Source organism: Megalobrama amblycephala, linkage group LG17 (assembly GCF_018812025.1).
Source record: "Megalobrama amblycephala isolate DHTTF-2021 linkage group LG17, ASM1881202v1, whole genome shotgun sequence".
NCBI classification, from domain to species: Eukaryota; Metazoa; Chordata; class Actinopteri; order Cypriniformes; family Xenocyprididae; genus Megalobrama; species Megalobrama amblycephala.
The window spans coordinates 35256445-35378340 of NC_063060.1; the positions used below are offsets into that span (position 1 = coordinate 35256445).

The 121896-nt window shown below is 37.2% G+C and overlaps 4 protein-coding genes across 10 annotated transcripts; 2 read left to right on the plus strand and 2 right to left on the minus strand.

Annotated features, from left to right (window-relative positions):
• Nucleotides 1-15531: 15531 nt before the first annotated feature.
• On the minus strand, nt 15532-27495 carry adcyap1b (adenylate cyclase activating polypeptide 1b). Of its 5 annotated transcripts, none has more exons than XM_048165064.1 (5): nt 27361-27495; nt 18190-18294; nt 17101-17235; nt 16618-16722; nt 15532-16100 (listed from the first exon to the last, which is right to left on the minus strand). In XM_048165064.1, the coding sequence occupies exons 2-5, from the start codon at nt 18291-18293 to the stop codon at nt 15917-15919; spliced, it is 528 nt and encodes a 175-aa protein (XP_048021021.1). In that variant the 5' UTR covers nt 18294; nt 27361-27495; the 3' UTR covers nt 15532-15916. The 5 variants fall into 5 exon arrangements, with proteins under 5 accessions (XP_048021021.1, XP_048021018.1, XP_048021023.1 ...); XM_048165061.1 differs by lacking the exon at nt 27361-27495 and adding an exon at nt 20764-20786; XM_048165066.1 differs by lacking the exon at nt 27361-27495 and adding an exon at nt 19882-19905.
• Nucleotides 26514-69136, plus strand: yes1 (YES proto-oncogene 1, Src family tyrosine kinase). Its single transcript, XM_048165058.1, has 12 exons — nt 26514-27080; nt 42361-42648; nt 49098-49197; nt 49902-50000; nt 52418-52521; nt 52625-52774; nt 55919-56074; nt 56469-56648; nt 59583-59659; nt 60478-60631; nt 61678-61809; nt 66868-69136. The coding sequence occupies exons 2-12, from the start codon at nt 42369-42371 to the stop codon at nt 67074-67076; spliced, it is 1641 nt and encodes a 546-aa protein (XP_048021015.1). The 5' UTR covers nt 26514-27080; nt 42361-42368; the 3' UTR covers nt 67077-69136.
• A 538-nt stretch (nt 69137-69674) lies between these two features.
• Nucleotides 69675-80270, minus strand: clul1 (clusterin-like 1 (retinal)). Of its 3 annotated transcripts, none has more exons than XR_007181110.1 (9): nt 80225-80270; nt 78843-78983; nt 78584-78732; nt 78265-78435; nt 75692-76127; nt 75070-75192; nt 72631-72845; nt 72314-72488; nt 69675-69791 (listed from the first exon to the last, which is right to left on the minus strand). XR_007181110.1 is itself a non-coding variant. In XM_048165059.1 (9 exons), exons 2-9 carry the CDS (start codon nt 78949-78951, stop codon nt 69776-69778), a joined length of 1398 nt encoding a protein of 465 aa, XP_048021016.1. In that variant the 5' UTR covers nt 78952-78983; nt 80225-80261; the 3' UTR covers nt 69675-69775. The 3 variants fall into 3 exon arrangements, 2 of the variants coding, with proteins under 2 accessions (XP_048021016.1, XP_048021017.1); XM_048165059.1 differs by having other exon boundaries at nt 72314-72492; nt 80225-80261; XM_048165060.1 differs by lacking the exon at nt 80225-80270 and having other exon boundaries at nt 72314-72492; nt 78843-78999.
• Nucleotides 80271-83020: 2750 nt separating this feature from the next.
• colec12 (collectin sub-family member 12) lies at nt 83021-121191 on the plus strand. Its single transcript, XM_048162187.1, has 10 exons — nt 83021-83489; nt 86320-86370; nt 109128-109250; nt 113596-113682; nt 114457-115500; nt 117452-117943; nt 119757-119899; nt 120010-120119; nt 120288-120430; nt 120547-121191. The coding sequence occupies exons 1-10, from the start codon at nt 83483-83485 to the stop codon at nt 120564-120566; spliced, it is 2220 nt and encodes a 739-aa protein (XP_048018144.1). The 5' UTR covers nt 83021-83482; the 3' UTR covers nt 120567-121191.
• Nucleotides 121192-121896: the final 705 nt, after the last annotated feature.

Here is a 121896-nt window from a genome sequence, read left to right on the forward strand (position 1 = left end):
TAGAATTCAGCACTGGAGATGCAGGTAAATGGCTACAGAAGGAAAGAGAGACAACGAGAGAACAGAGGGGGAGTAGAAGAGAGATGACAGAACCCACATCATTGCACAAGCAGAAACATGTCCTGCTGTTGGGCTGCTTGGATCTGGACTCCTTAGGGAATATGGTCTGTCTTTCACAGGTGTGAATGAGGAACCTTATGGTGCATTGCCCCTTCTACGTCTAATTCTCACTCTGTCTAGCATCCTTTTTTAGATCGTTTGTTAAAGAAAAGAGATAGCTGCTAAGCTTCCTCTAGTTAAATAGCATCTGTTCGTCTGACAGGGTATGGCTGATGGACATATTTTCCTCATATTGCTTAGAGGAAATAATCATATTTATTTTAAAAGCAGCCTGTTCAGGACAGTGTTATTTTAGTTTTATTAATATTTTGAATTAGCTTTTATTTTTATATTTTAGTTTATATGTTAAAGCTGCAGTCTGTAACTTTTTTTGGTTAAAAATGATCCAAAATCAATTTTTGAGCAAGTACATAACTAGCCAATGTTCAAAACTATCTCCTTACCTTAGCTCGATTCACAAGCTTGTAATAATGTTTTATAATTCAGGTGGAACTGGTGGGTTTCCAAGGGAAATTCGAGCATGCAGCTGTTCGTCACTGCGTCACATCTGTTTACATAAAGAAGGAGTCCCAGCTAGTAGGCTATATCATGTGAGGATGCTGCAGGCAGCTGATCATTTATAGCCTTTTTTCACAGCAGCTACAATAATTAAACTTATCATTTTGATGGCAGATTGTAATCCAGAAGGGTCCAAATGACAATCATCAGTTACATCTGGAGATTCACACGTAGTCAAAAGCAAAAGACTTCGGACTGCGGAGTGGCTACAGAAATTGAAATCTACAGGTAACGCTAATACACACTAAATACACATAGTTATGCAATGCGGATGTTGTAAACATTAACAATTTGAGAACAAAGTATAACAATAACAGTGAGTGGCTAATCTGAGCTAAGCGATCGTTAGATTTAATCACCACTGGCAGCGTGATTTATTGTAATGCTTTTTTTCTCAGTTGGTCAGAACAAAAGTGGCAGATTTGTTACTTACTTGTTCAGATGATATTTTCCAGTGAAAATTCTTATTTTGGTCATACTTCCAAGATGTAGAATCTGTGATTCTGAAGTTCAGTATCCACACCGATGTGGTGACCGACAGCAAACATTAGATTCATCCGCACTGAGGAGCCGTGCCGATGCACAACCCACGTAAAGATGAAAATTCCCCAAATAACTGCAATTACAGGTTTCAAACAGAGATGAGGCAAGACGTACAGACTCCAGCTTTAATTATAATTTAATTTTTAGCCATTTTATGTGCATTTTTTTTTTTTTTTTAAATATTGCTTCACCTTAATCTTATTTCAGTTTATTGCCAAGGCAAAGTTTCTAATTTTAGTTTAGTTTGTTTTTCAACTAAGTTTTTTTTTTTTTTTCATTTCAGCTTTATTTCAGTCAACAGAAATGTTTTTAATAGTTTTAGTTAACAATAATAACCCTGGTTCAGGATAATATCACAATTATTTTTATCATCAAAAGTTTTTAAAATGATTCTTTTGTATACTAGACATTTCATTCATCAACAATGAAAAGTAAAGAAAAACTAAGACTAATTGCGTGACCCTGAAGTGGAGTACATACGTATTTCATTAGATAAGTATTTATTATTTACTATAATGATTGCTATTTATATGTGATCTGTCAAATGCATGAAATGTGATTGTGCGTGCAAAAAATAGTTTAGCACAACAAGAATCTTACTCACTTAATTCTAGCTCTTTGAGTAATTGGTTAACCTTGACCTTTGAGATCATTTTTAGGGCTCTTGCTAATGTTAGGCATCTCTTCCTATTCTCCTGTAAATGAGAAAATAATGACAGGTCGAGTTTATTTGCAGTGTGTCGAATTAGACTTTCATTCATTATCACAATTTCCTACACACAAAATCACTATTATGCTGCACAGAAGCAGATGTGATGAGATGAGTGGGTGGGTGGCCAAGAAATGAGAGTTTAGATTATTATAAGAGAAATTGAGGACAGATGCTCCACACGGAAAGTCTCTGCTTCCCTGAAGGAATGCGGAGTCACTTCCCAATCCCTTTTTGTGGGGGATGTGCCAAGTACCTGCATTACCTCTCGTCAAAATCCAGACGCAGACAGTAATGTTGCCGACACATCTCCATGCCTTCTGAAGCTCCATAAGCCCACTGTCTTTGGATGTCTCTGTTTTTGGCAACCCACCCACAGAGAAACCTACCTTTATCACTGTCAAAAAAGAAGCGTTTCTGCAGGAAGATGGCAGTAATGCTCAGCTTATATTTGTTGGGGTGGTATCTGGAAAAAAGATGAACTACACCGTTTTATCTCCTAGAGCAATAAGTTGCAGACACAGAAGGTTTGTCATTTATGGTAGTTTCTTTAGCGCCAGAGGATTTAATGTTCTGGGAGCTGCATGATGGGAAAGTTGGCATATACATAGACACAGCAAGTGGAAACATTGCTCTCTGAGAAGGCTTTATTTTAAAGATTTATCAGAACAAAAAAAGGGGAATGTCTTGTTCAGCTCAAAGAGCTTCCTCCAAAATGCATAACTGAAATTATGAATTGCTGTAATGCGCATTTTTTAATACAAAATATGTATAGGCTATATGAAACTTTTGTAAATCTATAATATTAATAATAATATATTATCATTAATAATATAATAATGTCATGTTCAAAAGTTTGGGGTTAAGATTTTTTCTCTTTTTTGAAAGATAATAATTTTATTGAGATAGGATGCATTAAATTGATCAAAAGTGACAGTAAAGACATTTATAATATTACAAAATATTTTTATTTCAAATAAATGTTGTTTGTACTTTCTATTCATCAAAAAATCCTGAAAAAAAAATGTCCACAAAAACATTACATGTTTTTAACATCGATAATAATCATACAACAAATCAGCATATTAGAATGATTTCTGAAGGATCATGTGACACAGAAGATTGGCGTAATGATGCTGAAAATTCAGCTTTGCCATCACAGGAATAAAATACATTTTAAAATATATTAAAATGGAAAACCATTATTTTAAATTGTAATAACTTTTAACAATATTGCTGTATTTTTCATCAAATAAATGCAGCCTTGGTGAGCATAAGTGACTTTTTTCAAAAAATCTTACTGACCCTGAATTTTTAAATGGTAGTATATGTAATATATTGTAAAATATGTTTATGGTTTAAATGTTGCTTCCCGGAAAAAAATCCCTGAATGTGCATGTTGCATGTTGCTGCCAAATGGTGCGATTCCAACATCTACCAGCAGGGGCAAATGTGGTCATGCTAAGCAGGAAAATCCTGACCCTTCGGTTCAGCTCCAGTAAGCTAGTGACAGAGTTCAACACCATGGACAGCACCTCAGACCGCATCCTTTATTTTCCTCTGCAGACATGGAGTTCGTTTCAAATAGCTCAGTTAAGAAGTTAATACTTTTTTAATATAAAAAGTATGATTCATCTGTGGTCTCCAAACATTGGAGCCACACACTGTTAAACTCAGTCTGTTGTTTCAGGTAAACTAGGAGCTCCTGCCACTCACTGTTTTGACGTCTTTGGTTCTTCCCCACAGGCTTTTGTTTTCCCCTGTTCCTCTCTGTTTGATTCTTGCACAGTATCCGTCAAACTCCTGTGGCTTAGCAACACTGAATTTCTTGGTATCGTCAACAAATACACACAAGCAGTGCTCTGGCCCTATACATCAAAGACAGCATTACCACAGCACATCATTTACACATAATGAACATAATGTACTGCTTGATAAAAAGGAGTGAAATCCAGGCTAAGTGCTTCCATTTCAAGATAAACATTGCGTTTAGGGATGATCACCAGTCAGTGTCAGTGTGAGTTACGTCTCAGTGCTCTCTCTTCTGTGTAAGTGCCCCCGATTCCCTTGAGGAAGGCAGTGTGTCATAGCCAGCTTTGTGCTCTTTGGCAGTTTTGACAGCAGCACTGGCTCACTAAGAGGGACTTTTGAAACACTGAGCTGGTTTGCTCCGGGCCAGGGTGGAGGAAGACCGGCCCCTTGGCCTTTTAGTGGACACTACTGAATGATTCATAGTAGTGGGGTGATGGCTGTATTATCTTGAGGTAATGTTTCACTGAGTGCCTTGCAAGGGTGTCTCTGTCCTAGTGTCTGCTGTCTGACCCTCAAAAAGTGGGGTGAAGCTGGGTAAAATATCGATTTTGCGATGAATTGTGATCTTTATTTAAACCCGATATCCGTTCTTTGAATCTCGAGCGATCTTATACTTTGTGCTTTCCTGTACTTCTTTATAACGATGACTCCTTCTCACACCAAAAGAGGTAATATTTTGTCAAAGTTGACTGTCCGTATTGAAGATAATGAGAAAATTGGCTGTGTACCATGAATTAATGGCAAGAATGACCATCTTTCTATTGAGTTGATCTCGCAGACTTCACCCAATGCCCTATCAGGCAACGTTTGTGCTATATATTTTGTTCTAATGTCACAAGTAATAATCGCAAGGTTTACTGGGTTTTACGCAATTCTTTTTGCAGTGTAGTTTTTAGGGCTGGGTATTGACACAATTTTCATGATTCGATTCGATTTCTTTTCACGTTTTTCCGATTTCGATTCGATTCGATATCGATTATTTTGGATGTAGTATACCATTTTCTGGAGTAAAAAAATTTAGAGGAAAAACTAATGCTGTAAACTACACATGGGAGTCAGTTGGTACGATATTACTATAATATTGAAGGTTAAAATTGACTTATTTATTTACAAACACTTAAATTACACTCAGTCATGTTTTTTTTATAATAAATAATGTTTAGAATTACATAATCATATTTCTACTCCAATTCGTTTTTTTTTTTTTTAAATATAAACATTTAAATCATTCAATCATGCATTAAATATTGCAGAACATTAAAAATTATAATGAACGTAACTGTGCATATATTTATCAGAATGCTGCTCTCTAGAGTTCATTTTTCTAGCTGACTGAGTTTATGGTCACTGAATATAGTTTTTCTGAGGTAAATGTGTCGTTACGTGACATTGTTTACAAGCTGTTTTATTGTAGACTTTCCGAGGTTGAAACACTGATTGAGCTATTACACGAGGCATGATACGGATTTCGGAAAGTTGTACTGTATATTTTAACATACCTTCAGATGTTCATGCATGTTTATTTCGCTCTGTAACTGGTATTAAAGCGGAGGAGAGGATGTTCACATGCGCTCTGTGCTGCAGCTTCTCTTTAACTGAGGCACTGAAGCGATCTGTCACGTCACATTAAACAGCGCCAAAACAGTATTTATTTCTTGAATCTCATAATAAGATGGACGCCATTTGAAATCTGAGACTTTGCTTCATATCAAAAGTAACAAAGCATAAAGATTATTGCGATTTATTGAATGGGTGGCACGCTGCATGTTCTGTTCATTCATCAACTAAAAACAGACTAGACTAATCGATTCTCGGGATTTAAGAATCGATATAGGTTCGTAAAAATGAGAATCGATTAAAATCAAGAAATCGATATTTTTACCCAGGATGCAGTAGTGTAAAGCATGCCGCCACTGGACTCTAGAGCAGTGGAGACATGTTCTCTGGAGTGACGAATCATGCTTCTCTGTCTGGCAATCTGATGGACGAGTCTGAGTTTGGCGGTTGTCAGGAGAACAGTACTTGCTTGACTGCATTGTGCCAAGTGTAAAGTTTGGCGGAGGGGGATTATGGTATGGGGTTGTTTTTCAGGGGTTGGGCTTGGCCCCTTAGTTCCAGTGAAAGGAACTCTTAATGCTTCAGCATACCAAGACATTTTGGACAATTTCATGCTCCCAACTTTGTGGGAACAGTTTGGGGATGGCCCCTGTTCCAACATGACTGCGTACCAGTGCACAAAGCAAGGTCCATAAAGACATGGATGAGCGAGTTTGGCGTGAAGGAACTTGACTGGCCTGCACAGAGTCCTGACCTCAACCCGACAGAACACCTTTGGGATGAATTAGAGCGGAGACTGTGAGCCAGGCCTTCTCGCCAACATCACTGCCTGACCTCACAAATGTGCTTCTAGAAGAATGGTCAAAATTTTCCATAAACACACTCGTAAACCTTGTGGAAAGCCTTCCCAGAAGAGTTGAGGCTGTTATAGCTGCAAAGGGTGGGCCAACTCAATAGACCTCTTTAGAGCAGACGTCACAATTACGTCACTTGCAGCTGCGCGCGCATAGTGGTTGCAGAAAAATAGCGGTAGCAATTGGAGGAAAATGTGCAAAATCCACAGAATAAGAGAAAAACGTTTTGTTGTGCCTCTGGATGTTGGAATCGGAATGCAAAAAAATATAGTCTTCATTTTTAAAGAAAACCATCGTTGAAAACGTCGTTTGAAGCCAGGGGCGTAGCAACCGGGGGGGACGGGGGGGACACGTCCCCCGCACTTTTAGAAACTGGTGATTCTGACCCCTGCTATTTTTTTGGATCCAGCGTGAATATTTCCGGCACCGGCAGTGTTCTCTGATTTGTTACTTAGATTTGAGTGAACTAACATTCAGCCAATCACAGAGCGAATCATCTCTTGGGCGCGTCTGCTATGAGCTTCAAATCTCTTGTTGGTGTTGTGAGTTTTCGTTCGTTCATTCGCCGTCTGGGATAAAATGCACCCCAGAAAAAAAGCAAAGGACGATTACATCCTTTTTTCAAACACACACTGTAAGTATGTTACAGTATGTCGTGATGACACGAATCACGCGATAAAGTTTTCATGTTATGATTTAAACTACTGTAACGTCAAAAGACAACAGAACCTGTATGGACCTCGTCACGTCGCGCCGGATTCAGTGTGTTAAATGCTCTCCTACTTGTTGCTTTGTATAAAAGCGTCTGCTAAATGAGACGTAACAAATTATTGGTTTCTGCTGTCTTTTGTTGCCTACGTGCTGCTCGCGGAGTAGAATTATCCTTTCACAATAAATCAAATTTGTTTTGCACCGAATATCTTAAAATACTTTATCAAATTTAAAATATATATTTTTTTATACTTTATGTAAATATTCTACTTTATGTCCTAACTGGTCTGTAGGAAAGGCAGGCTGTGACGTCACTGACAGAGAGAGGGGACAGTTGCTCAACCTCTCCAGAATGTGTACAGGTGAGATTTGTATAAAAAAAAGCAGATTGACTATTTTAAGGCAGTGTTTTCTTAATTGGAACTGTTTGCCAATATTTTAAGGAATTACACATCAATTTAATTCCTTAAAACAAAAGATCAACCATCAATCACCTTTATTTATATAGTGCTTTTAATAATACAGATTGTGTCAAAGCACTGAACAGTATCAAATAGGAGAATAGAGTAATTTATAATGACAAGATTAAACACTGAATTTCCAGTTTAAGGCATTTTATTATTGAATGCAGAGAATATTTTAAATATCATAAAATATCTTTATCTAAATAAAGTATAGATGGTCTCACATTGGTCTCAAAGTCCTGCAGTATTTTTAAATTTTGAGGATGATTTCACAAAAATAGGTTCCTGTAAGCTATCACGGCATGTTCCCAAAATTGCCACTGGGGTGCTGTAAAATGCCAATTGGTATTCTATTTAGAATTTATTATTATGAACATCAGCTTTGGGTCACATCACCATACAGCTGTCCCCCCCACTTTTAAAATGGCTGCTACGCCCCTGTTTGAAGCTAAATGGAGACGTTTCACAGACTGCACTGATGACACCTGCAAGGATTAGTCTACTATTAAAGCAGGAATTTGATGTAAACAGTAAGTCTACATATTATTACAATATTCACATATGCAGTTCAGAGGACATACATACATAGCAGTTACAGCATGAAATAATATTTAAACCTATAACATTTTACATAGATAACTTTTAAACATAGTCTATAAAATTTTTATTTCACAATTCTGACTTTTTTTCTTGCATTTGCGTGTTTATGACTCCCAGTTCGGCCATTATAACTCGCAATTGTGAGTTTATTTCACAATTCTGAGGGGAAAAAAGTCAGAATTGCGGGATAAATTGCAATTCAGAAAACGAGTATAACGAGTTACAGGATAACGAGCATATCTCACAATTCTGTTTTTCTTTGTAAGAAATGTGAGATATAAACTCAGGTTTGCGAGAAATAAAAGTCAGAATTGTGAGATATAAACTCGAAATTAACTTTTTTTTATTCTTTTATTTCGTGGCTTCCATAGACTGCTACTGCTCAACTGTCATTTTCTGCAACCAGGTAGGCTCCGCCCATAAAAAACGTCATCGCTGTTTGCAAACACCAAATTGGTCTATACTAAACACTATGGATTAAGAATGGGATGTCATTAAAGTTGCACGTAAAGGCAGGCGTCCCAAAACTTTTGGCAATATAGTAGGGGTGTGACGAGACCAGTATCTCACGAGACGAGACGAGACTCGAGATTGAGTTCACGAGACGAGACAAGATGGCGAAATACATGACTAGAAAAAATATTCTGCAGGTGTATTTGAAATGTTTTAACTAATCATTTTGTAATGAATGTCATTTCAGTTCTACTTTCTGAGACTGAATTATCATATGCAGTAAAAGACAACAATACCCAAGCACTGTAAAAGGTTTTGCCACTAACTCAACTGACTGGCTTCTCTTCAGATCTTACTGTACATGAATTATGAGCTTCTACAGCTTTTGACCTCCTAACTGAACTCCTCTCCACAAACTGATCACAGAAATAAAAACAGTATAAATAAAAATGGTAACACTTTACAATAAGGTCTCATTTATTAACATTAATGTATTAACCAACATCAACTAACAACGAGCAATATATTTGCTACAGTATTTATTAATCTTTGTTTGTTAGTTGATAAAAATAGTCATTCATTGTTAGTTTACAGTGCATTAACTAATGTTAACAAATGAAACCTTATTGTTTGTACTAGTAAATAATAAGAAGAGAAAACTGTTATTCATTTTTATGGTAACACTTTACAATAAGTGCAACCATAATCGCACTCTCAATATTCAAAGATGAAATAAGACCAAATTTTTCTTTGATACAGAGCTAGGAGATGGTTACAACTACACTGCCCAGCCTAAAATAGGTTTCATATTGAGAGATATCTGCATTCATCGGGGAGCCGCTTTCAAATGCGGGGTATTGAAATCACGTTTGAATGCGCGCGCGCGTTTACTTTCACTTTCAACGGTCGCGCGTACTCTGTAAATATGGAGCGGCGGCGACCGTTATCCAACTGAATTAAATGGTTTTTTTTTTATTTAAATACAAAGCAAAACGACAGTGGAGGCATAATGTAAACGTAGCGGTGGCATATTCTTTCCTAATCATCCTAACACTCTGTCATGGCAACATCACGAGACTACTTTTCGCCTCGACGAGAAATCTCGTCACAGTTTAGTCTCGCGAGATCTCGTGCCACGAGATCTCGTCACACCCCTACAATATAGTGTATGTCTTCATGGCTTTTCTATACTCTATAGACTTTATAGTATCATTATAACTTAATTTTGTAATAATAATCATTTTTATCCTTACAATTTGACATAAGAAATGCAATTTAAAGTATACTTCAGTTAATATGCATTTAATATGTTAAAATGGACATTATAACAGAAAAATGTCCAAATTAATCAGAATTAAAATTGAATCGGGATCTTGTGAATCAGAATTGAATCAGGAAATCTGTATCAGTACTCAGGGGCTACTCATGAAAACACTATCAGTGCTTGAAATAAAACAAGAGTCCTATAAAATAAAATAAAGTCATCTCAGGCACCAGCCCCCCACCTCCCCAATCACCAAGGCCACAGATTTACCTTTGACATATTGTTGTGCGACTGCAAATTACTCCCTAAGGGAGCGTGTTCAGGTACACACACACACACACACACACACACACAGACATGTACATGCATATAAGTCACATTTCACTATGGGGGGCACACAAAAGAAAGGACTGAGCTGGGGGTGGGTGCTGATCTTAATGAAGTCACCCTTTTGGAAAACCCCCCACTTCACCCCCATCTACCCAGCAGCCTCTGCACCTCAGGAGGGTGGCAAAGGGGGTATGGTGTAAAGGGGGTGCGGCAGGGAACAAGTACATGGCTAAGATGGAGGCTCCCAGCATGATTCCTGCCTGGCTGCTGTTTTCACAGCTTTAATTGAAGGAAGGAGGGTTCTGTTGCTTCCTTCGAAGCCCTTATACAAACAGCATGATGAACACAGGCTATCCTTGGAGGAGTGGAAGCTGAACCATGAAGCAATAAATGTGATGTTTACAAATGATTTTGTGAAAAAAACAACAGATTTTAAATAGCTGTTTGGTTTTAGCTCAAGCATTATGGATTTCATTGATTGTTATTGATTGTTTTCATTGATTGTCATCTATGACAGGGTTTTTCAAACTTTTGATGCTTTCAATATCAGTTTTTTTATTATCATTGTATATAAGTAACTTTAAAAATATTATCTATTAATATTTAAAATATTATCTGGATAATATACTATTTATGAAACTGAAAGATTTGCTAGATTAACACAATATACATTATTCAAAGGTTTGGGGTTTTTTTGGGGTAAAAAAAAAAACAAAAAAAGGTAATATTGTGAAATATTATTACAATTTAAAATAACTATTTTAATATGGCAAAGCTAAATTTTAGTTTTCAGTGTCATATGATCCTTAAAGGGATAGTTCACCCAAAAATGAAAATTGTCATCATTTACTTGCCCTTATGTTGTTCCAAACCCGTAATACTTTTGTTCATCTTTGATACACAAATGAAGAAATTTTTAATGATTTCTGTCCCTCCATTGACAGTCCATTCAACTACCACTTTGACACTTCAAAAAGTTATTGAGATTTTAAAACTAATCCATAAGAATTGAGTGGTTTAGTCCAAATTTTCTGAAGAGACTCGATCGCTTTATATGAACAGATTTAGACTTTTATTCATGTATAAACATCAGTGAACATAAACTCAACCGTACTTGCTTGATCCGTGAAAACAAACCTCATTGGTTCTTGCGGAAGCTCAAACATGCTGCGTAACACGAGAATGAACCTCATTGGTTCCTGCACATCAAGCGAACATGCTCGAGCTTCCGTTTACCACAACTGATGTGTGAGTTGATGAATGTCTATATGAATAAAAGCCTATATTCAATCTGTTCATCATATAAAGCGATCGTGTCTCTTCAGAAAATTTGGACTAAATCATTCACTTCATCTCTTTATGAACTTTTTGAAGCGTCAAATTGGTCGTTGCATGGACTGTAGATAGAGTAAATGATGACAGAATTTCCATTTAAGAAATCATTCAAATATGCTGATTTGTTGTCAAGAAACATTTCATATTATCAATGTTGAAAACAGTTGTGCTCCTTAATATTTTGCGGAAACCATAATACATTGTTTTTTCAGGATTCTTTGATGAATAGAAAGTTCAAAAGAACAGCATTTATTTGAAATAGAAATATTCTACTTTTGATCAATTTTAATGTGTCCTTGCTGAATAACAATATCTTCTTTCAAAATAAAAATATTCCCTCATATTCGCAGCCCTCCTGGGACCTACTTTGAAAAGTGCTATTTTCCACAGAAAACGTGTCAAATAGCCATAGCAAAAAAGTTTTCTTCAAGCTACCATCAAACACCGTGTGTATGATGTGTATATGCTCACCTACAAATATACTGTCCTTTGCGGCCTGTTGCTCAGCAACAATTTCTCTGATTAAGTTAGCTGACTATGGGAGCAAGGATCCGCCTTCTGCATGGACCACCGGATCAGATCACACTAATGGATCTGGAACCACACCCTCAGCCCCGGTCCCATGGGTCGAGTTCCCTTCCCAGCCTTTGTCTCTCAGTCAGAGAGAATGTACCAGGGCAACACTATTGTGCAACAGGGACGTCTATTTTTATACACGGCAGCTTGAGAGGGATCATGGAAAACTCGCACTGTTGAATGCAGAAACGTCCCCGGGAAGACTGAAGAGTTGTGTTTTCTTGAGTGTTGTTTGTTCCACCCACTGGAATGTGTTCAGATTTATTGTATAGCTCCTTTAGGCTTGTATTTTTAATACATGGTGCATCGTTAAAATAGTCCTTGCGACTTCCTTTTATATCGTTTAGTAGGGTGAGTAGTGTTTCTATCATCATCATCTAGCTGGGTTAGAAGCGATTCCATTAGCACTTGTCTCCAGGCTCCCTTTGAGTAGGAGTTTCAATGGCTATATAACCAGTGCCATACAGTGCATTGGACATTATGAAATAGACAACAAGTGACACTTTGCCCATTCTGACCACACTTCCAGATAAGGTTGACTGAGGGTTTCATCCCAAAAGGAAACATGACTTGGCTGGAAGGGAGGGAAAATGAATGACAAAAGATATGAGAGGAGCTAGAGTGTCTTGAGGTCTACTGGCTCAGATGGAGTATCCTAAATTGTCCTAAATACATGCTTTTCTTCCAGGACGGACTGGAGCAAGAATATCAGCTTACGTTGAAGGTGCAGCAAACCAAACTCGCATTTTCGTTTATGCATTTGGCAAACACTCTCTTGCAAATTGACTTAAATTGCATTGAAAGTGTACATTTTATCAGTTTATCAAGCTATCCTTGGGAATCTAAGCCATGGCCTTTGGCGTTGTTTTGAAGTAAAAATTTGTCATCTAATGATGTTCCCATCCTCTTTAACTAGTGCTTTTGAAGCTTTGGTTTTGCTTAACTGAAGTCAGATTTAATATTGAGCTTGAAAACTTGACATTGTGTTGGTTTCATTTTGTATTTTACAGTCCCAAGCAATGGGACTTTTGACTTACCTTTGTAGTTGACTGGGGCGTCCAGAAACACATCATGAGCAAACTGATTGTATATTAGGCGTCTTGAGTCACCTTCATTGCTGGACAACACGGAATTTGTGTAATCTTCCGCCACCCTGTAGTGTTGTTCAGAGTTATATAGGTGTTCATTTATTTGGAATATTTTTGTGAATGTTTCTTGTTTATCTTTGTTTACTGTATGAGTAAAAATCTTTGCGTATGTGCTGTCAGTGTTGAAGTGGGTGGTTCGTTGAGGGTCACTCTCGACCTAGCCGCCCAGGATCACTGACTCGATGTTAATGTTCTGATTGTTGTGAGTATAAATTAAAGCTGTCACAACCACTCAGCTCACCCACAGTGATATATGGAGATCTGAATTATACTGATTACACATCTTGAACAGCAGTGGGTTTTGGTCTATCATTAGTGTCACAGCGTGAGCCTTCATCGTGTGCTTGTGTGGATAGAAGTAGTAGCCTTATGGAGAAACGCACAAACTGCGCGTTTACACGGGCTACGGTGGAACGTTCCAAAGATTAGACATGGATTAGAAATTGTGTTGTTTTACAAAAATTTATTCATACAAATCTTACAACACTTTTTAACATTTAAAAATGTCACCCCCTAAGGAGCTATATGTGTTAATATAGGATGATGTCACTTGCTAATATTCACTTGTCACATATATAATGTTTCAGGTATAGATAAAACGTTCACATTAAGGCTTTCGGCGCTTTCAGAAATGTACACAACAGGCTGTGCTGTGGCCTGGGTTCTGTCAGGTTTTCCAAGCGTTGTCAAAAAACCCTCAAGCTATGCAACAGGAAACAACACAAAACCTAGCTGTAGGCTTCATGGACCTTGAGCTACAATGAGTAGAGCTAAACAGAAACACGTGCTTGCCACATTTACACACATTCATCAGCTTAAACAATCCAGACAATTAATACTTTTACCATGTACACCACTTCAGTAATAGATTTGATCACAATATATGCTGGCCATGCTTTTCAGCTCTAATTAAAGAATCAGGTTTGAAACCAAGTTTCAAAAAGAAAAGGAGAGGAAAAGTAAAGATGGAGTTCATGAAATGGAACCTAATAGTTTGCAGCATTGTAGGGCCACTAAAATTGCCATCCGTGATAAGTGGCGATTTTTTTTATCGTAAGTTGTCACAAGGCACCTAAGCCAAAACCCATATCATCTTTCATAACATCATTATGTTCACGCACGCATTCGCTCTCCCACCCACCTCCCGCCCTTCCACACGCGCTCCTCGCATAACACTATCAGAGCCGCATCCATACTCACGTAAAGCCTGGGGGACAATGCCAAATTGAAGAAAGATTGATTTCATGCCTGGGACAACGGTTTACATATTGAATTAGTGGATGAATAAGACCTGATTTCCATATCAGGAGAAATATACTGAATTCAATACAGGCTTAACCAAAATATATGATTTTTTTTTTTTTTAAAAAAGGAAGAAAAAACAACAAATAGATGATTTTGCGGTGTTTCCCTCCCTAAGGGCGATGGGTGTAGTGTACCTCATCTATACATACAAGAGAAAGGCTATCTTCAACATGCAAAAGCACTATCTGGCAAAAAGGATAATGAATATGACAATGGTCACGTTGAAGTTCACAAGGACCTCCCCCTTCGCTTTCGTCGGCCTCCCCATTCTCTCAGCCTCACATTCCCTCAGTCATCAGCACCAATTACAGATAACACGATTGATTTTTTTCTAGATCTGCGATGAGTCGATGAATGAAACCGTTAAGCATACTTCGTCCTATCTATTAAAGGGCGAATGGGCGTGAGAGGAACATCCACTACATTTATTTCTTCACTGGCACCGAATTTTAAAATTGTGGCGGCGTCAGAAGATCATTGTCATCCAATGACTTGATACTCTGTAGCCTAACTGCACAGAGCACATACTAAAGCATTCACAGCTTCAAAATTCTGTCAAAGGGCATTGAAAGCATGCAAAGAACTGAGAGAGAGACCGACACGCCAATTCCTCAAAATGTTTTAGGTGCTCGATGGAGAATGCATTTGAATCTTAGGGCTTGTTCAATTCTCTTCAAAAAAATAAATACTCTTGCTTCCACAGAGGCGGATCTAAGTGTAGTTTCTGATGGAGGGACCAATACAATGATAATGGATGGGAAACAAAGGACATGCATGTATACATTATAAGTATACCATGCTCTGAGATGATGAAGAAAAAATATAAACAATAAAAAAAGAAAATTCACCAAGAAAAAAACATGTTACTCCAGTGTCATTTTTTTTTTTTCTTCCAGTCAGGCATACTGGTTACTGGTTCCAATCACAAACACAGGCAGGACAATCACATTCCATCTGGAGAAGGCAGGTGATTTGAAGTACAGTTCACAAATGAGTGGGCTAAGAAAGAGGGAATCGTGCCAGCTACTATATATCCCTCTCCCACTCCTGCTTTTAGGGGGGAGTCACAACAGTTGAAACAGCCCTGTACTTTACAGAGTATGTCCGATACATCCCTGGGCAGACTTTGGATAAAATAAGACTCTATTCTTTTAGCAGATTACAAAAATAAGTATAACATTCAGAACTTTGATTGTCTTTTTAAAATCTATTTATTTTCTGCATATGATGATGAATTTGAAAAGATATCAGGCGCATAACGTTCAAGGTGCACATTTTTTTTTTTTTTTTTTTCCTCCTGATGGTTTTTGTTTTCTTTTGTTTTCAACATATATAGCTATATACATGAAACTGAAGGTTGGTCCACAAAGTATAACTGTGCGGTTTCAAGTGCTTTTGTACAAAAAGAAAAACAATGTTATTAGTAAAATATTCATTTTAATGGCTTTACTTCATACATAAATACATGTTTAAAGAACACAGGCGCGATCCACTGATTAATCAGTTATATCAGAATGACTTTGATCTTAGGACTGAATGTACACATGGAGGGGCAGTTGGGGGCAGTTTTGTCAGCGCTACAAATAAGCAAATCGACGTCCTTTGTTTTTAATTCTCTGTCTGTACCTTCTTCCCAGGACGGCTGCTAAATACTTCTTGACGGCCATCTGTTTTCGGTAGCGACTGTAAATGTCGGTGAAGATCCCATCCGAATGCCTTTTTGATAATGGTTCCGATTCGTCTTCCTCGCTGCTTCCTCCGCTGCAAATATATGAACTATTATTAGGCTACCGCCTGGCACAGAAAATGTGTTAACAGGTTTCAGTACAGCTTAAACGCTCTTGATGATCCAAACATGGCCTGTATATATCATTTAATTCTAATTCTTCAATAATAAAAAAAAGCATTTATTTTCGTTAACATTACAACGAATTTTATTAGAAATCGAAATAAGATAGAGCAGACAAGCCTCATAAATTATGCATGTTGGAAATTAAATGTATTCTGACGCATTGGCTCTCGACATTTTTCCCTGAAACAATAGGCTATACAACATGTTCGTCTGAGCACAAACAATTAAACAAATAACTTTTCATTTATCGTGGTTCATCTTCCCCATGAAATTCCACGCCCATGCGAGCCCACAGACAAAGACACAAGAAGTCGGGAGAAAATAAAGACAAAAAGTCAAGACAAGACAACGTGAAATCACCTCCACTGAAATTAAGAGGGGGGAAAACAAAAATGACGGCAGGTAAACGCTTAAAAATGCCCTTACCCTACGCGAACTGCCATCAGAGAATGCAGATATTTTCGTGCTGATAACTGAACCAGGATGTCCCTCAAGGCTCTATCTAATAATCCATCTGCATGCCTTTCCGTTCTGAGATAAAACGCCAAACACATCATATCAGTGATGAAATACCACAGAACACGTTTGTTGCAAAGTAATCAGCCTGATTTAGTTGTATTCTTCTCTCGGCTAAACGCGTAATAGTGTTACTTTCGATTCCCTGTAAATCTGTCAATCGATCCGTCTCTCTGTCGCTCTATCTATCTGGCTATCTATCTATCTATCTAGATATCTATCTATCTATATTAAATAGTCACTTGATGCAAATATCAACAGCAACAATAACAGAAAAAAGCAAAGGAAAAAAGCTGGGAAACAAAAGGAACAGACATAGCGGAACAACATAAACTAAACATAATGACATCGATTCTCATAAAACATACAGCGAAGTGATGTGAAATAATGTACCTTTTCTCTGGAGGATAGTATAGCGTGTATAGGTCATCCGTAAGAGATGGAGGACTTCGTATAGCAATTTGATCAGTGCCAAAAGCCAGGTCGCTTAACGAGTTTCCGTCTTCGTCAAATACATCGTTGTCTAGTCTGGAATTAAAAAAATGATTGATGCATTTAATCACAATTGTCCATAAAAACAGCGTTTTAAATAAAGTCCAAATACATCGCTAAATTCTACCGTAAATTGTTGTTTTACGAAAATGATATAGTACAATGCGACATCTTCAAGGTTTATGGATCGAATTGATTTTAAATAATTAGTTTATTGACACAGACAGTCATACAAACTTGTGATATCTTCATAGGGTAAATGAGAGAATAATAATCTATTTGGAGGTGTCCATTCGCATTTTTTTTTTTTTTTTTTTGTAAAGAAGCATAAGAAAATGTTAAAGCTTGGTAGCTTATGTTTGGCTAAATTTGGGATTTGATGGTGACTTGTAAAGGTATGATAAACCAAATATACCTGACATTATAATCTTATAATCATCAGTAAATTCACACAACAAAAGGTCCCGCACTGAACATTCTCATAAATCTCATTCGTGTTTTTTTTTTTTTTTTTTTTTTTTTCTTCGGTTTGTACAGTGACGCCACTGTACCGTCATCTTACGGGCCACCCGTTACATTCATTGGTTTCTCATTTTCATACAAGCTACACTGCATCTGCCTGTCCCGATGGAGAATTTCCTTCTTAGCGATGAAGAACGCCCTCCCACATTTGCAAGCAGATCTTAAGCGCTTGCACTGTAGCCCTGCGTAAACTCTCGGGGGAAAATCTCGTTGGGCTGTTTCTGTTTTAAGTCTACAGAATAATACAACAAAGCCCATCTTTTTTCTATAAAATTTAGAAGCCAAAATAATAATAAGAAGAAGAATAGTACTACTAAGAAGAAGAAGAAGAATATAAAATCCTTATCAATTTTTGCGCCTTGACAAGATGATTAAATTCTGGAGTGTTTAGATTGTAAAATAACGCTAGTCGCACAATATTGTCCGAAAGAACCCCCCAAAACGTTGAGCAGAAAAGCATATACATACCTCATCTTAGGAAAAGCCATCCCAATAGGCGTGCAGTAGGCGCTGTAGTGCATCATGATTCCATAGATGAGCAACGCTAAAGTCGCTTTACTAGATCTGGCCATGCTGTAAAGACACAAGAAAGTTAAATAAATAACTTAAAAAATATAAAACACTTATAGAGTAGGCTAGCCACGATACGGTCCAGGTGAATTTACAATTTCATTGGGTTATTTGTCGCTTATGATGGGTTTTTGTTAAATTCGATATAATACGCAAAGAACTTTTGTTAAGAAAAAAAATCCAGAAAGGCAAAACAGGTTACTTTTTTACTCGTATTTTCCGCTCGTAAGATGATTTGAAAAGTTTAAAGAATGCCATGCACGCGCAACAGAATCCTTCTCCCGATGAGGCAAACAATAAAACCGGTAGATAATCTTTAGAAAAGGAAAAAAATCCAGTTGTCTGAGCGTCTTCGTATCATAATTCCTTGGCTTAAACCGAATAAAAACGCCTTTGTCGGATGTTTAACATACCTATTGCAGAGTAGGTAGATAGAAATGCTGTTGGATGCGACTCGGGTGCGGCTGTGGTTGTGTGAGAGAGATAGAGATCTTCCTCACAGCACCTCTTCCCTGAAGCGCCACCGTCCTTTGCTTATGTGCTCGTCGGTTCAACCCCTGCACTTTTATACAATAACCAATATACACAAAATCACTTTTGCAAACAAAACCTCGGTGAAATCAGCAGCACTCGTTTGTCTACATGTCCTTTTACAAAACTTTTCTGCTGTGCTCCGATTTCCTCGGATTTTTATCCATGAATAGGGAGTCTTGCTTTTTTTCAATAAGTCACATTAAGTATGCCACAGACGTCATCAACCCTTCCTCCCGGGATATAATAGTACAGTTCCTTCCTCATCGATGAACGAGTCACACACATACACCTCAAATGGAACTTTACTCTAAATGTAATTTCGGGAGAAAGGACAATTTGCAACTTTTTTCTTTTTTTTTTTTTTTGTTCAACTTGACATGACAATGTGACTGCCAATTAGGATCACCGGTCTGTGGGTTGTCTCGAGGTCCCAAACCACATTAGTCACTCCATACAAACACTTAGGCTACGCACTGTCGGGCTGACCATTGATGAGACAATAGAGGGTGGACACGATAACAAAAAGAGCCATGTTCAAAAACGCCACATTTGTCACAGGGTCACGAGCTGAGCGCTGTCCACTAATGCGGTTCTGAAATTTCTTCGTGAATGAAAATAGCGCACTCTTTTTTTAAAATTTGCGCTAAATTTATTATTCTACATTATGAAATTTGTCATTATCTGTCTTTTAAGAAACACAATTAATAAAAGACGTATCAGTCTATTTTAATCTCACATGCGTCATGGCCTTTCTTTGGTGAACGGATATTATTGCATCTGAATGACATTCATGTTAACTTAAACGTATAACCTTTTTGTGAGGTCAGGTTCACAAGTACAAAAAGTTATTATATTAAAGCAGAATGCGTGATTTTGTCATGATGTTATAAGCAAACTGGATCCCTTGTGCATTTACTGGCCTGTCCACACACAGATGACGAACTCCAAGTCGTGCACCACCGATGGATTTTGTATGAATTAATTCATGCTTACGCTCATGTGAACTATGACGTCTTATGACGAAACTATAAGTCACTGCTTGGTATGTATACTCACTCAGTCCGTACACAGAGCGTGATTTAGTTGAACAATGAATCCGCGCCTTGGTTCCCTATCACCTCGAGTCGGTTTGTACCTCAACACTGTCCCCATGTGTTTCGGATTTGAAACTACATATGAAAACGCATTAGAAAAAGTTGGTTTCAGAGATGCAAGATCACCTATGGTTGTCTCTTAGACGTTTTAGACGTTTTATGTGAACGAACTAAGCTATAGCCTAATAAAACACGATGAAATAAATAGATAAATAATGACAGTAGCTGCTTTTGTTTTCTAGAAGTAGCCTGCATGTAGTGCTCGCGAACCCACTGTTGCTATTGTTACCACACAACTTCTGTGCGCGAGGCTTTAATAAATCGAACTTGTTTGTGACTGAAACGTTGTTTGAAAACGCTGTTAAAAGTTCTGTCTGCTGAAACTTTGATGAAATGTTTATAGGCTACATAAGTAGGCCATAGGCCTATTTGCAAAAATAATACAGAAATATAACCTTCAAGTAAGAACTTTTACTTCGTTTGGGTTTGGTTGAAGCAAAGACTAGATATACCAGATATACTAGATGTATATAAAATATAGGCTACTAGATATATATGTATTGTTGAAGCTAAAAAGTTATAGGCCTACTCCTCAAACCACCCATAATTCGCAACATCATGAATCGCGTTTTTACTTTTCTCTCACCTACTCAATTGGCTATCCAAATTACAGCATTTGGTCTTCTAAGCCCTTACTTATTTTTTAATAATTGTTAAAATACAATTGATTTCCGTTGCAGTAATAAGCGAGGAAAAACACTAATAGGCTACTGTAAATTCGCTAAATGATACAGGAACACGTGCTATTACTGACAGTGTGTGAGTCAAGAGAAGGATTATTTACAGTAAAGCTATTAAGTTGCTTCCTCTGGGTATCCTGATGTAACCAATGATATTACGGTCAAGTTGAGTGCAAGTATTGATGTCCTTAATTACAGCGAGAGGAAGTCGCCGTTTCGTCACATATTCGTCTCCTGTGTCTCTGCACATTGTGGTGATTTAAATTTCCAACTAGTGGTTTCCCCTATGGAAGAGCATGACCTCTTTATGACGCATATACATATGCACGCCTAAGAAACCTCACCTAAAACAGCTTAAAAGTGCAGCTGCTGTTGCGTCTCATTATACATCAGCACAGTTTTTAATGAATGGAAATTCTTATTTTACATACATAAATTATAAAGCTGAATTCAATTTATTATTAGACTAGGCCTATAATAGACATTGTCTTCAGAAACTACCATGCAAATTTGCAGTATATGCTGCATCATATGCAGTATCAAAATGTTGTTAAGTTAATTAATTGATTATAAGTAAGTCTATTAATTGTAAGTATAGCAGAATAGGCACTGTATACACAATATACACACAATTTTAGTTTAGGTGGGTTTTTTTTTGTTTGTTTGGTTTTTTTTTTTGGTTTTTTTTCCAACTGGGATTAAGACAAAAGGTTGTTAAAGTCAAACGTGACAGTTTTGAAGAGTCTATTCGTTTTACTTTTGTAGAACAATAAAGCCGTAGTGCGATCAGCCTTCACTTGATGCCAGTATTTACCAGTAGAGTGATAGTTCACTTTTAGCAGAAACACGTAAACACACACGCACGCACGCACGTTGGTGCACCTATGTTATGAGGACACAGGTGTAATGGCTTTTATACTACAAACTAACCCTGGGTCATTCCATGAAATCTGTGTCTTTTGTGTCCCTAAGAAATAATCAGACATAGAAGTACTTTAAAGGGATAGTTCACCCAAAAATGAAAATTTGATGTTTATCTGCTTACCCCCAGCGCATCCAAGATGTAGGTGACTTTGTTTCTTCAGTAGAACACAAATGATGATTTTTAACTGCAACAGTTGCCGTCTGTCAGTCAAATAATGGGAGTGAATGGGAACTCGAACAATAAGAGTCGAAAAAACATGCATAGACAAATCCAAATTAAAACATGCGGCTCGTGACGACACACTGATGTCCTACGACACGAAACGATCGGTTTGTGCGAGAAACAGAACAGTATTTATATCATTTTTTACCTCTAATACACCACTATGTCGAACTGCGTTCAGCACTCGCTTAGTGTGGTCTGATCGCGCTCTGACAACGGCAGTGATGTCTTGCTCATAGACTTCAATGAGTGCTAGACATCACTTCCGCTGTCAGAGAATAAAAATGATATAAATACTGTTCGGTTTCTCGCAAAAACCAATCGGTTCGTGTCTTAGGACATCAATGTGTCGTCACGAGCCGCAGGGTTTAATTTGGATTTGTCTATGCACATTTTTTCGACTCTTATTGTTCGGGGTTCCCATTCACTCCCATTATTTGACTGACAGACGGCAACGGTTGCAGTTAAAAATCATCATTTGTGTTCTACTGAAGAAACAAAGTCACCTACATCTTGGATGCGCTGGGGGTAAGCAGATAAACATCAAATTTTCATTTTTGGGTGAACTATCCCTTTAACAACAAATAAATTTGTGATTTAAAAACATCAATACTGTGTATTGTTTTATCAATATTACACCAAAGTAAAGTCAATTAAATTATCTGATAAGGGTAAGGTTTTTGGCCTGTCCCTTGCTATGATTGTTCTTTTTCAGCATGATTTTAATTTGCAAATTGAATGCAAAATGAAACAAAAATCACATTTACATATTGTTCTAAGTATAGTCTTATTGTCAAGCAATAAGTATACATTATTTTTTTCGGTGTCCCAATTTCATGTCAGCCCTGTTACCCTCACCAAAAAACCCTTGTAAAATAATGGTACATTCCAGTGACATCACTTCCAGAAAGTTACATCATCTCTCAACCAGGATGTTAACAGTTAAAACACAAGTTTTTCCTCTCTCTTCTGTAATGTTCTATTTTTGGTGATTTTTAAGGTTTGACTGAGGGGGGACATCATGCAATGCAATGTTACCATTTTTGAATTACACATTTAAACACTTATTTATTTATTTATTTAATGTAATATAATCATTATCTACAAGTAATATCCCTTCAAAGTGTACAACATGTGCTTTTGTGATCCGGTCTGTTAGCTATAGCAAATAGCAAATTAGCTTGAAATTGTCAAACCTGTTACATTTCCAGAGTAACAGGTCTTGACATGTGGGTAACAGGGATGACAGATTAGGTGTCACCATAGCCACACTGATTTAAAACATTTATCTGTGTAAAATGTAAGCATTTTAAAAGGTCATCCCAGGTGTATTATTGATCTAATGTCTATATCATTCAGTGTAGGAGGCATATGAGCATCAGTTACATTTTTAGTTAGTATTTTTAGTATTGTTAGTATAAGTATTGTTGGTACACAAATCTCGTAATGAAAGTATTAACTATTGAAATATATTACATAAACGTAATATATAAATTAAATGTATATATAAACTGTTTAATCTGGTTTCAGATGATCATAGTAAGACCAAGATCTGATCATCTTCCTTGCCTAATAATTAAACCAGATCATATATATTTTAAGTTCTGTGAGGGGACACACTGACACAGACAAAACAGATGGACACATGGGTCTAATTACATTACCCATAAAACATTAGAGGCCTCATTTATAAAGTGTGCGTACGAGCAGATTTTTAAATCCACGCCAATGCTCATATTTATAAAAATGGTCTTTGACGTGGAAAAGTGCTTAGCGCCATGTCAGGGTCTGAGCAGACGTACACACTTTTCCTTGTCAGATTACTGCAAGTTTTTGGAAATCTAAGATATTCTTGCAGAATTCTGAATTAAAGGATTTGGACGATGACTGGTGATCTTTTATATGTAAATTACATTAATTAGGTGTCGTTTATGACATGGAGAATTGAAACCATTGAGCTGATCAATTCAAGATCATTTGTGATTTATAGATTTCACATCTCAAAGAGAAGCGCACGCTCGTTTTCTGTGTGTACGTTCATTCCATGAATCACACGTATGCACATCTGAGAAAGATCAAATTTAGGATGGTTTCTGTGCAACATTTTATAAATGAGGCCCCTGATCTCTTAGAAACTGAATGTTTCACTAATACAGCTATGCAAAGTGAATGCAAAACAATATAATGTAAATTAAAAAGTTAGAAACTTTACAGTTTTATGTAAACAAATATGTAGAGTGTATGCTGAAGAATGTGTGCCCTGTCATCCCCGTTACTCTGGTCAGTCCTGTAACCATTCTGTCAATCCTGTTACTGTCATTAATTTCATAAAAAATGTGAAAAATAATGTTTGAAATGGCCTTCCAAGTTTTTCAATTGTAACATGAACTATATTTTGTTTTGGACAAAGCCCTTCTTTTAATATCTCTCTTGTAAATATATATATTTTTCTTAATTGACAGGTGATCAGCCTCCAAAATTAGGATGTTCTTGGTCATCTGAATGACAAATATTAGATTAAAAAAAACAAAACAAATTTTAAACAACCCCACTGAAAAAAGGGACAAAAATACTGCTCATATTATGTGAAAACTATTACATAGTTCAGATTAAAACTGTAGTATATAGTGATGATTATGTCTGTAACAGGGATGAAAAAAAGTATCAGAACATGAGGAAAATAGTAATAAAATAAAAAATTACACAGCCTGAGATGGAACAATATAATTTCTTTTCATTTTAAGTTCTTAATTTCATAGATAGAATTTTTTTAAATTATATTATTAAACTTATTTTATATTTTAATTTTTCAAAGTTGAAAAGGCACCGAATTCATGGAATGACCCACTTACCCTTAAACCTACCCATCACAGAAAACTTTCTGCATTTTTAATAAAACATTGTTTAGTATGTTTAAGCCATTTTAATTATGAGGACTCCAATGTCCTCATGAACCATGTTTACGTTGTAATACCAGTGTAATACATGTCATTATACAAATTTGTTTCCTCATAAATCATATAAACAAGCACACACACACACACACACACATTATGGAGTACATACTCAGATTTCAAAAATGTAATTTAAATATTGTTGTAAAATACTCATAATAAGACTAGTCTCCTTTGTAATGATTACATGGTTACTTGATATTTAACGAGATGGCTGTAGTTTTTTCATAACTCATTGATTTTCCCCAATTCTTCTTATTTATCTTTTAAAAACATATTTCTAAAAAAGCCTGTTGCTTATATATGTTCAGAAAGTCTTTCAGTTTTGTGGAATTGTACACACAGGCCAGCTACTAAGTTTCTATAATTACACAGAAAATTGAGAGGCCACAGTATAAACAAATAAAATATTTCATCTTTTTTAGTGATGATTTATTTTAATTGTTAAAAGATAAATAAAAACTATTTAAATATTTAATTCATTATTAGCTTTTCATCAATTTACAACCCCCCCTGCAGTTCCTTTACAAACCCCAACATAATGTTTACCTTTTATTTTTGTATTTTTAAGATATACAAGAATATATATATATATATCTCAAGTAACCATGTAATCATTACAAAAGAGACTGTAGTCTTATTATGAGTATTTTACAACAATATTTAAATTTAATTGAAGATATGCATTCTCCCAAGGTGAAAAACCTTCTATTGCACTCAATCTTAACACTCTTAAGCACGTGTGGAGGGTTCTGTAGAGACGAGTTGAGCAACACTCCCCATTAAAGATCAGAGCATTTAAGGAGCTCATTATCCAGGAGTTAAACAGGACAGATGTGAGAATTTGTCATGAACTTGTACACTCCGTTCCAAGAAGGGTCAGAATATTCAAAATTATGGAGGGCATACCAAGTGCTAGAATATTATACATTTGTTGAATTAAATCTAGGGTGTACTCATTTCTGCAATCTTTAATTTAAAACAAAATTGGCCATTCAAGTAGACATCAATTTGACACATGCCACCTACCTAAACACTGTTGCAGCCCAGGTACACCCCTTCAGCATGACAATAGCCACACTGCACACACTGTTCAGTAATGCAACAAACAAAAATGTAACGAGTGCTATCCGGGTGTAAAATCTTCTTATCCCGGTGCTCTTTGGATGAGGGATAGTTTTACTCATTAAAAACATAAGGCACTCAAGGATAAAAAAAATAATTATATTTCATGTTGGAATGGTTTGAGGAACATGATGAAGGTATTGCCCTGGCCTCCAAATTTCCCAGCTCTCAATACAATCGAGCATCTGTGGGATGTGCTTGACCAATAAGATTGATCTATGGCGGCTCCACCTCGCAACCTACAGGACTTGAAGGATCTGCTGCTAATGTCTTGGTGACAGATACCACAGCACACCTTCAGGGATCTTATAGAGTCCATTATAGCTCAGCGAGTAGGTGCTGTTTTGGCAGCACGGAGAGCATACGGCAGGTGTTTATAATGTTTTGGCTCTGTATGAGCTACTTTTCATGGTAAATTTTATGGCTTCACAACAAAAGAAAATAGAATTTGTCCTTCAAATCCTTTAAAAAAAAATGTATTCGTGGAATGTGTCCAATAGTTATAGGATGTAAGCCCACTACTAAACGTTAACAAATGCTAGAAAGCTGCATTGATTTAACCTCACAGGCAGGGGGCGCCATAGGACTGATCTAAACACTGTATGCCAAGAACCGGCTAGTGTTATTAGTTATGTTGGTTTCATGCAAAAATGAACTACGGTAGTATAATGCTTCAAATATCACCGGCTTTTGGTCTATCCTCGACTTGTTAACTGAGGCACTGATTTCTTTCCATTCACCATTCCCTGTGGCGGCCATATTGTGGGATGCATTGCTGCAAGTTAAACCAATTCAGAGCGGAGGGAGGGGGAACATCTGCGGGAGTCCATCCACTATTCCTAGAGCTGTCTTTTGTCATGTAGCATAGCCACACAATCTCTACCGGTTCCGGTTTAAAGGTTTTTGTTTGCCAGGAATGGTCACTGTTACTCTTTTCCTTTTACTGCAACACAACAGCAAAACCAAGTAACGTGACTGGATTAATAATATCTATCACGGATATTTTCCCTCAATTGGACACAGCATTTATTTATCACGTCTCGTGAGGTGTTGCATGGCAAAGGAATGGGACAGACTGTGATTTTCAAGTTGAACGCAACAATATCACTTTGAGAGCAACACCGAAACATTGACTGAGGACGAGGCGGTCGGAAGGCGTATGTAACCTCAAGAAAAGAGATCCAGTTCGGCAAAGGTAAGAAACCAGACTCGGTTCCTTTCGTGAAAGTCTAGTCAAATGGCCTACTCTCCTCTCGCCTTTGATTTAGTGTGAAACGAGTGTGGTAGTGCTTGGAAACAACAGTGGGCGCTTAGTTCAGTGTTTTATCCTTCCCCAAACACAAATCTCTGCAGCACATGCTTTCTTGTCCCGAAACTAGTTGTATTTCTCGAAAGTAGTTTCGAAGCCGTCCGACTACCTTGTTCGCCTCGACACAGATCGAGAAACGTGAAACGTGGCTCCTCAAAGTTCCCACCTGGACTGTAGATTTCTGTGGAAACGCTGTACTCGTCTCTTTCGCGGATAATCGGGCGTTCTTGGGAAAGCCAGTACTTCAAAACTGGTCTATACGCGCATTTCTATCTGTTTATGAGGACTTTGTGGACAAACGTCCACAGTATAGGCCTGTAGTTTATCTAGACGCCACAGGGAACATGGGGCGATTCATACTTTTGATCCAATGTGTGAACGACTCGCGTTGATATATTGTAACTTTTCGTTCTCTGTCAGTAAACTTTGTAACCTTCCGCGATTGAGTTGATACAATTGCAACTTTGAATGATTGTTTGAGAGGGATTCTTGATTTAGTTGTGAAATCTTAACAATAGACTTTTTCAGTCTGTGCGGTTACCATCCACTCCAGCATCCGGGCATTTTATGTATTTTTCGGTTGTTTACTTTGAATAATTTATGAAAGATGTCATAATAACAAAGCCGAGTTCATGCGTGCGCAAGCGCCAGAATAATCCTCCTTCAGTAATCCTTCTGTGAGCACAACCTCTGCCCCACTGGCTGATGCTGAAGGAAATGATGCCATCCTCAGCTCTCTCATGTGTTTCCTTTTGATCCTGTCTTCTGTATACATGCTACTACCACTGACTTATGCAGGTTATGGCACCTTTGTGAGCTGAGTTGATGTAATTCTGAGGTTTTCAAACTTGTAAATGCCAACCCCCCAAATATTATATTAGGGATGCACTGATATAAAAATCACACATATACAGTACAGCATAGTTTAAAAGATTAATTTTACACTCCTATGGCCAACTTTCTTTATCAAAACAAACAAACAAACAAAAACAAAAAACTATTGCCTTAAAAATTATATGACAGGTCATTTTTCTGTCCAAAGGCCTTAATAATAATAATAATAATAAACAAAGATATGACATCCAAAGTATGTAAGGTAGTACAACTAGATCTCTTTTATTGAATCCAAAATGTTTTAATTATATTTTGCTACATATAAAGGTATTTTAAAGATTTTGAAGTGTCAAAAGGTCATTCGGTGTAACCGTCCGAAAGCCTATACAGCCATTTCCTTAGTGATTAAAATATCTTAAAATGTAATAAATGTAATGTATATATTTTTTATTCTGGCATGATTTTTTTTAACATCATATATTAACATGGTGCAAAGTGGTATTAAAATTATGTGAAGAAGTCGTTGCTTTGTTATGAGAAAGAATGTCTGGAAAAATGAATTTCATTGATGTCATTCGGAGTAACCAATATAAAGAGACCATTTTGGATCAAGTCATGTGGTCAGTATCATGTGACAGGATGTGACATCATTCAGACACCTGCACAGGACCACATGGTCATGAAACAAAGTAACTAATTCTTTCTTAACTATTTGAAAAATTCATATTTTCACTTGCTCATATGCATGTCCTGAAACATCAGGTCATTCGGTACAACCGCTATAAAACGGAAAATTTTGTAATATTTTAAAAACTTGTACTAAATATAAAATGTTTGATTGTCCTTTTGCTAGCTAGCTAGATACCAGCCTGTTAGGATTGTTTGAAAATATCGTCATTCGTTATAACCAAAAGTGTCATTTGGTAAAACCGAAATTTTGGTTAAACCAAATGACTTTTTTGGTGACAAATTTTGTCCATCTTGTAAAAAATGACAAAAGCAGTGTTAATTGATCATAAAAACCACATAATCTCATTGTTAATACACAATTAATTTTGAAGTTTTAATTTTGAAGAGGTTTTTTTTTTTACACTTTTAAAAACTTTATTCGTCAATGACCCAAATAAAAAAAAAAGCTTAAATAATGCAAACAAGTCATTGGACAACACTACTTGAGTATAAAGAATCAAAATGTATGTGCAATGCATAAATAAAATGGAAAAGCCTCCGCACGGACAATAAATGATTTTAATTGAACCATATTGTTGTTGATAAATAATATGAGAAAAATAAAAGTGCTAGTTATTATTAATAATGCATCAATGTTTTGAAACCTCTTAAATTAATATTACTGTTTCAAATAACATCATTGCTGTTTGAGCTGCGTGCGCTGAAGCTGAAGAGCAGTGGGGAACCATAAATCACTGGGGAGACCGTGTAAATCTGATCAGTTAAGGGATTTTAGCATCATGACTGTGTGAATACAATGACTGATGACTTTCTGAAGTCACTTCTGTACTACTGTTCACTAATGTAGAGTGCAAATGTTATTATGAAAAGGCCAGAAGTAGTATTACATATACATTTGATTAAATCTCTGTGCCTATACCAAAGATGTACTTATGATTGTGGGTGCTGAAGGTAGAAAGGTGTTGACTATGGTGATTATGGGTCTATACATCCATCCCTTATGTCCATTTTCTTCTGTCCTCCCTCACCCTTTGCTCCAGCCTTTGACAGGCACAGCAGGTGGCTTTTGTGGTATGAATGGACTCGGAAGGAAGTTTGTCCCCCTCCTTGCTTGGCTCTGATTGGCAGCAGCAGCAGAATGCCATGGTGATTAGGCCATTCCGCAGTGCTGTGAGTGTGCCAGAGCAACTACAGTGTTGCACGTAATGTTCAGCAGCCAGCTCGGCCAAGCTCTATATTTACTAACACAGCGTTTTCACTGAAATCCAGAACGTGCTAGCTTAGGATGAAGATTAGAGCTGAGATTCAGAGATGGTTTGGGATTGGATCAAGAATGTCGGCAGTGGCATGGTCAGCAAAGAAGTATAGAAAAATAATTCAGGCTCTTCAAAATGGCTTTATAAAAACTTTCTTCCAGGACGTCCACAGAATTATTATTTTATAGGTTAGAACTTGACTTTGTGCCATCTTAACAAAGAAAGTACAAGTTTCACTTTTTAAATTCAAGATTGTGTTGTTTGTGCTTTGTTATGGGCTTGGAATACAATAGAACTGTACAAGATCAGACCTGTATAGTTGGTTGTGTAACATCAGTACTGGGATGGCCTGCATTAAAGGAGCTATGAGGTAAGAGATCTGATTCCATTTAGATTATAAGATCAACCCACCTGCCTGCTTGCCGCCAAAAATCATTTCTCCATTTCCTTGTTGGCTTGATTATAATGATAAAAGGTGATGTGTGTCCATTTGTTAAAAGTAGTTCATAAAAAAATGAAAATTGGCATTATTTCCTCACCAGGGCTTGACATTAACTTTTTAGCCACTGTGGCTAGTGGTTTTCCAAAATTACTAGCCACTCAGCATTTTCACTAGCCACAATTTTGACATCCATACCATGGGGAAAAAACTGCCATATAGATATTTTTAATATTATCATAATTTGGCAGCAGGTATATTAGGCTGCTGTCACTTTAAAGGGTCTCTATGTAGGAATGACACGCAGTTAGGGGTGTAACGATACGCTCAGGTCACGATACGATACGTATCTCGATACGGAGTTCACGATACGATACGTATCACGATATTTTGAACAAAATGAAACTGAAATTCAAACAAGATTTATTAAAAAAACATGAACAAATTTCAATAATTTTCCTTGTTGTACATACAAGATCACATTTCAATAAAATAAATAAATATAAAATTTTAATAAAAACCTTCTGTATTCAAATTAACAGCTGAATAGGGCTGTCTGTCACTGAAAAAAAATGTTAAATTTAACATGAACTTAGAATTATGAATAGGGGCCGTTCACATATCGCGTCTAAAAACGCGTGGAAGGCGCGGCCGCACCGCTTCTCCTTCTTTCCAAAGCGCTTGCGCTCCCGTGGCGTCGGTCGTTGCTATGCAACCATGAACTGAGCTCTCCAAGAGGATCAGGATGTTTCTGCTAAGGATAAATGATTTCTAGCCCTTGCATTAGTTTTACTACGAGATATATTGATGGAGATAAGATATAAAAACCACCATGTACAGCTATGATCAGCTGTTCGGCTGAGCTTTTGATGTTTTGTTACGGAAAGGCCATAGCTGATCGGTTGATTCTTGTCACACGACCTGCGGTGCGCTTGCGGCATTCTGAGAAGTTGAGAATTGCATGCGCGTCGCGACCGCGTTGATCCCATTATGAGCGCGCTTGCCGCGCGGCTACATTTGAAAATAATAACTGACTTGCACGCGGAAAAGACGCAATATGTGAACGGCCCCACAGAACTTCTTAAAGCAAAGCATCGCAAGCGTCTTTTGCTTTTCTGTGAGCACAGCTGTTGCTGTGCACTGCGGTGAAAGAAAGCCACGACTTTTCTCACGCGACCATGCAAGAGACTGACATGAGAAACGTTTAAACCTGCTTGCAAGATTCAATGTGTGCCCGAAACACTTACTGAACTAGAGAGCTGATTGAGACACACCATCTACGATAAATCGTTACACCCCTAATACTTATAGTAATTTAAAAATGTGGTAGCATTGGATCTGGACAGGAAGGATAACTCTGGGAGTTGGAAGGGGTGTGTCGCGATTCTGCCTTCTCACATCGCGATACAGGTTCGTGGACCTGCGTATCGCGATTTCGGTTTCATATCGCATATCGTTACAGCCCTACACGCAGTGGTCGAAATAGGTACTGCAGTCCAAATTCAAAATATTGTTTGCCCCGCCCCCTCCTTCAAAGACACGGGTGGCCAGCTTGAGGACACGCAACAAGAGGGAGCGCAATTGACAATGAAAGCTGAGGAGACTTACACACTGTAAGCTGATGAGTTGATTTATCTGTGTTTTAATATGCTGTCGTTCATAGATATTTTACATGGATGCAGAGGCTTTTTAGGTCAGGTAGAATCTGCGATTCTCTGACCCAGTTTGTTTGCTGGTTTCCATGGTTGCAATACACGGTGTTTTCCGTCAACTGGCAACCTGTGATGTCGAAATACTATTGGATAAACTGGCAGCACACGGTTTAGCACAGACCAAAACAAAGACAGACATTCCGACACGGAACGCACATTTCAAAGTAGAATGTCTGGCTGTAGCATTGTTTTTCTGAGAAACAAGTAGGTGAACTCAGCATGTTTCCTAAATATCTGCGAACATATCGGGGTATTTTTATGCTTTATTAAAATAAAAATCTTACATATAGCCCGTTTAAGTCCTGACACACATATCCATTAAACTGTGTTTTCTTTCTCAACTGTTTACGTTCACTTGAAACATAATTGACTGTGTTTGCGTGAATACTTGCCAAGACCGGCATTTTGACATTATTTTGGGTTTTTGACTAATAAGCAGCGAAAAAGAACTCAAATTAGTACTGAGAGTCGACTTTATGTGCACGTGCTTTGGGTGTGAACGCAAAATCTGTGGAAATTAGTAAAATTATGCACAATACATGCAATCCCATGCCGAAATTCAAGCCTTGTAACACCAACAATATTCATCCGGAGCAAATGAAATGAGTGAGTGAGGGAAGGCTCAGCTCTGGTATCGTATATCTATTTTGCGGAAAGTGAGTATTGGAAACATTTCAGATATTTCAACATCGATATGTATTGAAAAAATTATATTTTTGGCAACATTGCACTTAGTTTATTATCTCAGATGCCTTTTAAAAAAGACTACAATTGACAAATGTATATATTATATAAAATTCAACCCACCAAAGTGGCTAGTAAGATTGACTGTGTTACAACCCACATTTGGTGGGTTGACGGGTGTTAATGTCAGTGCCTTGTCGTTCAAAACCTGACTTATGTTTTTCTGCAGAACACAAAAAAAATTTTTTTTGTTTGTTTTTGTCCATTCAGTGGAAATGAGTTGAGGTCCAATGTTGTCTTGGACCCCATGGAAATTGATTGTATGAACAAAAGCCGTTACAAGGACATCTTTTGTGTTCCACAGGATTGATACAGGTTTGAAATGACATGATGATTTTCATTTTTGGGTGAATTATCCAGTATTAACCCAGTATGTTGTATAGTTTAATGGGAGAAAGTATCACCTTCAGTAGTACTCGTGCTTCGGGTGATGCAATATTAAGTCGTAGTCAGTGTTAACGCAATGCAAACGTGCCTGACCATCACTAACCACTGCCACGAGTGAGGAACCATGACCGTGTCAGCTTTCTAACGGAGTACGTTTCGAGGCTCTTATCAGCACTGAGGGGATAATGAGATGTCTCAAAATTAGGGAGTTCATATAACTGAGTATTTGATTAGAATGTGGGTCAAATGGTTGGTGTGTAATTTGATTTACCCAAGGTGGAGTGGACGCGTCATTACATGACATCACTGATAAAGGAGGGAGAGGCATGAATGAGTTGAGTTTAGTAGTACCATAGATAGATTCAAGCTTTTTCATTTTGAAGCTGCTGTTGTACAATTTGGGTTCATTTTTATTTTATGTTTTTGAAAGACATCTCTTATGCTCATCAATGCTTCATTTATAAAAATAGTGATAATACTGTGAAATATTATTATAATTTAAAAGAAATGCTCTTTTTTATTTTAATTGTAAAATGCAAATTATTCCTGTAATAGAAAAGCTGAATTTTCAGCTGAATCTTATGTGTCACATGATCCTTCAGAAATCAGTCTAATATGCTGATGTGGTGCTAGACATCTTCTAATTTTCAATATTGAAAACTGTTGTGCTGCTTAATATTTTCTTTGATGAATAGAAAGTTGAAAACATCATTTATTTGAAATGGGAATCTTTATTAATTTACAAAAAAAATCATACTGACCTAAAACTATTAAACGCTAGTGTACATTCATCCCCACCCTTGACAGGCCTAGTTGGATCAGATGGTGTATGACCGAACGCTTAAGGGACCTTGTGTAATCCAACCTCATTGAATTTGATTCAGTTTGATTCCGATTCCCGTTAGCCTGGAAGAGTTCATTATGTTCTGTTGTAGTTTATCGATCAGATCCAACTGGTCACATATTTCAGCAGCTATTTATATTGCAGTAATCATAAGGGTCATCTGATATTCCTTTAATATATCTTGGCCACTTGTTCGGTTGTTCAGCTGTTCAGTTCGTAGAGCAAGCGGCCAACCTGCTAACCAGTTTGGGTTGATTTACACTGCCTAACAGATGTGTGACCTATAACAACTGGGCATTGCCCAATGAGATTTATGACCCTTTTCCTGACCTCATTGACTCAGTTAAAAGGTCTTTGTAATGGATAACTATAAAGGATAAACCCTGAAGCACTGCTTCTTTTCACTGGCACATACAACAGAGTATTATTACAAGATGTGATGTCATTGTGGTTCAAAAAGGTTCACTTTCTATCAGAGGCCCTGTTTTCATCTTGTATTAAGCGTTTTGGTTGATCAGATCACAAGTGGACGAGGAAGACGCATTCCCGTTTCCAACTGGTATTTTAATCTGCCTCTTTTGTCCCCTTTCAACCACTTCTGTCCTGATTTCTTCAAGGGCACGGTCTATGGGCAGGTAAATGTATGGGTTTTTTTTTTCAGATGTTTCGATCTAATGGACAAAATAAGCTCATGCGATTTACACATGAACGCTACCGGAGACGACGGAAAAACATACGGAGAGCAGCAGCTTTCATTTCTGCTCTGATAGCCGCAATATGGCAAATGCTGTGAAATCGTGAGAGAACATTTTGCTTGGTACGTTTTTAGTCTGTAAACTAAACTTAGGTCTTTAGCCGACAAAGTTTAAATCCCGTCTGACTAACGTGCTAGTTCAGTAGGAGGAGAGTAGGTGGTCTTTTGCGCTGTTCGAACACATTCGACCACATGAGCGTTTCCACTATGAAAGCAAACCTGTCAAAAGTGTTTTCGACTACCTCTGGAAGTGGTCAAAAGTGAACAAGCTCAAAATATTTTACACTCTGTTTACACCTGTATTTAGCGTTGTCCACTTGTGATCCAATCAACCAACATGCATCTTTTAGAACTTCACTGTACATTTAGGCCCAATCCCAATTCTATTTTATACCCCTTCCCCTTACCCCTATGCCTACCCCTTCCCCTTGCCCCTTGAAACAGAGTGTCAAGGGGTAGGGCTGAAAATATTCCCTTAAGAAATGGGACACCACTACTAAACCGTTACACGTCATCACACGTTTTGCTGTGTATTTCGATTTCAAGAAACGCTGCTCGTTTTCTGCACGAAAACGTATGAGCCTGCGTGTTTCCTCAGGAGTCCCTGGTTGATACAGAACATACAATACTGATCAATAAGCATGCAAACTGAATGCACTTTTTGTTTATATCATGTAACGTACACGTATTTATGGACGTAACCACAACAAAACAATACATTAATCAGGCATGCGGCAAAAAGACGTTAGATGCCACCGGATTTGAATTTATGTTGTCAAATCAACGCGGGTTTCAATAAAATATAAAAAAATATGTTGTGGAACTATCATAAAGTAAAAAACATTAGCGAACTTTTTTCATAGCGATTTTAACACATCTTTTTTCGGAGAACATAACCGTATACATGAACACAAGATTAAAGGCAACATAAAACAAGTGATTATTTATTACTAAAATACTGTTTACCGTAAAAAAATACTTACATTTATGGGTCTCTCTGCTCACTCGGTCGGCCATGTTGGAAATTTATTATACCCCTTCGTCTGAAGTGTGGTCCCGAAAAATCTTCATTTGAAGGGCTACCTGGCCCTTCCCCCTACCCCTTCCCCTCCAACCAAATGAGAATTGGGACACCCCTACCCCTTCACGTGAATGCGCGAAACAAAGGGGAAGGGGAAAGGGGAAGGGGTAAGGGGTAGAATTGGGATTGGGCCTTACTCTTAAATTGTAAAGCTTAAATTTTTTTTTTTTGATTCAGATGGTAGCGGATTGCTTTTCTTTGTTCAGGCAAGCCATAGCCTAGTGATTTTTGAAGACATGTTTCGCACTTCCTAAGTGTCCCATGATAAACCCTGGATTTCCCTGTTAGGGCTTTGTATTTTGCTGAAGGATCAGATTTGGATTTGAGAATTGGAGAGCAGCTAAGTAGACATGCTTGACCATGTGCCTTTTTTTATGTTTCTGATGTTTCTTAGAGGAAATCTATTTTGCCTTGTTCTGGCATCATTCTTTTATGAATTATTTTTCAATGTCCTCATGCATCCGTGACCTTGTGTGGTTGGTGTGGTCCGGATCTATGTCAGCGCCATCGGGGGCCACACTGTCCTCTAGAAGATTAGACAGTGGAACTAGAGGAATTAAATACCTTCAGGACTCAGATCAGGGGATTTGAAATGAGGAGCCCAACATACCCTCATGCTGGGGCCCGAATCCAGGTCTTGTGTACTGTGGTGCTTAGCCTAAACAGAGCACTAAATGGCTCTTAAAGCTCATAATGAGCCTAAGCTACCATCCTGAGCTAGTGTTGGGGACAAAGAGGAAATGACTGAAGGACGATAAGAAGATAAGATGTTCTTTGACCTCCTAGCTTTCTCTTAAATAATATACAAATAGTTGTTGCAACCCTGATTGCTGAGCAAGTTGTTGACTTCATTTGTTTGATTATTGGTTTGGTATGTACAGTATCAGTTTGCACCACTCAGTCAAGTTGTTTGTGAAGATGCACATGTGTGGATACAGTGCAGAGTTCATCCGAGCAAAGAAAATAGGGCCCATCCATCTGTATCACTGATGTATAGACACTGTTAATGCTCTTTCAACCCTCTATAGGCACAGACCTCTCATTGTTTGCCAATAATCCTCACATCTGCGAACAACTTTCTCTCTGCCTTCGCTCTTCCAGTCCTTTGCTTTCATATGCTCTTATCAATTTCCCCATTACTCATGCTGCTTTTCAAATAAAGAGCTTTTTTAACAGACCCCAAACAAGTACTTGTGGTGGTCATCGACTAGGTTTGGAGTTTGTGTCTCTGGTTTGTGTCTCTGAGCTAGTACCAGATCTTCAGTACCAACTCAAGACTAAATTTTTAAAAAGTAATGATACCCTTGTTTCTACAGTATCAGTAGTCTATGAAAAGTCTTATTTCATTTTAAGCTGGCAGGACAAAAATTGGATGTCAAAATATTAGATGTGTGTTAAAGCCTTGCAGTGTCAATGCAGTTTAAAAGACTAGTCGTTTACCCAATGTGACCACTATCGTTCATGAAACTTTCATAAATACACAAGCAAATTCTGAGTAATTTGCGCAGAAAATGGACCTTTACGAAAACTATGAAAATTCACAAACGCTTCAGTGGATTCGGTAGTTAAACGTGTGTATATTAATGAATTCCAAACATTCATAAATAGGGTGCATAATTAGCATAATCCCTGCTACGCAAATTATGTGTCCAGGAATACTGTGGAATCTTCTGGACTTCCTTCTCAGGTTTGGCTCCAGTATATTGCATAAATTCAAAAGAGACTAATTGGCCATATGCCTAGCAATAAATATTCTGTTATCATGTGTCCACCAAAGCATATTTAGCCAGCTAAAAAATGTCTGGTGCTCTTCTGAAAACGGCCATTTGAAAGCGCCAAAGCACCAGCTGGCGCCAAAGAATACTTTGGTTGCTATGATACAGAATATCCATATTCAGTAATATTATATATTACTGAATATAAAATTGTAGTAACCAGCAATATTAACTTCTCTATTGTTGTTCAGTTGTTGTACAAGTAGGATGATTGGTCGGTATATTATTTGTCCCACCCCTCCTCAACTTCCGGCTGGGTAAAAAGTGACAGTGATGAGCACTTGCCTATTACCCAAAGTTGAACAGTTAAAATAAATAAAGACAGGGCAAATAAACATTTACATGTGGTAGGGAGCTGGTGTAACTTTATTTCGTACCAACTAACGTTTTGAAAATGAGCATTTTCGTGAATCTGAAAATGTACGTCAGAACGGCTTTAAGAGCGATTTACACAAAAATTCGTTCTGCTCGTGTTTCATGATTGAGGTCCATTGCTGGTATTGACTACTGAAATTTTAGTCTCGTGACGATCCCGCTCTCAGCCCCATCAGCTCTGTGTGCTTGTCACACACAGAGCACCAAGCAGCTCTCATACAATGCTCAGATTGTGCTCATTTTGCGCTCATGTTTGGTGCTCTGTTTTTAGTCTGAGTCCAACAGCATTGTCATTATAAACTCTGTGCACACTGCGAGCGAGAGTGATGCTACAAAACTAAATCACTCCCATCATGATTGACGAATCAGTGTCCACTGCAGACACATGATGTCACACTTGCCGTAATGGGAGTGATGTTTTATTGGCATCATGACTCATGCTCCCTTGTAGGTGTAAATGATTCTTAAACTTGAAGATTCTAGCAGAGGTCGAGGTGGATTTGATTGAATCTCATCTGTCATGGTAGGGGTGGGCGATATACCGGTCGACGCGATTAACCTACCGGTTATCATTTGCAAATTTGTCAACGAGTAGAGAGTTTGGACTATCTTCTCTATCGCGGTTACGCTCACGTGACATTGCAGTGCTGCGCCATCGCGAAAGCTTATCATTTGCATGCCTTTTTAAGCATTGCTGTTTAAGAACAAGTGATTGTAAACCACTTAAATGCAATAAGCAGGGAAAGAGAACTAATTTTGGTATGTATGTGCGCTGCCTGAGAGATGGTTTCTGAACACTGTCTGTGAGGCAGACGCACATGAAGCCCCTGCTCATAGAGAGCGCAAGTCTTAAACCGAGTTCTTTTTGCCACTTAATTGGGCTTAAACAGTTAAATACACACACTTTGATCTGTCAAAATGCCTTTCTTTGTGATTATCCTCTTAAACACAGTCATTAAGTGAATGTAAAAAGTTGAGAAAGAATGAGTGAGCGCATGTGTATCAGTGTATTAGATCTGTGCATTCACAGTAGCCTATATACCCGCTGCTGTTTGTGTCATTAATGTTAATCAAACTAACAAAATACTGATTACAATTATTTCAGGCATCACTGCGTGCTGTCAAATCCAGTATCACTTTATTTCGCCAGTGCTGTCTTAACGCTAACCAGTCAGACCTCAGCTACCGCCCAGAATGCTGCAATAACTAATCAGGGAAAAAAATAAATGTATTTTTTAAAGTCACAGCAATCATTGTTTTCATGATTGATCATCGCTGTCACGTCCTAATACTCGTACACATCCTAATCATGATATATATCATTATCGTGAAATAAAATTATTCATATCGCTCACTCCTATATCAGGGGTATGTATGTATAAATTTTCTCTTCGTTGAAAGGATGCTGCGGTCCCCTCAGGCCTAGCCTTTGAAATTGCATTATGGGTATTAGAAGCAGATGATGTAGTGCTGAGAATTATATGACTTCCATCAGAGGTCAGATCTTTCTCCAGTTACTTCCTGTCCACTGCTTCTCAGAGCTGGGATTGATTAAAGCCCATGCTGGCATGTTTACAAGCACCCGTCATTGGCTTATCCTGTCCTGAGGAGGTGACACCTTTCTAGCAGTTTCCTCACAGGTTAGGACATGTTCAGCCCACTTCAAGCTAACCACTCAAGCTCAACCACTTTTCATCACATCGTTTTGCTTGAGTTTTTCTTTTTTCAAAACTTGAAACACTCCCCTCTATTGAGTGCCTCCCACATTTTCAGCAGCCTTTTCTGCTGAAGTATTTTTCCCATTCTTTTTTTACCATAGTGATTTAAAAAAAAAAAAAAAACTTTGTTTGAGAATTATAAGCTATGAACCAAACCTGCCAGCTATGAGGTGAATCAACATTACAAACTTTGATTTGAAGAACCAAAATGGATTGCAAAAAAAAAGTGTTTGAAAATCTGAAAAAAAAAATATATATATATAAAGGTACAAGACCGTGTACTTAACAACTATATAATGAGGGGAAAAAACAAAAAGACCCATGAATCATTGTGAATGAAATAATTAACTTGAAAAATGATGGGGAAGTTTAAATACTTTTAAAGGGTTAGTTCACCCAAAAATGAAAATTATGTCATTAATGACTCATTAATGACTCATATTGACTCAGATTTAGTCAGAGAGCTTTCTGTCCCTCCGTTGAAAATGTATGTACGGTATACTGTCCATGTCCAGAAAGGTAATAAAAACATCATCAAAGTAGTCCATGTGACATCAGTGGGTTAGTTAGAATTTTTTGAAGCACCGAAAATACATTTTGGTCCAAAAATAACAAAAACGACGACTTTATTCAGCATTGTCTTCTCCTCCGTGTCTGTTGTCAATCCGCGTTCACGACTCTGCAGTGACGCTGCTGTGTAGGAGCTTCTTCCATCGCTCTTAGTTCTTCGTCTGTGTATTCGGGTTCAAATAAATATGGCTGAGCAAAAAAATGCAAGTCTTCCTCTGTGTCGAAATCCTTAGACATGTTTACGAAGGTTGTTTTGTTTACAGCGTGCGTCTCCCTCAGACTGTAAACGAAGCTCGGGTGCACCAGATAACACGTCAGCAGCGTCACTGTGGAGTCGTGAACGCGGATTGACAACAGACCCGGAAGAGAATACAATGCTGAATAAAGTCGTAGTTTTTGTTACTTTTTGGACCAAAATGTATTTTTGATGCTTCAACAAATTCTAACTGACCCTCTAACTGATGTCACATGGACTACTTTGATGATGTTTTTATTACCTTTCTGGACATGGACAGTCTACCGTACATACATTTTCAATGGAGGGACAGAAAGCTCTCGGACTAAATCTAAAATATCTTAAACTGTGTTCCGAAGATGAACGGAGGTCTTACGGGTTTGGAACGACATGAGGGCGAGTCATTAATGACATGATTTTCATTTTTGGGTGAACTAACCCTTTAATATATTCTCATTAAATGATTTTAAAAAAATGTAAAAATCATTTAAGCTTTTGTCGCCATTTCTGAACAAGCTTATGATTAAGCTATATCCATTGAAATAATTAAGTAGTCTGAGTGTAGGGAAGCTCACTCTGTCATTCATAGTGCTTCATGGGAATGGATGGGCGCTACACCTTTTGGTGCGATGCAGTTTTACACCAGGAAGTCCACTGTTGAACATGGTCATTTAAAAAATGAGTTGAAACAATGAGGGCAGATGGCTTCAAAAGCATATACCTTCAAAGTTGTAGCTCACAGTAGGTCTGTCTTTAAAGGTTATCGTTCAAAATCAATTCCTCTATGGAAAAAAATGAATAGGTTTTTACTTCCGTAAATCGACTGTTGCACTCTATACTTATTGTTTGTTTCTCCCAGCTATCTGCGTTCCATGTGTGGTGGCCCTGTTGTGTCTTGTAACCCTCCTCTCAGGGCCACCTGTTCCTTCAAGGCCACGCTCGCATTCTTCATTCCCCAGCACATGTGTGCCTGCGCCGTGCCGAGTGCATCCCAGACAAAGAGGCCTGGCAGAAACACAAGCAGGGATGGGATGTCTGGAGATTATACTGTCATCTCTCTCGAGCTCTGCCTCTGAGGGTAAAGCCCTCCTATCACATTGACCGCATGGAGCAGTCAACACATCCTGACGTGTTTGTGTGGGTTGTTAGGGACATGGATCGGTGACCCAGCACTGCTCAAAAGACTCTCGTGTGATTCACTCTGACATGTGCATTGCTGTGGAATGACGGCAAGTCTGTCGAAAGCAGTTTTGATTTGGCAAGTTACAGGAAGTAGATGCTCATGCTGAGGTCTGATTTGGGGTTTCCTTAATTGTGAAAACATTTTCCATGTTTATCATTTTTTTTTTTTTTTATGCTCCTTTTCATTCTGCATTTCATGTAATGTTAAGGAAACAACTGTAAAATTAATTGTGGTGCTCCTGTTCATACTTGGAGTTATGGGTAAAACTTAAAGGGTTAGTTCACTCGAAAATTAAAAATCTGACATAATTCACTCGTCGTTCCAAACCTGTATAAACACGTAAGATATTTTGAAGTAGGGTTGTGCAATATCATGATTCTTAGATTGTGAACAATTAAAATGTCAAACAGCACGTGACTTCTAATCCAAGTTATCTTTCTCATCTTATTGCACTTTAACTGTCGAATACATACAAAGTTTACATAAACGCAGTCAGTTATGTCTTTAGTAAATGTAAAAAATCTGATGCATATCTGTGAGCTGGTAAATATTAATTCCTCTCTCCACAGGCTTGACTATGGGCTGTGTCAAGAGTAAAGAGGACAAGGGTCCTACACAGAAGTACCGACCAGATCCCACCAATCCCGCCCCTGGGTCACACATGGGTCTATACGGACCAGACCCCACCCAGATGGGCCAGTCACCTGCCCTGAAGGGCCCCACCAACAACTTCAACAGCCGCACAACTGGGCTCACCCCATTCGGTGGATCCTCCTCTGTCATCACGCCCTTCGGTGGAGCTTCCACATCCTTCTCCACTGTTGCTGTGAGCAACCCCTTCCCTGGTGCCGTCACAGGTGAGTGGATGAGCGATAAGAGCTCTACCTGAACCTCTGTGAAGTAGCTTTGTCTAAGGAAAGAAGAATTCGTAAGAAACCATATCAGATGTCTGATACCAGGTCTGGCCTCATGGATCACGGGTTTTGAAATTTTTCCATTCCAGGCGCCTCATTTATAGAACGATTGAGTTGATCCTAAATGTAATTCAACACATCAACATGTGGAACAAATCAGTATAAGGCAGAAACTGACATGAAATAGTCTGTGTCAACTGTAGATCATGCATATATAATATAATATAATATATATATATATATATATATATATATATATATATATATATATATATATATATATATATATATATATATATATATATATATATATGCATATATGCATGATCTTCAGTTGACACCGACTATTTCATATTATATCCCTCACAGCCTCATTTTTATTAATCTCATATTAAATATGGCATCTATAGTGCCATAGCTCATTCAAACACTCAGGGTCAGCATGAGGATAAAGGTTGTGTTTGGTGAATTGTTTATGTATGTAAGCACTTTAATGAAATCAGAGTTCATGGAAGCCAGATGTTACGTAAATGAGACCACTAAAACAATATATCCAGTATGTTTCATTAAATCAGAATTACAAGCTGCAGTTGTAGTAGGCCTAAAAAAAAAAGAGAGGGGAACTAATGTGATTTATTCCTCTTTGTTCAGTGATAATTTCTCTGTTCTGCTTCAGGCCGTGAAGAGATCTCTTGATACCAAGTCTTGCTCTCCCTGACTCTAAGAGGCTGGGTATAAATGCGATATGTGTCTACTGCAGAAAACTGAAATAATTAGATCTTTGTGTGTTCTCTGTAAACGGCACAGTTTTTATTCAGTCGGGCTATAAATAGTGTAATTATCACATCATGTCTTGTCACAGGCCAAGCGCTGTTCATGGATCTGTTTTTTCAGGCAGCATTTGATCTGATAGACTTTGCTTAACTGCTAAATCCAGAGTGGTCTGATGGAAATCGTCTCCAGGGAAAATACGGAGAGTTTTTAAGATCTTGTCGGTGTCAGTCAGTGCGAGCGGGCCAAAGACAGTGTATCCAGCTCACCCACATAAAATATATTCTTTCTGGCATCTTTGAAATGATACTTAACTGATATAAAAAAAGAAGTTATTTTTACCCTTCCTGTCAAACATCAAAAACAACTTTAACTGTTCAATTGCTAGCAAATGACTATGGTATAAGTGGGATAATTCCAACTGAAGAAAAGGTTCAACACTCACTCTAAAAAAAATAATTTATTAAAACAACATGTCAGACATTGTCAAGGCCCACATCAGACATCAAGAACAACTACATCACACACTGCTTTATACACTCTTACAATCAGCAAGAGGTGTACTCTACTAATTGTGGGAGTGGCTTTATAACAAGATTAAGAGGGAAAAAAAGGAAACATCAATAGAACATACCATAGTCTATTTTCTGATTAAGCCCTTTGGGAAACAATGTATTTAAAGTAAAAATCCAAAAACTTTCCCAGGATCTGCAGTTCACATCAATATCTCCTCCCGGGCCTGATGAATGAACTTTTTCAATACTAAAATCTCACAGATAGAATGTGGATGCTCTTTGAAATGTTGTGAAACCGGGTTACCCAACATCCTCACGTCTTATGGCACTATGATACAAATTCTCAATTCTCTTGATGTTTCACCAACATGCAACAATCCACATGGACAAAGTAGCATAAATTACATTGTATGAATGAATTACGTGTGATTTATGCTTTTTATAAATATATTTTTGCCTGTTCTAGTGTGTGAAAAATACTTCAACCTCCTAGTGTATTGACATTGGGTACAATTTCCACACTTGTAGTTACCAGGAGGGATTGCAAATGATTAAGGCTTGGAAGGACTTATGCCTCCATCAGCCCTGTCTAAGGAGTTCTTTAAATTCTTTGATCTATGGAATAACATCAATGGAGGATGCTCAAAAGTTTTCAAAAGGTCTAGATCTGATTTAAAAATGTGCCAATGTTCTCCGAATACTTCAGAATATGTGGAAATGAACTGCACAATGCATTAAACAATTTTTACAATTGCAAAGGAAGTTTGTATTAAAGGGGCCAAAAATTAAAAAATTGAATTTACCTCGGCATAGTTAAATAACAAGAGTTCAGTACATGGAAAAGACATACAGTGAGTCTCAAACTCCATTGTTTCCTCCTTCTTATATAAATCTCATTTGTTTAAAAGATCTTCGAAGAACAGGCGAATCTCAACATAACACCGACTGTTACGTAACATTCGGGATCATTAATATGTACGCCCCCAGTATTTGCATATGCCGGCTCATGTTCATGGCATTACACAAGGGCAGCCAGTATTAACGTCTGGATCTGTGCACAGCTGAATCAACAGACTAGGTAAGCAAGCAAGAACAATAGCGAAAAATGGCAGATGAAGCAATAATAACTGACATGATTCATGATAACATGATATTTTTAGTGATATTTGTAAATTGTCTTTCTAAATGTTTCGTTAGCATGTTGCTAATGTACTGTTAAATGTGGTTAAAGTTACCATCGTTTCTTACTGTATTCACGGAGACGAGAGCCGTCGCTATTTTCATTATTAAACACTTGCAGTCTGTATAATGCATAAACACAACTTCATTTTTTATAAATCTCTCTAACAGTGTAGCATTAGCCGTTAGCCACGGAGCATAACCTCAAACTCATTCAGAATCAAATGTAAACATCAAAATAAACACTGTACTTACGCGATTAGACATGCGGCTTGACGAACACTTTGTAAAGATCCATTTTGAGGGTTATATTAGCTGTTTGAACTTTTTTTTATGTTGTTTAAGGCAAGTGCGAGCTCTTGGGGCGTGGAGCACGAGAATTAAAGGGCCACACACCCTGAATCGCCTCATTTCTAATTATGCCCCAAAATAGGCAGTTAAAAAAATGAATTTAAAAAAATCTATGGGGTATTTTGAGCTGAAACTTCACAGACACATTCAGGGGACACCTTAGACTTATATTACATCTTTTAACTCTCTGAGTTCTGAAAACGCGCTGGCGCGTTTTGCAGGATTTTTTTCACATTGCAGCAAAACAGACTTAAAATACTCCGTCATTTCTTGTCATAGAGACATAAGTAATATATCAATTGAAACTATAGAATGTCTTCTTTTATTTGTGTACACTCAGAGTAAAAACACAATGTTGTGCTTTTTGTAAAATAAAGAAAACTAACATGATGCGTGATCTCTCCTCTCCCTCTGAACGAAGTCCAATCTGATAGTTCTCAGAAAATGAACTGAAACTTATGAATACTAATGACAAAAAAAATGACACTTACGTCTAAAGAAACGTTGAAATGTAAGGTTTTAAATCATGTAAGTCAAATCAAAAACAAACATTCTGTGTTTATGTAATCTGTATGAAAAGAGAGCCATGTCAGAAGTCTGTGATTCAGCTCATTACCCGCTAATGCGGCCACGCCCACAGAGCGAGCGCTATTCAGAGGCAAATTCAGAGGCAATACATGCATACATCGTCTCAATCGTGTATTTATTGTCTTGAAAAGTGTTTATTTGGATGGTAAAGCCATGGTTAGCGATCTCTAGAAGACATGCCGTTAGTTCCTGGTTCCTTTTCTTCTTTATATGAATTTGTGGCCTAAAGGTGTACAGAGAGCGCCCTCCGGCTGCAAGTATGAATTAAAAACACAGTATCCAGCACTCATAGTGATGACAATAAATATTACTTCTCAGTATAGAAAATTGACATAAATATATAAGAATGGTAACACTTTACTTGAAGGGGTGTGCATAAGACTGACATGACACCTTCATAATCTTGACATGACACATGTCATGAATATGAAGGAGGTTTTATGAATGTTTATGACAACTGTCATTAAGTGTCATTCGCTCAATTATGTCATTTTTAATGCAAAGATGACATTGTTTGAGATGTCCGAGTTATGACAACTTGACATAAACCAACACATCATAACCTGTCAGTGTCTTTGTCATGACAACTTGACATAATTTAGCTTTATGGGTTAACATTACATTAAACTGTCATGTAGTTGGTTTTGACATGAGGCCATTATAATAGTGTCATGAATATGTATCTTGAGCTCAAGTACAGTGGTACAAATTGAACTTGTCATTAAAATGTCATTTTAATGACAATACTCTGACAAATAATTTTATAACAGCATCATGACTATTTTTCATTTCATGGTTTTTTGTTTTGTTTTTGTTTTTTAAGTTTCCTCCAACAGAAGGTCAGATAATAGACAATTTCAAATTTCGTAAAAAAGATGACACTGTTATAAAATAATGGTAACACTTTATTTTAGGGTCTTTTAACTAGTTGCTTATTACTATTAGCATTCATTTGGCTAAAATATTGGCTATTTATTAGTACTTATAAAGCACATATTAATGCCTTATTCTGCATGATCTTATTCTACATTCTTAATCCTACCCAATACCTAAACCTAACAATTAACTATAATAAGCAGTAAATTAAGAGTTTATTGAGGGAAAAGTCATAGTTAATCGTTTATATATGTGTTCCCTATACTGAAATGTTACCAAAATAATGTAATGTTAACCCATAAAGCTAAGTAGTTTTTTTTTAAGTTTGATAATTAATCGGCTATGTCATGTTTATGACAGGTTATGATGTTTTGCTAATGTCAAGTTGTCATGACAAAGACACTGACAGGTTATGATGTGTTGGTGTCAAGTTTTCGTAACAAAGACATCTCAAACAATGTCATCTTTGCATTAAAAATGACATAATTGAGCGAATGACATTTAATGACAGTTGTCATAAACATTCATAAAACCTCTTTCATATTCATGACATGTGTCATGTCAAGATTATGAAGGTGTCATGTCAGTCTTATGCACACCCCTTCAAGTAAAGTGTTACCCATAATGGTTCAGACACTTTGCATCACAGAAATAAATTATATTTTAAAGAAAATAATACAATACAATTATTTTAAATTGTAATAATATTTCACAGTATTGCTGTTTATGATGAGCTGAGACATGATTACAGAGGGTTTTTTTCACAGCCTACCTGACTGAAAGGCCTCATTAATATGCAAGTCATTTCAGGTCATTATTATGCAATTCTTTTGTCTTCTCAGGTGTTAATGGTCCATTATGCATGCAGATTCACGCCTCCATGCATACTGTGTTTCTTGACAAAAAGTGTCTTACAAAAACTAAATCAATATATTGTTTTATATGAAGGAGTAGGCAGCATAATTTTTACATAATTCTGAAGCAAAAACTCTAGTCTACAACCTCCAATACCCAAAAGTCTTGTGAACACAGATTTAATATACTTATTTTGGCCTTATTTCAGTGACCTTAAGTTTTTTGTTTTTTCAATAACCACGTATAAACATTATTCCTTCAAAAATACAAACATGTACATACATGTTCCTCACATATTATTGTAGCCTAGTTTGTGCTGAATACAGTGTAATGACACTTTTGTCATTTATATGTTTATGAACAACTGAAAAAAGCACAAATGTCAGGGCATGTCAAAACTTCTCCAAGCCCCAAATCAGCCTCAGACTCCAGAGGTTCTAGGGCACCTTTAATAATGATGACAACATTATTATATATATTTTAATTTAATTTATTATAATTACACTTTAAATTATTTAACATTTTAATATATTATATTTGCAATTACAATACACATCAATGTATGAGTTTTTGCTTTGTATCGCAGTTGTAATAAGACATTTAGCTGGTAGCAGTATCAACTAATGCAATTTTGCTGTTGTGACAACCCTAATTACTCATCATCGATACTTTGTCTGCAGGTTAAAACCTGATCCGAATTAATAGTGAGACAGAAAAAAAACAACAGCACCCATGTACACGTCATACCCGTTAGGCTTCTTGACTTGGCAGATCTGTGTGTGCCTGTCAGTGTGTGGCATAGCGGATGTAATCAGCGGGTCGGCCCTCTGTTCTTCACTAATGGATAATCTGGTCTCGGGGGCCTCTTTAGGTTTAATCCAACCCGTTCCTTTTGTCCTCCCTCACACTTAAAACCATCTCAGCTCTGCTGTCTTTCTACTTTGTGTCCAACTGGGCCATCCATAAACCATGCTGGTGAAAATCCCATTGTTTATGTTGCCAAGACAAAGAGCGAGCCGGCTAATGATAACTGACTGTAGAGACGACCAAGCCGGGAACAAAAATCAATGGACATGTCATTCAGCATGTCTATAAATGCTTAACTAAACTCTATTATATGGCATGAATGAAAAATGAAGTTACTTGGGAGCTGCTAACTAGCTATTAGCGTTCTATTATTGTATTGCTTGTCTGAGCCTGTGATTTGCATCTTTACACAACCTTTAAACATTCAACCTTCATTGATTTTTCTTGCAGGTGGCGTAACTTTCTTTGTGGCCTTATATGATTATGAAGCAAGGACATCAGATGACCTTTCCTTCAAGAAAGGCGATAGATTTCAGATCATCAACAACACGTGAGTTCCTTTCCTCTGCTCATACGCTCACATCCATAGATAGATAGATATATAGATGCATAGATAGATACATAGATAGATAGATACATACCAACCAACCACCAAATTTATTTTGTTTGTACTTGTATAGTTACATTTTGAGGACCAGTTTGAGTTTTAGCCCATTGGAGTGAGGGCAAAATTATTAAACTGGACCTTTTGGCAGGTCCTCATTCTCTGACACCCCTTTAAAGGGCTATTTTGAGGGTTAACATTTGGTTTTAGGGTAGGGTTAACCATTTAGTTGTAAGGTTATGGTAAGCGGATTAGGGATTTCATCATATCAATGAATGTCAAAGATAGTCACACAAATGTGTGTATTATGTGTCTGTGTATTTATTTATATATTTATTTTCTTTTTTAATCCATCATTGTATTCCAAGCTCATCGAGGACAAAATCTGTCTGGGTTAATGTGTTTCCATAATGGGCCATCTGTTCAACCACCAGCCATGTTTGGCGTTCAATAAATGCTCACTACTCAGATTTTTTCCCTCTGTAATGACCCTGACATTTTAATCATACACTTCAAATTCCTTCACTTCCCTGCATTTTTACTATTGATAACACAGCCTGCAGACACAGGCTTGTTGCTAAATAGTTTTCTGTTTGTGGTGAAGGACATGAGCCTGATAACTCGGTTGTGTCTTTTGCTTTGGCCCATAGAGAGGGAGACTGGTGGGAGGCTCGCTCCATCAACACAGGGCAGAAGGGCTACATTCCCAGCAATTACGTGGCCCCTGCAGACTCCATCCAAGCGGAAGAGTAAGTAACTCCTCTCCTCCTGTGCTTATCCAATCATCTCATCTCTTCATGCCGTAATTAAGAGAGCGTGATGGCCGGTCACACGTATGCCCAGAGCCCTGGTGCTGACAAGCACACCAACAAACGCATGACTGCCAGACAAAAGACTCTCTTTTTGAGTTGCAAACTTTACGTCTGTCTCTCTTTCGATGTTACTTCCTCCTTCACCCATATTATTTCACTTGTTTTTTTTTTTTCTGTTGTACTTGCTATTTTTCACTCTGCAAATGTTTTAACCAGTGATATTTTTTAAAAGTCAGTTTTTGACCTTGTCCTTTAAATGTAGGCAATATTTCATCATGATCTGATTTTTTTTTTTTTATATAGTCTCGGTGGTACGCAATATGATATCAATGAGGAAAAAATGATTTGTGTTGTTTTTCCTGCTTAAAATTGGACACTTTAACAATATCAATACACATTTTCATAATTTTTAAATTTATTTAATTTTTATAAGTTTGTTGCCTCGAGGCAACATTGTACCACAATGGAAAAATTTAAACATTTGGCATTTTCATGTAGAAAAAAGAAATATATTTATTGAAAACATTCATTTCTTTAACTAGACACTTAAACAAACAAATGTATCTAGTTTTTAATGTATTAAAAGTTTCATATTTAATAAAAAGTAACATTTTATATCCAGCTGTTGCCCTCAGGCAACATTGTACCATAGTGGAACGCAAGTATTACCAAACCATCATATTTTTATGTTATTATATTAAATTATCATATCCATCTTCATCCTCATCTCCATCTTCTCTCTCACCCTCAGTATCTCCCTGATGGATTGTCACTATGATTTCATCTTCCTCATTACAGTATGACCCCTCATTAACTCCTCATACTCACCCTCATCAGCTGCCAGTGTTACCTGTGTTTTATACATTTCTGAAGTGCTATAGAAAATGTGCAGATCATAATATATGCAGATATAGTATGTGAATTACTATTCTTATAAGTGCATTACAAAATCATGTGAAAATGCCAACATATTTAGATAATTCTAACTCTTTTCCTTACAAATATGATACATTTGTATTGAAACCTATTATGGCTGTATGGCCTTATGCGATTCCATTATGGTACAATGTTGCCTTGAGGCAACACACAGTTTTTTGTAATTTTCTCTAAAACATTTGATGATATATAATGTAAATTACTTAAAAATACTTCTTTACTTGCCAGTGAAGGTGACTCATATTTTTTGTGGGTGATTAAATGGTTACAAACAAGTGAAAAAACACTTTTCAATGGAGAAAATATGGAGTCATGTGATATGTGCACATGTGCTGAAACAGGACACAAAATGGACCCCTGTTGGTCATGTTTTGGTCTTTTTTGCACTTTTATTGATTAGTATTTGAGTTATTCTGTCCTGAGATATGCTTGATCAATCAATTTGTGCTTTATTTTATTAAAAACAAACTAAAATAGACCATGTTGCCTGGAGGCAACACCGTACCATAGAGGGTTAAACCATCTGTTTCAGTGAATCAGTTGTTATTCAGTGATTTGTTTTTGTAAAAATCTTCAGAGGTCTTCATGTAGCTTTATTGTATATTATGTTTATTGGTTCATATAAATTCTAATTAATTAACATGATTAAATGGCATTCTGCATTGTTCATTTAAAAAAAAGTGTTGAAATATGCCTTGATGTTTTTTTTTTACTGCTTTATAACAAATCAAGCTATAAATCAACAGTTATCAAGATAGCTAATTTGAACTCCTTTAGGCTTCAAGATACAGTAATATTAAAAAAAGAAAAAAAAGAAAGAAAAGAAATACATTTTTATTCATCAAGGATGTGTTAAATATATAATAATACATAATATAATAAATGCTGTTCTTTTATATTCATCAAAAAATCCTGAAAAAAAATCATGGTTTCCATTTAAGTATTAAGCTATAAACTATTTTCAACATTAAGTTTTGCCTTCACAGGAATAAATTACATTTTAAAATATATTAAAATTGAACAGTTACTTTTAAAATGTAATATTTCATAATATCCATTTTTTTTACTGTATTTTTGATCTGTATTTCTGTATTTTTGAAAATGAGAGACTTCTTTCAAAAACATTAAAACATTTTACTGACCCCCTTTTTTTGAATGGTATTGTATACTGAAATATATAAAATTACATCTATTTCTTATTTTTCCAGTTATTTGGACACTGACCAATTCATCCAGGACAGATACAGAACAATTGAATTAACCTTCTTTTCAGAGAATAGCACATTCTTCATCAGACTTTTTTTCTTTTTAAATACTAGTTTATTATTCTTCAGACTGCCTTTTTATATGTTCCACAGCATTCCAAACTTTTACATGGCTGGGCAAGTGATTTATTTTCATTTATTTCCATCTCACAGATGGTACTTTGGAAAAATGGGTCGTAAAGATGCTGAGCGACTGCTACTGGTTCCTGGAAACCAGCGGGGCACTTTTTTGGTCAGAGAAAGTGAGACCACTAAAGGTAAGTGTATTGCTATCTCTCTAAAGACATGTACAGCACTGGTACTCAAACCCAAACCAAAGCAGAAATATTTTGAATCCATTCCATCCTCTCCTCCTGGCAGGGGCTTACTCTCTCTCAATACGGGACTGGGATGAGATGAAGGGAGACAACGTGAAACACTACAAAATCCGAAAGCTTGACAACGGTGGCTATTACATCACCACAAGAGCTCAGTTTGACACTCTACAGAAACTGGTGAAACATTACACAGGTTAGCACATTCAGTTGGCTCAAGTTTTGATTCCTACTGAAGTTAGATGATGATTTGCATTTTATTGCAGTCACTACCATTCAAAAGTTTGCAGTTGAGAATTTTTTTATGTTTTTGAAAGAAGCAACTATTTGATCAAAATACAGTAAAAAAAATAGTAATATAAAATGTAAAATAACCGTTTTACCCCAAACCTTTGAACAATAGTGTTGAAAAACCTGAAGAAACAATATTGTTTATTGTATCATCTTTCAATTTAAATGGACTTTAATGGTTTTGAGCAAAACATGACATGGCCAGAGAAGTACAGAAGCTCTGAATACCAGGCATGTGGAGATGGCAGGGTGTTGGTTTGAAGCTCGGGGGTCTCACTATGACTAGCGCTAACAGGTGTCTGACGTCTGCTGTGAGAAATGTGTCCTCGTTCACCTAGACTGTCAGTTAATCTTGGCTTAGTTTTCACAGGAGAATGTCTGAGGGCTTTTGACATCGACACCTCTTTGATCTTATGAGACGTTACGTGAGTGTCCTGCCACAGTGCTGTTGTTGTAGCTGACGTCAGTCCCCACAATGCTAAACCATCAGATTCTCCTAATTGTGGTTTTTGTCGAGCCATCAAACCAATGCTATGTTTACCTCAGCAGTTAAACTCTCAGTGCTTGATGTAAACTACATGACAAAAAGTATGTGAACACTCTTCTAAATCAAAAGGTTTGGCTTTTCAGCTACACTCATTGCTAGCAGGTCTCCTTAGACAAACATTTACAGTAGAACAGGGCGTACCTATTCTTTTCCAGCTTAACAATGCACCATGTATAAAGAGAGGTCCACATAGAAAAGGTTTAATGAGTTTGGTCTGGAACAAGCCTCCATAAGCCCAGCTGTTGTTTCGTTTAAAAATATATTCTTATATTGCTTATTTTTTCTGTAGAAACTGTGATACTTTTTTTTTTTTTCAGGATTCTTTGATAAATAGAAAGTTCAAAAGAACAGCATTTATTTCAAATAAAAATCTTTTGTAGCATTAGAAATGTTGTTTTTGATCAATTTAATGCAGGGTTTTCAAAGTGTGGGGGCGCCAGAGCATGTGCACAAAGTGGTAAAAAAAATCATTAAATTAATTGATGATTAATAATTGTAGTCAATATATTTTAGGAAGAACAATGCTTTAAAAAGCATAAAGAAGCAGGTTTTTGGACAAAAGACGTTATGTTTCCGCTCCTCTGTTTTCAGTCAGATCATTTTAAACCTTGAACTCCTGGAAAGTTTTCAGTCCAAGGATCCACTAAGCAAATCCATTCAAACAGTCAGTCCAAAACAGCCCTAATGCAGAGAAAACCCAGCCAATTTCATCAGAGATGGCGGAGAAGAATAGTGTATTTGCCTTCAAAGCACTATCTCTCTCCTGTTCTGTGAATTATTTTTTTATTTATTTTTTTTCTTTCCCCTGAGTGGCCCAAGCCATTTTTCACCCTGCTATGAAATACAGACTGAACAATGGCTCAAAACACCCAACTGCTGCATGAGCATATGATACACATCTCTCTTGGTTGGATAAAGCAAACCAGTGTCGCGCTAGTAAAGTTTTGATGGATGACAATTGTACAGTGACATGCAGGAGTCGTACATGAGACGAGAGTCTGTTATTATTGATGCACAAACAAAACGTGTGTGTGCGGCGCTCTCGGCGCACTGATCGCTATTGAAAATTAGTAAAAGATTGGGGGGTATGGATTCAAGCATGCTGCCGTTCGTCTTTGTGTCATTACGTCACGTCTGTTTACATTAAGCTAGTAGGCTATATCATGTGACGATGCTGCTGGTAGCGGATCATTTATAGCCTTTTCTCACAGCAGCTGCAATAATTTAACTTATCATTTTGATGGTGGATTGTTATCCAGAAAGGTCCAAATGACAATCGTCAGTGACAACTGGAGATTCACCCGTAGTCAAAAGCAAAAGTCTTTGGACTGTGGAGTGGCTAGAGAAATTGAAATCTTCAGGTAACGCTAATACACATTAAATACATAGTCACGCAATGCTGATGTTGTTAACATTTTAACAATTTGAGAACAAAGTATAACAATAATAATTTGTACGGTTTGATGTGATATGAGCTAAGCCATCGTTAGATTTAATCACCATTGGCAGCGCGATTCATTGTAATGCTTTTTTTCTCAGTTGGTCAGAACAAAAGTGGCAGATTTGTTAGTTACTTGTTCAGATGACATTTTCCGGAAAGACGTCATCCAAGACGTAGAACCTCTGATTCCGAAGTACAGTATCCACGCCGATGTGGTGACTGACAGCAAATGCACAAACCATATATAATTCCACAAATAACTGCAATCGTAGGTTTCAAACAGAGACAAAGAGGCAAAACTTGCAGCTTTAATCTTACTGCCTCCAAACTTTTGAACAGTAGTGTAAATCCCAACTCAATCACCATAGAAAAGTTCCAAAATGTAGTAGAAAATCTTGCCACAAGAGTAGATGCTGTTAGGGAGGACTAACTTGCCATTAATGTCTATGATTTTGAAATGTTTAAATTCCCACTGAGTAGTGGATTTAATTGTTTTCTGTCAGGCCTTTCATACAACCTGTTGCAGACCTGAGGGCCTGTGAAAGAAACAAATTTGCTGTTCAGATTCATCTTATCTGAAGAATGTCAAGGCTTAATGAAAGGCCATCAGTCCTTGTCTGGCTCTCTCTGCGAGACCCGCTTTGTAAAGATTTGAATCGTTTGGTTGAAAGACAGTGATTAATTGGTTTTATGGCTGGATAAATGATAAATGACTTTTGCCCTCACCTAGGTCATTTTGCAGTCTTGTTCTTTTATGGTCCCCTACTGTTTGGGAAAATATCAAAGACATTGTTTCACTCAGAATGGCATTTGTTCATTTTGTTCAATTCTTCTCTCGCTCTCTATGCTATTTGTTTTTAAATGACGTTTGAGTTACAGTTTTTAACACAGGACATTATGTACTGATCTAAACAGTATTGAGATCTGTTTTTATTAAGGGAGTGTCTATTGTCTGGAAATGGGTGTCACGGGCGTAATTTACCTTAGGGAAAATTAGTCTCATCTGCATAGGTTTTATGACTGTTGTATTCTCTCTGAAATCACTCTTTGCGTGTGTGTAGAGCATGCAGATGGGTTGTGCTACCGACTGACCACAGTGTGTCCGACGGTGAAGCCCCAGACTCAAGGTCTGGCTAAAGACGCATGGGAAATCCCACGAGAGTCACTGCGTCTGGAGCTCAAGCTGGGTCAGGGCTGCTTTGGAGAGGTCTGGATGGGTAAGACAAATGCACATACAACTCGAACTCATTGCCCAAAGCACCTGGAACACTTTACCCCACTCTTCTACAGTGAATTTCATATACATCTGTTGTTTTTGCAAATGCACCGGAGTACTAGAGGAAGGTGTCAAAGTGGGTTATTATTAAGTACCCGTGTCTTTCGTCACCGCTCTTAACGCTTGCCTCGCTGCATGCTCCAACATGCCACATCATAAAAAAAAAACTATGTCAGGAATTGCACTTATTTTCTGTGTGTGTTTGTTTCAACACACATAATAGGCTCCACATAACTATTTTGTCATGAGCTGGCAATCTGTGTCATTGCTGCTACATTTTATTGTAAATTTTATTGTCTTTTGCACTCTCATTTTTATTCTTTTTTTTTTTCTAGGTACTTGGAATGGCACAACTAAAGTAGCTATAAAGACTCTGAAGCCGGGTACCATGTCTCCTGAAGCCTTCCTGCAGGAGGCCCAGATCATGAAGAAGCTTCGGCATGACAAGCTGGTGCCCCTGTATGCCGTTGTGTCCGAGGAGCCAATTTACATCGTCACTGAGTACATGGGCAAAGGTAGCTTGCCGCCTTGTTCTTTACTTCCTGTTTATTTTTAAACTCCAGACAGTTCAAGCAATTCTGTAATTTCTGACATAACAGCATCTTGACCCATATTCATCAATAATTTAAGGAATTTATTCTGTAACTATATTTATCATTTTAGGGGGCATTTACACAACACTGTTTTTAACTAAAAACGGAAAACTTTTTCCTCTGGTTTCACAGAAAAGGCTTAAGTTGGTCCCAGACTAAAATGCATGTTTCAGCTGTTTTAACTGAAAGCAACTTGAACTAATATGTCTTAAAATATGTCAGTGTCATTGTTTTGTCTCAAGATGCACACCAGTAATGTTTTTAATGCTACTTAAATGTCCTATTTGAACTAAGGCCTAATCCTGGCTTAATCTAAGCCCAGTTTGTGAAACCAAGGCCCGTATTCTTAAAGCTTCTAAGAATCCTCTTAGAAAGCTCCTAATTTAGCTTAAAAATTTCTATCTAGGAGTCTTAGCTTAAGAGTGATTCGGGACCTCGGCATCTGAGAGCAACCCTGAGCAAGGAAGTGACAAAAACGTTCAACTTAGTGAGGAGGCAGGGCTGACCCCGTTGCTAGATATGACACAGTCTTTTGAAGACTGTGATTGGTTGGTTGTCCAAGAAGGAAAAAAAAGAGCACTTTTAAGTAGGGTCTATTATGAGCCTTCACTTTGAAATTACAGGTGTAATTTTTCCCGTTTTACCGTACGCAAACACACAAACTCACACATACATACATACATATATATATATTCTTTATTTTTTATTTACCATGCTATTAAAGGTGCTAAAGAGGTTCTTTTTGTCGACTGAGTTTTTGAAATGAGCGCATGGGTAAGAACAACCCCCCTCCTCCACAGCTCATTTAGAGGGAACGCCTCCCAAAACTCGTGCACGAGTATCGGAACACGAGTGTTTACCACCGGCATTCGCTGTGTTATTAAGCTGGGCACACATTTAACGACTAGCTAAAACATTCTGACTGAGCTCAACATACAGCGATTGTTTCCTGCTCCTGAAGCAGATTTATATACTTTCACATGGAATTTGAACACCGACTGTAATCGCAGACTGAAAGCAACTGGCTCTGACTGGACGCGTTTGAGCGCGATCAGTCATAAGTATCAATTTACATTCATAATCGGCCTAACAATCGTTAAGTGTGTGCGTGACTTAAAGCCGTGGATTCACTCATGATCTGCAGTCCTGTCTCCTGACAAAAACATTGCATGCAGCGCCTGTGGAGTGTGGAAAGTTAATGGAGCGCGCAGCCACGCGTCTCTCACAAGGAACGTCATGGCAGTGATTGACAAGCCAGAGGGCCAATCGTTTACACGATGATCGCGTAAACGATTGGCTGATGTTTTTAAGGCCCTACTTCGTGCACAGATGATGTATATTAATATTATTCCTTTCAGTGCACCTAATAAATAGTCTTTTATCGGTTAGTAAAGACAGTTTCAAGTAATATTGCAAAAATGTATAAAACAAAACATCCTCTTTAGCACCTTTAATGTCGTACTTAACTTATTTGATAGGAAATGAACAGTGACACGAGGTTCTGAAAGTGCTGTAATTGTGTGATCTCTTTGCTTATAGAAAGTTTTGACAGACCCAAATCATCACTATTGCATAGCTGCATTTTTCCAGTTGCCAAATATGTTAATGTAGTTAATGTTTGATTAAATCCATTTCTGGCACTAGAGCATTTCTGCGCTGTGTCGGAGATGTTAGCGTGTCTCTAATAAGATCAGTCACAAACATGATCCCTGCACGATCTAATATGTAGCGTCTTATTAACTCACTGTCATCCATTGTCTGCAACAATGGATGACATTTTCTCCATTGCTAAAGAAACTCTTAAAAGTCATCCATACTCCTAACTATTTTGGACCTTACGACCTCTCTTTAAGGGTTAATTTTTAAAAACAAATTCTTTACTAGGATTTTTTTCTTTCATTTTAAGAAGAAACGGCCACATTTCTAAGGATTTTTTTTGTTTTTTTTTGTTTTTTGAATTGTCACTAGGAGCAACTCTTTGCACTAAGAATTTTCATGAATACGGGCCCTGGCCTTTATGCATTTTGGACGTTCATTTACACGACAACGCCATTTTGGGCGCCTGAAAGCGCAAACTTTTGAAAACAATGGAAGCCTGTTTCTGAAACCAATGCTGTTATCATCTCCATGTAAACTACAGAAATGCTAATTTGTGAAAATGGTAATGTCGTGCTTGTGTGTATTATGTGTTCAGTTTTTAGGCTTGTAGTGTTTCTTTACAAAGTGACATTGGCGGCCTGGCAGCATAATACATGTTTTAGTGGTTTTCACAGATCTATCACAGAACAGGGATTGTTTTGACAATGTTGTTGTCTGGATATGAAAAACGCAAAGAAAACGTTCCTTTTATATTTGACCTTATTTTTTAGGTAAGCGTGGGCGCAGCCATTTGTTATTTAATGCGTCTTGCTTCCGGTGTCATTTGCTTCCAGTTATTTTTAGCTGTTCAAAACTGCTTGTTATGCTGCTTAATATTGCAAATTGGTATTTCTTACCATATTATTTTTATAAACACGCTGGTTTGTAGCGCAAACAGTTTTACAGTTTACTGCACTTTGATATTCTTCTCGTTATTTCCCTATAGCGGCTAATAAATCGGAAGTCTCGTACATTTTCTAAGTATGTTTCATTATATTATTTATATAATTAAAATATAAATAATATAAAATAAATTTTATAATTTGGTGTTGAGATGGTTACGACATAAAAATATAAGAATACAATTATTTTTAAAAATGATATTGATTTAATATATGTATTAAATGTTACATTTAAAATATATTATGTATATTTAAGATTATATCAACATTATTTCATATTATATCAGTTGCTTTACTATGTGCTTCTCTCTTTCAGGGAGTTTGCTGGACTTCTTGAAGGAGGGTGAGGGCAAGTACCTCAAGCTGCCCCAGCTGGTAGACATGGCTGCTCAGGTGAGAGAGAAACCCAACCCCGATCCACTGTTAACCAGCCAGCTTTGTTTTCCTCTTCCACATTTAGTAACACACAGCTGCCCAATCATTAGCAGAAGCATGTCACAGTGAACCTGGACGAACGGCATCTCCCAGAGCGGCAGGGTTTCTGTTTCAACCTCCATCTGGCTGTCATATTTATTTCATATCTGATATGACATCCTGCTGCCCGTGTGTCTCTCCCAGGCACTATGATCCTCATTTCCCGCCTAATGCCTGGAGCACTTAACCGCCACTCCTGTGGGGCCACTTCACTTTAATGTGTCTACTCAATTCTGCTCTGTTCGCTTAAAAAAGCTTGCTGTTTCTCTCTCACGTTCCTCCCTCCTCCTGCTCTCGCTCCTTCTCTCACCTTCCTGAGCTCCCATCACTGCCACATGGCTTGGCTGAGGCTTCAATCTCCCTCTCACATCTCAGCTTGCGAGACGACTCTTAGGAAAAGCTTTTGGACAGTTTTTCCGTCTGAGATTGTTTGTTAAATTCCCTCAAGAATATTTTGTCCCGTTTTCTGTTTTCTTCTTTTAAGCTTGTGTTTAGCAACCTGTTTGCTTGCTTTGTTGATTTCACCCACTAGCAGCTGTTTGGAGCTGCTGTTTTCACATTTGAACATTGGTTAAAATGTAGATTTTTAAGCACTGAAACTTCAAACATGTGCCCCCTTATCTGAACCCAAAAATGCAGCATTCCGGTGCTCCTAAAATAAGATTTCCATGACTGGATCTGACAGGTTGGCTTTTAGAAGCATTTCTTCAGGCTTGATTTCCTGTTGTCTTGTCTAGATTGCAGATGGCATGGCCTTCATCGAGAGGATGAACTACATCCACAGAGACCTGAGGGCTGCTAACATCCTGGTGGGAGACAATCTGGTCTGCAAGATCGCTGATTTTGGCCTGGCTAGACTGATTGAAGACAATGAATACACTGCTAGACAAGGTATGTGGATGGAAATGCGATATTAACACTTTCTATAATTCGGCCTGAAGCGATAATTACACAATTTCCTGGTCATGATTTTTCTTGATTGCGGATATTTGAAATAATTATGATCATTATGCACTTTAAATTCCAATCACGTATTGCCTTCTTACTAAGGGAGTTTTATATGAATGTATAAATATTTCCGGTCTCCTTTTTCCGGTGCAGTAGTGTATATGAGCAGCGCATAATGTTATAATATTATGCAAAGTTATATTATTATATTGCTAGAATAATATTCCGCTGGGTTGTGAATGAATAGTGGATGAAGAAAGTGAATCAAAAATAATTTAAAGACTATCATTATTATTCTACCACCATGCAACTTTTATTTACAAAGCTTGAATGGAAATCATAGCCTATATATGTTAATCATATAATTTCATGTTCAATTTTAAGCGCAAGTGACACGTACCAAACATTTTATTCACTTATAACTCAAACAGTCATGGTCTTAAACATTGATATAAACCCAAAGCTTGATTTGAAAATGGGGGGTTCATCCACAGAATCAGACCTTTTAATAAGAGTAAAAAGAGTAAATGGCCATACACTGAATATGCGCGGTGAAATATGTAACTCACCATCTTTTGTTTGGAACAATGCTGCTACTGGCAACAAAAGCCATTGTGCTGGAAATTGCAAGGCAATCAGCATCTAATCATGCAGAATTACCTCAATTACTGTTTGAATCCATTATCTCCCAGAATGCACTGTGATTGTGAAGAACAAGTTGACTTGCCATTACCTACATAAATGTTGAATGATGATTTTTCCCTGCAGGGAGTCTTTCCTTTTTATATATATATATATATATGTGAATGACAGATTTCCTTTGCTACCTTAACTTTCAATAACATGGTAAATTCATTTTTTTCCCACTCAGATCCATTGATATTTAGAAGTCGACAGGATGTTTTAAAATGCTGACATTTGCTTTGCTTTAGTAATAGCCATTGACTCTACTGCAGTAATTTAAAGATTGTGTGCCATTGTTCCTCTAGGAGCCAAGTTTCCCATTAAGTGGACTGCACCAGAGGCAGCGCTGTACGGCCGATTCACCATCAAATCTGACGTCTGGTCCTTCGGTATCCTGCTGACTGAGCTGGTGACCAAGGGCAGAGTGCCATATCCAGGTGAGAAATATTATTTGATTCAGCGGTAAAAAGCACTTTAATTTGGATTGAGGTAGACTTGTGTGCATATATAAAGGGATGGTTTACCCAAAAATGAGAATTGTCATCATTTACTCCACTCATTTTGTTCCAAACCCATAAGACTTTGGTTAATCTTCAAAACACATTAAAGGTGCCCTCGAATGAAAAATTGAATTTATCTTGGCATAGTTGAATAACAAGAGTTCAGTACATGGAAATGACATACAGTGAGTCTCAAACTCCATTGTTCCTCCTTTTTATATAAATCTCATTTGTTTAAAAGACCTCCGAAGAACAGGCGAATCTCAACATAACACCGACTGTTACGTAACAGTCGGGGTGTACGCCCCCAATATTTGCATATGCCAGCCCACGTTTCCAACATTATAAAAGGCATTAGACAAGGGCAGCCAGTATTAACGTCTGGATGTGCACAACCAAATCATCAGACTAGGTAAGCAAGCAAGAACAATAGCGAAAAATGGCAGATGGAGCAATAATAACTGACATGATCCATGATAACATGATATTTTTAGTGATATTTGTAAACTGTCTTTCTAAATGTTTCGTTAGCATGTTGCTAATGTACTGTTAAATGTGGTTAAAGTTACCATCGGTTATTACTGTATTCACGGAGACAAGAGCCGTCGCTATTTTCATTTTTAAACACTTGCAGTCTGTATAATGCATAATCACAACTTCATTCTTTATAAATCTCTCCAACAGTGTAGCATTAGCCGTTAGCCACGGAGCACTATCAAACTCATTCAAAATCAGAAGTAAACAATATAACAGTATACAATACTCACATAATCCGACGCATGCATGCCGCATGCATGACGAACACTTTGTAAAGATCCATTTTGAGGGTTATATTAGCTGTGTAAACTTTAAGGCACTGTTTAAGGCAAGTGCAAGCTCTGTGGGCGTGGACCACGGGATTTAAAGGGGCCGCAGCATAAAATCGGCGCGTTTATAATGATGCCCCAAAATAGGCGGTTAAAAAAATTAATAAAAAAAAATCTATGGGGTATTTTGATCTGAAACTTCACAGACACATTCAGGGGACACCTTAGACTTATATTACATCTTTTAAAAACATAATCTAGGGCACCTTTAAGAATTTTTTAATGAAACCCATGTGGTTTCTGTCCCTCCATTTAAAATTTCAGGTAACCAAAACTTAGAAGATCCATAAAGGTCATAATGGTGCAGTTTAATGATCCTTTTTGATGAACGGATCTAATTTTTTAACATCTAAACAATGATTGACACATACATAAGTACTATTAATTCACATATGAATCACGATTCTATCTTCTAATGATTCGCATCAATTCACAAATTTTGAAAAATCGATTTTCTAAAGTGTGACACTTCTTTAACTTCTTGGTACTACTTACACGTTAGAGTGTTAATAATCACAATAAGCCGCAAAATAGTATGCTGACGGACACACAGCCGAAGCTCAAGAACAGATATTTACGTAAACACGATCTGTTGTGTCCTACGCGAACGTAAACCGATAGGAGAAAATTGGATGTGTAACTATATTAGATCAGTGTATTCATTCATTCATTCATTCAGTGTTTCATTAATGTTAATAAAAAAAATCACTCACTGCTTTTGACTGAATCACTTTAGTATCTGTAATATGAAACAAATTACTTTGAATTCATACAGTGTTTTATTTTTACATTTGATTATTCAGTTTCTGTAGTAATTCTTACTACATGTTAAATAAACCTAGGCTACTGTACCTTTTTTTTTTTATTGTATTTGTCCTATTGACTGGCGATTTTTATCTCTTCACAAGACCACTTGGATTATGTCCTTTTTGGGTCTTAACCCTAGTTTTGTTTACCTGGGCTTTCAGTGGAGGGACAAAAACCTCTCAGGTTTCATTAAAGAAATCTTCATTTGTGTTTTGAAGATTAACCAAAGTCTTGTGTTTTTGAACAGCATGAGGGTGAGTAAATGACAGAATTCTCATTTTTTTGGTGAACTATCCCTTTAGTATCATACACCACCAGACACACCTGAACCAGCTAATCATGGTCTTCAGGTTTACACAAAACTTACAGGCAGGTGTGTTCAACTAGGGTTGGGACTCGAACTTGTGGGTTGGTAGAACTCCAAACTGAGAGGTGCAGATTCCACTGTGCCCCCTACTGGAGCAGAGAGGGACTGCTGGGTGTGTTATTACTACTCTGAAGGAGCCATCTGGCTGAGGCGGGCATGAAAGACTGACTGGGCACCAGTTCTTATTTGCCACCATCTGTCTTTTCCCCCTCTGCACTTGTCCCTCACACGGCCCAGTCTGTCATTTGTAGTGCTTACCTAAAGCATCTCACTGATGCTGCACATCACAAACCCAGTTAGACTTTCATCAATCATTCAGTCGTACACTATTAGACTCAGTCCATTATTGATGGACATCTGCTTCCATGCAGAGTACTAGATAAGGCTGGATTAATGCGACAACTTTGCTCGAGTGCAGGGCAGTGTGGCTTACTTTCAGCAGCCGTTACTCCAGTCTGCCAAGAAACACTTGAGTTCAAATAAATGCTTATGGAATTATTCTAATGTGCTAGTTTGATACTTGGGAAACATTCCTTATTCTTAGCTCAGTTGTGCTGCTGAATTGAAAGTGTGAAAACTACTGTACAGAATTTTGGTTTAAAGGCCAAAAAGAAGCACATTTCTCTGAAGACTTTTCCACATATCATTGTCTTTGAGAGAAGAAAGCAAACTGCATCAAACAGTGCAGAGAGAGACGAGAAGTATATCACAGTCTCTAGTTTGAGAAACAAGCCCCTCACTGCTGCTCAGCTGGCAGCTTTATTGAACGCTAAACACCACTTTCATTTGAAACAGTGAAGAGAAGACTGAGATGATTCTGGCCTTCAGGCAGTTTAAAAGAAAAAAGACACATCTGACACCGACAAATACGAAGAATTTTGTCTAAGTTTGAGGTGTTGAGCTTTTGTGGGAGCAGTAGAAAGAGAAGTGCTCTACAAGCCAGTCACACCTACAGGAAGTACTGAAGAAAACTTTGGATATAACTTCACCTAAATAGCTTAGATGACGCTTAGATTGTCTAGGTTGCTCAGCTACACTATCATTCAAAAGTTTGGGGTTGGTAAGATTTTGTAAAAAAAAAAGTTGCTTATGCTCACCAATACATTATTTGATTAAAAATACTGTAAAACAGTAATATTATGAAATATTATTACAATTTAAAATGACTGTTTTCTATTTTAATATATTTAAAATGTAATTTAATCCTTTGATGACAAAGCTGTATATTCAGCACTGTTACCAAGTCTGGTTTTCCCACGGTATCGGGCTACTTTAACACTGTTGCCGCCGGGTTGTTTTTCATGTCCGCGGGTTGAAATGACCCCAATTACGTGATATTTAGCCCCTGGAATACAAATTTTACCAGGGAATCCCCACCAAAAATGTGGATTTTACCCCCAGAGCATGATATTTTTTTTTTTATTTATGATAATATTTCGTAACATTATAAATGTCTTTAGTGTCACTTTTAATCAATTTAATGTGTCCTTGCTGAATAGAAATATTAATTTCTTTCAAAAATTAACTGACCTCAAATTTGTGACCAATAGTGTATATCATTGCTACAAATGGAGGATTATTTTTCACAACAGTTTGAAAAATATGCTAGTTGAAATAGAAATGGTCATTTGTAACAATAATATCTTTACTGTAATTTTTGATGTAAAATCTTTCCTTGGTAAATAAAAGCATCAATTTGATAAAAAAAACTAAGTAGTGTAAATATTAAAGTCATGGGACAAGTATATAATCTGCAATATGACAACCTTAAAGGGTTAGTTCACCCAAAAATGAAAATTATATAATTTATTACTAACCCTCATGTCGTTCCACACCTGTAAGACCTTCGTTAATCTTCAGAACACAAATTAAGATATTTTTGTTGATATCCAATGGCTCAGTGAGGCCTCCATAGCCAGCAATGACATTTCCTCTCTCAAGATCCATAAAGGTACTAAAAACATATTTAAATCCGTTCATGTGAGTACAGTGGTTCAATATTAGTATTATAAAGCGATGAGAATATTTTTGGTGTGCCAAAAAAGGAAATAACGACTTATTTAGTGATGGCCGATTTCAAAACACTGCTTCAGGAAGCTTCGGAGCGTTATGATTCTTCTGTGTCGAATCATGATTCGGATCGCGTGTCAAACCGCCAAACTGCTGAAATCACGTGGCGCTCTGAACCGCTGATTCGACACGCTGATTCATAACGCTCCGAAGCTTCCTGAAGCATTGTTTTGAAATCGGCCATCACTATATAAGTCGTTATTTTATTTTATTTTTTGGGGCACCAAAAATATTTTCGTCACTTCATAATATTATTGAACCACTGTACTCACATGAACTGATTTAAATATGTTTTTAGTACATTAATGGATCTTGAGAGAAGAAATGTCATTGCTCCCTATGGAGGCCTCACGGAGCCATTGGATTTCAACTAAAATATCTTAATTTGTGTTTCGAAGATTAACGAAGGTCTTACAGGTCTATAATGACATGAGGGTGAGTAATAAATGACAGAATTTTCATTTTTGGGTGAACTAACCCTTTAATAGTCTTACTTCCAACAACAGGAAGTCCAGCAGCTTTTTAACTTTCCACTTGATATAAGATTTGAACCTTATTGTTGTGAGAGTGTAAATGAAAATGGGCTGAGCTCTGAAAGGTCACGCAGTGTTCCTCGCATACATAAAGAGTCAACACATGCGGCCCAGGAAAAGTCTCATTCCTGTGAGAGAGCTCTCGGACACGGCCGGCCCACTGCTTCACACATCCTTTCCTCTCACACAGCACCAGACTGTCTGTCCCCTCTGTCCTCAACGCTCCCGTCCTCTGTGGGTTCTAAGCAAAGTGTCCGCTGTAATTACACACCCCTCACATCCTGTCTGAGACGGTCTGGCTGCTGAACAGTGGGCGGTTGGACAAACTGACTCCGTATTAACTGTTTTTCAGGCATGGTGAACCGAGAGGTGTTGGAGCAGGTGGAGCGAGGTTACAGGATGCCGTGTCCTCAGGGCTGCCCGGAGTCGCTACACGAAATGATGCGGCTCTGCTGGAAGAAGGAGCCAGACGAGCGGCCCACTTTCGAGTACATCCAGTCCTTCCTTGAGGACTACTTCACCGCCACTGAGCCACAGTACCAGCCCGGAGACAACCTGTAGAGAGCCTCTACGGGACCCAGAGACTCACCACCACGTGCTAATAAGCCACCAGGACGGTTCTCAAACCCATTGTGGCACTTCCTCCCAACAGCTCCCCTGCACACTTGTCCTTACAGAGATTTTTTTTTTTGTTTCTTTCTGTTCCCCCCCCCCCAAGAATCAAATGTAAAACGCATCTTTCACAGCATGACTTTTGTCGTCAGGCTGTTCTCTGCCTGAGGATGTGTGTGTGGTGGAGTTGATGAGGGCGACGTGTGTGTGAGCGGGTTTGAAGCAGGACCACGTCACGCTCCCAGAACTCTGCTGGGCTCCTACCCTGCATCGCAGACAGAGGGAGTTGTGGGAAAATAAGCGATGATCTTAATGCTGATGGCTGGTTCACAGTTGCACAAAATCAGCTTTTTCTTTATCGTTTTTCTCTCCCTTTTGCCTGTATTCTTTTCACCTGAACACTAAATCCTATTGTAAAAACAGTCTTTCTTATTTTAATGTTGTTCAGTTTTATTTTTCCCTTTTATTTTGTTCTTTTTTTTTTTAGTAGTTTGAGTAGTTTATTAAAAGTGACCAATAACTGTGGTTGAATTGGTTGGCACTACCAGAGACTGTTAGTGCCATTGCTGGGACGGGACTGCGGAAGTTAGAAAGAGTGAGAGAGAGAGAGAGAGAGACGTGAGGGCATTAGCCGTTCTGAATGTATGAGAGCTTAAGTTTGAGAGCGATCGATAACGGGGGCAGATTTTTTTCCTCTAAAACACTTTTATAGCAAATCATGATTTTAAATAGATCTCTTAATTTCAGTTTCAATCTTTATGAGAGCTTGAATTAATATCCTGAGAGATTATTCATATTGAAAAGCTTTCACAAAACATTTCCGACGACCATTTCAGCCAGCCGCTAATTTTAAAGCAAAACGTCATTATTATAAATCTTATTTTTGTCTTGAATTATTCAACAGTAATTTAGCAGAGACATTTTATTAACAAAACACCAGACCTGACCAGTCCAAACGTCATTCCTCACGTTGCCGTTGAGACCTGACGAGTCTTAATATCGCAACAGCAATGCCTGAGTTTCTTTTTTTACGCACATCAGCACCGACACTGCCAGGTTTGTGTTTTTCGTGCCAACACATTTGTAGTGTTGCCAACCTCTTGCTACAAATTCATTGTTCTCTCATGTACACTCCAATAAATGAACCACAGAGATTTATTGATTTTCATACACAAATATTTCAGTATATTTCAAGAGAGCCATGGTTTCTTCAACCTGACGTACGAATGTGAATTTGCTCAAATTATTTCACACAGATTGGTTTGTTTTTGACTCTTGCAAGTTTCTTGAACAGGAATCAGAATTGCAGAAAGCCTTTTTTAACTCGTTCACCATGATGTACCATGTTTGCTGCTGGTGGAGTCGTTGCATTTCCTGTTTAGGCATCGATCACTGTGAAATATTCAGGTACTACAGATTAAGAAAACCATTTACCAACCAAAGTTTGATGGAATCGGTAAAAAGAAAAATGGTACAGGGCAAAATAGACATCGGTATTTGCGCCGCTATTACAGACAATAATGTCAGAGTTTCGAGTTTGGTCATGTACTTTCTGTAACGGGTTCATTTCATCCATGACAAGGAATTGAATGCACTTGAAATGAATCAGACCGATATCTTTTGGAGGGCTAATTTGTTGATATCTTCTCCCTTTTGTCATGTAGCTTTTCATATATATAGAGAGAGAGAGAGAGAGAGGCCTTGCTTTTGTCCTTCCTGTACATGAGCCCTTTGTCCTAGGGACTTCTTTGTGTCCTCCGTCTTTACCCAGGACATCACCTAGACATCTTTCCCATCATCGCCTCCTGTTTTACAAGGGCTACAGGCAAGTTTGAGCAAAACTTTTATTGATTTTTGTTCTTTGTGTCAAAAAAAAAGAGAAAGTACTCTGATATAAGGTGATGGTCTCCGCTGCAGAGTTTTAATGAAATTGTTGTGGAACAATGGTTACGATTACTAATCTGAAGAATTTGTACAGTAAAAAATAAAGTTTTACGTAATGATTTTAAGTGTATGTGGGTTATTTGCAAATCATGATTTGTGTTTTTGTTCCAACATTTGTGAAATTGTTTCAGTTGAACATTAAGATAACATTTGGACTGGGACTGGGACTGAACAGAAACACATGGAAGCCCTTTTTTTACAAGGAAATTTATATGACTTTTGTAGTACATAATATTTTTACTCCGAGGCTGAGGCAGAATTGCATATAAACATTCCCAATAATTTAATTAATCGTTTCTAGTGCTTCATAGATTTACATAGTGCTTCATAGTTTTTTTTTAAAGTGAACACACATAGGCCTATTGATGCAAGTAACTAGACAAATGGTTATGCACTAAAGTAAATGCTTCTTTTAAGTAGTGATTATTCAGTTATGGCTGTTTAAAAACAGTGATATGTACTGTAACATATTTAAATATATAGATACATTTCGGACATACTGATGTTTAGTTCAATTAACACAAGACAAGATTCAACTGCTGCTAACTGGAACCTGTCACATAACACCATAAATAAATGACAAGTTTTTTTTTTTTTTTTTAACTAAGCACAATGCATAAAATACAAGTAAACACAAGATATAACCATGTACTCTTTTTAGCAGTGTACCCGGGTTAGTGCTGTGATGAAAACTTCTAGTTTGATTACACATCATCATGCCTAAAAAAAACAACAACAACAAAAAAAAACATTGTTAGAGCCTAGTCATTACTTAGCATTAAGGCCCGTTCACACCAAAAATGAAAACTATATTAGCGTCCACACCAGCTGAAAGTGATGCCAACGATATTGTTCCTATCTGCCATTATCGTTATACTTTTGGTGTTATATCGTTATACTTGTGCTATTCTTTTATATTTAGAATGATTTTTAGAACTATATCGTTATCGTCCTTGGTGTGAACGGCCTTTAGACTCACTACATAGTCTACAGACAAACAATCTTGTTCTTGCACCAAAATAATTTGTCATACTTTTTGACTTGAAGGTCCCCTGAACCCTTCAATACTTATTAAAGGGATTCCTTTAAAAAAAAAATAAGTTTTTGAATTGAACATTTAGACAAAATACACTGCCCGGCCCAAAAAAAAAGTTGCTATTTGGATTTTAATAGGCAAATATTTAAAGGCGCTCTAAGCGATTTGACGTGTTTTTAGGCCCTTTTTTTTTTTTGTCACATACCGCAAACATCTCCTCACTATGCGCTAGCTGCCTGTCCCCTGAACACACTGTAAAAAAACGCGGTCTCTGTAGTCGCCACAAGCTCCGAAAACTGCAATAAAAACAAACTGGTGCAGTCTGGACCACTTAACATAATAAACATGCTCCAGCCAATAACCGACAAGCAGCGTCAATACGCAAGCTACTTACATTTTAAATGCGCGTTCATGACTGTTTCAGGAAGCACGGAGGGGAGGGCCAGGAGGAGTAGGAGGGAGGGTCTAGCTAGCCTCTGTTTTGTTTGACACTTCGAACGTCAACAGGAAGTTACTCCGCTCAGAATCGCTTAGAGCGCCTTTAATCTATGAATGGATCATTATTACAGTGATTATTATGTTTCTAGTATGTTACATGTTTGCCAACGGTTCTTTTAACCCTCAAAGATGGAGTGTGCAGCTTTTCATTTCTTAAACAACCGTGTAAGAAGACACATCATGACCATATTCCAGGATGACAATGTCAAGATTCACCAGGGTTAAAATTGTGAGAATGGTTCAGAGAGCATGAAGAATCATTTTCACACATGAGTCCAGACCTTAATTTCATTTAAAGTCTTTGGGATGTGCTGGAGGAGACTTTACATTGTCAATACAAGATCTTGACCAAAAATGGATGTTATTTCCACACCTCTTGAGGGAAATAACATCACATAATTTATTTCCATCGAGAGGTACATGGCACATCCCAAAAACTCACACTTCAAGGTTAAGGTCTGGTGCCAATTCATGTGTGAAAATGATTCTTCATGCTCCCTCCCAACAATTCTTTCACAATTTGAGCCTGATGAATCTTGACATTGTCATCCTGGAATATGGCCATGATACATCTTAATACGTGGTTGTTTAAGAAATGAAAAGCTACACACTCCATCTTTTAAGCCCGGAACACACCAAGCCGACGCCGATGAAAGCAGACTGCGTGGTTGGTTCACGTCGGCAGCGTCCGGGTCCAAAGTTGCCCTGACACACTAAACCGACGCTTGACACCGTAGCACGTCCATTCTACGCCTGCATAAGAAGAAATGCCTTTCCATACCATACGGCCGACGGTGCAGAACACACTGAGAAAACTTGGTCGGACAACAAACAAAAACTGCCCGACGGCCGACCGTTGGCTTGGTGTGTTTGGGGCTTTAGGGTTAAAAGAACCGTTGCCAAACATATAACATGCTAGAAAAATAATAATCACTGTAATAATGATCCATCCATAGACTCTGAAGTATTTATTAAAATCCAAACGGTGTGTTTTTTTTTTTTTTTTTTTGGCCAGGCAGTGTATTTAGAAAAAAAATCTTTTGTATCAAAAAAAAAATATATATCAAACTTGATTCATCTGGCTTTTATGGCTCATATAGTATGATATAGTGAGCATTTAAGGCTCACACACACCTTTATTTTATTCAGAAGCCCAAACAGAGCAAAAAAATATGTAATTTGGTGCAGATGTTATTTATATGGCAAAAAATAAGATACAATTCTAATAGCCTGTAATGTAAATCAATTAGTTTTATAACAGACTACTTGCATAAAATGCACATAAACATTAGTTGTCACTCTGTTTCTCAATAATGTCTTATTATAGATTATATTTAAATGCCTAGTTTAATTATCAAAGCTTTGTAGTTTTAATTTTGGGAGGCAAACATAATGTAATACAATACAAAGACGATTGAGAGAACAAATAAACATCCCTCAAAAATCTGTTGTATTTTTTACTTGCTAAAAAAAACTATGAACTATAGTATGAAATAGTATTACTATGAACTATGTGATACAGTAGGCTTTATGAGGTTAATAATTTATCACAGTCATCCTGTGATTCCCCTGTGAGCCCCCTGGTTGAGAACTGATATATGTGACTGAACTGTATGTTATTCTCTTTATGAGATATTAACTGTCCCTGTGAAATGTGTGTTGATGAGTGTGAAGTATTCTGACACTGTTTAATTGGATAGAGTCTCACCTGGCCATCTGCTTGTACATGCCCAGAGCCTCCTGTGCCACATACTGGATGAAGGCAGGATCCTGCAGCCTGAGACCCGCAGGAACGGTCAGGGTGAGAGTGGGGGAGTTTAGAATATTCACTTCCACTGTAGTGTCTGCTGCTGGAGTGTTGTTGCCCTCCTCAGTCTGTGCCACTACCTTGTTGTTTGAGGTCAACAGATTTAGTATCTGATCTCTTTCTCACCTATTGAATAATTACCATATTCAAGTACCATGGTATTTCAATGAATACCATGGTGCTACTGTGCTACATGTACTTTTTTGTCAGTGTCTCACCGTGGCAATGCTGAAGATGCTCTCAGGAGTGGTGTTGTTATTGGTGAGCTCAGTCACCCAACCAAAGTCAGAGGCCATGTTGCTGAGCCAGCTGATGGTGTCGTCAGTATGACGTTGCACGATGCCCAGCACCTCCTCATACTGTTGCTTGGACGCCTCCAACAGCTGCGAGGCCTCATCCAACTCGATGTGCAGCTCTCTTACATTTGGGCATTCTGGCACACAATAAGCATTTGACATGATCAGTATGAATGGTAAGGGTTATTAGAACAGCTCATCCAAAGATGAAAATTCTTCACACCAAAGACAATAATGTTAATCAAAAATCATTCTAAATTTAAAAGAATAGCAGAGTCCACACCACAACGGTTATTTGTTGACACAAAAAACAAATTGATTCACAATGGTCGCTTTGTCACGTCCAGTATAAACAGTTGCATTTGATTTAAACAGGATGACAATAATAAAGGAGACATTTCGGAAATTGTACGAGTCAGTTTTCTGTGCAATTACAATGGTGAGGAGAACAACTTGTTCTTTTGAGTTGAATCTTTTTAATCAATCTGCTGGTTGTTTTACTAACCCGCCTGAATGATTCATTCATGAACTGGTTCTCTAGTCTAATGCTGAATTCTATAGTCATGGTAGGGTTAGGGTGTTTCTCTATGAAAAGCCATTTTAGCTTAAAATATTCCCAGCATTACTTGTCGCAATTCCATTTTTACTAGTAACAATTCAGTTTGAGAGCTCTACAGTTCATTTCTTACTAGTAACAATTACAATTAGAGAGCTCTCTATTTTGAATAGAGAGCTAGGCAATTGCATCCTCACTAGTAACAATTCAATTAAGAGAGCTTTCTAATTAAATTTTTACTAGTAAGAATTCCAATTAGAGAGCTCTCCAATTCATTTGCAGATCTCTGGAATTAAACATAACTTTAATGTGTTTTTACTAGTAAAAAAATCCATTAGAGAACTCTTTAGTTGCAGTTTTACTAGTAAGAATTGAATTAAAACGCTCTCTAATTGTAATTCTTACCAGTAAAAATTGAATTAAAGAGCTCTCAAATTGAATTAAAGAGCTCTCAAATTGAAATTCTTAATATTAAAAATTGAATTAAAGAGCTCTAATTGAAATTCTTACCAGTAAAAAATGAATTAAAGAGCTCTCTAATTGAAATTCTTAATAGTAAAAATTGAATTAAAGAGCTCTAATTGAAATTCTTACCAGTAAAAATTTAATTAAAGAGCTCAAATTGAAATTCGTAATAGTAAATATTTAATTAAAGAGCTCAAATTGAAATTCTTACCAGTAAAAATTGAATTAAAGAGCGCTCTAATTGAAATTCTTAATAGTAAAAATTGAATTAAAGAGCTCTAATTGAAATTCTTACCAGTAAAAATTTAATTAAAGAGCTCAAATTGAAATTCTTAATAGTAAATATTTAATTAAAGAGCTCAAATTGAAATTCTTACCAGTAAAAATTGAATTAAAGAGCTCTCTAATTGAAATTCTTACCAGTAAAAATTTAATTAAAGAGCTCAAATTGAAATTCTTATCAGTAAAAATTGAATTAAAGAGCTCAAATTGAAATTCTTAACAGTAAAAATTGAATTAAAGAGCTCTCTAATTGGAATTCTTACTAGTAAAAATTCATTCAGAAATCTGCCAAACTGGAATTCTAACAAGTAAAAATTCAATTGTAGAGCTTGGTAATAAAAATGAATGGAAGTCAATGGAGACAAATGACTGGTAAAAATTAATTTCTAGAGCTCTCTAATTGGAATTGTTACTAGTAAGAATTGATTTATAGAGCTCTCTAATTCAGTTACAGAGCTCTGGAATTAAACATATCTTTATTGTGTTTTTTACTAGTAAAATTTATTAGAGAGCTCTTTAGCTGCATTTTTACTAATGTGATGAATTGAATTAGAGAGCTCTCTAATTGGAATTGTCACTAGTAAAAATTTAATTAAAGAGCTCTCTAATTGGAATTCTTACCAGTAAAAACTGAATTAAAGAGTGCTCTAATTGGAATTCTAACTATTAAAAATTCAATTGTAGAGCTCTGTAATTAAAAATGAATGGAAATCAATGGATACATGACTAGTAAAAATGAATTTGTAGAGCTCTCTAATTGGAACCGTTATTAGAAAGAACTGAATTGAAGAGCTCTCTAATTGTTACTAGTAAAAATGCAATTGCGATGAGTAATGCTGGGAATATTAAAAGCTAAAAAGTTTGCCATAGTTGTCAAAATCAACTCACTGACTCAGATCTAGTAGTGAGATTATCAGTTAATAATGTCAACAAGACTGTGGTCTATTCCTCACACTTCTAAAGGGTTGGAACATAGTGCGCACAGGTAGTATGGATTTATATATGGAGAACTATCCATTTGAACTATCCAATTGATCGATGTGAGCATGTGCTCTTACCAGTAAACAAGGTTCCCTGGCAGGCCTCACACTTGCTCTGCAGCTGCCAGCACTCCGAGGACTTTCTGCGCAGATCTCTGCACAGCCTCTTGTTCTGCAGAAACTGAGGGAAGAGTTTCCTCCCTGGGGTAAATACAGACACATGTAGAGAGAGGTAAGACCTGTTCACACCAACAACAATATAACAATAACTGTATTAGTGTTCACACCAACAGACTTTAATGCTCTGTTTATCATAAGCGTGCACTGCCTTTATGATGTCTACTGCTTTAAATGCTTGAATCGGATGGATTCTGATTGGCTGTTTCTATAGTTCATCAGCTGAAAAAAAATTAAATGGAAGTTATATAAAAAAAAAAATAATGTTCCCTGTTCTCATTCACTTTCATTGTAAATAATAGCCAGAATATTATTTATTTATGCCCCTTTTGTGTTTCATAGAACAAAGTAATGTAGGTTTTGAAACAACTTGAGAGTGTGTGTGTGTGTGTGTGTGTGTGTGTGTGTGTGTGTGTGTGTGTGTGTGTGTGTGTGTGTGTGTGTGTGTGTGTGTGTGTGTAAATAACAGAATTTTCATTGTTGGCTGTTCTATCCCTTTAACACATGTATCAGGATCAAGCACCTTCCTCCTTCTCCGTCTTCATCCCAGCATCATGAATGTCACTGAAGGCTTGTGTGATTACGGCCCCAAACTCCTCCAGCACACTTCTGCCAAAGTCAAAGAAAGACTCCAGCACATCGTCCAGGCCCACACCCTCCAGAAAGGCAGAATCCAGAGCTTTGTTGGCAGGCTTGAGAGCCAGCTCCCTCTCTTTGTCTTCCTGAAGCTCAGGGCTGAAGGCTCTGCGTAGGGCCTGGTCCAGCTCACGGTGGAAGTGGGAGACCAGCACCACACTGCGATTGACCAGAGTTCCTACTTTTGTGAGCAGGTTGCTGAAGGAGTCCTCGATTCTCACCACCTCCAGGTCAGGATTCTCTGCGCTCTGGTTCAACGCTACCTCGTCCTGAGTATCACGAGGGCCAAAGCGAGAGCTCAGTCTTTGGAAGAAGTTCTGTAGCTGTGGAAGACGGAAAAATAATCAAGCTGAAGTTGATTCCATTGTATTTCACAAAAAAAAAAATTATGTAAGCAAATGGTGCTATTTTGATTCATTTAAAATATATTATTTTTAATTATTAAATTATGGTTAAATACATTTTAAAAAGTTTTATTTTAATAACGAGCAAAAAGCCATTTTTTCAGTGCATTGTACTATCACTTTTTGATGCAAGATTGTATGAATAGACACCAATAATTTGGTTTAACATATATATCACAGGTAGGATGTAGTGAGTATCAAGCACAGAAAAATATGTGTATTTGGTTAGACTTTATTTTAAGGTGTCCTTGTTGCAGTGTAACTATACATTTAAAGGGATAGTTCACCCAAAAATGACATTTCTGTCATTAATTACTCACCCTCATGTCGTTCCAAACCCGCAAGACCTTCGTTCATCTTCAGAACACAAATGAATCCCATAGACAGTCTATGCAACTGAACCTTTGATGCTTCAAAAAGTTCATAAAGAGATCATAAAACTAATCCATATGAATTAAGTGATTTAGTCCAAATTTTCTGAAGAGACTTGATCGCTTTATATGATGAACAGATTGAATTTGGCTTTTATTCACATATAAACATTGATCAGCGAACAAACAGAAGCTCAACTGAGCATGACTGAACAAACTAACCCTAAACCAAAGAACAAACGAGAACAAACCTCTTGCGGAAGCTCAAACGTGCTGCGTAACACGAGAATGAACCTCATTGGTTCTCGCACACGTCAAGCAAACATGCTTGAGCTTCTGTTTACCACAACTGATGTGTGAGTTGATGAATGTTTATATGTGAATAAAGGCCTAAATTCAATCTGTTCATCATATAAAGCGATTGAGTCTCTTCAGAAAATTTTGACTAAACCGCTCAATACATATGGATTAGTTTTACGATCTCTTTATGAACTTTTTGAAGCGTCAAAGTTTCAGTTGCGTAGGCTGTCAATGGAGGGACAGAAAGCGGTCAGATTTCATCAAAAAGATCTTCATTTGTGTTCCGAAGATGAACGAAAGTCTTACGGGTTTGGAACGACATAGGGGTTTGTAATTAATGACAGAATTTTCATTTTTGGGTGAACTAACGCTTTAAATACCGAGTAATAATAATTAACTGCATGTTCTTACTATAGAGTTAGGATTAGAGTTTGGTTTAGGGTTAGTTACCTGTAATTGTTATCACTGTTACGTGTAACGTGTAACAAAGACACAGCAAAATTTCCACTCAGTAATTAAAGGGTTAGTTCACCCAAAAATAAAAATTCTGTCATTTATTACTTACCCTCATGCCGTTTCACACCCGTAAGACCTTCATTGATCTTCGGAACACAAATTAATATATTTTAGTTGAAATCCGATGGTTCCGTGAGGCCTTAATGAGGACATTTCCTCTGTCAAGATCCATTAAGGTAAGTTACTAAAAACATATCTAAATCAGTTCATGTGAGTTCAGTGGTTCAATATTAATATTATAAAGCGACGAAGATATTTTTGGTGCGCCAAAAAAAAAACAAAATAACGACTTATTTAGTGATGGCCGATTTCAAAACACTGCTTCAGGAAGCATCGGATAAATAAATGAATCAGTGTGTCGAATCTGCAGTTCGGAGCGCCAAAGTCACGTGATTTCAGCAGTTTGGTGGGTTTGACCCGCGATCCGATTCATGATTCGATACACTGATTCATAATGATCTGATGCTTCATGAAGCAGTGTTTTGAAATCGGCCATCACTAAATAAGTAGTTATTTTGTTTTTTTGGTGCACCAAAAATATTCTCGTCGCTTTATAATATTAATATTGAACCACTGTACTCACATGAACTGATTTAAATATGTTTTTAGTACCTTTATGGATCTTGAGAGAGGAAATGTCATTGCTCCCTATGGAGGCCTCACTGAGCCATCGGATTTCAACTAAAATATCTTAATTTGTGTTCCGAAGATCAACGAAGGTCTTACGGGTGTGGAACGACATGAGGGTAAGGAATAAATGACAGAATTTTCATTTTTGGGTGAACTAACCCTTTAACCTGGCCATTTCTCTCAGAGGGTTACAGACCTACTCAGCATTTGAATGTTAAAGGATGATGAGAATGCTGTACCTTATTGGTAAAGGTAGCGAATCCGCGGCGGCAGGTGTTCGTATAGAAGTTCTTACATGTGTCCTCGAGACAAGGTCGACATTCCTCCCAGGAGGACTTCAGAGACTCTCTGCACTGCTGCTCGGCTTCGTTCAGCTTCTTTTCTATATCCTGTGCAATCTCTGCCGCCCCCTGATGGTGTAAGAAGGCAATGACTGGTTTTGAACAAACATTTATATCAAAATGGTATTTAATTTTGGTATATTTGAATTTTTTTAAGTTCAACACTAGTAGAAAAACTGGTGAAAAAAATTAAAATGGCACTTGAATGTTCACTGACTTTTTTCTTCTCCCCGCTGTGTCTGAGAGAGTTCATGAGGTTTGTATGTTTCTCTTCATTCCTGGCCATCACCTCCTTCATTTGTTTGATTCCGTAGAGTGCCTTGCTGACCTCCTGATCCACCAGCTTCTCCCCTTCCAGAGACAGACCTGAAAGACCATTGTGTTTCAGGACATATAGATTGTTCCCTGGCTTTAGTGTATTAATTTGAGCACCTAGCTATGACATTTATCTCTTTAGCCATATAGGATTCACTCACGTTTGAGAGTGTTGGCTGATATCGGAGGAAGGGCGGTATCAGGGGAACAATGAAAGGCCCCCAGAGATGCCAGTAAAACCAGAGAAAAGCTCAACGCCCTCATCCTCATCAACTTTGATAGGCTCAAAGGGGAAAAAATACCTGTTGAAGAAACAAATCGTTATTTTTTATTATACTTTTTTTTTTTTTTTTTTTGACAATCAACAGGCCAACATAGAGGTGATTCTGAGACTTAAAATAGTTGCAGGTAATTTCTGAAAGGTAATATATAATAAGTTATACACATTTCCTCACTTTTCCCCCTAAAAGATGGATAGAAACTTCAAGACGCGCGTAAATTCTAAAAGAAAATGCGCATAAGCACCACTGTGTGGCGCTACATCTCACGAGGAAACTGTTCAGTTGAAATTAACTGTAGCAAATACATCATCTCTGTCATTCTTTAGTCCATGTGGTCAGTTTGTGTTAGTGTCTTTGTATCTAATCCGTGTTTATGTTTGCACACGTCCACTTCAAGAGAGCCAACTGATCTCTAGAAGCTTCTTTCTGGGATTAAGGAGGGAGAATATGTAACACATTAGGCAGTTTAAAACATTACAGTATGTGGCCAAACAAGTCATGTGACTATAAACTAAACTTTGACATTTGGGGCTTTTTTCAAGATCAGCGAACAGATGGTGTTATCTAAGGCAAATCAATTCTCTATACTGATTCTCACACTAAAACAATCCATAGAGGTAAAACAAGAAAACAAAGTTAAATATTCAAGAAACATGTTGAAATACCATCAGAGGTTCACAAGTTCACCAGCTTTATTTAATGGCCATCTGTTGTCTTAAATGAACACAACAGAGCCGCCACATTTGGCAAGTTGAAGTCAAAAGCTAATGTTGTAAAGCCGTCACATCATATGTGTGCTTAAACAATCAGTACAACGTTTTCTGCCATTGATATTTGTGTTTCAGCAGGGTGTTACACAATAGTGTCTGCATTACTCAAAATGAGGATGTGCTTTTAAATCCAAAGAATCACTTCTTAATAATGAACAAGGCCACAGTTAACTTTATAAAAATAGCTCTATGATGACATCCTAACATTATCTGTAGAGTAAATATGCATGCCTAATTGCTTATATTCATTATTAATCCTTTTGTTATTAGATCATCAATATATCAACATTACGTTTAGCATATTTGATTTCCGTCCACGGTAAAACACAGTGTGATCGTAAGCAATCATACAATACTGGCCAATTAAATGTCTCAGAACCATAACAAAGACTGAAAGTGTAATATTATTAATATAAATAAACCGTGCTCGTATTTCATACATTACGGGAGATACATAAACAGAGCTATCAAGATCATAGGAGAAGAACTTACCAGAAAATTCCTACTGATGTCTGACTATGCAATGTGATTGATGCTGTTTCCTGTGAAGAGGGAAGGTGTGTTGTTTATCTATACCTGGATGCTTCTATTTATAAGTAGAACCAGAGACAATCCAATTAAAGCATTTAAAGGTTGTGCCCGTCCAACATGTAATCCAGCCACCAAAACTAGCTTTTGTTCTGCCATACATAATATTATCAATGTTGAAAACTGTTTTTCTGCTTAATATGTTTGTGGAAACCATGACATGGTTTTGTTCAGGATTCTTTGATGAAAAGAAAGTTCAAAAGAACAACATTTATTTGAAATAGAAATCTTTTAGAACATTAAAATGTCTTTACTGTCATGTTAGATCAATTTGTGTGTTCTTGTTGAATAAAAATATACATTTCTAAAGAAAATTGTAGTAAAAATGGAAGTGTATGCTAAACATACATTTTATTTTGGTCTTATTTTGTTATGTAACAAAGCTAAATGTGATAAATTTGAAAAAGTTGCATCTATATTACAAGGTTTAAGAACAGCCTTGTCAGCCTCCTCAGAGCAAAAACTGGCAACAAAGATGTGGCGTATGCCCACATTCCCCTCACGTTTCTCATTAGCACACCATGTCCTTGTAAAAGGACCCTCTCTTCAGGGCTTGTGACCCTGAAAATAGTATTTTCTAACCTCTAATGAGAAACAGCAATATGGGCCACTGGTATGTCCATCTTTGCTAAGTCTAAACACACCTGTTTCTCATAACCCTATCTGGACCTGTTGCGCTCATCTCCTGCCAAAGACCTGGTGGCTGGCAGACTGAGGGTGAGTTACTGGAACCTCAGAACACATATAAAGGCAGAACATGAAAAGAAAACATTGGTTTAGTATAAAATGATACAGATACCTTGAAAATGAAAATGTACCATGGTAACTCTATAACATATTTTTTTATGTAAAACCATAGTAATATTGGATGTCCTTCAAATGCTGTAATAAGCTGTCAGAATCATTTTGTTTCATGGTGGAAATTGTGTTTGCTATGGTAAAGTTTTGTGAGTAGAGGTTCATTTCGAAGGTAAATAAAGATGAATAAGGCACCTGCTCTGGCACAAAAGCTTCCTGATACTTAAGAGGGCAAATAAAGTCGGTTTAGAGCCCAGCAGTGCAGCTTTAATACGGTAGAGTTGTTTTTTTTTTTTACGTTAGCACTTAGCCTCGTTAAGTTGGAAAAACATTTCAGACCGGTGCGGTGCTTGACTTGTGTGGTGCAACAGATCACACGATTCTGAACAATCCAGCGGGATGTCAAATAATTAATCACGGATCCCTGTGGCAAAGGGATTTAGAGAGAAATGCAAAGAAAGAACAAAATGAGCTGTGTGCTTATTAAACCCGAAGGGAGCGGAACAATTGTGCAAGCAATTTTGAGCAACAGTCAACACACGCAAAGGACTTTACACTTGGCAGACCTGGGATTCAGAGCCAAAACGCTGGCATACCTAAGACGTTCATTTGGAGGAAAAAAGCACACACTATAACTGATTGAAAAAGAGATTTGGTAACACTTTCTATTTATATAGATCTACAGTATATGTGAACTTTGACCACAAAACAAGTCAAGTCAAGTCACCTTTATTTATATAGCGCTTTTTACAATGCAGATTGTGTCAAAGCAGCTTTACATTGATAACTGGTACATAAATTTTGGCTGCACAGCAGCTCTTAAAGAATAGTGTCAATGCAGGCAGATCAGAAGCACTGTTGAATAAATGTCAAGAATACTGTATGTCAAGTCAAATGTCAAGTGTCCCCAACTAAGCAAGCCAAAGGCGACAGCGGCAAGGAACCCAAACAAGTCAAACATTTTTTAAAATTGAGATGTATATATCATATGAAAGCTTTCCATTGATGTATAGGACAATATTTGGCTGAGATACAACTATTTGGAATCTGAGGATGCAAAAAAAAAAATCAAAATCAAAATATAGAGAAAATCACCTTTAAATTTGTCCAAATTAAGTCCTTAGCAATGCATATCCACTCACAAAAATACATTTTTGTTATATTTATGGTAGGAAATGTACAAAATATCTTCATAGAACATGATCTTCACTTAATATCCTAAAGATTTTTGGCATAAAAGAAAAAACTATAATTTTGACCCATACAATGTATTGTTGGCTGTTGCAACAAACATACCCGTGCGACTTATGACTGGTTTTGAGGTCACATATTATTTTGTTAATGTTATTGTCATATAACACATGGAATTTGGCATTGGTCATGTGTTTTAATGCAGTATATTTGTTCTTTTGTAATGGATAATACTGTCACACTGGGGTAAGTTGTCACAATGGTACATGCCTTAGCCTATTATAAGCTCTTCAGGCTAAATTTGAAGTCAGACAGTTATAACACAAAACCACCGCTAGAAAAATATATCATTTTTGCAACTGAACTTTGGCACAAGCCTTATGGTTACTGTTATATAACTTTGTTGTGTGACAACAAGCCCCAATCCTCAGTTTTATTAAGAAGCTTAAAAGTGTTAACAGAGAAGAAAGAAAAATTACACTCAAAGGTGGACCTGCTCATTAAGCTTAAACTTCATTGAACAGTTTAACCCATTTTAAGCCTCAACAGTGGTGAATAGCAGTTTAAAATAAAACTGTAAACACAAACAGGCCTACATAGTAGTAATGTTTTCTGTACTGTTTCTTACAACAGGTTAAGATTTCACAGTACTAACTCGTGCTACGTGTAAGACCCTCCCATGTGCCAGGAGGAAGTTTAACTCCAGATGCGATGCAGAATATTCAGAGCTTCAGTGTAGCGGAGGCTGCTGCTGGTGCTGCTGCTTTTTACCTGGTTTTCCTTTAAGAGATTAAGTTCATGTAGAAAACAAGTGGACTAACAGACACCCTACGGACTCCCAAATTCTCTCTTCTCGAGTTGCAGCCAAAAGGCAGAAGAGGAGGCATCCTCCTCAATCACCTCAAGTGAATTTCCATCGTGTTCTCATGGAGAGAGGGAAAAAGTTTGCTACGACTTATTGAACATCGGTTTTCACGAAGTTTTCCCCTTTTTGTCTTACTTTGGACAATTTTAGCGTAAAAAAACTGGGATTGAGGGGGTGAATAACATACTACGCATGTTTCAGGTGGAATATTCGCATCTGTGAGCGCTATTCTTGAGTCAGCCCTATTGTCATGAGATTGATGTGAACGTTTGGCTCGTGACAGAACGGTGTACCTTAGTTTTACCACAATGAAGGGTAAGATGCATTTCAAATGATCCTCTGCTTACACATTTTTAGTGCTGTGTCTTTTTAAGGCAAGTCTCTTGAGTCCATCCACGCGTTTCGCTCTTCAGTTTTCTGCTTTTCTTTCTTACTCTTGTGAGAGGAATGTGTGTTACTCCAGTGCATGAAACATCTGGTTGCGATTAACTGCCCGTGGTGTCTAAGGTTGGCGGATTGTTTGGCTGAACTGCCATAAGACAGCTGAATAGAAGGATCTACATGGACAACCTTGTGTTGCTGACCGGCTATTGTGTGGGATGTTCAGTGAGATTGTTTCCTTTAAATTATAAAAAAAGAAAAAGAAAAAGAAAACGCGTGGCCACGTTACAAATGAAACATCTGGCGGGGTGCTTATAAGTTTCTCTAAGGGTTGAAGAACTTGTGAATTCTCATTTCTGAAAATTTTATGTTAAGCTTCAGAGACTTTAAAGTGCTAATGTTAAGCTTTCAATGTTGAGTTTGGATTTATTATTTTTTTTAATTAAAGGTGCACTGAGTAGGCTATTTTTCCTAGTTTTACGCGCAAATAAATTAACAGCACTTTTGAAAAATATCTAAAATGTTAATATTATGTTAATATTAAAATAATGTACACTGACATAAGATTAAGACTGTAGATATATCAGTCTTCTAAAAACAGCGTTTTAATTCTGCATAAAGTGGGTCCACCCTCATGGATGCGGCCACGTTGAGATCACGTGATCGGCTGTGATAGTTGATTCTAATGTTTACTTCACATAGTGCTCAAAATGAGTTAAAACGTTCAAAAATATTAATTATTTTTTTAAAAAGGTAAATAAACAGCTTCATTGTTAATGAGCAGCAGCCACAAAAATGTTTCATCCAGGCTGGTCCAAGTATAAATTCTAACTAAACAAATATCAGGATGAATAACAACAACAACAAAAACGTATTGAGTGCAACTTTAAAAGTGTCATGTGCTCTAAGGTAAGTTGAGCTGTGGAAAATAAAGAGTCAGAATTAATTATATAATTAAAAATGAAAAGGTCCTCTGTATTTTATTTTCAGAGGTTGTTGAACTTGCAAGTTCTTCTAAGAGCCACAATGTTTTCCATCTTGATTGCACAGCAGAACAGTAGAGCCACTTACAGTAAAATGTGCAGATGTTCTGACAAACACCAAGCTTTCACATTCCATTTTGTGCCTCATGAGTTATGCAACATTTAACTGCTCTTCTCATTTTTAATCAGAATGCCGAATCTAGTGGAAATTTCAAACCTCAACATAGATTTTGTTTCACGCTGAACTAAAAACATTAGGCATATGCTTGGAGGCTACATGACATTGGACATTGACTGAATCTTGCTTCAACTGGAATTTGCAGTGCAATTTCCAAACGAATCACTTCTGAATTTGTATCTAAAAGCAGGATGTTGTCTTTGTTTGTCACTGTGTTTGTCAAAGAGTGACAAACAGTTTTCCTGTGGTTTGCCTGGATTGTCTCCAGACTGCAAACAAATGAGATACTGTAGCTGTTTTTGGTTCATTTTTTGGTTAGCTAAATGTTTATTTACCATTAATCAATTTAATGCATTAACATATTAATGATTAGTAAACAAAGCAAAAGGCACACGGAAACAACCTAATAAGGGTGTTTAGACCACACACAGTGAAATGCTGTTCCTCCTCCATGTGAAACTCCTCTATGCAGAACATTTTTAACCTTAAAGGTTTTATTTCAAGCAATATTTCTCTAGCAATGTCATGTTTCAGGCTGTGGCTTTGAACAAATGTTGGTTTTTGGGTGTGTGGGAGCTTTGTTCCTGTGGATTTCCCAGAGTTTTGCTGTTATTTTCAGCGAAAAGACTGAAATAGCTGTCAGCATCAGTCCTCAATTCTTTGTCCCAAGCCTGTTTGTTCTCTTGTTTTCCACTCTGAGGTTTCTATGGGTTGTGTATATCTGTCCAGTTGGATTGTTGGACCTGAGGTCACACTCTGTGGGGTTTCTTAACGGACTGTTCCCCCTCCCACCTGCGGTTCATCCTCTGGTTTAGTATAAGAGTGAGGGGGAGTGGGCTCCAACTACAGAAACATGTGTTCTTTCTTTATTTTCTCTGGCTTTGGACAATGACACATAAAACCGCCTGGAGTCACCCCTCTCCATTCCCATGAGCATGGTAGCCACATGAGAGAGCGCTCTAAGGCAGACTGCGCTCCAGGACAGGAAGAGGAAGTAGAAGATGGTATCGTTTAGTTAACTCATGAATGGACCATCCTGGCCAGTGTTATTTCAAGAATCAGATGCAGACCACATGCTTTTTATCACTCCCAAAGCTAATGCATAATATGTTGACCTTGTTTATTAGCACATATCAATACTTTCGTATATTTGGTGTTATGAAATGTCATAGCTTGTTGTGTTTGGTTTACAATGTATAATGTAGCTTAACATATAATATTTAACTAAAATAATATTCACTATCATTCAAAGGTTTGGGATAAGAAAGATTTCATTAATACTTTTATTTAGCAAGGCATTGATGAAAAGTGACTAAAGACATCAATGTTAAGCAAAGAATTATATTTCTTTCATTTTTACTTTCTATTCATCAAAGAATTCTGGAAGAAATGCAGCACTGTTTCCACAAACATATTATAAAGCACAACTGTTTTCATTTTTCAACTGTTAAATTTTATTATTATATTTAATATGCATATACAGTCTAACTATAATTGTAATATTATATTTGAGTGTCAGATATTATACTATAAGGACATCATGTGATTATTAGGCATTTAGCACTTACAATACTAATATCATTGTCATTTGTTACTTTTGCAGACGACTTCAATGATGAAGAGGAAGTGCAGTCTTTTGGCTACAAAAGGTTTGGTAAGTGTATTGCAGTGCCTGATGAATCTGCAGTCAGTTCACGATCAATAGAGATGCTCTTCATTGTTTTCTTCATTCTTCTCCATATATCAGTTTTGACATGTTTTTAGTGTTTGAAAGGTAAATTGGACTCTAACTTACAATCAGGAAAGCTGATTATAAGTTACACAAGGTCATGACCTGGTGTCTTCCGCAGTTGTTTTCCCATCTAAACGTGCTATTATCATTAGTCCATCAGATGGATGTTTTAGTGAATAGATCTGGATGCCTCAGTCCTTTCTTTGCCTTTTCATTGGACTGTTTTGTTTTTGATCATTCTAATGGTTTGCTTTTTTGTCTATAGTCCCATGAAACAGATTTCAGGGCAAATTTCCTAGAGGATTTGATTGTGAAGTTCTATATGTCATATTATTAAATTTAATGCTTTCACTTAGGGCTGTGACACACCATGACACAAGCCGATGTATGGCCATTGAACGAGCGTCTGTTGGGCTAGTTTTTGAGGTGCGTTTCACACATCGGGCTAGTTGGGTTCCCGTCGGGGTCATAGGTGAGAGAGATCCTAAGATTGGATATTCAGTTTAGCAAACGAGTCAGAGTACAAGAATAGAAGCGAAAGTGGTGAAAGCGAGCAAAAAAGCCAAGATGAGCCCAGACAGTAGTCTATTCTAATTTTAGGTCATCTTACCTGAGCATTCCAATATGCAAATATTTTAAACATGAGCTGCCTGGAGTGAAGAAAGTGATCAGCATGACTGATATTCAAAATGGTAAGTAAGCGCTGCTTTGTTTATGGTCTATATATCTACAGTCCTTTTTTCGGTCTCCTTTTTGAATGATGAATATAGACTATCGATACCTGCTGAATGGTATAGAGAGTTCTATCATGACAACTCTCGGAAGATTTTAGCATGCTAATGGATATGACAATGCTAATAGAAATAGATTTGCTATGCAGCTGCTGCTGTTGATTATTGCTGTGTTGTATATTACTGCTGCTGCAAAGCAAGTACAGGAATTTGCTACTGCCAATACTCCGATACGCTGCTGTGAGTATGTAAGACATACTGCTGCTACACAAATAGCATATACCAATTACCAATAGCAGATTTATACAGGTGGAGCTGGGGAAGGTGGAGGGTTTTAGACAAACTCTGAATGCGCGCTGCAACTGCTGTAGTGAATTATAACCAGCCATTTAACTGTTGAGCAGCAAGCTCATTGGCTGCAGATGCGACATGAACCAGTCAGCTTGTGCCAAATAGTTAATACTGTAAATATCATCAGCTTGCATTAAGGACCCATCAGCCTGCGCCATCTAGAGTTTTATGACAGAACTAGGCATTTATTTCCTTACACGCAGGCGCAGAAACCATATGCTAGTTGGCAGTTGGCTGTAGTCTTTGTGGTGTGTTCGAACCAAGCGGCAAGCTACGCCCATTTCTCTTGAAGCCAATATGGAAGTGACTTAAACTGCAACTGGCCGCTAGGGACAGGCTCTAAAAGAGAGCCCCATGTTAAAATGCCCAATTTTACAGTGGAAAAAAACATGTTTACAGCCTGGTACAAATTGTGGTTTTGGTCTATATAGCTAATTTTGCCCTTCGTGACAACTGTGAGGGGGGTGAATTTTTTTATAACTCATCCGTTTAAATTATACTAAACCTTAAAGTTCTGCATAATTAAGGGAGTGGCTACTTGAGGTGGATTGCCGCTGCTGTCACCACTAGCTGTTTGTCTGTTGCCTGTCACCTCAGCTCCACCCACATCCCACCTTTTTGCCCATTTTCTGTTATCCGGGAGTGACATACAGTGATGTGATGCTAAGATAGCAACAGCCAGCTTTAGGTTTCAAAGATGCTCTTCAGAAACCTACGGGTTATGTCACAGACACTATGTCCATATTTTTTTACAGTCTGTGGTTCGAACCAGTTTTTTGGCCAAGTGAGGCAACAACACAGTTAGCTTTTGTCGCAGCTATTTCTTTGACGTCGGCTTGTGTGTCACAGCCTCTAAAGTTGAAGTTAGTATTTTTTTAAAGTTTATCTTATTTATTACCGCTGTTAAATGTCTAATCTTAATATTCATTTTCATACATTATAACATTACATATATTATAATGTTGTGGTGCCTAAATTCATTTGAAACAACATTTGATTTGATTTTTTATTAACATTATTAGACAAAAAAATAATATAAAATGTTAGTATAAGACATTTATCGGTTATCGGCCATAACCTGAAAATATTTATGCAGAATTTAAGTATCTGTGTATCCTGAGTGTTAAAAACTGCAATCACATACCATAGTGACATTATATTATAAAAATGTCAAGCAATCGTCTATGCTGTAGGAATGCATGTTGAAGGTGTATGTTCATTTAACATCTACTCTAAATCTCATACCGTCTTCATTTTAAGAAGTGCTTTGTTTAATTTAGCCACTGTGTCCCACAAGAGATGCCTCCAACAACAAATCACATTAACTGTGTAATTCGATAGTTTATTACCTTTGCATTAAGGCATTTGTAAATGTAGTCTTTGGTGGTCCAGAAAGAGGTTTCAGGTTTCTGTCTGAGCTAGCACCATCCAACTAGCTGTTATTAAAACAGCAAGAGTTATTTCCCAGTTTGACTTATAGATTTCATTTCATCCAGAGTAATAATGTGCTGTTTGACCACTGAAGTAGAGGAATGAGTTGAAAAAGGGCATGAACATTTAGAGTGTAGCTCTTAAAAATGGTTGGCCTTGAGCCCACAGTTCATTTGTCACAGCAGAGGAGTGGTACCAGGTGAATTTATTATGCACCTCATCAGTTTTGAGTACTTTAGTGGAGTGTTAAGTTAATTTGACTGAATATGGGTGATTTAAGAGGCTTATAGACTACACTTAGGGTTAGGTTTCCTTTATAAATTTGATTTTATGATGATCATGTCAGATTTAGGGTTAAGTTTAGAGTTAGGATACCTCTTTTGAGATAAATTGGATTAAAACTTTTCATGGGGCAATAATGAATGGAACAAATAAAGTGGCTAATATATTAAAGGTGCCGTAGAACGTCTTTTTAAAAGATGTAATATAAGTCTAAGGTGGCCCTTAATGTGTCTGTGAAGTTTCAGCTCAAAATACCCCAAAGATTTTTTTATTGCCTATTTTGTTGCATCGTTAAATATGCGCCGATTCAGGCTGTGTGGCCCCTTTAAATCTCGTGCTCCCCTCCCCCGGAGCTCGCGCTTGCCTTAACCAGCATAAACAAAGTTCACACAGCTAATATAACCCTCAAAATGGATCTTTACAAAGTGTTCGTCATGCAACGTCTAATCGCGTAAGTATGGTATTTATATGGATGTTTACATTTGATTCTGAATGAGTTTGATAGTGCTCCGTGGCTAAAGCTAACATTACACACTGTTGGAGAGATTTATAAAGAATGAAGTTGTCTTTATGAATTATACAGACTATAAGTGTTTAAAAAATAAAAAATAACAACAGTCTTGTCTCCGTGAATATAGTAATAAACGATGCTAACTTTAACCACATTTAACAGTACATTAGCAACATGCTAACGAAACATTTAGAAAGGCAATTTACAAATATCACTAAAAATATCATGATATCATGGATCATGTCAGTTATTATTGCTCCATCTGCCATTTTTCGCTATTGTTCTTGCTTGCTTACCTAGTCTGATGATTCAGCTGTGCACATCCAGACGTTCTGCCCTTGTCTAATGCCTTGAACGTGAGCTGGCATATGCAAATATTGGGGGCGTACATATTAATGATCCCGACTGTTACGTAACAGTCGGTGTTATGTTGAGATTCGCCTGTTCTTCGGAGGTCTTTTAAACAAATGAGATTTATATAAGAAGGAGGAAACAACGGTGTTTGAGACTCACTGTATGTCATTTCCATGTACTGAACTCTTGTTATTTAACTATGCCAAGATAAATTCAATTTTTAATTCTAGGTCACCTTTAATATATTGCAGTCTGTTTGTTTGAGCAGAACTGCAGTCCGATAGTACACAGAAACTATCTACAGGGGTTTGACTTACTGGTAGTCACTGATCTATTTTCCTGTCATGCAGGCTAATTTCTTGGCTTGATGGCTGTGAGGTGGGTGTAGGGAACGAGTGAGGAAGTGGAGTGAAGGAATCCAGCAGAATGTGTAACTGCTGCGTCAGCGCAAGAGTGTAGGGCTGGTGGGTTGTGAGGTCGGCATACCCGAAAATGAAAATATTGTCATCACTTACTTGGAACTTTCACACTGGGTAGTTATAGGAGCTTAATTATAGGAACTAGCCACCAAAGCGGTTCCTCAAGAACCATCCTTAGGGCCATTTTTCTGGTTGCATTCACATCGCCACGCTTGTTGTTGTGACTTTTATTTTGACAGTGCTGAGAACGCCAGAGCCTCAGCACACAGCGCTCCCATGCTCCGTCTTCATTATTTTTAAAACTGTTAAACAGTCCTGTCTAATATGTTATTAGATAAAACTGTTATACAAAGAAAGTAAACAGTATATGAAAAAGTATTAGCGTTTGCCGTGTGGGTGATGCCCAATGTCACTAGCTGAGCAGAAATACATATGCCTAATCATGTCTCGCTTGGTCCTCTCAAAGTCGCATTGGATTTTGTCCTTAGCATAAAGGTTGAGAGGTCCATCTATCACTGTTTTCCATGTTCATGGAGTTAGTTCGTGGAGTAAATATTTTGGCTATAAACTTTGTGTGTACACAGCTTTTTAAAAAATAGCGGGTGCTGGTGTTTCGCATGCGTTTGGCCAATCAGCGTACACTTACCTCACTGGTAGTTCCTATTGTGCTGAATTAGACCCTACTCTGAAGTAGAAGCTAATTCAGTTCCACCAAAAGGAGTTCCTAGAACTAAAATCATTCCTAGTTCTTGTGATGCGAACATGCCAAAAAGCGGGTACTTACACCATTAGTTCTAGGAACTATGCAAAGGTACCTCAGGTGCGAAAGACCCTACTTACTCACCCTCAAGTGAGTAAGTGAGTAAATGATGAGAAATTTTCATTTTTGGGTTAACTATCCCATTAATGGATACCCTTTTCGCTAAGCCAGCGCTGTCATAGACAGAAAGTGGGAAAGCATGGAAACTATTCTAGGCACTTCTCTCTGGCAAAACCAGATAATCAATGCTGTCTGTTTGGATATGTCATACATTTTGATTTTAACACATTTTCACTATTAAGTTGATTATTTTCCCCTTCACTCAAAATATCAAAGTGCTGCCAGATATTTGGCAAAAGTTACTCTTTATCCTTCAGTGGAATAGAAGGGATCCTTTTTACTGTTTTATAAGCCAGTGACATGGAAATATGGTTTTTCAGATGGTTTTCAATCCCACTGGGAAAAAACGCTGGATGGGGAAGGAAGTAGAAGTAAAGAAATACAGAAAGAAACCATTTTAGATCATTTTAGTGAGAAATGAGCAATACTGAAATCAAAGTCTGGTAATAAAGTACACGAGTAGAATGAGTAGTTTTATGTAGTTGCTATCTCTTTGTTGTGATGGTCACCCAACAGACATTTACTGATTATAAGTAACTTTGCAAGTACATGCCAACTTATTCTATTAATCCTACCAGTCTACTAATACACTAATGAGAGTCAGTAGACATGTAGGTGCGACGTTACTTATAGTCAGCAGAATGTGTTAAAGGAACAATCAAAACAAAGTGAAACTGAAAACTTTATGCATTTTTGCATTCTCAAAAACCTCACTTAATAGGATTTTATAATTGTTTTAGGGATTTATAGGATTCCTATTTGTTTTATTGTGTCCTCATTGTTTAGTATGTTTTTAAAGCTATTTTAAATATGAGGTCTCGTGAAATTTCATGTTTACGTCGTAACACCAGTGTAATACCCATGTCATTATGCAAATTTGTGTCCTCATAAATCACAAAAACGCGTGCACGCACACATTTTTATATTTATAGAGTTTTATATTTTTTATAAAATATGTTTTAGTTTTTAACATTTTTTTTATTAAGAACCTTCACATTTTGAAAAAATAAGCAAGTATTTACCTGTTTTTTTTTTTTTTTCTGACAAAAGAAACAAAACCAAATAGAAAAACAATAAAATAAAGAATCTTTCAGGATATAATGTTTGTTTATTTGTTTGTTTGTTGTTTTGTTTAGTTAGAAGAATGTTGGAAAATAAACTTGCATCTTATCTTACAGAATTTAGTTTCTCTAGTAAATCTGTCTCTCTTTTTTTGCAGTATCTGTCTTTGTTCTTATTTACATGTTTTGTAACATTCAATTCAATTCAATACACATTTATTTGTAGAAGGTAGAAGCAATGAGCTCCTGGAAACAACAATAACAATAATTAGGATATATACAGTAGAAGTGCATAAACATGCATTTGATATAGTATATGTTTGTGCCAGAGTGAGTGTTTTTGATTTGGTTCAGGTTTTTTATTACTAGAAGAGAATGTTTTTAGAGAACTTGCTTAATGCACCCCTCAGGGTCTTCATGGTATTCTGTAATGCTGGCTTGAAACATGACATACTTGTGTGTTTTCAATATGTGTCCAGAGACCAGGAGGATACAGGTAGATGAAGAAAGATAATTTGTCTGTCCTCGAGCCAAAAGGGTCTGCGGGATGAGCTGTCAGGGGGGTCTGGAGGATTTTATCCTTATCTCAAGCCTGCTGTAACCTGGATTATGAGAATGGCACACAGTTCCCCTACAGAGAACAAGATTTTTTTCACAAATGGCCGCTTCCCAGCAGGAGGTTCATAGCATGAGGATTCTGGAAAGAGCTTGGGTCATTGCTGGGTCAGGCCAGTTGAATTCTCCTCTTTCAAAGCACCTTTGCTGGAGCTAAGCTAAAGGGAGATAAGCAGCCACACAAATCAGAGCTGAACAATTCTCTGTAAAACAATGTGGTTTACATAGTGACAAGAAAGATTTAGAGTAAATCTTGCTTGTTTATGCTGAATTGACTTGTTGTTGAAGGCCTTGACTAAATTCGTGCTTCTCAGTAGTCGATTTTTTTTGTATGACAGGGAACAGATCAGGAGTGGCGGTCTCCTCGCGTAAACAAGGAATGCAACCAAAGCTCTCCTTCTCCACTCTAGACAAATAGATATAAATTCAGCTTCTAAAACAAACCATCTGTTGGACTCTGCAGACGTGCGAGGAGAATGGGTCAAGTTTACATCCGTCCAGTCTTACAGAAGGTCTTCGGAGATGTTCTTGCCTGCTATAACTTGATAGGGTGTCACACCTAAATGATGGATGGACTCTGTGCCTTTTCTTGCTCCACAGGGTCTGGCGTTCATTCAAAAACAATACATGTCACTGATGGAGACCAACTCTTTTCTTTTGGCATTACCAATAAAAGACAGACCCCGAGTGCAGCGCTGTGTCTGATATATTAATGAAAGTCTTTTGGCTCCCAACTCAGCCAAAATCAACTTTGCGCTTCCTGGCCTAAAAAAAAAAGGTAGAGTGAAAGAAAGATGTGTATTTTCCTTAGCTCGACTCGGAGTACTACTTACTGGCAATCTGTTTTGCGGAACTGGCCAAGACAGAGGCACAGCGCCTTTGTTTCTGAGACTTTGATTACTTTGGCTGTCATGGGAACTGACGCACGGTATTATTCTTGATCGCGTTACGTTTTTTTGACTTTTTAAAAGTATAATTTAACCCAGATACGCATACATAAATTATAAATTATTGTGAAAAGGCTAGGAATTCTTCCTCTGATGGCAGACATTTGGAGTGTAATCAGTTTGAACTGTGGCACAAGGTATTTTTCTTCATGGTACATCTGTAGTTTAATTGGACATGGCTCCACTGAGTGTTGTAAAATAATGCAAACACATTAATTTCATTTTGTAGTTGTTGTTTTTTTATGTCTCCCAATGTAATTAGAGTTTATATTTTGTTTCTTAGTCGCTTACGCAATGGGTGGAGTGGTACTGTTTTCCTGGTGTTTGTTGCACTTTGTTCTGTTACGTGTCAAGCATGCCTGGCATGGAAGTTTATTAAAGAGCTTGGTGGTTTTATGGGCTGCGTAAAGTGATGAAGCTTGTGAGTGCTCTTAGGCGATTCTGGCTTATGTCAGGCTAAGCTTAGTTGCTGCGGTAACTAACAGCCTTCCACTGTGACAGCCGCTGATTGCTGAGTCAGGATCCAGGCCTTGCGGTGGGCCACCCACTAGCACGAACCTTTCCTGCTCCAAACCCCCCGACCCATACTCTTCCCGCCAGCGCAGATGACTCTGCCCCTGCTAGAACTTTCTATACACAATAAAGAGGTTAAAGGAACAGTTAACCCAAGAAAATTTTTAAAGACTCTTTCCTTAGTGACCACAGCTGTCAAACTCCAAAAACAACAAAAAAACACCATAAAAGTATCATGAAAGTTGTTCATGCGTTTCCATATGAAAAGCTTTGCATGAAGAAAAACAGCCTAAAATTTAAAGGTGCAGAACGACATTCTGGGCAGCGTTGCCAATTGCTTTCAGTTGAAAGTAGCTAAAACTGGTTGCTAAATGTCGCTAGATGACGTCATACTGGCGAGTTCACTGATCTATATTAATATAAATATAGATCAATGAGCGAGTCATGGAATCTAGATAAGGTTTGTCAAAGAAATCGTGGTCTCAGAAGTCTCAAAAGGGGTGGGGAAGTCACTAAATTGATTCTGGGCTCTTGATCATTATCAGCGCTTGAAACTTAAAACGGCAAGTTATTGGGTTATTTGGTATTTTATTAATTTGTAACAAAATATTAAATGAAAAATCTTCTATAATTAGGGGTGTAATGGTTCAAATTACTCATGGTTTGGTTTTTATCACGGTTTTAGGGTCATGGCTTCGGGAACTATGTCCAGGAAAAAAGGAATACTCTCAAATAAAAATAAAGAAAATAAGAAAAAAAATCTATTCAGTCAAAAACATTTCCTTGTCTTTTGTTGTTTGATTAACATTAAAAACACAGACAGCAGGAATATTAGGCTGCTGTCACTTTAAGACATAATGCACAGATCCAGTACACCAGTGTTTCTCAAACTTTTTCTGCCATTCCCCACTTTGGAGGTGGGGAAGGGTTTCAAGCTTTTTAACTTTAACTGTTAAAATATATTAACATTTATTTTATTAACATCACATTTTAAAAACATAACATCAAACAACAGCATTAAAAACATTCAAATAGAGAAAATTAAAGTGCAATTATATTATCACTTTGCATTATAATTTATTATATATAAATTATAAAATAAATATTATTAGACTAGCTGAGTTTTTTTCCGCGACCATTATTTTAGAACGTTTCCTGTTTCCTGGAACGTTTCCATGGCGACGCGTCACGCTTTACAGATGGGGCCTAACGCTTTTATTTTGTTTCTCCTTTTTTGTTCAAAATATTCACAAACTTGCTTACCATGTCACCAACTATCTGATATGCCGCTTCTCAAGTATGTGTAAGTGAGTTGCGTTTAAAAACGTTAATAAATGATCTTGATCTATAATGCGAGATGGGCGCCGCCATGTTTGTTTGCGCAGCTGTTCAGAGAGTCCTGTCAGTTACAGCACGTGAATTCATCAATTTCTCCCTAAATTCATGTAAGTGGCCGGTGATCTGGGAGAAAATAGTAAACTTTATAGTTACACGATGTGTATCTGATATGAATAAAACACGTCGGCAAATTATATTTTAATTGATTATTATTGCTGCTTCCATAGACATCACTGTGTACTTTACAAATTCTAAATGTATAGTTTTACTAGTACTTATGTATATTTAAATGTCTGAGACCTAAAATAAACATTATGTTGTTGAAAACACAGCATAGTTGTTATAAATGACAAACGCTGCTGAGCGCGTCTGTCTCTGTCTCCCATATGTGAGACCCTACCGTTTAAAAGTTTAATAGAGATGGGCACAAAAATGATCAAATTTCCTCCCGTTTGTTGCGCCCCACTTGTCATGTCTCTATTCCCCACCAGTGGGGCGCGCCCCACACTTTGAGAAACGCTGCAGTACACTGATACCGATACACATGTGTTGTCTACACGACTGTTTACATTCACTTAAGACATAACCTACTATGTTTGCTAGGATACTCAACAAGACGGGCATGTTTGTTTAATTTTTGTGTGAATTTGTCCATTCAGGCGCAAGACTTGAAAGAGAACTCAATATTTGCTGTCTGAGACGCGCTCTTCAGATGAGTGCACACAAATCTCACAGCACACGCGCGAGTCCTCTTTCGCGTCTTCTTGCGCTTGAATGTTTAAATTGACAAGGTTTAAATGAGTTTAGTTCAAACACAGAGAGCAACGTATGCTGTTCAGGTTTCACCCGTGCTCGCACGCTATCAACACCTGGGTGATGACGGCGTAAATGACTGGTCATATTCGTGCATATGGCACTCGCATTGAACAACGTTTACAGAGTGACTGTTTTGGCCAAGTTTTTTAACATTGCTGTTGTAACATTGGGAAACTATTCAAATGCGTATCCATCGACTGAAACATATATTAGCTGAACTCCGTCTGTCTGTTTTATGTGTTGTTGTTTTCAACAAAACATGTTATAGATGCATCGTCAAATTTAATATGAACCGCAGTGCAGGTGCGAAAATATAAAAATAAAAGTAAAATAAAAAATATAAAATAAAAAATATAAAAATAAAAGTTAATTCAACATATTAATATATATTATAATAGCATATAAATAATCCACCTAATGTTGTCTTTTAAATTGTGTTTGTCCCTTTTTGAGCTTGACAGCCCCTGATTGTTGTATGGCAAGAACTGCATAACAATTTTTCAGAAAATTCCACTTTTGTGTTGCATGGAAAAATAATAGGCCATAGAGTGAATAAATAATGACATAATTTACATATTTGAATGAACTGTCCCTTTAAGAAGAGAAGAAAGTGTTTCACAATTCTAAATTGCTTTAATGCCTGCTGTGTTTTTGCTCTGTTTGAATTTGGATGCAGGAATTGTTGACTTACTCTGAACTATGCCATTAATTCCTTGAAGGATCATTGTTTAGTGCTGTAATTTACTGTATTCAAGGGTCTCTCTTGCCTTTTTGTTGCCAAGCATGTTCTTTGGCAAACATACTGACGAAATGAGATCATGCCTCTGAGACTGAAGACATGAAACGAATGTCACCCCGTAATTGTGCACGCAGAAAACAGGAAAATCAGTATCCCTCTTCAGTGTGAGTCATGATTTTCAGCTGACATCAGAATCATATTGTAAATAAGCGTGTAATATATGGCTCTGTGGTCACCCTCTTATCGTCCACTTATTATGTGTTATTGAAGCAACATGTACATAACAATTTAATTATCATTCAAGCAAATGTCTCTGAGGAGAGGTACTACGTTTATATGACTACATTTATCCAAACCCAGAAATAATCTGCACTAGCTCAGAGGGTCTTTTCCCCCCTCTTTCGCTGTCATGAAAGTTCAGGGCCGGATTCCAGAACATTACAGTGTTCTGAATGAGCGGGCTGTTTTGAATCTCCTTGGATACATCTAGATGACATCACATTACTGTCAAGCGCAATGAGCCGTATTGAAAATTGGTTCAGGCAACAGAGCATTTGTGGGAGGGGTTCTTTTCAGTAACCCCAGCAGGGTACTCTCCTCTCAGTTCCTCTCAGTTTATAAAAAAGATTGAAAACAAACCTTTATTTCGTAATATGATTTCTATCACTGAGGTCATTACTATGAGTCCCTCTAGACTAAATGTTTTAGCCTTGAGGCTGTTAAGTTAAACTACGTTTGAATTCTGCTTTATGTTGCATACTTTTGTACTACATGCATAGTATATATACTGTATAAAACATTCTAGAACGTTGCTTTAAGAGTGTTTTAGTAAATTTGTTATGTGTGTTTGTCATTTTTATATATTTTTAAAATATATTTTATTTTAGTTTAATTTTTTGTACTTCAACTTGAACTTGATTTCAGTTAGTTGCCAAGATATAAAGTTCTCATCTTATATTTGTTTTATTTTAGCTTTATTATAATATATATATATATATATATATATATATATATATATATATATATATATATATATATATATATATATATATATATATATATATAGTACAGTCCAAAAGTTTGGAACCACTAAGATTTTTAATGTTTTTAAAAGAAGTTTCATCTGCTCACCAAGGCTACATTTATTTAATTAAAAATACAGTAAAAAACAGTAATATTGTGAAATATTATTACAATTTAAAATAACTGTGTACTATTTAAATATATTTGACAAAGTAATTTATTCCTGTGATGCAAAGCTGAATTTTCAGCATCGTTACTCCAGTCTTCAGTGTCACATGATCCTTCAGAAATCATTCTAATATGCTGATCTGCTGCTCAAGAAACATTTAATGTGTACAATTGTACAAAATATTTGTGTACAATATTTTTTTTTCAGGATTATTTGATGAATAGAAAGTTCAAAAGAACAGTGTTTATCTGAAATCTAATCTTTTGTAACATTATAAATGTCTTTACTGCCACTTTTGATTGATTTAATGCATCCTTGCTGAATAAAAGTATTCATTTCTTTAATTTCTTTTCAAAAAAATAAAAATAAAAATTCTTACTGACCCCAAACTTTTGAACGGTAGTGTATAATGCTACAGAAGCTTTGTATTTCAGATAAATGCTGTTCTTTTGAACTTTCTATTCATCAAGGACTCCTGAAAAAAAAAGTACACAACTGTTTTCAACATTGAAAATAATCATAAATGTTTATTGAGCAGCAAATCAGCATATTAGAATGATTTCTGAAGGATCATGTGACACTGAAGACTGGAGTAACGATGCTGAAAATTCAGCTTTGCATCACAGGAATAAATTACTTTGTCAAATATATTTAAATAGTACACAGTTATTTTAAATTGTAATAATATTTCACAATATTACTGTTTTTTACTGTATTTTTAATTAAATAAATGTAGCCTTGGTGAGCAGACGAAACTTCTTTTAAAAACATTAAAAATCTTAGTGGTTCCAAACTTTTGGACTGTACTGTATATATGAAGAGTTCAGATGCAAAAGCCTCTAAGTGCCATCTGAAATTTTCTTCTAAAATGAGCATTTTCATCAAGCTCGCATGTTTATATTCAGTTAATTCACTTTAAAGGTCCCGTTCTTCGTGATCCCATGTTTCAAACTTTAGTTAGTGTGTAATGTTGTTGTTAGAGTATAAATAAAATCTGTAAAATTTTAAAGCTCAAAGTTCAATGCCAAGCGAGATGTTTTATTTAACAGAAGTTGCCTACATCGAACGGCCAGTTTGGACTACATCCCTCTACTTCCTTCTTTAATGACGTCACTAAAACAGTTTTTTGACTAACCTCCGCCCACAGGAATACACAAGAGTTGCGTTTGTAGAGTGTGTTTGTCGCCATGTCGTCGAAACGCTGTTATTTTCATCCCGCAGTCCAATCACCGGGTCTGATTCCGGCTCAAATTGATAGGGTAAAATTAAAGACATGTTTACAATAACACTGAGCGCGTGCATCTCCACGTTATGGTAAGAGGCGTGACCTTTCCGGGCAAAATGTGCTAAACTGCTGTCGAATCACAACACAGGAACCGCTGGCACAATCAGAACTCGTTACGTATTTCTGAAGGAGGGACTTCATAGAACAAGGAAGTCATCAGCCCGTTTTTATGACGGTGGAAACAACGGTATACAGATAAGTAAATTATGTGAAAAATACTGTGTTTTTTTACACGCGAAATATGAACACATGTTATATTGCACACTATAAACACAATCAAAGCTTAAAAAAAAACACGAAAAACGGGACCTTTAATGGCAATGAAAATGACCTATTAATTGACATTAAAGTGAAATTACTGAACCTAAACATACAAGCTTGATAAAAATGCTCATTTTTAAAAGAAAATTTCAGATGGCACTTCATCTGAACTCTTCATATATATATAGAGAGAGAGAGAGAGAGAGAGAGAGAGTTGACAAAAACAACATTTATTATAATGTCACTGCGAGTATGCACGGTTTTTTATTTTTTTTAAGTGCTTGTACTTCTCAGACTTGATGTGATTACTCAAATGTTTTACTAATAAGTGCACTGCTAGAATGAGCCTTTAGTTGTTCATCTAGATCATATATGATTATAATGGCATGTGCCCTTGTGGCCTAATGTTTCTAATGTTGGGATAATGAAGCATGTGTTTATGCTTTAAGGAAACCAGACGCCATAGTGTACATAAGCATGCAACTATTTACCGTCGGGTCTCTCCATATGGCCAGTTTATCTGAAACTCATTTGGCATTGGTTGACGCTCACGTCAAAACTATATAGCAACTACTGTAGATATGCCAGAATATGACTACACCGCCTATAAGCACATGCAGATAGAATCTGATCACTTATGCAGTCTAAAAGATTGGGTTATAAAAGCGTAAAAATCTAATTTTGTTCACTTTGTCTCCACAAATTGTGAATGTAGCTTTTTGTACTTTATGCTTGTGGTTGAATGGGCTACAAAAGATGTATCCCACCTTATACTAAGCTGCTCACTAATCTTTGTTATAGATTATACTTGTTTGTTCGCAATGAGTTGACAGTTTGAACATTCTGGTGCCCATTTATTTATTTTCACGAACTGAGGTGAATTATCCATGGTTACTTTCAATACGGCTACAAAGCTGAGAACACAAAATGATATTCAAACGGACATTAGATGCTTTTAACAATAAATAAATCTTATAAACAATACTTGAGATTATCATTGCCAGTACTTTGTGTTGTTGTTCTAGAAGTGACGACGAAGAAAAATAGAAACCGTTTCTAAAATAGAATCATTGCTGCGTCACTTCACATGTAGTTAGGACACGGTGTAAAAGAGCTGTTATTAAAAACAAAAACAATATAAATAACAAATTGTGTGCTGGAATAAGAGCAAGGTGATCTTGTGTGACTTCACTCAAGTCATTGCCAAAAAAAGTTGCAACATTCTGCATGTATCAAAGCCAACGATGTCTTCTTGCTATGTTTTTTAAAGAAATTTTCTGCTTCAATCACCAAGACAGATGTTATATTATATAAAATGAAGACGCTATCATGAATAACTTCACATAAAGTGAGGGTCAGATTAAGTTATAAGCATAATACTGTTAAAAAAGTAGCTGGAGAAGAGTGGATTTAAAGGTATTTGCATTTATTTAGTGCAGTAGACCAATATCAAGAGCAGAATCTCTCTTTTAGCTCATTAGCCAGAGGCTGTTGGCTTCGGATTTTGATTTCCTGTCTCAGATTCTGAGTGGGATCTGCCTGTCTGTCTGGCCGTGAATTATCTCTGTTTTTGTCTCCACACATTTTCCATACATCCTTTTTATGATTTCCTCTTAAGGTTGTGCTTTATTCGACATCGTATTTCTACAGTAATACAGTACAGATGATTTCCAGCGCTCAACATAAGCATATGGATGCCCATTCTAGTCTATGTTTAATTTATCTTGAATGACCATTAACCAGTTATTTAAGTTGTTGAGAAGCTGGTTTTCACAATCGCTAGCTCTCATTCTTTCAGAGTCTCACTGGATTTCTAAAACTGCACATGGCCTTGATCACATAAGGAAATAATTGGAGCTGAAAACAGCCCACACGTGTCCCAGTTACTCTGCCAATGTCTTAGGAAAGACTTTATTGCCTCTCTCTGAACTCTAGAGAGGATTTATTCCTATTTCTGCCTTTATTTTGTTGCTGATGTCATAAAACAAACAAACAAAAAAAAAAAAATGGTTGGATCCAGAAAAAAAGATGTTCTTTAAATTGCTTGCTGTTGACTTGTTTGTATCAAAACTGAGCAAAGGCAAGTAAACATGTAAACAAAGCCTTCATGTTGTAGCCCAACCATGAGTGCGTAACAATATACAGAGGAATTATGACCTGGATCGTTAGAGCATGATTTTTCAATGAAGATTCGATCTCATTAATCTACTCGCTCAATCAAAATGCTCCAGTTTAATGGGCTGTGCTATTGGTCCAGACCTATTCCACATGGAAACACTAGATTTGGTGGCATGTTCAAGCTGTTCGCTATAATATGCTACAGAATTCACTTCCTTTACACTAGTTGTATTTAAAAACTATGTTAAACTCTGTAATATAAAGGGTTCTTTGAGGAAAAGGGTTCCTTGCATCCAAACTGTAAGCTGAACTGACATTTTAGATGTTTGTTCTTCAGTCCTTGGCATGGAGGGATGATGTATCAAATGTTCTCTTTCATCCTTTGATTCCCCCCCCCCCCCTTTCTTTAATAAGCTCCAGATGGTTGTGCCCATTTAAAGTGTTATAAACCTGTTTTCTGTCAAAAAAGGGGAAAAAATGTTGATGCACGCTATAGTGTGGAGCAGTACAGTTCAGAGGTTTATAAACATAATGGTGTAGTAATTTGTCTCTGTAGTTATACCCCCTTTTTTAGAGCGTTTACTTGTTAACATTCCAGAGAGGGGGCTTGTAATGAGGGACGCTGGGGGCAAGATGATTGGATCCAGAGATTTTCACCAGATACACAATATTTGCTATTTCTGATGCTAGACAACTGAAAAGAATTGCATGCAAATAGTGTTTTATTTGAGTCTTGCTTTGAGTGATGATTCCAGATGTTAGCAGTGGCCGCATAGGGATTGATGCAGAATATATTTAACATGATGAAACTCATTGTTTTCTGATGTTGAAATAAACCGCAATGACATACAGCAAGAGTTTGTTTCCTCTTCATCTTCAGAGACTGACTGGATCTGTTTTTACTAGTCATCTATGTTTGTTAAACTGTTTGCTTTCAGGGCTGCCAATCCATTCTGTTTAATCATTTCTCGCTTCTGGTCTTCAAGATTTGTCCAGTTACAAAACGATGGCCAACATGAAATCAGTTGAGTTAACGCTTGATTGAAAATATAAGAATAAATACTTCATTATCACAGCTTTTGCACATGTGTTGCATGCAGATCATGCAGATAAGTCTATAATTATTATCAAATGACAAAAGAATTGTTTTTCTCAAATGCCTGGACTCTGATTGGACCCTGAGGACTTCATTGCTCAGATTTGCTTAATGTATCTGTAACTCTTCATTAGCTTCTCAAACTGTAGGTCACAATAGCTCAAGCATTTAAATGTTAAGGAAGACTTAATTAAACATATTTATAACTCAGCCACCCACAGTAAATGTGCAAGAATTTTTTTAATAAAACTTGTAAAGGCTGCTTGAGGCCTTTATGGTTTCTGTGAGACCAAATTAGACTGCCTTGTGAGATCTTGGATGATTTCTTACTTTTAACAACTCATTTGTCTCATTGTCCTGGAATAAGGGTGTGATCATGGTTGGCCATCTTCCCTCATTTCCAATATAACAAAGTAGAAATGGAAATAAAAATTATTTTTTCTTTAAAATTGGGTATATTGGCTATTTTTGTTATAATATAAATACAAGTTGTACACATGCTGTACATACCAGATTAATTGAATAGTGGTGTGGTGGAAGTGGTATAGGTAGCGGAGTCCAAAATAGTTGACATATTTAGCATTTCAGTACTCTTAAAAATTAGGAAAAATTCAATAAAGAGACAACAGAAAAGTTGAAATCTATTATAATTTACCCTTAAACTAGGAAGAGCATATTTTGAATCATTCAGGGGCACAAGAAAGTTCCCCTAAGTGAAGAATCATCCTAATATATTTCAGTCCCAAGTATCAAATCAAAAATCAACTCAAACATGGACCAATTTCTGTGTGTAGTGTGGAAAAATGTATTTTTGTGGCCATGGAAATTTCCATCACAAGTGTTCTGTTGCATTGGGCAAGTGTGAGTGGGTCTTATAGCAGGTACAAAGAAAAAAGAGAGCGACTTCCTGAGTCTAAATGAAACACAGCTGTTGCACAGGCATGGATGCAGGCCTCAGTGTTTCTCTCTCTCTCTCCCCCAATCTCCTGCCACAGTTTAACAACCTCATCTCACACAGAGTTAAAGCAGCACTTTTGTTGTCCAAATTTTAATATGATCCATCATGATATCTTTAGGATTCAAACTCTGAAGTGTTGACTAGGAAAGTAGTACATTAACATACAGTAAGTTCGCCTGTTGTGTGTTATACTTTAACTTCATTCAGACTGTTTGACTAGTTATTTTCTCTTTGGGAATTTCCTGGATCTGAACCTGTCACTGCTGACCTGTTAAAATTAACACTAGCCACTTTCCAGACCCTCCCTAAAGCCCTGTAGTAAAGGGCAAGGTATGGTGATCCATTCCACGGCCTCAGTTTGCTTTTCCCTATAGGTTTTTCCATGTGTGTGAGTTACAAACATTAAATGTGTGGGTGTTTGGATGTGTGCTGGATGCGAATGTTTATAGATAATGTTGTCATGTACAGTCTGCAGAGACTGCATTAATCTATTTGGCAAGTGTGTAAGAGGTTTGAACAAGAAAATATTTTAAGTAAGGATAAGAATGGTAAAGAAATTAAGTCGTATTCTGAAATTCCTATATAGAACAATAGATCCTTTTCATGAACTGTAATGACACATTTTAATGGTCATCAATATTGTAAATCCTGCAAAGTTTTTTACATTTTCATTTTAAGCACACTATACATTGTATTATATTAACTTTGCATCAAATTACAAAAAACTAGTTAGCGCTGCTTTGAGGGTGTTCAAGCATTAACTTCTGACTGCCGTTATCAATCGCTCTCTATTTTTTTCCTCTTTTTGAAAGTTGTGAAAACACTATATTGTGGACTTTTTCTTTAGCTATTTGCGCAAATAGAAACACAAAATATATTTAATGAAGTCTCTCATTCACCGCTATAAAAGTTTACCCAACTATGACGACTTGAGTAAACCGGAAATGTGAAAAGGGTCTATTCTAGTTCCTTAAAGGATCCATTAACAATTGTTTTTGTACCGTAAAGGAATAAATATTTGGAAAAAGAAACAATTCCATTGCCATATGATGACATAATTTCAATCATAAATAGAAAACATGAAGTGTTTATATTACAAACATACTTCGGAATCAGACTACATTGGTTGCGTTGTAAGCATTTGATTCACTTAAAAGAACCGGTTAATTAGAGTCATTCGTTCGGGAATGGGACTACATTGCGCTGTTTGCTGTTGATTCACTAAGGCTACATTCAGACTGTCAGATTTATCAAGTGTGAATGGCCAAAAACACATGATAAGTGATTTTTAAAAATGCATTTCGAGCTACATTCATATGTGGTTTGAAATCTTATTCAAATCGCATTTCTGGAAATCCATTTCAGTCTGACTACTATCGGATTTTGTGTGGTTAAAGGTGCCCTAGATTATGTTTTTAAAAGATGTAATATAAGTCTAAGGTGTCCCCTGAATGTGTCTGTGAAGTTTCAGCTCAAAATACCCCATACATTTTTTTTAATTAATTTTTTTAACTGCCTATTTTGGGGCATAATTATAAACACGCCGATTTTATGCTGCGGCCCCTTTAAATCCCGTGCTCTCCGCCCACAGAGCTCGCGCTTGCCTTGAACAGTGCCTTAACAAAGTTTACACAGCTAATATAACCCTCAAAATGGATCTTTACAAAGTGTTCGTCATGCATGCGGCGGATTATGTGAGTATTGTATACTGTTATATTGTTTACTTCTGATTTTGAATGAGTTTGATAGTGCTCCGTGGCTAACGGCTAATGCTACTCTGTTGGAGAGATTTATAAAGAATGGAGTTGTGTTTATGAATTATACAGACTGCAAGTGTTTAAAAATGAAAATAGCGACGGCTCTCTTGTCTCTGTGAATACAGTAATAACCGATGGTAACTTTAACCACATTTAACAGTACATTAGCAACATGCTAACGAAACATTTAGAAAGACAGTTTACAAATATCACTAAAAATATCATGTTATCGTGGATCATGTCAGTTATTATTGCTCCATCTGCCATTTTTCGCTATTTTTCTTGCTTGCTTACCTAGTCTGATGATTTGGTTGTGCGCATCCAGACGTTAATACTGGCTGCCCTTGTCTAATGCCTTTTATAATGTTGGAAACATGGGCTGGCATATGCAAATATTGGGGGCGTACACCCCGACTGTTACGTAACAGTCAGTGTTATGTTGAGATTCGCCTGTTCTTCGGAGGTCTTTTAAACAAATGAGATTTATATAAGAAGGAGGAAACAATGGAGTTTGAGACTCACTGTATGTCATTTCCATGTACTGAACTCTTGTTATTTAACTATGCCAAGATAAATTCAAATTTTTCATTCGAGGGCACCTTTAAGGTGACGTTTTCACGCCACGTAAAACGTAAACATCAGACGTTGTTATAGGAAGCATGCTGAAAGTCACTGCAGAAACAAGGTTGTGTTGTTGCAAAGTGCTGGACGATGTAAATAATGTTGTAAATAAGACAACATCTGTATTGCAAACCCCACCATGTTGCGATTTATGTTGTTGTTTTTGGCGTATGCCTACCAATGCAACAGCATTACCATAGAAACCAATGCAGATATTCTGGAAAATGAAAGAACGGCATGAACACACAAATCGGATCTGAACAGTTGTGATACACGTTGCGGACAGTCAATAATTTTAGATGAGATTCCAATTGGATTTGGACTGAAAGTGTGAACGTAGCCTAAATGAACCGGCGTAGAGTCATTCATTCTAAAGTCTTTTGTGCTGTAGATTTAGCAACTATGTTGCTGTGTAATTGTTGAACTACTGCAGGTAACTCCATCGGTTCGGTGGGAACATGTGCGGGAAGAAATTAGTTTCAGAATTAACCAGAAAAAAAATTGAATAAGAAGCAGTTCTCATTCCCAACCCTAGTTGTGAGTGTAACATGTTTGCTTGTTTCAGAGCACAAATATAAGTGTCCCACCTTGGAATTCCAGCTATCTGATAGAGAGCACATCTGTATTTCTTCAGTGAAATCAGCTTTTCCCTCCTGATTTCGAAAGAATGTGTGAAAAGTGTAGGAAGGCAAGCTGTGTGGTTAATCTAGCTTCAGTGATGTAAGTCGGGAGCAATTTGTCCATCTCTAGTTAATAGTTTTCATTAGGTGAAAGAAACACAGCAATAAACACTCTACAGCAATGTAAAAGTGAAGCATTTATTGTTTTCTTTTCTCTCTCTCCTTTGAACACCAAATGACCCATAGCCAGAGGTTGTAATGTTGCTTGTTTACATGGTGTGGTTTGGTTATAGTTGAGTGAGGGTGGGTAGGCCACTTCTGATCTCCCCCACACAGACCACCTCACCAAACCCTCGATGTAAACCCCCCTGCATCCTGGGCCATAGCTCAGAGGGCCCTTTGAGGCGCTCTGCCATGATGTTTACACAGATGTGTGGGTCTAAGGACAAGCTCTTCAGCGACCTGCCCACCCCCAGCTCTCTCCTGGGGCTTTCATTTTAGCCTGACCTGGATGCCATGGCTGCCACTCCGACCATATGCTGACAAGTCAAACAAGGATGTGAGCCTCGTTGTGGAATGTCTGGAGTTTTCTGGAGATAGTGGACATGTTTATTTGCTAAGCCTCAACTTAAACACAACAGGGGTCCACTTTGCTCAAAAACATGCAGCGTGTGGCGAATTCGACGTCATTGTCTGTTATGTACCGTTCAAACTTGTTGTTTGACCTAGTGTGACACGATTTACAGTTGACCGCATGTTCCCTCTAAATCGAAGGGGAAACAATTTTGCTCAATAGTAATCTGAACCAGACTGACACAAATCAGTCATTTTTGTTCAGGACAAGCATGACACATGGTCTCTTGCCACAGTAAGCCCCGATGGTGTAGTTTCAGCTTGACTCTTGAAAACAAACAGAGGGGCAGTTATTCGCTTACACCATCATCATGTGGTAAAACTTTGTGATCTCTAAAGCTGCTTTGCGTGAAATCGCTGAAATAGTTGTCCCTTGGAATTTGTGTTTTTTCTTCAAGTAATTTCCTGAAGGTGTTTCAGTGTTTTCTAAACTTAGCCAAGTCTAAAACTTGAATGAAAAGCATATGTCAACATCAACATGTCAAACATGATGATTAGAAAGACCATAAAAATATGCTAATGCAAGAAAAACAACACAGACATTCTTCATAATGTCTTCTTTGTGTCACAGAAGAAAGTCATACAGGTTTGGAACAACATTAGGGTGGGTAAATGAAGATGATTTGTGAGTGAACTATTTATTTTAGGAACCAGTCAGTTTCCTGATTTTTTCCTGTCAGAGTTTGAGTTGTTATTTAAAGTATTAGTTCACTTTAAAATGAAAATTAGCCCAAGCTTTATTCACCCTCAAGCCATCCTAGGTGTATATGACTTTCTTCTTTCTGATGAACACAATCCGAGATATATTAATAAATATCCTGATGCATCCAGAAGGCCTTTATTAACCCCCCGGAGCCGTGTGGAGTACGTTTATGATGGATGGATGTGGATGGAGGCACTTTCTTCAGCTCATACGTGTTGATCCAGCTCACTGCCATTATAAAGCTCGGATGTGTCAGGATATTTAATATATCTCCTATTGTGTTCATCAGAAAGAATAAAGTCATATACACCTAGGATGGCTTGAGGGTGAGTAATGCTTGGGCTAATTTTCATTTGAAAGTGAACTAATCCTTTAAGAATTATATGTATTTACATCATGCTAAAAAAGCATTTTCAATGTTTGATGCGGTGGTATTTTGTGTTGCAGGTATCCAGGAGGGAAGTGAATGCACTAAATGTAAAAATGACTGGGCCCTGAGGGTGGCCATTGCTCTTCTGTATGTGCTTTGTGCGCTGCTCACCATAGCTGTGGCTGTGCTGGGATACAAAGGTAGGAAGTCTTCTGATCATTGTCTTTGAAGATACTCTCTCATTCATCTTTTTGAATGAGATGTGACATGCATAATGTTTGCATTTTCAGCCTTTCAGTACAGTACAGACAATTCCTGCTGTCTGTTGTTTAGATCAGAAACTTGGATAATCTAGGTTCATTGGGTTTATAATTTTTTATATCCAGCTAATATGTATCAAGAATGTGCCATAATTTAACATTCACCATCATTTCTGCCGTTCAGTTTTGAACTTTGGCTCACTTTATTATTTGTCCTGACATAAGGCAACCATATTGCACCGTAGAAACAAGATATTTTTCCAAATATTGTCAGTCGTATTATCACAGTGGCATCTGCTTTCTCTATTAGCTGGGAAAGCCAGAGCACTGTGAAACAGAGCATCACAGTTTATTTTGTCTGGTGCCAATCAGGATAAGATAATGCATGTTGTTGTCTTCCTGAAGGCCATGGTAAAATAGAGGTATTTTTCTAGCTTTTGAATAGAATTTTGTTTTTAATAATTTTAGTCAGTTGTGTGATTAGCATTCCTATAGCTAACAGTGCTAATGGGTTTGATTCTCAAGGAATGAATGAACTGATCAAATGTATGCCTTTTTTGCCATTAAATGTTTTAGAAGAAAAGAGATAATATTATATTAAGGCATTACAAATTAATTTAAAGGATTAGTCCACTTTTAAATAAACTTTTCCTGATAATTTACTCACCCCCATGTCATCCAAGATGTCCATGTCTTTCTTTCTTCAGTCGTAAAGAAATTAAAGTTTTTGATGAAAACATTCCAGGATTTTTCTCCATATAGTGGACTTCAATGGGCACCAAACAGTTGAAGGTCATAATTAGTTTCACTGCAGCTTCAAATTGTTCTACAGGATCCCAGATGAGAAATAAGGGTCTTATCTAGTGAAACCATCGCTCATTTTCTGAAAAAAATTTTAAAATTATATAAGTTTTAACCAGAAATGCTCATCTTGAACTAGCTCTCTTCTTCTTCTCCTCTATTAGAATTCCGGCAGTGTAGACACTGCTAAGTGCAATACTGCCCTCCACAGGTCAAAGTTTGAACTAATTGTTATATACTATTGAACTAGCATATAGCATATAAAAATTAGTTCAAACTTTGACCTGTGGAGGGCAGTAATACACTTAGCAGTGTCTACACTGCCGGAATTATAATAGAGGAGAAGAAGAAGAGAGCTAGTTCAAGATGAGCATTTCTCGTTAAAACTTATATAATTTTCATTTTTTTTTCAGAAAATGAGTGATGGTTTCACTAGATAAGACCCTTATTTCTCATCTGGGATCGTGTAGAACAATTTGAAGCTGCAGTGAAACTAATTATGACCTTCAACTGTTTGGTGCCCATTGAAGTCCACTATATGGAGAAAAATCCTGGAATGTTTTCATCAAAAACTTTAATTTCTTTACGACTGAAGAAAGAAAGACATGGACATCTTGGATGACATGGGGGTGAGTAAATTATCAGGAAAAGTTTATTTAAAAATGGACTAATCCTTTAAGGCAGCAGCTATTTACTCTAAGTGAAAATAGCAATATATTACACTAAGTGACAATAGCAGGTAAAAACGGTCCTTGAACAAAGTATACATAATTTACTTTTGAAAACATTATTAAAGACCAGATATATTTGAAGGAATGTTTTATTAATGTTATTGGAAGAATGTTTGTTCATATCTTTAACTGAACCTTGACAGAATGTTAGGATAAAAGTATCTGCTAAAATATGTAAATGATTATCATGTAATAAGACTAAAATAAGACTGTACTAGTATAGTTTACACTCATTCACTAATATTGATTGTTTTCTAATTTCATCCCTGTATCTTTAAATGGAATAACTGAACTTCTACAAAGCACCCCAAATCTGAAATGGAAAGTGTCTCCTTGCTTATTTACTTTTCAGTGAATTTGATCTGATCGTCCAGATCATGTGTCCATTGAGTCCATATGTGTCCTCTGGTTTTGTAAAGCCCTAATGCCAACCAGATGAGAAGACCATGTAAAGCAGCAAGTCTCACTGCAAACCTGCTCCAGAGGAGATTTTATGCCTTAGCAGTAATTTGTTGTCTCGAAACCCACAGGTTGATTGACAGGGACTTTGTTGCATTCTGAATACAGTGCATGTTTCCTTTGTTGGCAGTGCCAGGGTGAATCTGGTCACATTATGCTTATTCTGTATCACTTCTAAACAGTCTCCCGAACAGCTTCATATCAACATAAGTTTTTAATTGCATATTCAGATTTAGTCCAGTTAGTGCCTCAATAATCTTATTTAGATCAAGTCCTCGTAATACAGCTAAGAGAACTCCGTTCAAAAATAACATGGCCTATACAAGAAAGAAAGGAGAGTGAGAGGCCAGGAGACTGAGACGAGGAACTGGCAGTGTTGACCTCCTGCCGACAGACTCCCAGTGTGAAAATGACCAACAAGCCTTTGAAATGGACCTCCATGTTTTGTTTTTCCCCTACAGCATATATTTGTTCTGTGTTTGGTTACACAAGCGCAGTCAGGAATGCTAACACCCAAGATCTTTGATGTGTTTGAATTTGCTGGCAGTGAATAGCTAAGTGCTGCATGTCTGAATGAAACATGAGTTAAAAACATTGAGAGCAAATACACTGGAGAGCAAAGAGGATGACTTTATTTTTTCATTCATGTTTGACCACCAGTGAGAAATTCAATGGGATAAACACTGGGCTCAAGAGGGGGATTTGATTCCATTCTGGGACTTTGTCATAATAGCCTGTAAGATCGCCTTCTGACCGTTCCAAAGAAAATGACAAATGTGACAGTTGGTATTTTAATCATATACCTCTTACTAAAAGAATCAAGCAGAATGCACAGTGAAAGCGCCATCTAGTGGTGCATGTGAACACGTAACTCTAGAATCAAGATGTTTACAACAATGTACATAAGAACATAAATGGCCTGGTCATGGTTATGGCAGGTTATATTAACATTTTAGCCCTTAGGCATTTTAAACTGGGGTTTCATTATTGTACAAATCAGGGATGAGACCAAAATCTGTCCTTGAATATCTATAGTGGTGCCAGCAAGACTGCTAGGAATTACCACAAAGGCTCACAAGATGCTCAGATAAAGACTCCTCAGGATCCATTCCAAATTCCAGAGGAAATTAAGTGTCATGTATTTCCTGTATGACTATATGTGTGGAATTTTTGTTGTATTTTTGTGCATGTGCACTGGACAAGTTAAAATGTTGAATCATGTCGACACAGGTCAAAACTATCAGCATTTTGAAGGAAATTTCAGAGATGAGTCTCAAGCAGCCTCTTGACTCGTGACTTTGTTAAAGGTGCCCTAGAATGTTTTTTCACAAGATGTAATTTAAGATTTTTTTAAATTAATTTTTTTAACTGCCTATTTTGGGGAATCATTAAATATGCACCGATTCAGGCTGCGGCCCCTTTAAATCCTCACGCTACCTGCCCCCGAGCTTTCGACTTTAATACAGTGCATAAACAAAGTTCACACGGCTAATATAACCCTCAAATGGATCTTTACAAAATGTTCGTCATGCATGCTGCATGCATGCATCGATTCCTGTGAGTATAGTATTTATTTGGATGTTTACATTTGATTCTGAATGAGTTTGATGCTGTGCTTCGTGGCTAAAGCTAACATTACACACTGTTGGAGAGATTTATAAAGAATGAAGTTGTCTTTATGAATTATACAGACTGCAAGTGTTTCAAAATGAAAATAGCGACGGCTCTTGTCTCCGTGAATACAGTAATAAACGATAGTAACTTTAACCACATTTAACAGTACATTAGCAACATGCTAACGAAACATTTAGAAAGACAATTTACAAATATCACTAAAAATATCATGATATCATGGATCATGTCAGTTATTATTGCTCCATCTGCCATTTTTCGCTATTGTTCTTGCTTGCTTACCTAGTCTGATGATTCAGCTGTGCACAGATCCAGACGTTAATACTGGCTGCCCTTGTGTAATGCCTTGAACATGAGCTGGCATATGCAAATATTGGGGGCGTACATATTAATGATCCCGACTGTTACGTAACAGACTGTGTTATGTTGAGATTCGTCTGTTCTTCGGAAGTCTTTTAAACAAATGAGATTTACATAAGAATGAGGAAACAATGGTGTTTGAGACTTACTGTATGTCATTTCCATGTACTGAACTCTTGTTATTCAACTATGCCAAGGTAAATTCAATTTTTAATTCTAGGGCACCTTTAAGGATTTACAATATTTTTCTAGTCCATAGTGCAGACAATGTTTGATTGGCATCTGTAATGTGTGTCCCACAGTGGTCCAAAGGATGGATAATGTAACAGAAGGTATGGAGAATTATGGAGGGAAAATCATGGCTGTAGAGACAGACCTCAAGAAACTTGGTAAGTCCAGTAGACCTGAGATGTTGCCTTTTAGATATCACATAACTGGCTTAATGACGTGACACAAATTTTTTACATCCTGTCTATTATTTTTTTCAAAAATAGATTAAAAGTGCATGTCACACATTCAATGATTTGAATACACCTTTTCTCTGATGAGCATGTTTTTAATTTTTTAACTAAAATTCATATTTTAAATAAAATTTATATTTTTGGGGTGATATTATGTCAGAAATGATGATGTGATACAACTGCCCTAATGTCACAATGAAGGGAAAAAGCCTCATTATCAGAATTATTTTTTATTTTATTTTATTTTATTTTATTTTATTTTATTTTATTTTATTTATTTTATTTTATAAATTTGCTCCACTGCTTATATTTGATAAACTTTTCTCCAGAAAATTCATGTCATGTGGTGGAATATTTTTATGACAAGGCAAGGTTAGTCCAGGTTATATTATATAATGTGGTGTGATTTCTATGAATTAATAATTCATGATATTTGTAAAACAATTGTCTTGAAAAATATTTTAAAAGTATAAAATAAATAAATATATTAAAATATATGAATATATTGATTTTTAGTAATAATGTTACTACTTTTTACTTGATTACAAGTCATTAATATTCATTAAGAACAGCCCTTAAATATTAAATTAAATTAAATTAATCATTACATATTTATAATGGACACTCTTATATGTCATTGACTCAGCTGCTCTGAATCCATTTTTTTTTTCACTTAAATGAACTTCTGTATTTGATGGGCAGATGATGAAACGGGAGAGAAATCAGAGAACGCCACCAGTGAACTCCTCTCATTCAAGTTGGAAATTCAGACCTTGCAGAAGCAGCTCAGCGACATTGCCATGAAGGCTTCCAGCAACAAAGCTGTTCTCGATGAGCTACGGCTAGCCGGCGAGGACATGCAGAGCGGACACCTCTCACTGCGAGATCTGCTGGAGAGCAACGTCAACGTCATCAGCAAAGTAAACCACACCTTAAACTCATACAGCGGCCTGATTGACAAACTAAAGACTGACACGGCTCGGCTCCAGACCGATCTTCAGGTGCAGGCGAACGAACAGGGACGAAACACTCACAGCATCAGCACTCTGAACTTCACCCAGACCCAGCAGAGGAGCCTCATCAGCTCCCTCCAGAGGTCAGTTGAGGACACAAGCCAGGCTGTCCAGAAGCTTAAGAATGATTATCAGAGCCTTCAGCAGGTGGCTAGGCAGACCAAAGCGGATGCCGACTGGCTGAGGGAGAAGGTGCAGAACCTCCAGGCTTTAGCTGCTAATAATTCTGCACTGACTCGCTCTAACAGTGACTCTCTGGAGGACGTGACCTCTCAGCTGAACTCGCTTTCAGAGCAGGTGCAGAACGCCTCGGCCATCACCGACGGCCACGACCAGAGCCTGCGTGAGCTCATGGATCTGCAGCGAGACCACGACAATGCCACTTCCATGAAGTTTGATGCACTAGAGACACGTCTTGACCGCAATGAGGGGGAAATGGATCGCATTACAGGGAATGTTAGCTTCACCACGCAGCTGCTCGGAGCGATCAGCATGGACCTGAATGGTCTGCGCACCTGCGCCGAGACGGTGACCCGGCACTCGGACCTGCTGCTGGGGCTGAACAACAGTGTGACAGAAACTAAGGCGGACAGCACAGAGCTCAAAGCCCAACAGGAGGAACTCGCTACCAGGCTCGACAAAGAAGTCAGCAGCCTCTCCATAGTCATGGAGGAAATGAAACTGGTCGACAGCAAACACTCGCAGCTCATCACAAACTTCACTATCCTTCAGGGTAAGAGCTGAGGCTATAAAGCAAATGTAGACACTATTTAAAACAATTCTGTTTTGTTATACATAATTTAATATTTCTTTTTTATATTTTATTAATATATTTTATTTATTTATTTATTTATTATTATTATTATTATACAATATATTATATAAATTGTTGAAACAGCAAATTCCTGAATTGTAAAAAAAAAAAAAAAAAAAAAAAGTGAGCACAACAAAAATACAATGTGAAATGATTCACTAAAACAAATAAATAAATGACAAAAAATACTATATAGAGAATGTTTATTACTAAATATTCAAATATATATAAACAAAAAACAATTTAGAGGAGTTACCGATTTGATTTGATTCTAGGTGATTAAGGGAAGCTAATTATTGGTGTAATAATATATCTAATAAAATATATATAATTCAGAATACAGGATCATGTAGCCTGTATGAAATATTTTTAAAAGATTATTTTATATTATTTTATTAACATTTGTTAACTACACTGCAAAAAAAAAGAATTGTTGGTTTAACTTAAAAAAGTAAGTTAAATAGTTGCATTAAAAAAATTGAGTTCATTGAAATTAAAAATTTGAGTTAATACAATGAAGGCAATTGATTTAATCAACAGAAACTCAAAATATTATGTTATCTGAACAAAATTAATTATCTAAGTTGATTTGACAAAAGAAAAAATGTTCTGATAAGAAATCATGAAAATATTTAACATTAGTTAACATGAAATAATGAAAAATACTTACATTTATTAATCTTAGTTAATGTTATTTTAACATTTACTAATACATAATACTAAAACAATTTTCATTATATATACTATCTATTGGGTCAATATTTAGGTGTGTCGTACCGTAGCTGTGCTGACGACACCCAACTCTACTTACCAATAAAACGTAATGATAACTCTGCTATTCAGATACTGGTGGCTTGTCTTCATGAACTAAAAGTATGGCTCACTAACAACTTTATGTACCTAAATGATGATAAAAATCTAATTATTTAGTTTGGACCGAAAGAGAATGTGGATTTGAACATTATTGACCAGGGTACATTTACTTTACCTCACACCTTACTTCTGATGTTAAGGATTTAGGATTTTACCTTGATAGTAGACTTAGCTAGACAAGCAAATTAATGCTATTGTTAGAGCTAGCTTTTATCACCTTTGTCGATTTGCCAGTCAAACCCCTTTTAAGGGAAAAAAAAAAATTCATGGTTTTATTTCATCAGGGCTCGATAATCATTGTTTGTTGGGTTTGTTGGCATGCCACTGTTTGTTTACAAAGCCCTCAACAATCTAGCCCCCCCAATACCTTTCAGACTTAATTGCTATCCACGATCCATCCAGATTGCTTTTATCCATCCAGTTTGCTTTTTTGCTGGTTGCTGGTTCAGGTGTGTTTAATTAGGGTTGGAGCTAAACTTTGCAGGACAGTGGTCCTCCAGGACCGAGTTTGGACACCCCTGTTGTAACTGCATTGGTGTATTTTTTATGTACAACACTTTGGTAAAAAAAAAACAAAAGGTTGTTTTTAAATGTGCTTTATAAATAAACTGAAATTGAAATGATTAAAATCAAAAGTTATATCTGTTGAACTAACAATGAACAGTTGTATTTTTGTTAACAAATTCTATAATAAATATATTGCACATTGTTAGTTAACACATTAATTAACTTAAATGAATGGGACCTTGTCGTAAAATGTTACCAAAATATATTTTATAATTATTACATTTATAAAATTAAGATATTTGGAGATATAATTCACAGCCAAAACATGTCTTTGTGGTCATGTGGGGTACCATCTGAATCCATTAATCTCTTAGAATGAAACACTGATCAAAATCACCTCTCAATCTATGCTAATAACTCATTTTCACTACCAAAATTTTGTGCTTTTAGACAGTCGAGCGGAAGTTAATTCCTTTGTCTTTAATTTCAGGTCCTCCTGGTCCAAGAGGTCCTCGGGGAGACAAAGGGTCCCAGGGGCTGCCTGGCAAAGCTGGCCAGAAAGGTGAAATTGGTGAAAAAGGAGCACCTGGTATTGCTGGGCCTAAGGGAGAAAGGGGTCCAGCGGGGCCTCCTGGTGTGCCAGGGTTAAAAGGGCCACCTGGATCAAGAGGAAGCCCTGGGCCAAAGGGTTCACGAGGATCAGGGGGCAGGGCGGGGCCTTCAGGAGAGAAAGGTGACCCTGGTATACCTGGTCTGCCTGGAAGAGATGGTCAGCCAGGTCCTTCTGGGCCTCAAGGGCCCCAGGGACTCAGAGGGCCAGCTGGGCCTGCAGGACTGGAAGGAGCCCGTGGGCCCGTTGGCCCCATTGGCCCACCTGGACCTCCTGGATTACCAGGACTTCCTGCACCAGTAGTTTTGCCCCCGGTAGATCCACAAGGCTTTGTCAACCGCCAGGTAGCACCGCCTCCTACAAGTACACCAGGTACAGGCTTATTTCTACTTTCACTGTTTACATACACTTAATACAGGCAATTTATTTGATAATATGGTTTATACAGAATAAATAATGCTGTTTTCATGTAATGTGGTTAGCTTTTATATAAAATATGGATCTCAGAATATTTGTCATTTGTACTCTGAGATCTATTTTGTTCATTTCTATATAAGTTAAAGTGCCCCTATTATGCTTTTTTGAATATTATGTTTCATGCAGTGTGTAATATAGTTTTTTTGTGAACGCAAAAGGTCTGCAAAGTTTTAAAGATCAAAGTGCACAACAAATAAAGTTATTGTCTCCTAAAAGAAAGAATCGATTCTGAACTGCCGAAACAAGTCGTCAGCAATTCCGGTCTCACTTCCTGGTTTCCAGTTCCTGGAAATTCCTGGAATTCCGGTTTCACTTCCTATGTAACAATGTTACAAATTTGTATAATGCCAGCCTGTGGTCTTCATTGACTGCTCGTGTCGTGAACAACGTCTACTTTGACCCGCCCTCAAACACTGTAGTTGTAGCTGAGGTCTGGAAGAGTTTGGTTCGTGTTTTGGTTCAAAAGGTTGAGGACTCATGCTGGAATTGATAGGTAAAACCTTTTACAGTCTATGGGTAAAACCGACACCATTGTTACTGTTCATTTGTCTGGCTATCACCAGACCAAGCTCAATTTAAAATTGAACATTGGTCTGGGGAGTCTGTATGTATTTTCTACTGCACAAGAGGCGTGATCAACAAGCATTATTCACGCAATTGGATAGTCCTTCAGCCAATCAGATCAACGATCCGGGTGACGTACTTTGCAGAGCGACGCAAAAACTCCAGACAGGTTTAGTTTGTATTGGATAGTAGCATTGATCTGCGGTTTGCAGAAGCAGCAATGGCATCAAGCGATTTTTGCAGGTTGTGCAAAAAAAAAAACATGAAAGTGAGTGGTATTTACACCCACTCGAGCGATTTGTTTGCTAAACTAAAGAAGTCATTCAGCATCGTCGAGAGGTTAAAAGGAATTGGATTGACGGTCGTGCTTGCCGTTGCTTCTCTATCGTCATCGTGTTATACCCGCCAATAGTGAGCAAGGTGGATAAGCCAGTCTGTGATTGGTTCCTGCAAAAGTGTAACAGAAGCAGTAGAAATGAATGTACTGGTTTCCAGACTGAGTTGCCTGGCGAAATCAAATCGTCAGCAGATCAGACTGGGTTTACCCAGTCTAACTGTTCATATCACTGTGTATCAAGCGCCGAGAAAGCCTCTTTAGCTGAAATTCAGTTATAGTAATTGCCGTTTCGTTTCTAACATGCGCTGTAAGCGTTAGACCAGTCACAAACAGACTGGGCCATCTGATTAATCAGAGCAGAGTAGGGTTTCAGAAAGGAGGGGTTTAGAGAGACTGAATCTTCAAACAAACCATTTTCAGACTCTGAAAAATTAGGGAAAATGAAAGTGTTTTTTGACCTCGGATGCATGTAAACCTATTGAAGCTGACCTATTTGAACCTTTAAAATAGAATAATAGGGGCACTTTGAAAATTGTCAAAATTCCACAAACCACAATTTATAGTATGTAACTTATGTTACTTTTTAAAAAAATGTTTGTATACATGGTTGTATGGGACAGTACAAAAAGATGCATTGCACATAGAGATTATAGCACATGCTAGTTTGCACATCCATATCGATTTCCATTTTAACAACATGAAGACTTGAATTATATATAACCAGTCTGCATTTGTCATAAGTGCTACTTTTAAGCACAAATGGAGATGTGACAATATTTCTTATGTATTTTTTTTTTTTTATCTAAGGGTGCCCACCTCAGTGGAAGAGCTTCAGAGATAAATGTTACTACTTCTCAGCTCAAACAGAGAGTCTGAACTTTAATGAAACAATGGAAAGATGCAGCAACAAGAGTTCATCTATGCTGATTATCAATGATGAAGATGAGCAGGTAAATCTTGGATACTATTTCCGAACATATATACATCTTCAATTAACATCATTATCCATATTACTCTTGAGGTATCACTCTATAAATATGAGTGTTATTATCTCTCACAGCTATGGATAAAGAGGCAGATTTCTGGAAAGGGCTACTTTTGGCTGGGCCTCACAGATAGCGAAGATGAAAACATCTGGAGATGGGTGGATGGGAGCCTGCCCAACTATACGTGAGTAAATAACTGAATCCATGAAGTAAAATACCCATGAACTCTATTATTGTACCTCCAGTGTACACAAGTGTACATATTACATAATGTGTATCCAGTGAGGGGAGAATGCAGTGTTAGGAACTTAGGATACATTCCCCATTAGTCTTGTCTGCTTTTAATTTAAAGGAAATGGAAACCTGGACAGCCTGATAACTGGAGCCATGGTCACGAGGCTGGGGAAGACTGTGCAGGTTTAATACATGAGGGCAATTGGAATGACTTTTTCTGCACAGAACGCATTGGTTTCATTTGTGAACGAACTAATGAATGTAAGTTCTGATTCTTGCATGTTTTTCTAGCTTCTTTTTGTTGAAATGTGTTATCTGTTTGATGTGCTTTGATGAGTTCATATAATTCATTGAGGTATTTTTTCCATTATTCACAGCCAAAGTTCCAGTTTTATAGCATCTGTTATGAATGAACAGAGAATATTGGATATGACAATCACAGAGACAGTTCAGAAGACTTCTGTCACAGTATCCTCTCACAAAGCACGAACAATCGCTTCTTTGCCCAGAGATCAGCATACGTGACGGACGCAAAAGTAAACGTCATTGACAATCACGAGCAAGTCAAGACTGCAAACTATTTTAAATACACTGATCACCAGTCATGTTAATGATAAGTGAAAAGGCTGTAATGTATTGTAATCATGTGATTGTAAATACCTGTTTTACCTGTCATTAACAAAGCTGATGCCACATTAATCCAGTGCAATACAATGAAGCTTTGTAGCTGCTTTAATTAAAATAAAGCTTTGAACAGCCAACCATAATGATACAAATTAATATGTTGATATGTTTTAATGACTATAATCCAAAATTTGTTCACGCCAGAGTTTTACTTCTTAAGTCTTGGACATCAATGATGTGATTTTGTGAATAAATCTTTAACACTTTGATTTTTCAAATATTTGATTATGCAGTAGCTATGTATAAAATAGTTGTGTATTTGAATACATGTACATGTATGTAATCATCATGAAAGACCATGTTTTTATCTGAAATAAAATATAGTTGGTATTTTTCAATAAGCTCTATGTTGACATTTATATTATCCTTATTATTTATGTCTGAATGTGGAATGTCTCACTTGCATCAGTTTCCACTGCTGTATTGCCTTGCCTGCCTGTATGTGTGTGTGTGTGTGTGTATATATACAGTATATCACATAAGTGAGTACACCACTCACATTTTTGTAAATATTTTATTATATCATTTCATGTGACAACACTGAACAAATTATGCAGCCCCAGACCATGACACTCCCACCACCATGCTTGACTGTAGGCAAGACACACTTGTCTTTGTACTCCTCACCTGGTTGCCGCCACACATGCTTGACACCATCTGAACCAAATAATATTAGTCTGCTTTTCTTCAGCAAACTGTTTGAGGGCTTTCTTGTGCATCATCTTTAGAAGAGGCTTCCTTCTGGGGCGACAGACCAATTTGATGCAGCGTATGGTCTGAGCACTGACAGGCTGACCCCCCACCCCTTCAGCCTCTGCAGCAATGTTGGCAGCACTCCTAAGACTATTTCCCAAACAAAACCTCTGGATATGACACTGACCACGTGCACTCAACTTTGGTCGACCATGGCGAGGCCTGTTCTGATTGGAACCTGTCCTGTTAAACTGCTGATGGTCTTGGCCACCGTGCTGCAGCTCAGTTTCAGGGTCTTGGTAATCTTCTTATAGCCTACGCCATCTTTATGTAGAGCAACAATTCTTTTC

Excerpts from the sequence above, each read along its gene's own strand:
- adcyap1b (XM_048165064.1), bottom strand. The coding sequence starts at position 18,293 with ATGGCCAGATCTAGTAAAGCGACTTTAGCGTTGCTCATCTATGGAATC. Across the intron at positions 17,236-18,189 it reads ATGGCTTTTCCTAAGATGAG|ACTAGACAACGATGTATTTG; the intron begins GTATGTATATGC and ends TTTTAATTCCAG. Across the intron at positions 16,101-16,617 it reads CTGATGGCAGTTCGCGTAGG|CGGAGGAAGCAGCGAGGAAG; the intron begins GTAAGGGCATTT and ends ATATATTTGCAG.
- yes1 (XM_048165058.1), top strand. The coding sequence starts at position 42,369 with ATGGGCTGTGTCAAGAGTAAAGAGGACAAGGGTCCTACACAGAAGTAC. Across the intron at positions 52,775-55,918 it reads ACTGGTGAAACATTACACAG|AGCATGCAGATGGGTTGTGC; the intron begins GTTAGCACATTC and ends GCGTGTGTGTAG. Across the intron at positions 61,810-66,867 it reads GGGCAGAGTGCCATATCCAG|GCATGGTGAACCGAGAGGTG; the intron begins GTGAGAAATATT and ends ACTGTTTTTCAG.
- clul1 (XM_048165059.1), bottom strand. The coding sequence starts at position 78,951 with ATGAGGATGAGGGCGTTGAGCTTTTCTCTGGTTTTACTGGCATCTCTG. Across the intron at positions 78,733-78,842 it reads ATCAGCCAACACTCTCAAAC|GTCTGTCTCTGGAAGGGGAG; the intron begins GTGAGTGAATCC and ends ATGGTCTTTCAG. Across the intron at positions 72,846-75,069 it reads CCAGGGAACCTTGTTTACTG|AATGCCCAAATGTAAGAGAG; the intron begins GTAAGAGCACAT and ends ATTGTGTGCCAG.
- colec12 (XM_048162187.1), top strand. Across the intron at positions 86,371-109,127 it reads TTTTGGCTACAAAAGGTTTG|GTATCCAGGAGGGAAGTGAA; the intron begins GTAAGTGTATTG and ends TTTGTGTTGCAG. Across the intron at positions 119,900-120,009 it reads TCAATGATGAAGATGAGCAG|CTATGGATAAAGAGGCAGAT; the intron begins GTAAATCTTGGA and ends TATCTCTCACAG.